General features: G+C 44.9%; 1 protein-coding gene and 1 non-coding gene across 2 annotated transcripts; one reads left to right on the top strand and one right to left on the bottom strand.

Moving 5' to 3' along the window:
- Positions 1 to 38,851: 38,851 nt before the first annotated feature.
- Positions 38,852 to 112,442, bottom strand: DZIP1L (DAZ interacting zinc finger protein 1 like). The gene is made up of 16 exons (XM_038747809.1): positions 111,942 to 112,442; positions 107,978 to 108,062; positions 105,757 to 105,881; positions 101,147 to 101,308; positions 93,667 to 93,795; positions 90,086 to 90,148; positions 88,113 to 88,253; positions 83,588 to 83,618; positions 79,987 to 80,040; positions 78,698 to 78,831; positions 76,262 to 76,454; positions 65,626 to 65,673; positions 56,215 to 56,434; positions 50,359 to 50,573; positions 45,628 to 45,767; positions 38,852 to 39,187 (listed from the first exon to the last, which is right to left on the bottom strand). Exons 1-16 carry the CDS (start codon positions 112,440 to 112,442, stop codon positions 38,996 to 38,998), a joined length of 2,433 nt encoding a protein of 810 aa, XP_038603737.1. The 3' UTR covers positions 38,852 to 38,995.
- A 3,285-nt stretch (positions 112,443 to 115,727) lies between these two features.
- Positions 115,728 to 115,865, top strand: LOC119934418. Its single transcript, XR_005452931.1, has one exon. It is a non-coding gene; the product is annotated as a small nucleolar RNA SNORA7 (small nucleolar RNA).
- Positions 115,866 to 128,954: the final 13,089 nt, after the last annotated feature.

Below are 128,954 nucleotides of genomic sequence, written 5' to 3'. Positions count from 1 at the left end.
ATAATAATAATAATAATGATGATGGTATTTGTTAAGCGCTTACTATGTGCCAAGCACTGTTCTAAGCACTGGGGTAGATACAATAATAATAATAATAATAATAATAATAATGATGGTATTTGTTAAACGCTTACTATGTGCCAAGCACTGTTCTAAGCACTGGGGTAGACGCAAGGTAATCAGGTTGTCCCTATGGGCACACAGTCTTAATCCCCATTTTACTGATGAGGTAACTGAGGCCCAGAGAACTGAAGTGACTTGCCCAAAGTCACTCAGCTGATAAGTGGTGGACTCAGGATTAGAACCCATAACCTCTGACTCCCAAACCCAGGCTCTTTCCACTAAGCCTGGCACATAGTAAACCCTTTACAAATACCATAATCATTATTATTAATCCCAGTGTTTGTTAAGCACTTACTACGTACCAGATACAGTATTGAGCGCTGGAAAGGCTACAGGCAAACTGGGTTGGACACGGTCCCTGTCCCACATGGGGCTCAAACTCCTAATCCCCATTTTGCAGATGAGGTAACTGAGCCACAGAGAAGTGAAGTGATTTGCTCAAGCTCACACTGCACGTAAGTGGCAGAGGTAGGATTAGCACCAAGGTCCTTCCGAATCCCAGGCCGATGATCTATCCCTGCTTCTCTGTCACTTGCCACTTCCCTGCTGTATGACCTTGGGCAAGTCACTTAACTCCTCTGTGCTTCAGTTCCTGTATCTGCAAAATGAGGATTCAATAGCTGTTATGCCGCCTACTTAGAATGTGAGGCCCGTGGGTGACCTGATTACCTGATTACCTGATTACCTTTAGACTGTGAGCCCACTGTTGGGTAGGGACAATCTCTATATGTTGCCAACTTGTACTTCCCAAGCGCTTAGTACAGTGCTCTGCACACATTAAGCGCTCAATAAATACGATTGATTGATTGATTGATTATGTCCACCCCAGCACTTTATGTAGTGCTTGGCACACAGTAAGCACTTACCAAACACCACACAGAAAAACAAACCTCTCCTTCAGTGACATCTTCTAATACAAAGGACAGGTGGAGGTGACCTATATTCACCCATTCATTCAGTTTTATTTAATAACAATAATAATGATGATGGCATTTGTTAAGCACTTACTGTTCATTCATTCATTCATTCAATCGTATTTATTGAGCGCTTACTGTGTGCAGAGCACTGTACTAAGCGCTTGGGAAGTACAAGTTGGCAACATATACAGTCCCTACCCAACAGCGGGCTCACAGTCTAGAAGGGGGAGACAGACAACAAAACAAAATGTATTAACAAAATAAAATAAATAGAATAAATATGTACAAATAAAATAAATAAATGAGTAATAAATACATACAAACATATATACAGGTGCTGTGGGGAGGGGAAGGAGGTAAGGCGGGGGGATGGGGAGGGGAACTTACTATGTGCAAAGCACCATTCTACGTGCTGGGGAGGACACAAGGTGATCAGATTGTCCCATGTGGGCTCACAGTCTTCATACCCATTTTACAAATAAGGTAACTGAGGCCCAGAGAGGTTAAGTGACTTGCCCAAAGTCACACAGCTGACAAGTGGCGGAGTCGGGATTAGAACCCATGACCTCCAACTCCCAAGCCCGGGCTCTTTTCCCTGAGCCACATTGAATGCTTACCTTGTGCAGAGCATTGGACTAAGCACTTAGGAGAGTACAATACAATAATAAACAGATATATTCCTTTCCCGTAAAAAACTTACAGTCTAGGGCTGGGGTGGGGAGGGAAACAGACATTAATATGAATAAATCAATTACAGATCTGTACATAAATGCTGCAGGGCTGGGAGAGGAGAATAATAATAATGATGGTATTTGTTAAGCGCTTACTATGTGCAAAGCACTGTTCAAAGCACTGGGATTGATACAAGGTAATAAGGTTATCCCACGTGGGGCTCACTGCCTTAATCCCCCTTTTACAGATGAGGCAACTGAGGCCCAGAGAAGTGACTGGCCCGAAGTCACACAGCTGATAAGTGGTAGAGGCGGGGAAGATCGAAGGGAGCAAGTCAGGGCAACACAGAGGGAGTGGGAGAAGAAGGAACAGGGAGCTTAGTCAGGGAAGGCCTCGTGGAGGAGATGTGCCCATTTCCAGTGAGTTATAGTCCTGGTAGAATGTGAGCCCGTTGTTGGGTAGGGACCGTCTCTATATGTTGCCAACTTGTACTTCCCAAGTGCTTAGTACAGTGCTCTGCACATAGTAAGCGCTCAATAAATACGAATGAATGAATGAATGAATGGTAGCAACAAACTACGGGCCCAGGGTAGCTGGCCTGAGATATCTGTGGACTGGAGACCAGCTGTTGGGAGCAGAAGAAGAGATTCACCAAGAGGACAGACACACCTCTCCGGACGTTCGCCCCTGCTATTAGAGAAGCAGCGTGGCTCAGTGGAAAGAGCCCCGGCTTGGGAGCCAGAGGTCGTGGGTTCGACTCCCAGCTCCGCCGCTTGTCAGCTGTGTGACTGTGAGCAAGTCACGTAACTTCTCTGTGCCTCAGTTCCCTCATACTAAAATGGGAATGAAGACTGTGAGCCCCCCATGGGACAACCTGGTCACCTTGTATCCTCCCCAGTGCTTAGAACGGTGCTTTGCACATAGTAAGCGCTTAACAAATGCCATCATTATTATTATTATTATTACTCAGCAGCCTGGCCTGCTGCTTCCGGCTAAGCCGCTGTCCCATCCCTTGCTGTCATTGCTGCGCAGGCCTGGGCTTCTAGAGCCCCTTTTGCAAGCCACTTCCCACTCCCCGCCCCAGACTGTGAGCCCACTGTTGGGTAGGGACTGTCTCTATATGTTGCCAACTTGTATTTCCCAAGTGCTTAGTACAGTGCTCTGCACACAGTAAGCGCTCAATAAATACAATTGATTGATCAGGATGAAAATCCTAGGAAGTAACGGTTGAGGCGGCAGCAGCGAAAGCAGCCTCAGGAATAGAGCAGCATGGCCCCGTACATTTACTATGAAAAAACTTCTTACCCATTACACTCGTCACATGCTTTTGATATATTAGACTCCCAACAGCAGTTAGAGCCCAGGACTGAGAGTCAGAAGGTCATGGCTTGTCTGCTGCGTGACCTTCACCTCTCTGTGCCTCACTTACCTCATCTGGAAAATGGGGATTGAGACTGCGAGATTGTGAGCTTCCTTGTGGGACAGGGAGCGGGTACCCCCCCAGTAGGCTTGTATCCTCCCCAGGGCTTAGTACAGTGCCTGACGAGTAGTAAGTGCTTAACAAATACCACAGTTATCATGATCCCGGGCTTTGGAGTCAGAGGTCATGGGTTCAAATCGCAGCCCCGCCAATTGTCAGCTGTGTGACTTTGGGCAAGTCACTTAACTTATCTGTGCCTTTGCTACCTCATCTGTAAAATGGGGATTAAGACTGTGAGCCCCCCGTGGGACAACCTGATCACCTTGTAACCTCCCCAGTGCTTAGAACAGTGCGTTGCACATAGTAAGCACTTAAGCAGACTGAGCCCTCTCCTTCCTCTCCCCCTCCTCCCCCTCTCCATCCCCCCTGCTTTACCTCTTTCCCTTCCCCACAGCACCTGTATATATGTATATACGTTTGTACGTATTTATTACTCTATTTATTTTTCTTGTACATATTTATTCTACTTATTTTATTTTGTTAATATGTTTTGTTTTGTTCTCTGTCTCCCCCTTCTAGACTGTGAGCCCACTGTTGGGTAGGGACCATCTCTCTATGTTGCCAACTTGTACTTCCCAAGCACTTAGTACAGTGCTCTGCACACAGTAAGTGCTCAATAAATCATCATCATCATCATCATCAATCGTATTTATTGAGCGCTTACTGTGTGCAGAGCACTGTACTAAGCACTTGGGAAGTACAAATTGGCAACATAGAGAGACAGTCCCTACCCAACAGTGGGCTCACAGTCTAGAAGGGGGAGACAGAGAACAAAACCAAACATACTAACAAAATAAAATAAATAGAATAGCTGTGTACAAGTAAAATAAATAAATAAATAGAGTAATAAATATGTACAAACATATATACAGGTGCTGTGGGGAAGGGAAGGAGGTAAGACAGGGGGATGGAGAGGGGGACGAGGGGGAGAGGAATGAGGGGGCTCAGTCTGGGAAGGCCTCCTGGAGGAGGTGAGCTCTCAGTAGGGCCTTGAAGGGAGGAAGAGAGCTAGCTTGGCAGATGGGCAGAGGGAGGGCATCCCAGGCCAGGGGGAGGATGTGGGCTGGGGGTCGATGGCAGGACAGGCGAGAACGAGGCATGGTGAGGAGATTAGTGGCAGAGGAGCAGAGGGTCCGGGCTGGGCTGTAGAAGGAGAGAAGGGAGGTGAGGTAGGAGGGGGCAAGGTGATGGACAGCCTTGAAGCCCAGGGTGAGGAGTTTCTGCCTGATGCGCAGATTGATTGGTAGCCACTGGAGATTTTTGAGGAGGGGAGTAACATGCCCAGGGCATTTCTGGACAAAGACAATCCGGGCAGCGGCGTGAAGTATGGATTGAAGTGGAGAGAGACACAAGGATGGGAGATCAGAGAAGAGGCTGATGCAGTAGTCCAGAGGGGATAGAATGAGAGCTTGAACGAGCAGGGTAGAGGCATCTTATTAAAACTCTCACCCCTTCCCTCGTCCCCTCCTTAGCTTCTATGTTCAATAGCTCACTTTCCACTGGTTCCTTCTCCTCTGCCTTCAAACATGCCCATTTCTCTCTCATCCTAAAAAAAACCCTCTCTTGACCCCACTGCCCCTTCTAGTTATCACCCTATCTCCCTCCTACCCTTCCTTTCCAAACTCCTAAAACGAGTCGTCTATACTCGCTGTCTCGAATTCTTCAACTCCAACTCTCTCCTCGACCCCCTCCAGTCTGGCTTCCATCCCCTACACTCCACCAAAACTGCCCTCTCAAAGGTCACCCATGACCTCCTTCTTGCCAAATCCAATGGCTCATACTCTATCCTAATCCTCCTCGACCTCTCATCTGCCTTCGACACTGTGGATCACCCCATTCTCCTCAACATGCTATCCAACCTTGGCTTCACAGACTCCGTCATCTCCTGGTTCTCCTCTTAGCTCTACAGTCGTTCATTCTCAGTCTCTTTTGTGGGCTCCTCCTTCCCCTCTCATCCTCTTACTGTAGGGGTTCCTCAAGGGTCAGTTCTTGGTGCCCTTCTGTTCTCTATCTACACTCACTCCCTTAGTGAACTCATTCGCTCCCACGGCTTCAATTATCATCTCTACGCTGATGACACCCAAATCTACATCTCCACCCCTGCTCTCTCTCCCTCCCCCCAGGCTCGTATCTCCTCCTGCCTTCAGGACATCTCCATCTGGATGTCTGCCCGCCATCTAAAACTCAATATGTCCAAGACTGAGCTCCTTATCTTCCCTCCTAAACCCTGTCCTCTCCCTGACTTTCCCGTCACTGTAGATGGCATTACCATCCTTCCCATCTCACAAGCCCACAACCTTGGTATCATCCTCGACTCCGCTCTCTTGTTCACCCCTCACATCCAATCCGTCACCAAAACCTGCCAGTCTCACCTCCACAACATCACCAAGATCCGACCTTTCCTCTCCATCCAAATCACTACCTTGCTGGTTCAATCTCTCATCCTATCTCGACTGGTTTACTGCATCAGCCTCCTCTCTGATCTCACATCCTCCTGTCTCTCCCCGCTTCAGTCTATACTCCATTCTGCAGCCCAGATTATCTTTGTACAGAAATGCTCTGGGCATGTCACTCCCCTCCTCAAAAATCTCCAGTGGTTGCCTGTCAACCTACAAATCAAGCAAAAACTCCTCACTTTCGGCTTCAAGGCTCTCCATCACCTTGCCCCCGCCTACCTCACCTCCCTTCTCTCCTTCTCCAGCCCAGCTTGCACCCTCAGCTCCTCTGCCGCTAACCTCCTCACTGTACCTCGTTCTCGCCTGTCCTGCCATTGACCCCTGGCCCACGTCCTTCCCCTGGCCTGGAATGCCCTCCCTCCACACATCCACCAAGCTAGCTCTCTTCCTCCTTTCAAGGCTCTACTAAGAGCTCACCTCCTCCAGGAGGCCTTCCCAAACTGAGCCCCCTTTTTCCTCTCCTCCTCCCCATCCCCCCCGCCCTACCTCTTTCCCCTCCCCACAGCACTTGTGTGTGTTTGTACAGATTTATTACTCTATTTTACTTGTACATCTTTCCTACTCTATTTTGTTAATGACATGCACATAACTATAATTCTATTTATTCTGATGGTTTTGGCACCTGTCTACATGTTTTGTTTTGTTGTCTTTCTCCCCCTTCTAGACTGTGAGCCCGTTGTTGGGTAGGGACTGTCTCTATATGTTGCCGACTTGTACTTCCCAAGCACTTAGTACAGTGCTTTGCACACAGTAAGCACTCAATAAATACAATTGAATGAATTATTATTATTATTAAACAGACATATTCCCTGCCCATGACAAGTTAGAGGGGAAGACAGACATTCATAGAAATCAATAAAATAAAATGAAATGAATGTCTGCCCAGCACTCAGTACTGTGCTCTGCCTCTTATAAATAAACACGATCACCAATCTGTCGCTGCTTCTTGGCACTCAGGAAACCTCTCCCTCCCCAACGACCTGCCTGGAATGGCAACTGTTGGCCACCCCTCGCTCCACAAGCCTGGAAGCCAGAATAATAATAATAATAATAATGTTGGTATTTGTTAAGCTCTTACTATGTGCAAAGCACTGTTCTAAGCGCTGGGGGGAACACAAGGAGATGAGGTTGTCCCATGTGGGGCTAACAGTCTTAATCCCCATTTTACAGATGAGGGAACTGAGGCACAGAGAAGTGAAGTGACTTGCCCAAGGTCACGCAGCAGACATGTGGGGGAGGTAATCCCCGCTCCATCGTATGTCTGCTGAGTGAACTTGGGCAAGTCACTTACTTCTCTGGGCCTCACTTACCTCATCCATATAACTTTGGCATTATCCCTCACTATTCTCTATCATTCAACCCACATATTCAATCCCTCACTAAATCCTATCTGTTTCACCTTCAAAACATCACTAACATCCACCCTTTCCTTTCTATCCAAACTACTTCCACATTAACAGAATCACTTACCCTCTCCCTCCTTGAATACTGTATCAGCCTCCTTGCTTACCTCCCAGCCTCTTGTCTCTACCCACTCCAGTCCATACTTACCTCTGCAGCCCAGATCATTTTTCTACAGAAATGTTCAGGATATGTTTCCCACTCCTCAAGAAACTCCAGTGGTTGCCCATCCACCTCAGAATCAAACAAAAACTCCTCACCATTGGCTTTAAAGTACTCAATCCCCTTGCCCACTCCTACCTCACCTCTCTTCTTTCCTTTCAAACCCCAGCCTGTGCACTTCATTCCTCTAGTGCTAATCTTCTCACTGTGCCTCGATGTCATCTTCACGTCCTCCCTCTAACCTGGAATACTCTCCCTCCTCAAATCCAACGTTCAATTACTCTCCCCTCCTTTCAAAGCCTTATTGAATGCACATCATTTCCCAGAGGCCTTCCCTGGCTAAGCCCCACTTTCCTCTTCTCCCACTTCCTTCTGCATCGTCCTGACTTGCTCCCTTTATTAATTCCCCCCTCTCAGTCACAGAGTACTTATATACGTAGCTCTAATTTATTTATGTATACTAATGTGTGCCTGCCCCCTTGTAGACTGTAAGCTCACTGTGGGAAGGGAATGCCTCTGTTATATTATTATACTGCACTCTCCCAAGCGCTTAGTACAGTGCTCTGCACACAGTAAGCACTCAATAAATACAATTGAATGAATGAATGAATACATCAATCATCGGTAAAAAATGGGGATTAAGAGTGTGAGCCTATTGTGTCCAACCTGATTAACTTGTATCTACCCCAGTGCTTGGAAGTGTGTACTTGGCACACAATAAGCACTTAAGAAAGAACATAATTATTAGGCTGGGCATGAACCAGAACGTGATGATTTCAAACACACCACCGTGAGGAAGTCCACTAGAGTTCTTTCAGACGTAGAAGATTTCTTTTAATAATAATAATAATGGCATTTATTAAGCACTTACTATGTGCAAAGCACGGTTCTAAGCACTGGGGAGGTTACAAGGGGATCAGGTTGTCCCACGGGGGGCTCACAGTCTTCATCCCCATTTCACAGATGAGGAAACTGAGGCACAGAGAAGTTAAGTGACTTGCCCAAAGTCACACAGCTGACAATTGGCGTAGCTGGGATTTGAACCCATGACCTCAGACTGGAAAGCCCGGGCTCTTTCCCCTGAGCCATGCTGCTTCTTCAAAAGTACCCTTTTGGTGGGACAATGTGGGGAGAGGCAGAGGGAGCCTGTTCCCAATCTTTAGGTTCCTCTCCCAATTTCACATGAACCAAGACACCTTTCAGAGCGGCAGGAGCTGAGGTGGAGGCAGGATGGGTGCTGAAAATAAAAAGTTGTAGCCAAAAAGGTAGAGCCACTCTGGGGAAGCAGCAGGGCCTTGTATAGGAAGCATGGGCCTGGGAATCAGAGGACCTATAAGCTCACTGTGGGCAGGGAATGTGTCTGTCATATTGTTCATTCATTCATTAATCACATTTATTGATGATGATGATGATGATGGCATTTGTTAAGCGCTTACTATGTGCTAAGCACTGTTCTAAGCACTGGGGGGGATCCAGAAGGCCTTCCCAGACTGTCTCCTCCATCCTCTCCCCCTCCTCCCCTTCTCCATCCCCCCCAGCCTTACCTCCTTCCCTTCCGCACAGCACCTGTATGTATGTATATACGTTTGTACATACTTATTACTCTATTTATTTTACTTGTACATATTCTATTTATTTTATTTTGTTAGTATGGTTTGTTCTCTGTCTCCCCTTTCTAGACTGTGAGCCCACTGTTGGGTAGGGACCGTCTCTATATGTTGCCAGCTTGTACTTCCCAAGCGCTTAGTACAGTGCTCTGCACACAGTAAGCGCTCAATAAATACGATTGAAGGAAGGATACAAGGTAACCAGGTTGTCCCCCATGGGGCTCACAGTCTTAATCCCCATTTTCTAGATGAGGGAACTGAGGCGCAGAGAAGTTAAGTGACTTGTCCAAAGTCACACAGCTGACAAGTGGTGGAGACGGGATTAGAACCCATGACCTCTGACACCCAAGCCCGGGATCTTTCCACTGAGCCACGCCACTTCGTGCAGAGCACTGTACCAAGTGCTTGGGGGAGTACAATACAACAGTAATCAGACAAATTCAAATTCCCTGCCCACAGTGATCTTAATCTAGAGGAGTGCTCTCCCAAGCACTTAGTACAGTGCTCTGTACATAATAAGCATTCAATACACATGATTGACTGACTGCCTGACTGGCTGACCGACCAGAGTTCTAACCCCAGAAACGTGACTTGCCTACTTTGTCACCTTGGGCAAGCCACTTAACTCGTCTGGGCCTCATTTTCCTCACCTGCAAAATGAGGATTCAATCCCTGTTCTCGCTCTTACTTGGGCAGGGACTGAGTCCGACCTCATTAACTTGCATCTTCCCCAGCATTTAGGATGGTACTTGATACATAGTAAGTGCTTAACAGACACCATAAAAAAGATATCTGGTGTCCCATCCAGACCAGAAAGGGGATTGACCAGTCTGTCAGACAGTCAGTCAAATTTATTGAGCACTTACTGTGTGCAGAGTACTGTACTAAGGGCTTGGGAGAGTACAGTATAACAATATACAGGCACATTTTGCTCACCACAACAAGATTAAAGTCTAGAGAAGTAGAACCAGCTGAACACCAGACCATCTGGTACAAAACTGGACAAATGGCAATTTACCCTGGCTCCCCAATTACATCGCCTATCGTCATGGACAAGAAAGGACTTCACTTTTAAGAGGAATTGAAGTCCATCACCTAAACACCCGCTTGCCTTATCCTGTCCTTTCCCAAACCTAGTAGGGGAGAGGTTCTTCTCAATCTATTTACCATGACTCACTCCCTTTACTCTTCACCCCTCTCTCCACTCCGCAGCACTTTGGTGTATATATAATGATGATATTTGCTAAGCACTTACTATGTGCCAAGCATTGTTCTAAGCACTGGAGTAGATACAAGGTGATCAGGTTATCCCACGTGGGGCTCACGGTCTTAACCCCCATTTTCCAGATGAGGGAACTGAAGCCCGGAGAAGTGAAGTGATTTGCCCAAAGTCACACAGCTGACAAGTGGTGGAGCCGGAATTAGAACCCATGACCTCTGACTCCCAAGCCTGGGCTCTTTCCACTGAGACACGCTGCTTCTCTATATGAAGCAGCGTATACATATATATATATATGTATATAACTACAACTCTATTTATTTTGATGCCTGTTTACTTGTACTGATGTCTGTCTCACCTGCTCTAGACTGTGAACCCATTGAGGGGATTTATTTATGTATTCGTTTGTTTGTTTGTTTGTTTGTTTAAATACCTATATTATTATAGGTATTTATTACTCTATTTATTTATTTATTACTCTATTTATTTATTTATTCATTTTACTTGTACATATCTATTCTATTCATTTTATTTTGTTAATATGTTTGGTTTTGTTCTCTGTCTCCCCCTTTTAGACTGTGAGCCCACTGTTGGGTAGGGACTGTCTCTATATGTTGCCAACTTGTACTTCCCAAGTGCTTAGTACAGTGCTCTGCACACAGTAAGCGCTCAATAAAAACAATTTATTGATTGATTGATTGATTGATTTCCTCTCTTTATTGCTGTTTGTACCTTCCAATTGCTTAGTACAGTGTTCTGCACACAGTAGGCACTCAATAAATACGATTGAATGAATGAATGAATGCGGCAAGCCCCTTGGGATAATAATAATTATGGTCCTTGTTAAGCGCTTACTATGATCCTACCAGGCACTGTTCTAAGCTCTGGGGCAGATCCCTTGGAAGACTAATAATAATAATAATAATGGTATTTGCTAAGTGCTTACTATGAAATATGCCAGGCACTGCTCTAAGTGCTGGGGTAGATACAAGATAATCAGGTTGGACCCAGCCCCTGCCTCACCAAGGGCTCACAGTCTCAATCCCTATTTTACAGATGAGGGAACTGAGGCACAGAGAAGTGAAGAGACTTGCCCATAGTCACACACAGCTGACAAGTGTTGTTTATTGTTGTATTGTACTTTTCCAAGCGCTTAGTACAGTGCTCTGCACATGGTAAGCGCTCATTAAATAGGATTAACGATTGAATGAATGAAGTGGTGGAGCCGGGGTTAGAAGCCATGAACTTCTGACTCTCGGGCCCTTGCTCTTTCTGCTGTATGAACCGCTACACATGTGGGTGCGGGGATCCACTCTTGTACTCAAAACGGACGTTCAGAGGACAAAGCCATATTGATTCTGGTTTTCCGGGCCATCTTGAATTCTCCAAAGAAGTTATGAAAAGTATAATATCAAACCTATTAACCTTGTCAGAGTTTGCTTACTGTACACAGCCCAAAGAAGTGGCGAGGTTGCTATGGGAACCCCAATGAACGAGAAGTTTCCTAAAATGCCATACTTGGGCAAGGACAAATCCAGGGTGGGCAGGAAGTCATTTTTAAGTCCCTTGAGAGTTTGCCCAAGTGCTTGTACTGAAGTGGTGATTTTTCTGGAGGGAGAGGCCTTCAGATAGGAAAGAAATCTGAAAAGTCAGAGTATTCCTAAAACAAACGTAATGTGGGTTTGTAGAGAAGTAGCATGGCATAGTGGAAAGAGCCCAGGCTTTGGAGTCAGAGGTCATGGGTTCAAATCCCAGCTCCACCAATTGCCAGCTGTGTGACTTTGGGCAAGTCACTTCACTTCTCTGTGCTTCAGTTACCTCATCTGTAAAATGAGGATTAAGACTGTGAGCCCCCTGTGGGATAACCTGATCACCTTGTATCCTCCTCAGCGCTTAGAACAGTGCTTTGCACATAGTAAGCGCTTAATAAATGCCATTATTATTATTATTATTATTATTATTCTCTGGGCCTCAGTTCCTTCATCCTGTAAAATGGGGATTAACACTGTGAGCCCCCCGTGGGACAACCTGATCACCTTGTAACCTCCCCAGTGCTTAGAACAGTGCTTTGCACATAGTAAATGCTTAGTAAAATGCCATCATTATTATTATTATTATTATTAGTCTCTGGGCCTCAGTTCCCTCATCCTGTAAAATGGGGATTAACACTGTGAGCCCCCCGTGGGACAACCTGATCACCTTGTAACCTCCCCAGTGCTTAGAACAGTGCTTTGCACATAGTAAGTGCTTAATAAATGCCATCATTATTGTTATTCAATCTTATTTATTATTATTGTCTGCTGTGTGACCCTGAGCAAGTCACTTCACTCAGTTACCTCATCTGTAAAAGGGGGATTGAGACTCTGAGCCCCGCAAAAAGCAAAAACTCCTCACTACTGGCTTCACAGCTCTTCATCCCCTCACCCCCTCCTACCTCAGCTCCCTTCTCTTTTTCTTCATCCCAGCCCGCACCTTCCGCTCCTCTGCCGCTAACCTCCTCACTGGGCCTCGTTCTTACCTATCCTGCCACCAACCCCTGACCCACGTCCTTCCCCTGGCCTGGAATGCCTTCCCTCCTCACATCCACCAGACTAGCTCTTTTCCCACCTACAAAGTCCTACTGAGAGCTCACCTCCTCCAGGAGGCCTTCCCAGACTGAGCCCCCCCTTTTCTTCTGCTCCTCCTCCCCAACGCCCCTACTCCCCTCCCTCTGCTCTACCCCATTCCCTGCCCCACAGCACTTGTGTATATTTGTACATATTTATTATTCTATTTATTTTATTAATGATGTGTATAGCTCTGTAATTCTATTTATCTATTTTGATGCTATTGATGCCTGTCTTCTTGTTTTGTTTTGTTGTCTGTCTTGCCCTGCTAGACTGTGAGCCCATTGTTGGGTAGGAATTGTCTCTAACTATTGCCAAATGTACTTTCCAAATGCTTGAGTAAGCGCTCAATAAATACGATGGAATGAATGAATGACAGGGACTTTATCCAACTTGATTTGCTTGTATTCAGCCCAGTGCTTAGCACAGTGCCCGCCACATTGTAAACACTTATCAAATACCATTATTATTATTATTATTATGTGGCTCTGCATGTGTGTGTCCATTTAATGTACAAGCAGTGAAATCTCCCTCCTTGACTGAAAGTCCTATGTGGTACAGGGGCTGCACCTGATCTGACTGTATTGTATCTATCTCATGAACAAATATCGCAACTATTATTATTCTTGTGATTTGATTCTCTTCTATTTACACCAGCAGTTAGCACAGAACTTGATACACTGTAAATGCCCAATAAATACCATAATTATCATTATCTTCCCTTTGAAAAATTCCTTTCAAAGAACACTATTTCCCCTATTATTTAACCACTGAGATGGGACTGTGCCTAATCTGATTTTCTTGTGTCTACCCCAGGGCTGAATATAAATAAATCAGTTGTATCTACTGGGGACTTACTGTATGCAGAGCACTGTACTAAGTGCTTGGGAGAGTACAATATAATAGAGTTGATAGACACGTTCCCTGCCCACAGAGAGCTCAATACAGTTCTTGGCAAGTAGTAAGCAGCATGGATTGAGCATGAGCCTGGGATCACTCATCTGCTGTGTGACTTTTGGCAAGTCTCTTAACTTCTCTGTTCCTCAGTTGCCTCATCTGTGAAATGGGGATTGAGACTGTGAACCCCATGTGGGACAGAAGACTGTGTCCAAACTGAGTAGCTTGTATTTACCCCAGCACTTACTATAGTGCTTGGCATAAAGTTAGTGCTTAACAAATACCATTAAAAAACCACTCCTCACTACATACCATTATGGGAAGCAGCATGGCCTAGTGGAAAGAACACAGGCCTGTGAGTCAGAAGACCTGGGTTCTAATTCCAGCTCTGCCACTTGCCTGTGGTGTGACCTCGGGCAAGTCACTTAACTTCTCTGTGCCTCAATTTCCTCAACTGTAAAATATGGATTCAATAACTGTTTCCCTCCTGCTCTGGCTGTGAACCCATGTGGGACCACAACTAGGTCCAACCTGACTAATTTGTATCTACCCCAGGGCTTAAAACAGTGCTCGACGCTTAGACAAATACCATAATCATTATGAATAAAATATTCACATTTTTTTCAATTCCTTACAAAAATCCCGAGCAAAAACACTGCAGTTTCAAACCCTTTTTTCAAAATTGCATTTGTTAAGTGCTTACATCTCCGGCCCTGATCTCTCCCTTCTCTGCAATTTCGCATTTCCTCCTGCCTTTGGGACGTCTCTACTTAGATGTCTCATCGACACCTCAAACTTAACAAGTCCAAAACTGAACTCCTCATCTTCCCACCCAAACCCAGTTTTCCCCATATTTTTCCCATAACTGTAAACAATACCACAACCTCGCTATCTCACAATAGATCATATTTATTGAGAGCTTACTGTGTGCAGAGCACTGAACTAAGCTTCTGGGAGAGTCGAACAGAGCTGGGAGATAATGTTCCCTACCCAAAATGAGTTTACGGTCCTGTAACCTTGGTGGTGTCCTCAACTCAGCTCTTATTTCACCTGCATATTTAATCTGTCACCAAATCCCCTCAGTTCTATCTCCACAAAACTGCTAAAATCCACCCCTTCCTCTCCATCCAAACAGCTACTACACTGATCCAAGCATTTATCCTATCCTATTTTGGCTACTGTATCTGTCTCCTCGCTGACCTCCCTGTCTCCCTATCTCTTCCAACTCCAGACCCTCTGGACACCATTTCACTCTGTTGAATGGATCATTTTGTCTAAAAAAAAAGTTCAGTTCACGTCTCCCCACTCCTCAAGAACCTCCAGTGGTTGCTCATCCACCTGTATATCATAATAATAATAATGATGGCATTTATTAAGTACTTATTATGTGCAAAGCACTGTCCTAAGTGCTGGGGAGGTTACCTTCCTCTTTTACCTTATGAAGGTCACATCTCCTCCCAGAGGCCTTCCCCAATTAAGCCCTCTTTTCCCAGTCTCCCTCTCGCTTCTGTGACTGCGAGTTCAATGTGGGCAGAAATGTATCTGTTTGTTGTTATATTGTACTCTCTCAAGTGCTTAGTACAGTACTTTGTGCACAGTAAGCGCTCAATAAATACCATTAAATGAATGAATCTGTGTGCAAAGATCTGCGCACTTGGATCTGTGAACTTTGCCCCTTCCTTCCTCTCCCCCTCGTCCCCCTCTCCACCCCCCTCATCTTACCTCCTTCCCTTCCCCACAGCACCTGTATATATGTATATATGTTTGTACATATTTATTACTCTATTTATTTATTTTACTTTTATATATCTATTCTATTTATTTTATTTTGTTAGTATGTTTGGTTTTGTTCTCTGTCTCCCCCTTTTAGACTGTGAGCCCACTGTTGGGTAGGGACTGTGTCTATATGTTGCCAACTTGAACTTCCCAAGCGCTTAGTACAGTGCTCTGCACACAGTAAGCTCTCAATAAATACAATTGATTGATTGATTGATTAATATTCACCTAACCCTCAACTGCACAGCAGAAATGTGCACATCTTTAAATTAAATATTAGAAATTATTTATTTATATTACTACCTCTCTCCCCCTTCAGACTGTAAATCGAGGGCAGGGAACATGTCTGCCAACTCTGTCGTATTGTACTCTTCCAAGTGCTTAGTACAGTTCTTGGCACATAGCAGTCGCCAGTAAATACCATTACTTGATCGATTGACTGATAAAGAATAATAATGATGGCATTTGTTAAGCACTTACTATGTGTGAAGCACTGTGCCAGGCACTGTAGTAAGAACTGGAATAGATACAAGATAATCAGGCTGGATATAGTTCATCTCCCACATGGGGCTCACAGTCTTAATCTCCAGTTTGCAGATGGAACCGAGAAGTCAAGCACCTTGCTCGAGGTCACACAGCAGAGAAGAAGTGGCGAAGCCGGGATTAGAAACACAGTTTGATTTATTGATCTATCAGTGGTATTTACAGAGAGCAGTAGTAGAACACTAGGAGACTACAATCAAGTATGAAAACAAAATTCCTACTCTCAAGGACTCTGCAGGCTACAGATTGCCTCAGACTCCTCTCCCTCTTTTTCGGCCCATTTTAGGGAAGCAGCATGGCCACTAATAATAATAATAATAATAATAATAATAATAATAATAGCATTCATTAAGTCCTTACTATGTGCAAAGCAGTGTTCTAAGCACTGGGGAGGTTACAAGGTAATCAGGTTCTGATCAGTAGTGATCCTCACTACGAAGCACATCTCCGGAAAACAACAGCAATCCACATTTCTGAGGAGACACCCCAGTCTGGAACCCCTCAAAAACTTCCCCTCAAGTCCCCTCAGAACTATCTGTATGCCTCATCCAAGCAAGCTCACCACATGGATTCATTTTTTGTAAAAACACAGAAAAAGATGGGTTTGGTTCAGTTCAGTGCATTAGTGCTTCTGTAGGTAGAGGTGATAGGTATTGCATTATACTCTATAGGTGTTGCATTAACATTCTGTGACTTTTATGTAAATATGGCTGTTATTTACAATACAAATGCATTAAAATAGCTACTCTATAACTGAATACACAGTTTGGGGTTATTTTGGGTTATGCTGGTAAAACAAAATTGGGGAGCTAACGGTGGTTCAGGAACCAGTAAAGGGGAAGCAGTGTGGCCTTGTGGATAAAGCGTGGGCAAGTCAAAACTGCTGTATTCCTCAACTACCTCATCTGTAACTTATTTATACTGGTTTCTGTCTCCCTCTCTAATAATAATAATAATAATGGCATTTATTAAGCACTTACTATGTGCAAAACACTGTTCTAAGAGCTGGAGAGGTTACAAGGTGATCAGGTTGTCCCACGGCACGCTCACAGTCTTAATCCCCATTTCACAAATGAGGGCACTGAGGCACAGAGAAGTTAAGTGACTTGCTGAAAGTCACACAGCTGACAATTGGTGGAGCTGAGATTTGAACCCATGACCTCTGACCCCAAACCTGTGCTCTTTCCATTGAGCCATACTGTGAGCTTGTTGCGGGCAGGGAATGTGTCTGCTTATTGTTATACCGTACTCTCCCAAGCACTTAGCTCAGTGCTCTGCACACAGTAAGTGCTCAGTAAATTGACTAACAATGAATAAATGTAGAATAAGGATTAGGAGGGTGAGCCCCATGTAGGAAAGGAACTGTGTCCAACCTGATGAAGTTGTATCTACCCCAGTGCTTAGTTCAGTGCCAGGCACGTGGTAAGTGCTAAACAAATGCCATTTAAAATAAAAGGGTTCTGACTGATTTTTTTGAAAGCCAAATGTATGGTAAATGAAGATTTCCTGCAATTTTACCCATGACTGGTCAGTTTGCCCTTCTTTTGGTAGGCTAATGTCCCTTTGGGATGCAAATCCCTACATTTTAAACTTGTCTTCAAGACATAATGCATTCAAATCCATTATTATAGATAGATAGATGGATAGATAGATAGATATAGATAGATAGATATAGATAGATAGATAAATAGATAGATAGATAGATATAGATAGATAGATGATAGATAGATAGATAGATAGATAGATAGATGATAGATAGATGATAGATAGAGATAGATAGATAGATAGAGAGATAGAGAGATAGAGAGATAGAGAGATAGAGAGATAGATAGATGTATATATTTTTCCTGGTACTTGAGTTTACTACATTGCTCTAATTTTACCACCTGCTAAAATGGCCTAGGGATGGGGTTGGTTTTTATGATGATGGTGGTATTTGTTAAGCGCTTACTATGTGCCAGGCACTGTTCTAAGCACTGGGGTAGATACAAGGCAATCAGGTTGTCCCACGTGGGGCTCAGAGTCTTAATCCCCATCTTACAGATGAGGGAACTGAGGCACAGAGAAGTTAAGTGATTTGCCCAAAGTCACACAGCTGATAAGTGTCAGAACCAGAATTAGAACCCAAGACCTCTGATTCCCAAGCCTGAGGTCTTTCCACCAAGCCACGCTGATCCTTTATGCTATTGCTATGGTTTTTATCCCAGCGCTTAGAACAGTGCTTTGCACGTAGTAAGCGCTTAATAAATGCCATTATTATTATTATTATTATGCTATGACTACCTACATGCCCCTGATCACTTCAATTTTAATACCATGTAAATTTGAGTACTTAATGCCCTTCATGTTCCCCCAGGACCAGAGTACTAAGTTACATCTTTCCAACACTGATGCAGTTGTATATTCTGTTGTTTCTAAAATCCTCTTAGAATGGCAGAGGGAAACTTTCTGATCTCCCATCCTCCCATCTATACTTCATTCTGCTGCCTGGATTATTTTTGTACAGAAATGCTCCGGGCATGTCACTCCCCTCCTCAAAAATCTCCAGTGGTTGCCTGTCAACCTACAAATGAAGCAAAAACTCCTCACTCTCGGCTTCAAGGCTGTCCATCACCTCGCCCGCTCCTACCTCACCTCCCTTCTCTCCTTCTCCAGCCCAGCCCACACCCTCCTCTCCTCTGCCACTACTTCCTCACTGAGCCTCGTTCTCACCTGCCCTGCCATCGACCCCAGCCCATAATTCTATTTATCTATTTTAATGCTATTGACGCCTGTCTACTTGATTTGTTCTGTTGTCTGTCTCCCCCTTCTAGACCGTGAGCCCATTGTTGGGTAGGGATTGTCTCTGTCTGTTGCTGAATTGTACTTTTCAAGTGCTTAGTAAAGTACTCTGCACACAGTAAGTACTTAATAAATACGATTGAATGAATGAATGAATACTAGAAAGAGTCAGAGGACCTAGGTTCTAATCCCAGCTCCTCCATTTGTTTGCTGTGTGATCTTGGGCAAGTTACCTCATTTCTCAGTGTCTCAGTTTCCTCCTCTGTAACATGGGGATAATAATAATAATAATTATGGCATTTATTAAGCGCTTACTATGTTCAAAGCACTGTTCTAAGCGCTGGGGATCAGGTGATCAGGTTGTCCCATGGGGGCTCACAGTCTTCATCCTCATTTTACAGATGAGGGAACTGAGGTCCAGAGAAGTGAAGTGACTTGCCCAAAGTCACACAGCTAAGTGGCAGAGCCAGGATTTGAACCCATGACCTCTGACTCCAAAGCCCGGGCTCTTTCTACTGAGATTGTGAATCCCAGGTGGGACTATGCCTGTGTCCAACCTGCTTATCTTATATCTACCTCAGTGCTTAGCACATAGTAAGTGCTTAATAAGTGCCATTTAAAAAGTCATAATAATCATTTATTAATCAATTCTAGCTCAAAGGACACGCAGGCTCCTGTCTCATCCTGCTCCCTTCTCTGCAAATTAAAGTGCAGGGTATTCTTTAAGGCTGATTGAATGGTTGACTGAATAAGGGAGAAAGAAAAGCAGCGTAACCTAGGGGAAAGAGTCTGGGCCTGAGAGTCAGACTGCCTTCATTCAGTCGTATTTATTGAGCACTTACTGTGTGCAGAGCACTGTACTAAGCACTTGGAAAGTACAATTTGGCAACAAATAGAAACAATCCCTACCCAATGGGCTCACAATCTAGAAGGTGGGAGACAGACAATAAAACAAAACAAAGCAAGTGGATGGGCATTAATAGCATCAATGTAAGCAAATGGAATTACATATAATACAGATTATTAATAAAATAAATATAATAATAAATATGTATATATACACACAAGTGCTGTGGGGTGGGGGGGGTAGAGAAGAGGGGGGGAGTAGCAACGATGAGGAGGGAAGGACCCTCCTTCCTCTCCCCCTCCTCCCCTTCCCCATCCCCCCGCCTTACCTCCTTCCCCTCCCCACAGCGCCTGTATATATGTTTGTACAGATTTATTACTCTATTTATTTTACTTGTACATATTTACTATTCTATTTATTTTATTTTGTTAATATGTTTTGTTTTGTTGTCTTTCTCCCCCTTCTAGACTGTGAGCCCACTGTTGGGTAGGGACCGTCACTATATGTTGCCAACTTGTACTTCCCAAGCGCTTAGTACAGTGCTCTGCACACAGTGAGTGCTCAATAAACACGATTGAATGAATGAATGAATGAATGAAAAGCAGAGGAAAAGGCTGCTCAGTCTGGGAAAGCCTCCTGGAGGAGGTGAGTTTTCAGTAGGGCTTTGAAGTGGGGAAATTTGCTAGTTTGGTGAACGAATGTGAGGAGGGAGGGCATTCCAAGCCAGGGGAAGGACGTGGGCTCGGGGTCGATGGCAGGACGGGAGAGAACAAGGCACGATGAAGGAGGTTAGTGGCAGAGGAGTGAAGAGTGAGGGCTGGGCTGGACAAGGAGAGAAGGGAGGTGAGGTAGGAGGGGACAAACTGATGGAGAGCTTTGAAACCAATAGTGAGGAGTTTTTGTTTCATGCAAAGGTTGATAGGCAACCACTGGAGATTTTTGAGCGAGGGGTGACGCCTTGAACGTTTCTGTAGAAAGATAATCCGGCAGCAGAGTGAAGTATAGACTGAAGCGGGGAGAGACAGGAGGTTGGGAGATCAGAAAGGAGGCTGATGCAGTAATCCAGTCAGGATACGATGAGTGATTGTACTAACTTGGTAGCGGTTTGGATGGAGAGGAAAGGGCAGATCTTGGCGATATTATGAAGGTGAGATAGGCAGGTTTTGTTGATGGATTGGAATCCCACCTCCACCGCTGATCTGCTGTGTGACCTTTTAAGAGTCTCTTAACTTCTCTGGGACACAGTTTCCTCTTCTGCAGAATGGAGATAAAATACCTGTTCTCCTTCCTCCTTAGACTTTAAGCCCCGTGTGGGACCTGGTTGTCATGTAACTACTCCAGTACTTAGTACAGTGTTTAGAGCAGAGTAAAACTTTAACAAATACCACAATTATTTTTGCTATTATTATTACAACGGGGGTTGGCAATGGGCACATAAGGGAAAAAAATACAACAACCAAAAAATAACAAAATCAAAGTGGACTCCAGTGTCGCTTCTGCTCCGAGGTTCACTGTGCTGTTGAATATTCAAATTTAAGAGAAAAATGTGAGTCCAGAATTACAATTGTTTAACAGAAAGCATCAGGGATGTTCACAGAAGCCTAGAAAACTCCCTGAGGGGCGGCAGGGAGAGGGTCGCAAGGAAAGAACAATGAAAAAAGAGACGTTCAGAAAGTTGTTTTCTTTGCCTCTCTATTCGAGTCTAGATGTGCCTGATGAACAGAGTAATGAGAGGACGTGCCATTGTCCAGAGGTCCTCAGAGAGTAGGCTTAGAAAGACTTGCTACTTGGGGCAGACCCTCTGAAACTACAGCTGCATCCGTTGGAAGCAAGAGTCCATTGTCTCCGCCTCGTTCGGAATCTTATTGGAATTTAAGTAGGAAGAAGAAAACTCATCTTCGGATTAGCCTTTGTTCCTCCGTCTTTCTCTAAGGAGGCTCCCTGAATTTGTTTGCTAATGAAGGGACAAAGAAATCTGAGTGCGAGGGAATTGCGGGGACTCTTGACTCTGCATGGAAACCTGACTGAAAGGAAGTTCGGTCCCCGTTCAGACTTTCCAGGGCCTTCCCGCTTCTCAGAGTTGCTTCGCCTTTTGTGGCCTGGTCATTTCAAAGGCAGGAGGATTCTGCTTTGCTTGCTTCTGGTTGTCACCAGGGCCTGGGAGGAAAAGATCCCGGAGTCCAGGCTTCATCTGAAGGTTAAAAGGCCAGCAACATCATCTTATAGGGTTAAATGTCCTCCCCTCATCTCTCCCGCTTCAAGGACCTCAGAGGTTACAGAAGAGAACAGAGCAGCAATCACCCGTTGAATTTCTGATAAGATGTGGCCTAGTCCCCTGGCTTCACCTTCCCAACCTTCATTATTTTTTGCTTTGGAGTCTGAACCCAAGAGACAGCAAGGGGAAAGAAAGGAAGAAGAATTTCTAAATGACCTCCAAACACACAGAAGTCGCCGGGCCACTTTTCCGCAGCTTCACACGGTGACTAGCACAGAATAGACTGGTGAAATAAGCAGCCTGACAGTGGCATTTAAAGGACCAGGAGCTGCTTAAGGGGGAAGAAAAACAGAGACAGAGGGAATTGGATCGAGCTACATTAGGACAAATTAAATGAACTGTCAGCGAAAAACAGTTGACTAGGTCAAGGGAAAAAAGTTTTCCAATCCTGGCTGTCCTCATTTTCAGGCCCCCATTGGAGGCAGAACTAAGGTCAAAAGGAACAGGAAGAAAGATTCTTTTAGTCCTTTGCTGTGGGCTACCCTCTAGACTATAAGGTCCTTGTGGGCAGGGATCATGTCTAACAACTCTATCGTATTGCACTCTCTCAGGCGCTTTGTACAGTCCTCTGCACATAGTAAGCACTCAATGAATACTGTTGATTGATTGGGAAGTATATTTCTGTGAGGGAAGAGGCCAAACATTTCCTAGAATCCTGTGGGAATGAAACCCAACTAGGAAGTCAGAGCTTTCCAATTGTGGTGGGAAGGAATGTCATTCCTTTTCCTCTTCCTCTTCCTCCTGTGGTTTGTTGAGACACCCCTTGTTCGCTTGGCTATAGGTCTGTTCTCCATGGTGGCTTCTAAAGTAAACATGTTTGACCCTCAGAAATACTGAGCGTAGATCATCATCATCATCATCATCATCATCATCAATCGTATTTATTGAGCGCTTACTATGTGCAGAGCACTGAACTAAGCAATAGATAACTTTTTCTGGGTATTTATGGGAGTCTGCTTGAGTATCTATTTTGGAAACCAACTTTTAACCAACCTTGCTCCATTATGCTGTCAGTCTCCATTTTGCATTAATCTATCTTGTTTTACTAAATCAGACTAAAGCCACGCCCTTCTCCTGTTGTCAATTTCAGCCACATCTTGTCCTCTGTTAAGAAAACTGGAGCCATACTTAATTGGATTGTGTTGTTGGTGTGGAGAATGAACACCAGATCCACCATGGACTACAACCAGCTACTCTCCCACCTCTCTTTGATTCGTTCATTCATTCAATCGTATTTATTGAGCGCTTACTGTGTGCAGAGCACTGGACTAAGCACTTGGGAAGTACAAGTCTGCAACATATAGAGACGGTTCCTACCCAACGACGGGCTCACAGTCTAGAAGTTGAGCCCGCTTTTAGGGCGACAGACTCTGTCTGTCCGCATCCATTCAGCTCTGTATTAAATATTGAAAACTCCTTTTGCGACTTGGTTTTTTTTGGACTCGAAACTATGGTAGTAGGTTTATGGAACGAAGCCTGTATAATTAGTGAAGTGAAAGATTAAGTTCAAGTTTGGCTCCCATCGCCCCCTCACCTTGAGTTCTGTTTTAAAATGTATGGCCGGCTTGGAACATTAATTAATTAACTGAATATTAACCGTATATTAACTGTGGTATTTGTTAAGCACTTACTATCTGCCAAGAGCCATACTAAGGGCCCGTGTAGATGCAAGATTATCAGGTCCCGCATGGTGCTTACGGTATAAGTAGGATGGAGAATAGATACTGAACTCCCATTTTACAGTTGTGGAAACTGAGGCACGGGAAAGGTAAGTGACTTGCCCAAGGTCACACAGTAGAGAAGCGGTAGAACTGACATTAGAACTCAGGTCCCCTGAGTCCCAGGTCTGTACTCTATCCATTAGGTATTCCAAGACCTTTAAAGGAACTGGAGGTTCTCTACTAAACACTGGGGTAGATACAAAATAACTGGGTTGGACAGAGTCTCTGTTCCACACAGGGCTCACAGTCTTAATCCCCATTTTACAGATGAGGGAACTGAGGCACAGAGAAGTGAAGCGTCTTATGCAAGGTCACAGAGCAGACAAGTGGCAGAGCAGGGATTAGAACCTCGGTCCTTCCATCTCCCAGGCCTGTGCTCTTTCCACTAGGCCACGGGAATATAATAGAAATAGTAGACATGTTCCTGGCCCTTAATGAGCTTGCTCAATATTTTAAGGATTGCAAAGAGAGTAGAAATGGGAAAGAGTTTAAGAGATTCATTCATTCGTTCATTCAATCGTACTTATTGAGTGCTTACTGTGTAGAATGGGAGTTTAAGAGATTCATTCATCCGTTCATTCAATCGTATTTATTGAGTGCTTACTGTGTGCAGACCACTGTACTAAGTGCTTGGAAAGTACAATTCGGCAACAAATAGAGACAATCCTGAAATCCCACCCTGCCTCAGGTCTGAGAATGGAGCTGAGAATCAGAGGACTAATCTGTAAAGTAGGGATGAAGACTGTGAGCCCCATGTGGAACACGGACTGTCTCCAAGCTGATCAGCTTGTATCTACCCCACCATAAAAAAAGTCAGTGGTTCATTCAATCCAGTCCAGTCTCCTGTTTCCACCAAGGCAGCCCATTGGAAGTAGAGAGTTGCCTCCCCAGATAGGTTGGGAAATTTTTCAAGACGTCAGTGCAGTGCTCTGCACACAGTAAGCGCTCAATAAATACCACTGATTGATTGACCAGGCCATGGAGAGGAGCTGCTAAGGGTTTAAACTCCCCCTCTAATCTGTAAACTCGTTGTGCTACCGACTTTGTGGTTTCATACTCACCCAAGTGCTCAATATAGTCCTCTGCTCACCCCAAGTGCTCAGTAAACACCATCGATTGGTCGGACGTTCATTTCACCTGTGAAATTTTACTTCCACTACAACCTATAGCTAACTGACACAGCTCCCTGGGGTAGGAAGCTGTAGGATTTCAAGACATTTCACCACCTAATAATAATAATAATTGTGGTATTTGTGCTTACTATGTACCAAGCACAGTACCAAGCACTGGGATAGATATAAAGTAACCATGTCGGACACAGTCGTTGTCCAGCTGAGACAGTGCTCTGCCCACAGTAAGCACTCAATAAATACGATTGAAAGAATGAATGAATGGTATCCAACTGTTAGACTGAGGCTCAAAATCTCAGTAGGCGAGAAAACAGGTATCAAATCTCCACTTTGTGGATGAGGAAACTGAGGCACAGAGATGTTAGGAGACTTCTTTATGGCCTCACAGCACGCAGATGGTCAGGATATGAGCCCATGTGCTTTAACGCCCAGGCCCGTGTCTTTCCACTAGGCCTCACTGCTTCTCTATCTCTTCCCCCATTCCCCCTTCACCATTAGCCATTCAATCAATCAGTGGTATATATTAATAATAATAATAATTCTGGTATTTGTTAAGTGCTTACTATGTTCCAGGAACTGTACTGAGAGTTGGGGTGGATGTGAGCAAATCAGGTTGGACACAGTCCCTGTCCCACGTGGGGCTCACAGTCATCATCCCTATTTTACAGATGAGGTAAATGAGGCACAGAGAAGTGAAGTGATTTTCTCAAGTGTCGGAGCAGGATTAGAAGCCATGACCTTCCGACTTCCGGGCCCGTGCTCTATCCACTATGCCATGCTACTCCCACCGTTTTGGCTGATGCCTGTTACATTTCATTTAGTATTCAGAGAAATGTGAAGCGGCGTGGCTCAGTGGAAAGAGCGCGGGCTTTGGGGTCAGAGGTCATGGGTTCGAATCCCAGCTCCGCCACAAGTCTGCTGTGTGACCTTGGGCAAGTCACTTCACTTCTCGGAGCCTCAGTTACCTCACCTGTAAAATGAGGGTGATGACTGTGAGCCCCACGTGGGACAACCTGATCACCTTGTATCCCCCCAGTGCTTAGAACAGTGCTTTGCACATAGTAAGCGCTTAACAAATACCATTATTATTATTATTATTATTTTGTTCCTGGGCCCTGAGGCTGCTTTAAGTGAAAGGCACAACTTTATATATGAAACAAATTTGCTTTCCTCTATCTGTAATTAAATTTAATGTTTGTTTCCCCTACTAGACTGTGTGCACCTTGAGAGCAAGTATCATGCCTACTATTTCCTCTGCACTCTAATATTAATTCTAATACTCGTGCTCTAATACGGTGCACAAAGTGTTCAAAAAAAAATAATAATAATGGCATTTATTAAGCGCTTACTATGTGCAAAGCACTGTTCTAAGCACTGGGGAGGTTACAAGGTGATCAGGTTGCCCCTCGAGGGGCTCACCATTTTAATCCCCATTTTACAGATGAGAGAACTGAGGCCCAGAGAAGTTAAGTGACTTGCCCAAAGTCTCACAGCTGACAATTGGCAGAGCTGGGATTTGAACCCCTGACCTCTGACTCCAAAGCCCGGGCTCTTTCCACTGAGCCACGCTGCTTCCCCTCAAAATACTACTGATTGATCGATGAATAGAAAATGAAAGCACACTAACCTGGGGGGCAGAGGACTTGATTTCTAATCCTGGCTCCACCACTGGCCTGCTGTGTGATCTTGGGCAAGTTGCTTAAGTTTTCGGTGCCTCATTCTTCTCATCTGTAAAATGGGGATTAAAAACCAGCTCTTTCTCCTACAGTCCCATGAGGGCCAAGAATTGTGTCTAACCTGATTATCTTGTCTTCAGTCAGTCAGTCAATTGTACTTACTGATAATGATTATAATAATTGTGGTGTTCGTTAAGCTCGTACTGTGTGCCAGGCACTGTATTAAGTGATGGGGTGAATACAAGCAAATCAGGGTGATGCAGTCCCTATCCTGCATGGGGCTCATAGTCTCAATCCCCATTTTACACATGAGGGAACTGAGGCACAGAGAAGTGAAGTGACTTGCCCAAAGTCATATAGCAGGCAAGGATTATAACCCATGCCCTTTTACTGCCAGGCCTGTGCTCTATCTTGTATCTTGTAAGAGAAGCAGCGTGGCTCAGTGGAAAGAGCCCAGGCTTGGGAGTCTGAGGTCATGGGTTCTAATCCCCACTCTGCCACTTGTCAGCTGTGTGACTTGCGGCAAAGTCACTTCACTTCTCTGTGCCTCAGTTCCGTCATCTGTAAAATGGGGATTAAGACTGTGAGCCCCATGCGGGACAACCTGATGAGCTTGTATCTACTCCCAACACTTAGAACAGTGCACCTCACATAGTAAGCACCCAACAAATACCATCATTATTATTATTATTATTGCACATCATGCTGCTTCTGCAGAGCATTGTACTTAAACCCTTGGGAGAATACAATATAGCAATAAACAGACACATTCCTTGCACACAGAGAGTTTGCAGTCTAGAGGGGAAGACCTGTATTTACCCCAGTGTTTATTACAATATTTAGCATATAGTAAGTACTTAACAAATATCACAATAATAATGATGATGATGATAATAACTATAATGATAATACTGTTATTAGAATGGCTTGGACTCCTCTTTGACCAGAACCATTCCCGATGACACCTGGACACAACCAAGCATAGGATTTTTCCAAAGCTAGCATGTTATTCAAAATGTAGTATATTAGATTAGATGCTGATTCACTCTAGACTGTAAGCTAGCTGTGGGAAGGGACTGTGTCTACCAACTGTGTTATATTATGCTCTTCCAAGCCTTAGTAGAGTGCTCAGCACACAGTAAGTGGAGAAGCAACATGGCAAAGTGAATAGAGCCTGGGTTCTAATACCGGCTCCAGCACTTGTCTGCTGTGTGATCTTGGGGGGGGGAAGAGGACTTAATCTGGGAAGGCTTCTTGGAGGAGGTGTGAGTTTAGCAGTTCTTTGAAGGTGGAGAGAGTGGTGGTCGGGCACACACTGAAGGGGAAGGAGTTCCAGGCTATGGGGGTGATGTGGAAAGGGGGTCGGTGGTGAGATGGATGAGTTCGAGGCTCAGTCAGTAAGTTGGTGCCAGGGGAAATGGAATGTGCAGGCTGGGCTGTAGTAGGAGTTTAGTGAGGTAAGGTAATAATAACAATAATCAAAATCATTATTGTACTTATTAAGCACTTACTATGTGCCAAGCACTGTTCTAAGCACTGGGGTAGATACAAGTCATTCAGGTTGGACACAGTCCCTGTCCCACATAGGGTTCACATGCTTAATCCCCATTTTACAGACGAGGTAACTGAGGCCCAGAGAAATGAAGTGACTTTCCCAAGGTCACACAGCATTCATGTGGTGGAGCTGGGATTAGAACCCATGACCTCTGACTCGCAGGCCCAGGCTCTGTCCACTAAGCCACGCTGAGGTAGGGTGGGGTGAGGTGATTGAGCTGATTAAAGCTGATGGTAAGGAGTTCCTGTCTGATGTTGGAGGTGGATGGACAGCCAAGCCGTCACCAAAACCTGCCAGTCTCACCTCCGCAACATTGCCAAAATCCGCCCTTTTCTCTCCATCCAAACCGCTACCCTGCTCGTTCAAGCTCTCATCCTATCCCGTCTGGATTACTGTATCAGCCTCCTCTCCGATCTCCCATCCTCCTGTCTCTCCCCACTTCAATCCATACTTCACGCCACTGACCGGATTGTCTTTGTCCAGAAACGCTCTGGGCATGTTACTCCCCTCCTCAAAAATCTCCAGTGGCTACCAATCAGCCTACGCATCAGGCAGAAACCCCTCACCCTTGGCTTCAAGGCTGTCCATCCCCTCGCCCCCTCCTACCTCCCCTCTCTTCTGTCCTTCTCCAGCCCAGCCCACACCCTCCGCTCCTCTGCCACTGCTCACCTCCTCACCGGGCCTCGTTCTCGCCCGTCCTGCCGTCGACCCCTGGCCCACGTCCTCCCCCTGGCCTGGAGTACCCTCCCCCCACCCATCCGCCAAGCTAGCTCTCTTCCTCCCTTCAAGGCCTTACTGAGAGCTCACCTCCTCCAGGAGGCCTTCCCAGACCGAGCCCCCTCCTTCCTCTCCCCCTCCCCCCCCCCCCCCCCCCCTCCATCCTCCCCGCCTTACCTCCTTCCCTTCCCCACAGCACCTGTATATATGTATATATGTTTGTACGGATTTATTACTCTATTTATTTATTTTACTTGTACATATTTATTCTACTTATTTTATTTTGTTAATATGTTTTGTTTTGTTCTCTGTCTCCCCCTTCTAGACTGTGATCCCACTGTTGGGTAGGGACCGTCTCTATATGTTGCCAACTTGGACTTCCCAAGCCCTTAGTACAGTGCTCTGCACACAGTAAGCGCTCAATAAATACGATTGATTGATTGATTGACTAGCTTGCATCTTCTCCAGTGCTTAGAACAGTGGTAGACACATAGCAAGCGCTCAACAAATATCATTATTATGGTAAGCACTAAAATACACTATTATCATTATTGTCCATTGGAGTCTCTTCTGGTCCTGGCATTCGATGGAATTCAGTGTCAGGTGGAATTTCAGATCAAGGGATTTGTTCTTTAGAAAAGTGAATTAAATATTGGTTTCTTGAGACACAGTACCATCTTGTGGCCAATTCCTGTGCCTCTTTCAGATGCCCGTAATAATACCAACAACTAGTCCAAGAGTGCAAATAACCCAAGGATTTCCACAGCATTTCATGGAACTCAAAGCACTATTCCAGTGCTTAGAACAGTGCTTTGCACATAGTAAGCGCTTAACAAATACCATCATTATTATTATTATCGATGATGATGATGACGGCATTTGTTAAGCGCTTACTATGTGCAAAGCACTGTTCCAAGCGCTGGGGAGGGTATCAGGTGATCAGGTTGTCCCACGTGAGGCTCACAGTCTTAATCCCCATTCTACAGATGAGGTAACTGAGGCACAGAGAAGCTAAGTGACTTGCCCAAGCTCACACAGCCGACAATTGGCAGAGCTGGGATTTGAACCCATGACCTCTGACTCCAAAGCCCGTGTTCTTTCCATTGAGCCACGCTGCTTCTGTGCCCCATTTACTATTCTGATATGTCTTTCCCCCTCCTCCCCCCTCCATCCCCCCATCTTACCTCCTTCCCTTCCCCACAGCACCTGTATATATGTATAATGTTTGTACATATTTATTTATTTATTTATTTTACTTGTACATATCTATTCTATTTATTTTATTTTGTTAATATGTTTGGTTTTGTTCTCTGTCTCCCCCTTCTAGACTGTGAGCCCACTGTTGCGTAGGGACCGTCTCTATACGTTGCCAACTTGTGCTTCCCAAGCAGTTAGTACAGTGCTCTGCACACAGTAAGCGCTCAATAAATACGATTGATTGATTGATTGATTTCAAGAAGGAATAGAACAGGTGAGATTAGCCCTGCTTTCTAACAGATTTTCCTGCAGCCAAGCCCAGGAGTGAGAAGCAGGGAGATTGATGATGATGGTATCTATGCTTTACTTATTTATTTATTTAAGAGAATAATAATGCTAATAATTGTGGTATTTTTAAGCGCTTACTATGTGCCAGGCAGTTCCAGATACAAGGTAATCACATTGGACACGGTCCCTGTCCCACATGGGCTCACCGCCTTAATCCTTAATCAATCGTATTTACTGAGTGCTCACTGTATGTGGAGCACTGTACTAAGCGCTTAAATCCTTAGACTTGGCACGACATAGTGGATAGATAGAGCACTTGCCTCAGAGTCAGAAGGTCATGCTTTCTAATCCCTGCTCTGCCGTGCATCTGCTGTGACCTTGGACAAGTCACTTCACTTCTCTGAGCCTCAGTTCCCTCATCTGGAAAATGAGGATTGAGACTGTGAGCCCCACATGGAACAGGGACTGTGTCCAACCCAATTTGCTTGTATCTGCTTAATACAGTGCCTGGCACATAGTAAATGCTTAACAAATACCATTATTATTATCATTTTCATAATAATAATAATCCCCATTTTACCGATGAGGTAACTGAAGAAAAGGCCCCCTTTTTCCTCTCCTCCTCCCCATCCCCCCCACCCTACCTCCTTCCCCTCCCCACAGCACCTGTATATGTTTGTACAGATTTATTACTCTATATATTTTACTTGTACATATTTACTATTCTATTAATTTTGTTAATGATGTGCATTTAGCTTTAATTCTATTTGTTCTGACGACTTGACATCTGTCCACATGTTTTGTTGTCTGTCTCCCCCTTCTAGACTGTGAGCCCACTGTTGGGTAGGGACCGTCTCTATATGTTGCCAACTTGTACTTCCCAAGCGCTTAGTACAGTGCTCTGCACACAGTGAGCGCTCAATAAATAAGATTGAATGAATGAAGAATAGAAGTGAAGTGACTTGCCCAAGGTCACACAACAGAGAAGTGGCAGAGCCGGGACTAGAACCCAGGCCCTTCCAACTCCCAGACCTGTGGTCTATCCACTAGCCCAAGTTGCTTCTTTTAGACTGTGAGCCCACTGTTGGGTAGGGACTGTCTCTATATGTTGCCAACTTGTACTTCCCAAGCGCTTAGTACAGTGCTCTGCACACAGTAAGTGCTCAATAAATACGATTGATTGATTGATTGATTGATTCGCTATTGTTAGACACTTACTATGTGTGAAGAGAGCTGGAGGGAGAGTTCCAGCCCTCTATGCTGCTCTGGTGTGGCTGCAGCCGTTCATTCATTCATTCAATCGTATTTATTGAGCGCTTACTGTGTGCAGAGCACTGTACTAAGCGCTTGGGAAGTACAAGTTGGCAACATATAGAGACGGTCCCTACCCAACAGTGGGCTCACAGTCTAGAAGGGGGAGACAGACAACAAAACAAAACATATTAACAAAATAAAATAAGTAGAATAAACATGTACAAGTAAAATAAATAGAGTAATAAATCCATACAAACATATATACATTTATACAGGTGCTGTGGGGAAGGGAAGGAGGTAAGGCGGGGGGATGGAGAGGGGGAGGAGGGGGAGAGGAATGAGGGGGCTCAGCCTGGGAAGGCCTCCTGGAGGAGGTGAGCTCTCAGTAGAGCCTGTGCTCTATCCATTAGGCCATGCTGCTTTGACATATGGAGTCTTGTGCCAAACACCGTATTGCTGGGGTAGACACGTATAGGACTCATAATTTAAGGAGGAAGGAGAACAGGAATTGAATCCCCACTTTACAGATGAGGAAACTGAAGCCCAGAGGTCATTCCCCTATCCCCCTCCCCCACCTCCAGACACACCTCCATCACCTATTTTTTTAAATAGTATTCGTAAAGCGCCTACTATACTCCAAGCACTCTACTAAGCGCTCTCCTCCCAGCCAAACCAAGTCACAGGGATGAGGTACTTCTTCCACTCCCTTCTGCATCACTCTGAGTTGCTGTCTTAATTCACTTGACTTTGGGCAAGTCACTTAACTTCTCTGTGCCTCAGTTACCTCATCTGTAAAATGAGGTTAAAGATTGTGAGCCCCACGTGGAACAACCTGATTATCTTGTATCTACCCCAGCGCTCAGAACAGTGCTTGGCACATAGAAAGCACTTAACAAATACCATAATTATTAATTATTATTATTACACCCCCCCTCCCAGCCCCATGGCACTTATGTACATATCTGTAATCAATCGTATTTATTGAGCGCTTACTATGTGCAGAGCACTGTACTAAGTGCTTAATAATAACAATAATAATAATGGCATTTGTTAAGTGCTTACTACATGCTAGGCACTGTACTACATGCTGGGGGATACAAGCAATTTGGGTTGGACACAGTCCCTGTCCGACATGGAGCTTGCAGTCTTCATCCCCATGTTACAGATGAGGGAACTGAGGCTCAGAGAAGTAAAGTGATTTATCCATGGCCACACAATAGACAAGTGGTTTGTCAGGATTAGAACTCAGGACCTTCTGACTCTCAGGCCACCACACCGTGCTGCTTCCCTAACCTGTAATTTATTTATATTAATGTCTGACTCTCTCTGTAGGCTGTGAACTCATTGTGGGCAGGGAATGTGTCCATTACATTGTTTTAGTGTACTTTCCCAAGCGCTTAGTTCAGTGCTCTGCACAGACTAAGCACTCGATAAATACGATTGGCTGACTTACTGGTAAAGTGTGTCAGGGAAGAGAGGCAGGAGCTTGGATGGGTGGGAATCGAGGGTAGATGAGGTGGTCTTGGTTTTAGGCCCAAAAATTAGAGCTGGATTCTTATCCTCTCACCTGAGCATGAATTCAATAAGTGTGTGATCACATGTCTGTCTCCCCCCTTCTAAACTGAGAGCCCATTGTCAGATAGGGATTGTCTCTGTTGCTGAATTTTATTTTCCAAGTGCTTAGTACAGTGCTGTGCACACAGTAAACACTCAATAAATATGATTAAATGAATGAATGAATGAATCCCCACAGCCAGGATCAGAGAGGGGTTCCCTGCTGTGGTGAGCGCAGGGAAGAGAGATAAAAATGGACTCCAGACCCTAGTTCTTGACAAAGTTAAGCAGTGTGGCCTAACGGATAGAGCAAGGGCCTAAGAGTCAGAAGGACCTGGGTTTCTTCATTCATTCATTCAGTTGTATTTATTGAGCACTTATTGTGTGCACAGCACTGGACTAAGGGCTTGGGAGAGTACAATATAACAATAAGCAGTCACATTCCCTGCCCACAATAAGCTCACAGTCTAGAGGGGGAGGCAGACATTAATGTAAATAAATAAATGACAGATATGTATCTTAATCCCCATTTTACAGATGAGGGAACTGAGGCACAGAGGTTAAGTGACTGGCCCACAGTCACACAGCTGACAATTGACAGAGCCGGGAAGAGGCAAGAAGAGGCGAGAGGGTGGAAGGCATGTACTCTTATAATAATAATAATAATAATAATTATAATAATAACTGTGGTATTTGTTAAGCATTTACTATGTGCCAATCGCTGTTCTAAGCACTGGGGTAGACACAAAGTGATTGGACTGGACACAGTCCCTGTCCCACGTGGGGCTCACAATCTTCATCCCCATTTGACAGGTGAAGGAACTGAGGCCCAGGGAAGTGAAGTGACTATAATAATTAATAATAATAATGACGGTATTTGTTAAGCGCTTACTATGTGCCAAGCACTGTTCTAAGCGCTGGGGTAGATACAAGGTAATCAGGTTGTCCCCCGTGGGGCTCACAGTCTTCATCCCCATTTTCCAGATGAGGTCACTGAGGCCCAGAGAAGTAACGTGACTTGCCCAAGGTCACCCAGCAGACATGTGGCGGAGTCAGAATTAGAACCCATGACCTCTGATTCCCAGGCCCGGGCTCTTTCCACTAGGCCTTGTTGCTTCTCTTTTAAGCACTTGATCATAATAATAATAATAATAGTGGTATTTGTTAATCACTTACTATGTGCCAGGCGCTGTACTAAGCGCTGGGGTGATAGAAGCAAATCGGGTTGGATGCAGTCCCTGTCCCCCGTGGGGCTCACCCTGCTCTCAGCCCCAAAGGATCTGAATAAAAATAATGGCATTTGTTAAGCGCTTACTATGTGCCAAGCATTGTTCTAAGCACTGGGGTGGATACGAGGTGATCAGGTTGTCTCACGTGGGGCTCCCAGTCTTCATCCCCATTTTCCAGATGAGGGAACTGAGGCCCAGAGAAGTAAAAGTACATAAGTGCTTTGAGGCTGGGTGTGAGGGGTGGGAAATAAACAAAGGGAGCAAGTCAGGATGACGCAGAAGGGATTGGGGGAAGAGGAAAGAAGGACTTGGTCAGGGAACGCATCACAAAGGGAGCAAGGCAGGATGACGCAGAAGGGATCGGGAGAAAAGGAAAGAAGGATTTAGGGAAGGCATCTTGGAGAAGGTGAGCCTTCAATAATACTTTGAAGGGGAGAAGAGTAATTGTCTGTCAAATATGAAGAGGCAGGACGTTCCAGGTCAGAGGTGGGATATGGGCGAGAGGTCAGCGGTGCTGTGTGACCTTGAGTAAGCCACTTAACTTCTCTGTGCCTCAGTTACCTCATCTGGAAAAAATGGGGATTGAGAGTGTGAGTCCAATGTGGGACAGGGACTGTATCCAAACTGATTAAATGAATCTACCCCAGAGCTTAGAACAGGGCTTGGCACATAGTATGTGATTATCAAGTACTATTTTTATTGTATTTTATATATTCATAAAAGAGATGGAGTTCAGTGAGTAGGTTGTCATTAGAGGAGCCAAGAGTGTGGGCTGGGTTGTAGTAGAAGAGCAGCGAGGTGAGATAGGAGGGGGCAAGGTGACTGAGTGCCTTAAAGCTGATAAGGAGTTTCTCTTTGATGTGGAGGTGGATGGATAACCACTGGGGATTCCTGAGGAGTGGGGAAACAGGGCCTGAACGGTCTTAGAGAAAAATTATCCCAGCAGCAGAGTGAAGTATGGACTGGAGTGGTGAAAGACAGGAGGATGGAAGGTCAGTAATACATCCCAGCTCTTCCACTTGTCAATCAATCAATCAATCAATCGTATTTATTGAGCGCTTACTGTGTGCAGAGCACTGTACTAAGCGCTTGGGAAGTCCAAGTTGGCAACATATAGAGACGGTCCCTACACAACAGTGGGTTCACAGTCTAGAAGGGGGAGACAGACAACAAAACATATTAATAAAATAAATAGAACAGAATAGAATAATAATGGCATTTGTTAAGCACTTACTATGTGCAAAGCACTGTTCTAAGCGCTGGGGGGATACAAGGTGATCAGGTTGTCCCAGATGGGGCTCACAGTCTTAATCCCCATTTGACAGATGAGGGAACTGAGGCTCAGAGAAGCCAAGTGACTTGCCCAAGGTCACACAGCAGACGTGGCGGAGCCGGAATTCGAACCCATGACCTCTGACTCCAAAGCCCACGGTCTTTCCACTGAGCCACGCTGCTTCCCAACAGATGTATGCCCCGCCCTCAACAAGCTTACAGTCTAGAAGGTTGGGAGACAGACGTTAAAACACAGAAATTACAGGTACAGATGTGGATCGCAGCTGCCAGGGAACCAATGTTAATCATGACGGTGTTTGGTAAGTGCCTCTTCTGCACTGAGCACTTGGGCGGATACGGGTTAATCAGTTAGGATGCTCACAGTTCAATAATAATGATAATAATAATAATAATAATAATAATAATAATAATGGCATTTGAGCATTTTCTATATGCGAAGCACTGCTCTAAGCACTGGGGGGATACAAGGTGATCAGGTTGTCCCACGAGAGGCTCACAGTCAATCCCCATTTTACAGATGAGGTAACTGAGGCACAGAGAAGTCAAGCGACCTGCCCAAAGTCGCACAGCTGACAATTGGTGGAGCGGGGATTTGAACCCATGACCACCGACTCCAAAGTAGGTCATTTCCCTCCTCTGGGCCTATTTCAGCATAGCTCAGTGGAAAAAGCCTGGGGTTTGGAGTCAGAGGTCATGGGTTCAAATCCCGGCTCCACCACTTGTCAGCTGGGTGACTTTGGGCAAGTCACTTCTCTGTGCCCCAGTTAATAATAATAATAGCATTTATCAAGCACTCACTATGTGCAAAGCACTGTTCCAAGCGCTGGGTAGGTCACAAGGCGATCAGTTTGTCCCACGGGGGGCTCACAATCTGCTGGGTGGTCTTGGGCAAGTCGCTTCCTTCTCTGTGCCTCAGTCACCTCATCTGTAAAATGGGGATTAAGACTGTGAGCCTCATTTGAGTCCTGGGCGGTGTTCAATCCGATCTTCCCCAGCTTTTAGTACGGTGCCTGGCACATAGTTAGCGCTTAACAAATATCATGGAAAAAATGAAGGAGCTAAAACCGGTGGGAACCGCTATTTCCCAGTCTTCTCTTTTCACTGCATTTCCTGCTTCCCTCCTGGACATCGGGCCCCCCTCCACCCAACCCACCAGATGGGAGAGAAAACCACAGTTCTCCTCTCCACTTGTGGTGGGGTTGGGGGGAAGAAGTGTCTCTCCACAGAGCTGGGGTGGGATGCAGACACGGCACGGATCCCTGGAAAGGAGCAGCAGGAATCCAACAGAGCAGAGAGAAACTGTGGAGGGCCTGCAAGACAGATCGGCCCCTGGGCCCAGGAGAAGTTCATCCAGTCATCATTAGACACGTTTCTGTTACAAATAATAATCATTATAATAATAATAATGGCATTTATTAAGCGCTTACTATGTACAAAGCACTGTTCTAAGCGCGTGGCTCAGTGGAAAGAGCACGGGCTTTGGAGGCAGAGGTCAGGGGTTCAAATCCCAGCTCTGCCACTTGTCTGCTGTGTGACTTTGGGCAAGTCACTTAACTTCTCTAGGCCTCAGTTCCTCACCTGAAAAATGGGGATTAAAACTGTGAGTTCCAAGTGGGACAACCTGATCACCTTGTAACCTCTCCAGCGCTTAGAACAGTGTTTTGCACATAGTAAGCGCTTAATAAATATTATTATTATTATTATTATTATTATTATTATTATTATTATTATTATTATTATTATTATTACAAGGTGATCAGGTGCTAGACTAGATCTTCTGGACTGTGAGCCCGCTGTTGGGTAGGGACCGTCTCTCTATGTTGCCAACTTGTACTTCCCAAGCGCTTAGTACAGTGCTCTGCACACAGTAAGCACTCAATAAATACGATTGAATGAATCAGGTCGCCCCACGGGGGGCTCACAGTCTTAATCCCCATTTTACAGATGAGGTAACTGAGGCACAGAGAAGTTAAGTGACTTCCCCGAAGTCACACAGCTGACAGTTGGCAGAGTCAGGATTTGAACCCGTGACCTCTGACTTCAAAGCCCGGGCTCTTTCCACCAAGCCACGCTGCTTCATTAAGAGCAATAGTCTTTGTAAGCATCAAGCACAGTGCCAAGTGCTGAGGCAAATTCAACATAATCAGGTCAAACACAGTCCCTGTACCTCCCGGAATTCAGAGTCTAATAGGTTGGGGAGAAAAACAGGTATTAAATCCTCATTTTACAGATGAAGAAATTCATGCACACAGAAGTTCGCTGACTTACCCACAGGCAAATAGTAGGCATGTAGCAGAGCCGGAATTAGAACCCAGGTCCTCTGACTCCCAAGCCAATGCTCTTTCCACTAGGCCATGTTGCTTCTCGGCATCCCTCACTCCTTTTTCCTGTTCCCCATTGTCTCTGTGACTATCAGTCTCATGCCTTAATAGATTGCTCATTTTCACCAATTTTGGGGTCCCCAGGAGCAGTGAGTTTGGGGAACTTTAGGGATAGAGGTTCTGGCCTTCTGGAAAACTCTGATTTTTGTGTTCGTGGCGCCAACTGTGAGTTTGTGACAGTATGGAGAGTGAAAAAATCAACTCCTCTTTAAAGAGGCCTATCCACAATCTAAATAAAACTAACATCTCGGACAGTGCTCTGAATATAGGGGGGTGTTCAATAAATATTTTGATCAATCAATTTTATGTGCTTATTATATGCAAGGTACTGTACTAATCCCTGGGGTAGATACAAATTAATCAAGTTGGACACAGCCCCTGTCCCACATGGGGCTCACAGTCTTAATCCCCATTTTACAAATGAGGTAATTGACTCATAGAAAAGAGGAGTAATTTGCCCAAGATCATACAGCGGGCAAGTGTCAAAGCAGGGACTAGAACCCATGTGGCTTAGTGGAAAGAGCACAGGTTTGGGAGTCAGAGGTTGTGGGTTCTAATCTCTGCTCTGCCACTTAGGTGCGTGACTTAGGGCAAGCGGCTTAACTTTTCTGCCATGCCTCAGTTACCTCCTCTGTAAAATGGGGATTAAGACTCTGAGCCCCAAGTGGGACAACGTGATAATAATAATAATAATGGCATTTGTTAAGCGCTTACTATGTGCAAAGCACTGTTCTAAACGCTATGGTGATCGGGTCATCCCACATGAGGCTCACAGTCTTAATCCCCATTTTACAGATGAGAGAACTGAGGCACAGAGAAGTTAAGTGACTTGCCCAAAGTCACACACCTGCCAATTGGCGGAGCCGGGATTTGAACCTACGACCTCTGACTCCAAAGCCCGGGCTCTTTCCACTGAGCCACGCTGCTTCACCTTGTGTCAACCGCAGCACTTAGAACAGTGCTTGGCACATAGTACGTGCTTAACAAATATCATCATTATGATTATTATTATTATTATTATTATGCCATGCTGCTTCCCAACAGGAAGCAGGCATAGAACAGGAAACCGAAGAAAATGCAGTTTTGTCCCCCTGACTTTGGCCATCAATACGTGGTGTCTATTGAAGGCTCGCTGTGTGCACAGCACTGTACTAAGCGCTTGGAAGAGTAGAATAAAACAGAGTTGGGAGACACGATCCCCGTCCACAAGGAGCTTCCAGTCAAGCGGCCAGCGGGATTCACCATCCCGCTACCCTGGCGCTGTCGGAAGTCCAGACGCTCGTGGCCTGTGAGCTCATGGAGTCCCCTCTGTGCCTCGCGCCCAGCTCAGAGCGTGGAAGCGATGGTCGTTCGGCCTTCGGGCCCAAGTCCAGGTCTTGGGTGATGTCCTCCAAGGATGAGATCTCCAAGTCACTGTCCTCCGCTGAGAGCTGGGTGAAGGATGAGAAAGGAGCCGATTTAGACAAGGAAGAGGAAGCAATACATGCACTTCTCAGCCGATACAAAGTTGACGAGGATTCTCTAATAATAATGATAATAATTAATATATAATATATTTATATATTATATATAATAATATATAATATATTATAATAATTATAATAATGTGATATAATAATATAATATTGTATTGTATAATAATATAATGATATAATAATAATTATAATATAATAATATATAATGTATTATATATTAATATATTATATGATATTAGTATAATATTAATATAATAATACTTATTATTATTATTGTGATAGCCTTTATTAAGCGCTTACTATGTGCAAAGCACTGTTCTAAGCACTGGGAAGGTTAGAAGGTGATCAGGTTGTCCCACGGGGGGCACACGGTCTTAATCCCCATTTTACAGATGAGGTAACTGAGGCACAAAGAAGTTAAGTGACTTGCCCAAAGTCACGCAGTGCTGAGGAGGTTACAAGGTGATCAGATAGTCCCACAGGGAGCTCACAGTCTTAATCCCAATTTTACGGATGAGGTAACTGAGGCACAGAGAAGTTAGATGACTTGCCCAAAGTCACGCAGCGCTGAGGAGGTTACAAGGTGATCAGATAGTCCCACGGGGGGCTCACAGTCTTAATCCCCATTTTACAGATGAGGTAACAGAGGCACAGAGAAGTTAGATGACTTGCCCAAAGTCACGCAGCACTGAGGAGGTTACATGGTGATCAGATAGTCCCACGGGGGGCTCACGGTTTTAATCCCCATTTTACAGATGAGGTAACTGAGGTACAGAGAAGTTAAGTGACTTGCCCAAAGTCACGCAGCGCTGAGGAGGTTACAAGGTGATCAGATAGTCCCACGGGGGGCTCACAGTCTTAATCCCCATTTTACAGATGAGGTAACTGAGGCACAGAGAAGTGAAGTGACTTGCCCAAATTGCTCACAATTGGTGGAGCTGGGATTTGAACCCATGATCTCTGACTCCAAAAACCGGGCTCTTTCCACTGAGCCATGCTGACCGTAAGCTCGTCTCTAGACTGTCAGCTCATCATCGGCAGGGAAAGCATCCGCTAATTTCTGTGGTATTATACACTACCAAGCGCTTATTATAGTGCTCTGAAGAAGTGGATAAAACACAGGCCTGGGAATAAGAAGGAAGGGGTTCTATTCCTGGCTCTGCCACTTTTTCCACTGTGTGACCTTGTGCGAGTCACTTCACTTCTCTGTTCCTCTATTGCCTCATCCGTCAAATGGGGATTAAGGCTCTGAGCCGCATGTGGGACAGGGATGGAGTCCAACCCAATTACCCTGTAATAATAATAATAATAATAATAATAATAATAATAATGACATTTTTTAGTGCTTACTATGCGCAAAGCACTGTTCTAAGCACTGGGGAGGTTACAAGGTGATCAGGTTGTCCCACGGGGGGCTCACAGTCTTCATCGCCATTTTACAGATGAGGTAACTGAGGCACAGAGAAGTGAAGCTTCTTTTAGACTGTGAGCCCACTGTTGGGTAGGGACTGTCTCTATGTGTTGCCAATTTGTACTTCCCAAGCGCTTAGTACAGTGCTCTGCACATAGTAAGCGCTCAATAAATACAATTGATGATGATGATGATGATGAAGCGACTTGCCCAAAACCACACAGCTGGCAAGTGGTGGAGCCGGGATTTGAACCCATGACCTCTGACTCCAAAGCCCAGGCTCTTTCCACTGAGCCACGCTGACCGTAAGCTCGTCTCTGACTGTCAGCTCGTCCTTGGCAGGGAAAGCGTCCGCTAATTTCTGTGGTATTACACACTCCCAAGCGCTTAGTATAGTGCTCTGAAGATGTGGATAAAGCACAGGCCTGGGAATAAGGAGGAAGGGGTTCTATTCCCGGCTCCGCCACTTTGTCCACTGTGTGACCTTGTGCGAGTCACTTCACTTCTCTGTTCCTCAGTTGCCTCCTCCTTCAAATGGGGATTAGGGCTCTGAGCCGCATGTGGGACAGGGACGGAGTCCAACCCAATTACCCTGTAATAATAATAATAGTAATGATGGCATTTATTAAGCACTTACTATGTGCAAAGCACTGTTATAAGTGCTGGGGAGGTTACAAGGTGATCAGGTTGTCCCATGGGGGGCTCACAGTCTTCATCCCCATTTTACAGATGAGGTAACTGAGGCACAGAGAAGTTAAGTGGCTTGCCCAAAGTCACACAGCTGGCAATTGGTATATCCCTTAACAAATACCACAGTTATTATTATTATCATAAATACCACTGATTGATTTCCAGGCCTCCTTGTGGGCTGGGAATCTGTCACTTGCTTTTTAAAAATTCATTTCTTTATTTTTTTTAATATTATTTAATACGTACTCACTATGTGCCAGGCACTGTACTAAGCGTTGGGGCGTAGACACAAGGTTGTCAGGTTGGACACAGTTCCTGTTCTGCTGGGGGCTCACAGTCTAATAATAATAATAATGATGGCACTTGTTAAGCGCTTACTATGTGCAAAGCACTGTTCTAAGCGCTGGGGAGGTTACAAGGTGATCAGGTTGTCCCACGGGCGGCTTACAGTCTTAATCCCCATTTTACAGATGAGGGAACTGAGGCCCAGAGAAGTTAAGTGACTTGCCCAAAATCACACAGCTGACAGCTGGCGGTGTCAGGATTTGAACCCATGACCTCTGACTCCAAAGCCCGGGCTCTTTCCATTGAGCCACGCTGCTTCTTTAAATACAATTAAGTCCAAGTAGGTGGGAGTAGGATTTAATACCCATTTTATAGTTGAGGAAACAGAGGAACAGAGAAGTTAAATGACTTGCCCAAGATCGCATAGCAAGAAATCGGCAGATGGGATTAGAACTCAGGTCCTCCTACTCTCAGGCCCGTGTTCTTTCCATTAGGCCACGCTGCTTAGAGAAGCAGTGTGGCTCAGTGGAAAGAGCCTGGGCTTTGGAATCAGAGGTCATGGGTTCAAATCCCGACTCCACCACATGTCTGCTGTGTGACCTTGGGCAAGTCACTTCACTTCTCTGAGCCTCAGTTATCTGCAAAATGGGGATTAAGACTGTGAGCCCCACATGGGACAACCTGATCACCTTGTATCCCCCCAGCGCTTAGAACAGTGCTCTGCACATAATAAGCGCTTAACAAATGCCATCATTATTATTATTATTATTCTCTTGTCATTGCCTGGCGGCGGAGACACTTATATTAACATTAATTCCCTCCCAACTAGACGGCGAGCGACACTTGCATTAGCATTAATTCCCTACTAACTAGACTGCAAGCCACATGCGGGACGGGTCCTGAGTTCAATCTGATAATCTTGTATCTATCCCAGTGTTTAGAACAGTACAAGGCACATAATCCCCATTTTACCCCCGAGCTCCAGGAGGTACAGGGACTGAAACATAGAAAAGTTAAGTGACTTGCCTAAGGACACTCAGCAGGATTAGAACTCAGGTCCTTCTGACTCCAAGGCCCGGGCTCTATCCGCTAGGCCACGCTACTTCTCACTTACTTTTCATTCATTCATTTAATCGTATTTATTGAGCGCTTTCTGTGTGCAGAGCACTGTACTTTCTTCGTACTGCCCAAGGATTTGATTACTAAGTACAATGCCTGGCACACAGTAAGCGCTTAATAAATACTACAATTATTATTATTAGTCCTTGACCATCCGGCTGCAGGTTCAAAATTTTTAGTGCTTCACGTTTATAAATTTTATAATTTCACTTGGAGACAAGAATAGCAGCGTGCCTCAGTGGAAAGAGCCCGGGCTTTGGAGTCAGAGGTCATGGGTTCAAATTCCGGCGCCGCCAATTGTCAGCTGTGTGACTTTGGGCAAGTCACTTAACTTCTCTGGGCCTCCGTTACCTCTTCTGTAAAATGGGGTTGAAGACTGTGAGCCCCCCCGTGGGACAACCTGATCACCTTGTAACCTCCCCACTGCTTAGAACAGTGCTTTGCACATAGTAAGCGCTTAATAAATGCCATTATCATTATTATTATTAGTATTAATAGAATGGGTCACTGGTGGCCCTCTCAAACACAGGACACACTGACACATGAAATGCCACATGTGTGTTACATATTCACATAGCGGCATGTACACAGCACTTTTGTGTATATCTGTAATTTTATTTATTTGTATTGATGTCTGTCTCCACTCCCCCGGGCAGTAAGCTCATGGTGGGCAGGGATTGTCTCTATTTGTTGCCAAATTGTACTTTCCAAGCACTCAGTGCAGTGTTCTGCACACAGTAAGTGCTTAATAAATACGATTGAATAAGTACAATTGAATGAATGAATGAATGTAATGATGTCATCCATGCCATTTTGTAAGTCAATCAATCAATCAATCAATCGTATTTATTGAGCGCTTACTGTGTGCAGAGCACTGTACTAAGCGCTTGTAAGTCTGTCTGAGGCCCTACTCCATGCTGAGAACTATACTAAAAACTTGGGAGAGTACAATGTACCATCATAGACATGATCCCTGCTGTCAAGGAGTTTACAATCTAGCTGGGAAGTCAGACACTTAGGAAGCAATAGAGTATAATGACAAGCGGAGAAGCAGTGTGGCCGTATGGATAGCGCAAGGGCTTGGGAGTCAGAAGGATCTGGGGTTTAATCCCTGCTCTGCCTCTTGTCTGCTGTATGACCTTGGAAAAGTCATTTCACTTCACTTCGGCAACACATAACTTGTTTTTTTAATGGTATGTGTCTCGTTTCCCTCCTCTGTAAAACGGAGATTAAGACTATGAGCCCTACTCAGTCCAACCTGAGTAGCTTGTGCCTACCCCATTACTTAATAAGTTTCCTGGCACTTAGTAAGTATTTTTAATGGCACATACCATTAAAAAAACAAGTTATGTAATAATAATAATAATAATAATAATGTTGGTATTTGTTAAGCGCTTACTATGTGCAAAGCACTGTTCTGAGCACTGATAAATGAGGTAACTGAGGCCCGGAGAAGTGAAATGACTTGCCCAAAGGCACACAGCTGACAATTGGCAGAGCAGGGATTTGAACCCATGACCTCTGACGCCAATAAAGGCAGAAGGGAGGTGTAGGTATCCAAGGGTTTAGAAGCCTCAAAAGGGCTGGAGTGGCAGATTAGGAAATATCGAGTGGGAATATGAGCGAATAATCTGGGAAGGCCTCCTGGAGGCGATGGGCTTTGTAGGTGGGGAGAGTCGTAACATGCCGAATAGGAAGGGGGAAGGTGTTTGGTCACCTGTGGGCTCTTTTCATTTAACGAATGTTGGTGACTGCTTTCTGAAATTGTTGGTCAGTCAGTTGCATTTATTGAGCACTTACTGTGTGCAGCACTGTACTAAACACTTGGGAGAGTACACTAGAACAGTGTAACAGACATATTCCCTGCCCACAAGGAGTCAAGAGGGGGTGACAGATATTAAATCAATGACAGATATGTTCATAAGTACTGGGGCTGGAATGGGTTTTGGTTTTTTTGATGGCATTTGTTAAGCGCTTACTATGTGCAAAGCACTGTTCTAAGCGCTGGGGGATGCAAGGTGATCAGGTTGTCCCACGTGGGGCTCACAGTCTTAATCCTCCTTTTACAGATGAGGGAACTGAGGCTCAGAGAAGTGAAGTGACTTGCCCAAGGTCACACAGCAGACATGTGGCGGAGCTGGGATTCGAACCCATGACCTCTGACTCCAAAGCCTGTGCTCTTTCCACTGAGCCACGCTGCTTCTCTAAGCAGCGGTTAGAATGAATGGGGTTGAATGAAGGGGTTGAATGAATGACAGATGTCTACCTATTTTGTTTTGTTGTTTGTCTCCCCCTTCTAGACTGTGAGCCCATTGTTGGGTAGGGACCGTCTCAATATGTTGCCGATTTGTACTTCCCAAGCGCTTAGTACAGTGCTCCGCACACAGTAAGTGCTCAGTAAATACGATTGATTGAATGAATGAAGGGAGCAAGTCAGGGTAGAAGGCAAAGGGAGAAGAGGAAAGGAGGGTTTAGTTAGGGAAGGCCTCTGGGAAGAGATGTACCTTCGATAGGCTTTGGAGGTGGGGATAGTAATTGTCGGTCAGAGATGAGGAGGGAGGGCATTCCAGGCCAGAGGCAGGAATTGGGCAAAAAATCAGTGGTGAAATAGATGAGATGGAAGCACAGTGAGAAGGTTAACATAGAGGAGTGAAGTGTGCAGGCTGGGTTGCAGCAGGAGAGTAGCGAGATGAGGTAGGAGGGGGCAAAGGGGATTGAATGCTTTAAAGCCGACGGTGAGGAGTTTCTGTTTGATGCGGAGGTGAATGGGCAACCACTGGAGGTTCTTGAGGAGCAGGGAAACACGGCCTCAACACTTTTGTAGAAAAATGATCCAGACAGAACAGTGAAGTATGGACCGTTTCTGGATGCTGTAGGGTGGATACGGTACCTGGGGCTTCTTGACAGAGGATGAGGTTTTCAGAAGTCCCACGGGGGATGTTGGAAACAGACGGACCCCTCCGGCAGGCTTCCTCCCAGGGGTGCTGAGCTGTCTCTCCAGATTTTGGGCCATGGACAGCACCACAGTCCCTGAATGAAAGACAAGTAGCTGAAGTCAGAATCGTAGGCCTTCTGAGGGAATAGGTCCCATCGAAACTGTGCCTGGGGTTGAGAGACACGGTCAAAAGATGGGGATGAATACCAGGGGGAGAGGACGGACTTTATCCAGGGAAACAGGCCTGAGGCTCTGAGCACAGAATGGGGTGTTTGACCCCCAGTAGCTCTCCGACTGTGGGGGGATGTTGGTCATGGTTGGGGGATGGCGATGATAGTAGCAGTGCAGATGATGATGATGATGATGGTATTTGTTAAGCGCTTCCTATGTGCCAAGCACTGTTCTAAGCACTATGCAGCATGGCCTAGTGGTCCTGTATATATGTTTGTACGTATTTATTACTCTATTTTATTTGTGCATATCTATTCTATTTATTTTATTTTGTTAATATGTTTTGTTTTGTTCTCTGTCTCCCCCTTCTAGACTGTGAGCCCGCTGTTGGGTAGGGACCGTCTCTATATGTTACCAACTTGTACTTCCCAAGTGCTTAGTACGGTATTCTGCACACAGTAAGTGCTCAATAAATACGATTGAATGAATAAATGAAGAGCTCAGGCCTGGGAGTCAGAGGTCATGAGTTCTAATCACAGCTCTGCCACATGTCTGCTGGGTGACCAGGGGCAAGACACGTAACTTCTCCATGCCTCAGTTACTTCATCTGTAAAATTGAGATTAAAACCGCCCAGCATGGGGCAGGAACTGTGTCCAACCTGCTTATCTGGTATCCACCCCAGCGTTTAGAGCAATGCTTGGCACATAGTAAGCACTTAACAAATTCCATAATTATGATTATTATTATTTTTAGAGGGTGAGCTAAACTGAGAAAAAAGGGAGAGTGGCCGGAATGGGGTGGGGGGGAATTCCTGAATGAAATGAACTCATTTTTTTAAACACTGTAGGACTAAGAATTGAGAAAAAGCCAGACACAAAGGAGAATAAAGAAAATGACCAAAATACTTCTGTAGCCTTTCTCTCTAAGCACACCAACACATGCACATAGACATGCTTACCGGCTCAGACTGTGGTACAGCAGATAGGATTACTCAAATGCCTATCTGTACGTATGTAATCCTATCTGCCGTACTAATGAAACAGCGAGTTCTCGCAGAAAGAAAATCGGCCTGGGAATCGGAATCCGGATTCTAATCTCAGCTCCACCGCTTGCCTGCTGTATGAATTTAGGCAAGTCATTTAACTTCCCTGTACCTCAGTTTCTTCTTCTGTAAAATAAGGATCTCTCCTATGCACTGATGCTTTATTGTGGCAGAGAATTTGGGTATGCTGAAGAAGCTTAGAGCTATACCATTTAGGGCTACCCAAAATGGAAAGGTCTAAGCCGAAGCATCAGACAAAGGTGATTCACCTGTGAAGGTGGATGGTCAGGTGATCAAAACATTGATCAGAGACAATGGCAGAGACTCAAGTTTTTACTGCCAGGAAGAAGGTAAACCACTTCCATATCTTTACCAAGAAACCCCTGTGGATGCCCATACCAGAACGGCTTTATGACAGCAGATGGGATATTCTGAAAAGGGTGTGTTCATGGAGTCGCTATGGGTCAGAAATGACACAACTGCATTTTAAGAAAAGGAAAATAAGGAAAACACTGTGTTTTCCCTCTCCAACTATGAGCCCAATAAGGGTGTGAGCTGTGTCTGACCTGATTATGTTGTAGCTATTCCAGTGCTGAAAGCACAGTGCTTGGTACATAGTAAGAACTTAAGAAATATCATTTATTCATTCAGTCGTGTTTATTGACAGCTTACTGTGTGCAGAGCACTGTACTAAGCATTTGGGAGAGTACGATATAACAAGAAACAGACACATTCCCTGTCCACAATAGAAAATATTACATATGTTGCACTTTTATGTATAATAATGATGGTACTTGTTAAGCACTTACTATGTGCCAAGCACTGCTCTAAGCCCTGGAGTCAGTGCTTAGAACAGTGCTTGGCACATAGTAAGTGCTTAAAATGCCATTATTATTATTATTATTATTATCCAAAGCAATCAGGTTGTCCCACGTGGGACTCACAGTCTTCATCCCCCTTTTACAGATGAGGTCACTGAGGCACAGAGAAGTTCAGTGACTTGCCCAGAGTCACACAGCTGACAAGTGGCGGAGCCAGAATTGGAATCCACAACCTCTGACTCCCAAGCCCGGGCTCTTTCCACTGAGCCACAATACTAAGGAACCTATATAGATTTCTCCTTCTAGTTAAAGTGGCCACTTATGGTATCTGTGATTCTGGATGCCCAGGCATGCATGAGATCACATACAATATACAAGATATACAGTGTAACATAATAAGACTATATGAACTGTTTTGCAGAAGTCCATAATAATAGCAGACTGTGAGCTCGTTGTGGGCAGGGAATATCACTGTGTATTGCTGTATTGTACTTTCCCAAGTGCTTAATACAGTGCTCTACACACAATAAGCACTCAATATATATGATTTTCATTCAATCATATTTACTGAACACTTACTGTGTGCAAAGCACTGTACTAAGCACTTGGGAAGTACAAGTCAGAAACATATAGAGACGGTACCTACCCAACAGTGGGCTCACAGTCTAGAAGGGGGAGACAGACAACAAAACAAAACATGTAAACAGGCGTCAAAACCGTTAGAATAAATAGAATTATAGCTATATGCACATCATTAATAAAATAGATTAGTAAATATGTACAAGTAAAATAAATAGAGTAATAAATATGTACAAATGTATACAAGTGCTGTGGAGAGGGGGAGGAGGAAGGGTGGGGGGGATAGAGAGGAGGGGAGGAAAAAGGGGGCTCAGTCTGGGAAGGCCTTCTGGAGGAGGTGAATTCTCAGTAGGGCTCTGACGGGAGGAAGAGAGCTAGTTTGGCGGATGTGTGGAGGGAGGGCATTCCAGGCCAGGGGAAGGATGTGGGCCAGGGGTCGACGGCGGGACAGGAGAGAATGAGGCACGGTGAGGAGATTAGCAGCAGAAGAGGGGAGGGTGTGGGCTGGGCTGGAGAAGGAGAGAAGGGAGGTAAGGTAGGAGGGGGTGAGGTGATGGACAGCCTTGAAGCCGTGAGTGAGGAGTTTTTGCATCATGCGAAGGTTGATAGGCAACCACTGGAGATTTTTGAGGAGGGGAGTGACGTGCCCAGAGCATTTCTGTACAAAGATAATCTGGGCAGCGGAGTGAAGTATAGACTGAAGCAGGGAGAGACAGGAGGATGGGAGATCAGAGAGAAGACTGATGCAGTAATCCAGTCAGGATAGGATGAGAGATTTGAACCAGCAAGGAAGCGATTTGGATGGAGAGGAAAGTGTGGATCTTGGCAATGTTGTGGAGGTGAGACCAGCAGGTTTTGGTGATGGATTGAATGTGTGGGGTGAACGAGAGAGCGGAGTTGAGGATGACACCAAGGTTGTGGGCTTGTGAGACGGGAAGGATGGTAGTGCCGTCAACAGTGATGGGCAAGTCAGGAAGAGGGCAGGGTTTGGGAGGAAAGATAAGGAGCTCAGTCTTGGACATATTGAGTTTTAGATGGTGGGCAGACATCCGGTTGGAGATGTCCTGAAGGCAGGAGGAGATACAAGCCTGGAGGGAGGGAGAGAGAGCAGGGGCAGAGATGTAGATTTGGGTGTCATCAGTGTAGTGATGATAGTTGAAGCCATGGGAGCGACTGAGGTCACCAAGGGCGTACATATAGATGGAGAAAAGAAAATGACCGAGGACTGGCCCATGAGGGACCCCCTACAGTAAGGGGATGGGAGGGAGAGGAAGAGCCCGCAAAGGAGACTGAGAATGAATGGCCAGAGAGATAAAGAGAACCAGGAGAGGACGGAGTTTGCGAAGCCAAGGTTAGATAGTGTGTTGGGGAGAAGGGGGTGGTCCACAGTGTCGAAGGCAGCTGAGTGGTCAAGGAGGATTAATTGCAATTTAATTAATTGAATGAAAAATAATGATAATAATAATAACTGTGGTATTTGTTAAGCACTTATCATGTGCCTGGCACTGTAAAAAGCCCTGAAGTGGATACAAGCAAATATGGTGCTTGTTCCATATGAGGCTCACTTAGCACAATGCCTTGCATATAGTAAGTGCTCAGCAAATTCCACAATTATTATTAATCCCCATTTTATAGATGAGACAACTGAGAAGTGAAGCGACTTGCCCAAGATCACACAGCAGACAGGTGACAGAGTCAGGATTAGAACCCAGATCCTTCTGACTCCAGGCCCAGCATCTTCCAAAAGAATCAGTGAGGCCTAGTGGAAAGAGTCGAGGAGTCGAGGATGTGAGTTCTTATCCCGGCTCCACCACACGTCAGCTGTGTGACCTTATGAAAGTCAGTTAACTTCTCTGTCTCAGTAACTTCATCTGGAAAATGGGAAGTAAGACTGTGAGCCCCATGTGGGACAGGGACTGGGTCCAATCTGATTATCTTGCATCTCCCCGGCGCTTAGAACAATGCTTGTCACATGGTAAATGTATAACAAATGCCATAATTATGATTTCCACTACTTCTCTGGCCCCTTAAAGACAAGTCCCTTGGCCACCCACTGGAAGCAAAGAAGGTACCTGAGGGTGACATTTTGTCAACTCCAGCCCCTGTATGATGGATGGCTTTCCCATCGGAGGCGTCTGTGTCAGACAAGGACCACTCGCTCTCGACTCTGGTCTCCAGGCGAGACGGGGGCTGGGCTTGCCGCAGTCTCTGGGGGCGAGTCATTCCGGGGCTCCCACGGCGAGCGTCGCTTCCGTCTGAGTCGCCCTCCGAGCTAAAAGGCGAGGTGCTGGGAGAGAGGGAGAAAAGAGGAAGCAATGCAACGTGGAAATGCCAGATGGCCACCTGAAATCAGAGAGAGACTTGAGGAGGTCGCAGGGAACTCTAATAATAATGACAATAATTGTGGTATTTGTTAAGTGCTTACTGTGTGCCAAGCCCTGTACTGAGCACTGGGGTAATAAGAAGAAGAAGAAGAATGGCTTTTGTTAAGCGCTTACTATGTGCAAAGCACTGTTGCCAACTTGTACTTCCCAAGTGCTTAGTACAGGGCTCTGCACACAGTAAGGCTCAATAAATCATCATCATCATCGTCATCATCAATCGTATTTATTGAGCGCTTACTGTGTGCAGAGCACAGTACTAAGCGCTTGGGGAGTACAAGTTGGCAACATATAGAGACAGTCCCTACCCAACAGTGGGCTCACAGTCTGAAAGGGGGAGACAGAGAACAAACCCAAACATACTGACAAAATAAAATAAATAGAATAGATATGGACAAGTGAAATAAATAAATAAATAAATAGAGTAATAAATATGTACAAACATATATACATATATACAGGTGCTGTGGGGAAGGGAAGGAGGTAAGATGGGGGATGGAGAGGGGGATGAGGGGGAGAGGAAGGAAGGGGTTCAGTCTGGGAAGGCCTCCTGGAGGAAATATGATTGAATGAATGAATGGGGAGGATACAAGGTGATCAGGTTGTCCCATATGGGGCTCACAGTCTTCATCCCCATTTTACAGATGAGGTAACTGAGGCACAGAGAAGTTAAATGACTTGCCCAAAGTCACACAGCTGACAAGTGGCAGAGCTGGGATTTGAACCCATGACCTCTGACTCCCAAATCCATGCTCTTTCCACCGAGCCACGCTGTAGATGCAAGATCATCAGCTCCTCCTTGAAGCTCATAGTTTAAGTAGGAGGGAAACCAGGTACCGTTGCTGGGTAGGGAATGTCTGTATATGTTGCTGAATTGTACTTTCCAAGCTCTTAGTACAGTGCTCTGCACACAGTAAGCACTGAATAAATATGATTGAATGAAAGAATGAATGAATACCCATTTTGCAGATCAATCAATCAATCGTATTTATTGAGCGCTTACTGTGTGCAGAGCACTGTACTAAGCGCTTGGGAAGTACAAGTTGGCAACATATAGAGACAGTCCCTACCCAACAGTGGGCTTACAGTCTAGAAGGGGGAGACTGTGAGCCCCATGTGGGACAGAGACTGTGTCCAACTGGATTAATTTGTATCTACCACAGCACACAGTACAGTGTCTGGAACATAGTAAGTGTTTAACAAACAAAATTCATTTTTAAAAAATGAGTAGAACTTCTAGCTCATACACTTGGATGGAATAGAATGAGCAGCGTAGTGGAAATTACAAAAAAATTCATCATGACCTACAGCTAGCTTTGGCCTGGCCTTGAGCTTGATTTTATTCCTGGCATTGGTCTGGATCTCATTCCAAACGTGTCTTATTTCCAGGCCTAAGCCTCTTGCTGATGTCTCTTCTTAGTATCCTCTCTGAGACGTAAAAATCCTATTATTTGATCTTGCATTCACTACCTTTATTCATTCGTTCATTCGATTGTATTCATTGGGTAATTACTGTGTGCAAAGCACTGTACTAAGCATGGGAGAGAACAATATAACAATAAACAACACATTCCCTGCCCACAACAAGTTTACAGTCTAGAGGGGGAGACAGACATTAATAATTATTAATAATTGTGGTCTTTGTTAAGCTCTTATGTTGTGCCAGGCACACACTAAGAGCTGGGGTGGATACAAGAAAATCAGGTTGGGCACAGTCCTTGTCCCACAAGGGGTTCACAGTTTCAATCCCCATTTTACACACAGCAAAGTGGCAGAGCCAGGATTAGAACTCATGACCTTCTGAGTCCCAGGCCCCTGCTCTAGCCACTACACCATGCTGTTATATTCATGTTCCATCCTTTGGTTATTAATCAATCAATCAATCGTATTTATTGAGCGCTTACTGTGTGCAGAGCACTGTACTACCTGCTGTATCTCTGTATTTTTCACCTACTTCCATTATTTGTAAATAATCTGCAATTCCTGTTTTCCCCAATTAGATCATAAGCTCTTTAAGAATAAGGACAATGTGTTTTTTCAACACTGTACTATTCCAAGTGCTTAGTGCAGTGCTCTGCACGTAGTAATAATGATAATGTTGGTATTTGTTAAGTGCTTACTATGTGCCGAGCACTATTCTAAGCCCTGGAGTAGATACAAGGTGATCAGGTTGTCCCACGTGGGGCTCACAGTCTTCATCCCCATTTTACAGATGAAGGAACTGAGGCCCAGAGAAGTGGAGTGACTTGCCCAAAGTCACCCAGCTGACAAGTGGCAGAGCTGGGATTAGAACCCGCGACCTCTGACTCCCAAGTCCAGGCTCTTTCCACTGAGCCTCACTGCTTCTACTATTAATAATAATAATGATGATGTTATTTATAAAGTGCTTACTATGTGCAAAGCACTGTTCTAAGCACTGGGGGGGACACAAGGTATTCAGGCTGTCCCACATGGGGCTCACAGTCTTCCTCCCCATTTTCCAGATGAGGTAACTGAGGGACAGAGAAGTGAAGTGACTTGCCCAAAGTCACACAGCTGATAAGTGGCGGACCGGGGATTAGAACCCAGGTCCTCTGACTCCCAAACCCATGCTTGTTCCACTAAGCCATGAGTAAGCATTTCAGAAATATCACACTAATTATTATTGAATTCCAAGAAGAAAGGACTGTGTCCATTCATCCATTCATTCAATCATATTTATTGAGTGCTTACTGTGTGCAGAGCACTGTACTAAGCTCTTAGAAAGTACAATTCCACCCCTCATAAGCGTTCGAATCCTCTAGACTAAAAACTCATTAAGGGCAGGGAATGTGTCTATTAGTTTTGTGCACTGTACTCTCCCAAGGGCTTGCTCTGTACATAGTAAGTGCTCGGTAAATACCATTCTTTGATTGCTTGTAAGTGCTCAGTAAATACTACTGATTGCCTGATTGGTTAATCAATCAATAGATGATATTAACCAATCGATCAGTGGTATTTATTGAGTGCTTACTGTGTGCAGAGTACTGTGCTAAGTGCTTGGGAGAGTACAACATGGGACTGTCTCTATATGTTGCCAATTTGTACTTCCCAAGCGCTTGGTACAGTGCTCTGCACATAGTAAGCGCTCAATAAATACGATTGATGATGATGATGATGATAGGTACATTCCCTGCCCACAACAAGCTTAAATTCCCAAGGATGTGAGGATAACGTTCTAACATTGATCATTCAATCGATGGTATTTATTGAGCGATTACTGGGTGCAGAGCACTGTACTATGCACTAAATCAGTGGTATTTATTGAGTGCTTACTGTGTTCAGATCACTGTACTAAGTGCTTGGGAGAGCACAATACAACAGAATTGGCAGGCACGTTCCCTGCCCACAACGAGCTTACAGTCCAGAGGTGAGAGGAGATAATAATAGTAATAATAATAATAATAATAATGGCATTTATTAAGTGCTTACTATGTACAAAGCACTGTTCTAAGTGCTAGGGGAGGTTACAAGGAGATCAGCTTGTCCCTCAGGGGGCTCACAGCGTGTCTCAGTGGAAAAGAGCACGGGCTTTGGAGTCAGAGGTCGTGGGTTCAAATCCCAGCTCTGCCAATTAGCTGTGTGACTTTGGGCAAGTCACTTAACTTCTCTGGGCCTCAGTTACCTCATCTGTAAAATGGGGATTAAGACTGTGAGCCCCCCGTGGGACAACCTGATCACTTTGTAACCTCTCCAGCGCTTAGAACAGTGCTTTGCACATACTAAGCGCTTAATAAATGCCATCATTATTATTATTAATCCCCATTTTACAGATGAGGGAACTGAGGCACAGAGAAGTTAAGTGACTTGCCCAAAATCACACAGCTGACAATTGGCAGAGCTGGGATTCGAACCTAAGACCCCTGACTCCAAATAGTAGTTATGGCAACTTGTTAAGTGCTATGTGCCAAGCACTGCTCTAAGAGCTGGGGTAGATAATAATAACAATGATGGCATTTATTAAGCACTTACTATGTGCAAACACACTCTAAGTAATAATAATAATAATAATAATAATAATAACAATTTTGGTATTTGTTAAGCGCTTCCTATGTGCAAAGCACTGTTCTAAGCGCTGGGGAGGATACAAGGTGATCAGGTTGTCCCATGTGGGGCTCACAATCTTAATCCCCATTTTACAGATGAGGTCACTGAAGCACAGAGAAGTGAAGTGACTTGCCCAAGGTCACACAGCTGACAAGCGGCAGAGCCGGGATGTACTGGGGAGGTTACAAGGTGATCAGGTTGTCCCATGTGAGGCTCACAGTCTTCATCCCCGTTTTACAGATGAGGTAACTGAGGCCCAGAGAAGTGAAGTGACTTGCCCAAAGTCACACAGCTGACAATTGGTGGAGCCAGGATTTGAACCCATGACCTCTGACTCCAGAGCCCATGCTCTTTCCACTGAGCCACGCTGCCTCTCTAGATACAAGTTAATCAGGTTAGACTCAGTCCCTGTCCCATACTGGTCTCAGTCTCAATCCCCATTTTCCAGATGAGGTAACTGAGGCCCAGAGAAGTGAAGTGACTTGCCCTTGGTCACACAGCAGACAAGTGGCAGAGCCAGGATTAAAACCCAGGTCCTTCTGACTCCCGGGCCCAGGCTCTAACCACTAGCCCACACTGCTTCTCTACATCTAGCAGAAGCAGATGTGGAGAAGCAGCATGGCTCACTGGAAAGAGCCCGGGCTTTGGAGTCAGAGGTCATGGGTTCGAATCCCGGCTCCACCACATGTCTGCTGAGTGACCTTGGGCAAGTCACTTAACTTCTCTGAGCCTCAGTTCCCTCATCTATAAAATGGGGACTAAGACTGTGAGCCCCACGTGGAACAACCTGATCACCTTGTATCCCCCCCAGTGCTTAGAACAGTGCTTGGCACATAGTAAGCTCCTCCTCCCCATCCCCCCTCCCTACCTCCTTCTCCTTCCCACACCACCTGTATATACGTCTGGACAGATTTATTACTCTATTGTATTGTACATATTTACTATTCTATTTATTTTGTTAATGATGTTCATTTAGCTTTAATCTGTTTATTCTGACGACTTGACACCTGTCCACATGTTTCGTTTTGTTGTCTGTCTCCCACTTCTAGACTGTGAGCCTGTTGTTGGGTAGGGACCGTCTCTATATGTCACCAACTTGTACCTCCCAAGCGCTTAGTACAGTGCTCTGCACAAAGTAAGCGCTCAATAAATATGATTGATTGATTGATTGTAAGCGCTTTACAAATGCCAACATTATTATTATTATTATTATTATTATTATCTAGCGTGGCTTAATGGAAAGAGCCCAAGCTTGGGAGTCAGAGGTCGTGGGTTCTAATCCCGGCTCTGCCACTTGTCAGCTGTGGGACTGTGAGCAAGTCACTTAACTTCTCTAGGCCTCAGTTACCTCAGCTGTAAAAGGGGGATTGAGACTGTGAACCCCACGTGGGACGAGTGCTATCCCAGCGCTTAGAACAGTGCTCGGCACATAGTAAGTAGTTAACAAATACCATCATTATTATTATTAAGGTTGAGAGTTACCTCAACTGAAGGGCGGGAGAGCCGGGCAGAGTGGTGGTACTGTGGGTTCTTCTGCGAGGAGCCGGCTTCGGAGCGGGCCTCGGGCTCTCCGGCAGCCTCGCCGGGCCGCTGACTTTCCTCCGAGGAGTCGGTCTGGGGGGCTCCGACTGAGCCTCCATCCGCGCCGTCCGCGGCTTCGGGGTGGTCTGTCTGGAGGCCGATGGGCTCTTCCAGCTGCTAACTAGACACACAAATCAGAAAAGACGGTAAAAGTCTGTGACGCCGGAACAAACGCTCGAGGATGCGGGTTGCATGGCAGAGAACATTTTTTATGCTATCTGTTAAGTAATAATAATAATAATGTTGGTATTTGTTAAGCGCTTACTGTGTGCAAAGCACTGTTCTAAGCGCGGGGGTAGATACAAGGTAATCAGTTTGTCCCATGAGGGGCTCACAGTCTTCATCTCCATTTTACAGATGAGGGAACTGAGGCCCAGAGAAGTTAAGTGACTCGCCCAAGGTCACACAGCTGACATGTGGTGGAGCCGGGATTCGAACCCATGACCTCTGACTCCAAAGCCCGGGCTCTTTCCCACTGAGCCACGCTGCTTCTCTATGTTCCAGGCACTGTATTAATACTAATCATAATAATGGCATTTATCAATCAGTCAATCAATCAATCGTGTTTATTGAGCGCTTACTGTGTGCAGAGCACTGTACTAAGCGCTTGGGAAGTCCAAGTTGGCAACATATAGAGACAGTCCCTACCCAACAGTGGGCTCACAGTCTAGAAGACTGTGAAGCATTTATTAAGTGCTTACTATGTGCAAAGCACTGTTCTAAGCGCTGGGGAGGTTACAAGGTGATCAGGTTGTCCTATGGCGGGTTCAAGCAGCATGGCTCAGTGGAAAGAGCCCGGGCTTTGGAGTCAGAGGTCATGGGTTCAAATCCCAGCTCCGCCAATTGTCAGCTGTGTGACTTTGGGCAAGTCACTTGACTTCTCTGGGCCTCAGTTTCCTCATCTGTAAAATGGGGATTAATGTGAGCCCTCTGTGGGACAACCTGATCACCTTGTAACCTCCCCAGCACTTAGAACAATACTTGGCACATAGTAAGCGCTTAATAAATGCCATCATTATTATTATTAATCCCCATTTTACAGATGAGATAACTGAGGCCCAGAGAAGTGAAGTGACTCGCCCAAAGTCACACAGCTGACAATTGGCGGAGCCGGGATTTGAACCCACGACCTCTGACTCCCAAGCCCGGGCTCTTTCCACTGAGCCGCGCTGCTTCTCTATAGGTACATAAATTCTGTGGGGCTGAGGGAGGGGTGAATAACAGAGTGCAAACCCAAGCGCAAGAGCAACACAGAAGGAAGTGGGAGAAGAGGAAATCGGGGAAGACCTCTTGGAGATGTGCCTTCAATAATAATAATAATAATAATAATGGTAGTTGTCAAGCACTCACTATGTGCCGAGCATTGTTCTAAGCGCTGGGGTAGAAGCAAGGTAATCAGGATTCATTCATTCATTCATTCAATCGTATTTATTGAGCGCTTACTGTGTGCAGAGCACTGTACTAAGTGCTTGGGATGTACAAGTTGGCAACCTATAGAGACGGTCCCTACCCAACAGCTGGCTCACAGTCTAGAAAGGGGAGACAGACAACAAAACATATTAACAAAATAAAATAAATATGTGCAAGTAAAATAAATTAATAAATAGAGTAATAAAGCCATACAAACATCAATACATATGTACAGATGCTGTGGGGAGGGGAAGGAGGTAAGGCGGGGGGGGGCTGGGGAGGGGGAGGAGGGGGAGAGAAAGGAGGGGGCTCAGTCTGGGAAGGCCTCCTGGAGGAGGTGAGCTCTCAGTAGGGCTGTCAGATGTCCCACGTGGGGCTCACAGTCTTGATCCCCATTTTACAGATGAGGAAACTGAGGCTCAGAGAAGTGAAGGTCACACAGCAGACAAGTGGCGGAGCGGGGATTAGAACCCACGTCCTCTGAATCCCAAGCCCGGGCTCTTGTCACTAGGCTTTGAAGGAGGGGAGAGAGTCCGTCGAATATGAAGGGGGAGGGAATTTGGGCCAGGGGCAGGAAGTGGGCCAGAGATCATTCATTCATTCATTCATTCATTCATTCATTCATTCATTCATTCAATCGTATTTATTGAGCACTAACTGTGTGCAGAGCACTGGACTAAGCGCTTGGGAAGTACAAGTTGGCAACAAATAGAGACGGTCCCTACCCAACAGTGGGCTCACAGTCTAGAAGGGGGAGACAGACAACAGAACAAAACATATTAACAAAACAAAATAATTAGAATAAATATGTACAAATAAAATAAATAAATAAATAGAGTAATAAATACGTACAAACAGCTATACATATATACAGGCGCTGTGGGGAGGGGAAGGAGGTAAGACGGGGGGATGGGGAGGGGGAGGAGGGGGAGAGGAAGGAGGGGGCTCAGTCTGGGAAGGCCTCCTGGAGGAGGTGAGCTCTCAGTAGGGATCGGCGGTGAGATAGGCGAGATCAAGGTACATCATTGAGTAGGTTGGATGTAGAGGATTGCAGAAGGAAAGTAGTGAGGTGAAATAGGAGGGAGGAAGGTGATTGCAGCAGCGTGGCTCAGTGGAAAGAGCCCGGGCTTTGGAGTCAGAGGTCATGGGTTCAAATCCCAGCTCCGCCAACTGTCAGCTGTGTGACTTTGGGCAAGTCACTTAACTCCTATGGGCCCCAGTGACCTCATCTGTCAAATGGGGATGAAGACTGTGAGCCCCCCCGTGGGACAACCTGATCACCTTGTAACCTCCCCAGCGCTTAGAACAGTGCTTTGCACATAGTAAGCACTTAATAAATGCCATTATTATTATTATTATTATTAAAGCCGATGGTAATGAGTTTCTGTTTGATGAGGTCGTGGGTGGGCAACCAGTGGGAGTTCTTGAGGAGTGAAGAAACAGGAGTGAATGTTTCTATAGGAAAATGATGTGGGTAGCAGAGGAAAGTATGGGCTGGAGTGGGGAGAGTCATCATCATCATCATCAATCGTATTTATTGAGCGCTTACTGTGTGCAGAGCACTGTACTAAGCGCTTGGCAAGTACAAGTTGGCAACGTATAGAGACAGTCCCTACCCAACAGTGGGCTCACAGTCTAAAAGGTGGCTCAGAGTCAGGAGGCAGGGAAGCAGCATGGCGAGTGGCAAGAGAACTGGCCTTGGAGTCAGAAGGTCATGGGTTCTAATCCCACCTCCGCCAATTGTCTGCTGTGTGACCTTGGGCAAGTCACTTCACATCTCTGGGCTTCAGTTGTGAATGAATGGCTGAATCTGTAAAACGGGGGTTGAGACTGTGAGCCCCAGGTGGGACAGGGACTGTATCCAACCCGATCTGCTTGTATCCGCCCCAGCGCTTTGTACAGTGCTCAGTGCTAAGAACAGTGCTCGGCACATAGTAAGTGCTTAACAAATACCATAATAATAATGATAATAATAATAAAGTGCAGTGCCTTATCAAATACCATCATCATCAGGGAAGTCAGCAAGGAGGCTGATGCAGTAATCAAGGGGGGTAGGACAAGTCCTAGGATTAACACGGTAGCAGTTTGGTTGGAGAAGAAAGGGAGGAATTTAGTGATGGTATGAACGTGGAATGGACAGGATTTGGTGATAGATTGAATGAGTGGTTTGAATGAGGGAGATTGAGTTGAGGATATCGCCAAGGTTACAGGTGATATTACAGGCTTATGAGGCAGAGAAGCAGCATGGCTCAGTGGAAAGAGCCCGGGCTTTGGAGTCAGAGGTCATGGGTTCAAATCCCAGCTCCACCACTTGTCAGCTGTGTGACTTTGGAAAAGTCACTTAATAATAATAATAATAATAATAGTATTTGTTAAGCACTTACTATGTGCAAAGCACTGTTCTAAGCGCTGGGGAGGATACAAGGAGAACAGGTTGCCCCACATGGGGCTCACAGTCTTAATCCCCCTTTTCCAGATGAGGTAACTGAGGCCCAGAGAAGTTAAGTGACTTGCCCAAAGTCACACAGCTGACAAGTGGTGGAGCCAGGATTAGAACCCATGACCTCTGGCTCCCAAGCCCGTGCTCTTTCCACTGAGCCACGCTGCTTCTCTACTTCTCTGGTCTTCAGTTCTCTCATCTGTAAAATGGGGATGAAGACTGTGAGCCCCACGTGGGACAACCTGATCACCTTGTAGCCTCCCCAGTGATTAGAACAGTGCTTTGTACATAGTAAGGGCTTAATAAATGCCATTATTATTATTACAGCTGTGGGAAAGTCAAAGCGGAGGACAGGCATTAGGTGGGCATATGAGGAGTTCTATTTTGCACAGGTTAAATATGAAGCGTTGACAGGCCATCCAAATAGAGATGTCCTGAAAGCAGGAGGCAATTTGAGAGTGCGAGAAGGAGTGAGATCAGGGCTAGAGATGTAGCTTTGGTGGGAGAGATGAGAGCGAAGCACAGTCAGAAGGTTGGAGAGAAGCAACGAGGAGGAGGGAGACTTTAGGAAACACATCTACCAACTCTATTCTCTCAGAGAAACAGCGTGACTCAGTGGGTAGAGCCCGGGCTTGGGAGTCAGAGGTCGTGGGTTCTAATCCCGGCTCCACCGCTTGTCAGCTGTGTGACTTTGGGCAAGCCACTTTGCTTCTCTGGGCCTCAGTTACCTCATCTGGAAAATGGGGATTAAGATTGTGAGCCCCACATGGGACAACCTGATCACCTTGTATCCTCCCCAGCACTTAGAACAGTGCTCTGCACATAGTAAGCACTTAACAAATACCAACATTATTATTATTATTATTATCTCTCCTAAGAACTTAATACAGTGCTCTGCACATAGTAAGCCTTCAGTAAACAATACCATTGATTTAATGTCTTAAGGATGATTGGGGATGGAATTTCTGCTTAGTGTGGAAATGGTTAGGCAAGGATGGAAGGCTTTTGAGGAGTGAGGACATGTGTAACAAAATACTTTTTTTTTTTACTATTTGTTAAGCACTTTATGCCAGGTACTGTACTAAGCTCTGGGGTAGATACTTGATAATTGGGTTGAATGCAGTCCCTGTCCCATATAGTGCTCACAGTCTTCAATCCCCATTTTACAGATGAGGTCACTGAGACACAGAGAAGTGACTTGCCCAAGGTCACTCTGCAGTCATTCATTCAATCGTATTTATTGAGCACTTACTGTGTGCAGAGCACTGGACTAAGCGCTTGGGAAGTACAAGACATATAGAGACGGTCCCTACCCAACAGTGGGCTCACAGTCTAGAAGGGGGAGACAGACAACAAAACAAAACATATGGACAGGTGTCAAGTCACCAGAATAAATAAAAATAAAGCTAGACACACATCATTAACAAGATTAATAGAATAGTAAATATGTACAAGTAAAATAAATAGAGTAATAAATCTGTACGAACAGAAATACAGGTGCTGTGGGGAGGGGAAGGAGGTAGGGCGGGGGGGGTGGGGAGGAGGAGAGGAAAAAGGGACAAGACAAGTGGCAGAGTCAGGATAAGAACTCAGGTCCTTCAACTCCCAGGCCCATACACCAGGCCCTGCTGCTTCTCTATTTTAGAAAAAATCATCCAGGCAGGCAGAGTGAACTGGAGAAGGGAGAGCCTGGAGGCAGGGAAGTTAGCAAGGAAGTTGATGCAGTCATCAGGAGGAATGGGATAAGTACTTGGATTAACATAGCTTGGATGGAGAGGAAAGGTGGAATCTGGAGATGCTTCTAAGATAGAACAGACAGGATTTAGTGAATAATCAGGTAGAAGGAGAGGGAAGAATCAAGCTGTGGGACCGTGAGACAGAAAATTGGCTGTTTTCAAAATGATCTGGGAATTTTTACCAATGACCACTCCTTCATTCATTCATTCAACTGTATTTATTGAGCGCTTACTGTGTGCAGACCACTGAACTAAGCGCTTGGGAAGTACAAGTTGGCAACATATAGAAATGGTCCCTACCCAACAGCAGGCTCACAGTCTAGAAGGGGGAGACAGAGAACAAAACAAAACATATTAAGTAAAATAAATAGAATAAATATGTACAAATAAAATAGAGTTATAAATCCTGAGTTTGGGAGGGCAGGAAATGTGTATTCCAACTTGTCTGTATCGTACTCTCCCAATCACCTAGTACGGCGCTCGCTGCTCAGTAAGATCTGAATAAATGTCATTGGTCGATTGATTGAAGTGTGCTATTTTGCTATTTTTACCCAATGGATTGAGTGTCAAACTCATTCATTCATTTAATCGTATTTATTGAGCGCTTACTGTGTGCAGAGTACTGTACTAAGCGCTTGGGAAATACAAGTTGGCAACATATGGAGACGGTCCCTACCCAACAGTGGGCTCACAAACTCCACAGAGATGCCAGCATTGCTGCAGATAATCCACTGTTGCTACAGAATGGCTGTCAAGGAGGGCAACCATCTCGTGTCATCTCATTGAGAAGCAGCGTGGCTCAGTGGAAAGAGTACGGGCTTGGGAGCCAAAGGTCATGGGTTCTAATCCCAACTCCCCCACATGTCTGCTGTGTGACCTTGGGCAAGTCACTTCACTTCTCTATGCCTTAGTTACCTCATCTGCAAAATGGGGATTAAGACTGTGAGCCCCACGTGGGGCAATGTGATCACCTTGTATCCTCCCCAGCGCTTAGAACAGTGCTTCGCACATAGTAAGTGCTTAACAAATGCCATCGTTATTTATTATTATCATTATGGGGCCATCAAACATCCTGCTGCTGTTGTCAGAGAGGATTCTAGGATGGGATGGAACCCTAGTCTGATTTAGGATTGGGTTTACGTCCTTAGCTGACCAGAAAATACCACCCCCAGGGCCTGTGGAGTTTTCCAGAAGCTCCCAGTCTCAGCAGATAAGTCTCCGGGCCACCCCTAAGGTCAAGGCAACATCATCAAAAAAATGTATTTCCAGCAATTATTCTTTTTACCAAATAACCCTGGTGTGGAGCTACTGTATCAAGCTAAATAGGTTCAAGTTGGCATGTGCCTTATCTTTATCTTGTTTTAGTAGAACCAAAAGTCCTTTTCCCTTTGCATTCCAGTAAGTATTACTTTTTCGGGGTCACAAGAAAAATAAAAGCTTGTAAACCATGGCTCTGCCTAAGGTTGCCTGTTTTGGGGGGATCCGCACAACTTTAGTAAAGTGTGGCTCCCACTAGAGAACTCAACACTATTCAGAGTGCAATTCCTGCGTGCTTGAATTTCCTCCTCTTTAATCAAATGATGAAAATACCTACAGGAGGTTCAATCACTGACTTTAAAACCTTCTAAAATCCCACCTCTTTTCAGAAGAGATATCTGGTTAACTTAATAATAAAAATAATAATTGTGATATTTGTTAAGAACTTACTATGCGCTAAGCCCTGTACTAATCGTTGTGGTCGGTACAAGCTAATCAGGTTGGACACAGTCCCTGTCCCATGTGGGGCTCACAGTCTCAATCCCCATTTTGCAGATGAGGGAACTGAGGCCTATGGCCACACAGCAGACATATGGTAGAGCTGGGATTAGAAGCAGCGTGGCTCAGTGGAAAGAGCCCGGGCTTTGGAGTCAGAGGTCATGGGTTCAAATCCTGACTCCGCCAATTGTCAGCTGTGTGACTTTGGGCAATTCATTTCTCTTTGCCTCAGTTCCCTCATCTGTAAAATGGGGATTAAGACTGCGAGCCCCATAAGGGACAACCTGATCACCTTGTAACCTCCCCAGCACTTAGAACGGTGCTTTGTACATAGTAAGTGCTCAATAAATGCCATTATTATCATTATTATTATTATTATTATTAGAACCCACGATCTTTGACTCTCAGGCCTGGGGTCTATCCACTATAGCATGCTGCTTCTCGCCTCTTCAGGTTCTGCCTTCCCAATAATCACCTTAACTCTCACACCTATTTATTCATACACAAACACAAAGGCATAATAATAATAATAATAATGGCATTTATTAAGTGCTTACTATGTGCAAAGCACTGTTCTAAGCACTGAATACACATAAGCAAATAAATTGTATTTACTCTCAAAATTGCCTCCACTGAATCCTTTCACCCTGATATTTTTAGGAGGAAATAAGAGATAATTTTTGTAGGCAGTAATAGTTAGTGGCTTGCGCTGTAAGGCCAGAACGTGTTACTACAGATACAGACTCATATCAGGAAGCTGTTTCACTGAGAAAAGAAAATTTAAGGATAGAAAGGAAGAAGGGAGGGTGTAATTCAATGAGTGCCTTTTAGATTCAGCCCTTAGGAGAGTGCAATAGATCTAAAAGAGAGTCTCAAGTGTCCTCTGATCTTCCTCTTCCTAACCCCACTTTCCTCCTCTTTTTCCTCTCTTCTATTCTCTCCTGCTCCTTCATTGCTTAGACTTAATTCCCCATGTAACCTTCCTTACTATTGCGTTGTAAAAATTATACCAAATTATGGAGTATTATGTGAGTAAATATAGTATGTGTGAAAATAGAGCACAGCTATCCTTTGACCTTATGTATATCAATCAATCATTTATTCATTCATTCAGTCATATTTATTGAGCGCTTACTATGTGAAGAGAACTGTACTAAGTGCTTGGGAGAGTACAATACAACAATCAACAGACACATTCCCTGCCCACAACGATCTTATAGTCTAATCATTTATTCAATTCATTCCTTCAGTGGTATCTATTGAGCGCTTATTGTGTGCACAGCACTGTAGTAAATGCTTGGAAAGTACAATTCGGCAACAGAGACAATCCCTACCCAACAATGGGCTCACAGTCTAGAAGGGGGGAGACAGACAACAAAACAAAACAAAACAGACAATCAATCAATCAATCGTACTTATTAGTACTGTGTGTAGAGCACTGTACTAAGAGCTTGGGAAAGTACAATAGAACAATAAACAGTGACAATCCCTGCCCACAACGAGCTCACAGTCTATAACACAATTGGTAGACATGTCCCCTGCCCACAACAAATTTACCCATCTACATACTCTACTTATTCATTAATGTATCGATATTTCCATACACTTGATATTATCCATTGTGTCTTTGTGCTTCCTCCTTCACTATTTGTAAATAATGTGTATCTGCTGGTCTCTCCTATTAGATTGGAAGTTCCTTGAGGGAAAGGTATGTATGTATGTATTATTATTATTTTATTATTTTATTTTATCATTATTATCATTTTCCAAGTGCTTAGCTCAATGCTCTGTAGCCTGTAAATGCTTGATAAATGTGATTGATTGATATAGATAAGGTCAAAGGATAGCAAAGCTGTATTTTCATATATACCATATTGACTCACATAACAAACCCCAATTAACACTACTAACTGATCGATTAACATGAATGCACCTCTCATAGTACAGACACAAAAAGAAGTTTGCACTTACCCAGAGTTGCTGTCTCTCTGTGGCTGACAGCTGGAGAAAGGAAATGATCTGGAAATTTGGGAAGATAAAAACATTATTACTAATAATAATAATAATGGCATTTAGTAAGCGCTTACTATGTGCAAAGCACTGTTCTAAGTGCTGGGGAGGTTACAAGGTGATCACATTGTCCCATGGGGGGCTCACAGTCTTCATCCCCATTTTACAGATGAGGTAACTGAGGCCCGGAGAAGTTAAGTGACTTGCCCAAAGTCACACAGCTGACAAGTGGAAGATCTGGGATTTGAATCCATGACCTCTGACTCCAAAGCCCGGGCTCTTTCCACTGAGCCATGCCGCTTCTGTGAAAAGAAAGAGGTGAGGGAAACCTTCGTGTAAATATGGATGGGGAGACTTGAAATGGTCGTATACCAAAGTGGGGGATTCCAAATACATATTCAACTAACCAAGCTAGGTAAACTGAGGCAATATTACATAGGAAGACATCAAGACAGAATACAGGAATATCTACTAATGAAGAAAGTGAAAAAATGTATGCTCACTAAACAACCAACGGCAGGAGAACAAAAACCTAGGTGAGATAGAACAAATAAAAGTGCTTTGAAAGGACTTCCAGGCACCTTCCACCAAAATCAAGACTGTTGGGAAGCTTAATCCTTCAATTCCTCCCCACTGGGTATTGTAGCCAAATGTGGACATGAAAATGGATAGTTCTGAGCCTGCCTATAGGAAAATAAATGAGATGCATTATTCCACACTCCATTGGGGCACCAGACAAATAAAAGCATACGAACTTCAGTCCTCATAATGAACCATTTCACATCCTTCTCATGACCCATAATGTACCTAGAAACTAAAATTCATCTAGAGTCTTTTGGAAACTACTGATCCTTTCTACTTATATGCCTTCCCAGGTATGTTTTCTTTGATAATAATAATAATGATGGCATTTGTTAAGTGTTTACTACGTCTTCCCTTCCCTCCTTCCCTTCCCCACAGCACCTGCATATATGTATATATGTTTGTACATATTTATTACTCTATTTATTTATTTATTTATTTTACTGGTACATATCTATTCTATTTATTTTATTTTGTTAGTATGTTTGGTTTTGTTCTCTGTCTCCCCCTTTTAGACTGTGAGCCCAATGTTGGGTAGGGACTGCCTCTATATGTTGCCAACTTGTACTTCCCAAGTGCTTAGTACAGTGCTCTGCACACAGTAAGCGCTCAATAAATACGATTGATGATGATGATGATGATGTCTGAAGCACTATTCTAAGCACTGGGGGGGATACAAGGTGATCAGGTTGTCCCACGTGGGGCTCACAGTCTTAATCCCCATTTTACAGATGAGGTAGCTGAGGCTCAGGGAAATGAAGTGACTTGCCCGAGGTCACACAGCAGACATGTGGCTGAGCCAGGATGAGAAACCATGACCTCTGACTCCCAAGCCCGGGCTCTTTCCACTGTGCCTCGCTGCTTCTCTAATTTGGACCTCCCTCTTCAAGCTCCAGTGAGTCCCTCATAATAATAAAATGCATAATAATAGTGGTAGTGGTATAGTGGTAATGAATAATAATAAGCGCTTAGTACAGTGCTCTGCACATAGTAAGCGCTCAATAAATACGATTGATGATGGTATTTATAAAAGTGCTTACTGTGTGTCTAACACTATACTTAGCACTGGGGTAGAGACAAGATAATCAGGTTCCACATGGGGCTCATAGTCTAAGTAAGAGGGAGAATAGGAATTGAATTTCCATTTGGGGGATGAGGGATCTGAGGCTGAGGGAAGTTAAGTGACCTGCCCAAGTTCATTCTGCAGACGTGTTGGAATTGGGATTAGAACCCAGGTCCTCTGACTCCCACTCCCAGTCTCTTTCCCCTAGGTCACGCCGCCTCTTAGCCTCTGTTGTTTTGCGACATGATGGATGATGATTCTACATTCACCCCGTCCCCAAGTCCCCACTCAATCTTTGTCTCTCCAGACTGAAGAGCTTTGATCTAAGCAGAATAGGACTGCCAGTCTTTCCCCAACAGCAACAAGGAGGAAATAAGAAAATGAAAAGACATCTCCAACCAAAAAAGTATTTGGAAGCTGGAGGATATAGAAGGAGAGAGAAGAGAAATGCTAAAATGAGCCCATGGGTTGAGAAAAGAGAATTTATTTATCTTGGAGAAGAGACAGCTGAAAGGTTGCCTTATTATCAATCTTCATTTCATTCTCCATCACCACGGAATACAGGAGAGGAAAACAGCTTGTCCTAAAAGAGCGCAGGCCTGGACATCAGAGGACCTGATTTCTAATCTTGTCTCTTCCACTTATCTGCTGTGTGACCTAGGGCAAGTCACTTAACTTTTCTTTGCCTCAGTTACCTCATCTTTAAAATGGGGATGAAGACTGTGAATTTTACATGGGACATCTGATTAGTTTGTATCTATCCCAGCACTTAATACAGTGCCTGGTGCATAATAAGCACTTAACAAATACCATTAAAAAAAGAGAGAATAGGTTTATAGTGAAGCAGGAAAATTCAAGCTTAATTGAATCCTTCTTCAAAGTAAGAGTATTAGGTACTAAGACTGTATCTAGGGAAAATTTTCGAATCTTCCTCCTTCAAGATGTTAAGAGCAGGCTAGATGCCCGTTTTTGGGTAGGGACTGTCTCTATATGTTGCCGATTTGCACTTCTCAAGTGCTTAGTACAGTGCTCTGTACACAGTAAGTGCTCAATAAATAGGATTGAATGAATGAATGAATGAATGAATGAATCAGTTGAGACTGAGCTGAGTCATATCTGACTGGAGGAAGGGTGGAAACAAGGAGATTCTGGAATCTTCCAGCCTTATACGTTCATGATTCCTTTTCCCATGAGTCATCATTCAGTATGGAATTCCCAGATCCACAGAGTAATCATGAGAGGATACTACACCTCTACATTTTATTATTAATAGTAATAGTAATAATAATGATGGTATTTGTTAAGCGCTTGCTAGGTGCCAAGCACTGTTCTAAGCACTGGGGCAGAAACAAGGTAATTAGGTTGTCCCATGGGGCTCACAGTCTTAATTTCCATTTTACAGATGAGGTAACTGAGGCACAGAGAAGTGAAGTGACTTGCCCAAAGGCACACAGCTGATAAGTGGAGGAGCCGGGATTAGAACCCATGACCTTCTGACTCCCAGGACTGTGCTCTTTCCACTAAGCCACGCTGCCTCTGCCATAAAGATCAATCAATTGTATTTATTGAGTGCTGACTGTGTGCAGAGCATTCATTCATTCATTCATTCAATCACATTTATTGAGCGCTCACTGTAATTAATTAAGTATTCCTAAAACCATGGCTGTACTGAATTTCTTAGTCCCTCCTCAAACTTCCCCACCATTTCCTAAATCCAGCTCCCATTCCCACAAAAAATTTAGACACAAACCTACCCCAGGCAAGCACTTGCTCGATCCTAAATAAGGAATCCAATAATAATAGTAATACTAATAACAATAATTGAGGTATTTGTTAAGTGCTTACTTTGGGCCAGGCATTGTACCAAGAGCTGGGGTGGATATAATCAAATCGGGTTGGACACAGTCCCTATCCCACATAGGGCTCACAGTCTTAATCCCCATTTTGTAGATGAGGTAACTGAAGCCCAGAGAAGTAACGCGACTTGTCCAAGGTCACACGGCATCCCAGGCCTGCATTCTAACCACTAGGCAACACTGCTTTTCAGGGCAGTCATACTTTGGGAGAGGTTCCGTTCTGAACCAAGAGAGTGAGAGAGGGCACCTCAGATCAAACAATCAATGGTATTTCGTGGGAGCTTATTGTGTGTAGAGCATTGCACCAAGTGCTTGGGAGAATATCATCATTATCATCATCATCAATCGTATTTATTGAGCGCTTACTATGTGCAGAGCACTGTACTAAGCGCTTGGGAAGTACAAATTGGCAACATATAGAGACAGTACCTACCCAACAGTGGGCTCACAGTCTAAAAGGGGGGAGACAGAGAACAAAACCAAACATACTAACAAAATAAAGTAAATAGAATAGATATGTACAAGTAAAATAAATAAATAAATAAATAGAGTAATCAATATGTACAACCATATATACATATATACAGGTGCTGTGGGGAAGGGAAGGAGGTAAGATGGGGGGATGGAGAGGGGGACGAGGGGGAGAGGAAGGAAGGGGCTCAGTCTGGGAAGGCCTCCTGGAGGAGGTGAGCTCTCAGCAGGGCCTTGAAGGGAGGAAGAGAGCTAGCTTGGCGGATGGGGAGAGGGAGGGCATTCCAGGCCCAGAATATAATACAACTGCATTGGTAGACAAGATCCCTGCCTTCAAGGAGCTTATATTTTAGGGCAGTAGCATGACAGTGAGGAATTTAAGAAGGGGAAAGAGGAGAGAGAAAGTGAGAGGAGAAGGAGATTAGGCAGCCCTCTTCCGCCTCTGCTTCAGGGTCAAAACTCCCTGCGGCCCTCCACACCACAGTTGAAAAGGCCATCGCTGGGTCTGTGCTTGACCCCTGGCCGGACAGGCTGTGCTTGACCCCTAATCGGACACTTTTTTTTTTAATGGCATTTATTAAGCGCTTACTATGTGCAAAGCACTATTCTAAGCACTGGGGAGGTTACAAGGTGATCAGGTTGTCCCACGGGGGGCCATTTTCCACATGTGGCAACTGAGGCCTAGAGAAGTTAAGTGACTCGCCCAAAGGCACACAGCTGACAATTGGCAGAGCCAGGATTTGAACCCATGACCTCTGACTCCAAAGCCCGGGCTCTTTCCACTGAGCCACACTGCTTCCAGCCCCTGTAGAAGCAGTCACCCTGAAGGTAAAGTGGCTGGCGGAGCCCTGACTTCCTCCTTTAATTCATCCCTCCCTCCCAGCCTCACAGTACTTATGTCCATAATTCTTAATTATTTCATTCACTCATTTATATTTATTCATTCAATCTTATTTATTGAGCGCTTACTGTGTGCAGAGCACTGTACTAAGCACTACAGAGAAGCAGTGTGGCTCAGTGGAAAGAGCGCGGGCTTTGGAGTCAGAGGTCAGGGGTTTGAATCCCGGCTCTGTCAATTGTCAGTTGTGTGACCTTGGGCAAGTCACTTAACTTCTTTGGGCCTCAGTTACCTCATCTGTAAAATGGGGATTAAGACTGTGAGCCCCCCTGTGGGACAACCTGATCACCTTGTAACCTCCCCGGTGATTAGAACAGTGCTTTGCACATAGTAAGTGCTTAATAAATGCTATTATTATTATTACTGAGCACTTACTGTATACACAGAACTATACTAAGCACTTATTTATTTCTATTAATGTCTATCTCCCCCTCTAGGCTGTACGCTCACTGTGGGCAGGGAATATGTCTGTTATATTTTTATATTGTACTTTCCCAAGCACTTAGTCCAGTGCTCTACACTTAGCAAGCGCTCAATAAATACGATTGACTGACTGACCACTAATTCCTCCCAGGTGGCAATGTTATTCATTCAATCATATTTATTGAGCGCTTATTGTGTGCAGAGCACTGTACTGAGTGCTTGGGAAGTACAAGTTGGCAACATCTAGAGATGGTCCCTACCCAACAATTGGCTCACAGTCTACAAGTGGGAGGCAGACAACAAAGCAAAACATGTAGACAGGTGTCAAAATCATCAGAACAAATAGAATTAAAGCTCTATGCACATCATTAACAAAATAAATAGAATAGTAAATATGTACAGGAAAAATAAATAGAGTAATAAATCTGTACAAATACATAAACAAGTGCTGTGGGGAGGGGAAGGAGATAGGGTGGGGAGGTGGGGAGGAGGAGAGGGAAAAGTGGGCTCAGTCAGGGAAGGCCTCCTGGAGGAGGTGAGCTCTCAGTAGGGCTTTGTAGGGAGGAAGAGAGCTAACTTGGCGGATGTGAGCCCGTTGTTGGGTAGGGACCGTCTCTATTGCCAACTTGTACTTCCCAAGCACTTAGTACAGTGCTCTGCACACAGTAAGCGCTCAATAAATACAATTGAATGAATGAATGTGTGGAGGGAGGGCATTCCAGGCCAGGGAAGGACATGTTATGTAACTGCAGCGGTGACCCTAGGAGTAAGCTCACTGTGGGCAGGGAATGTGTCTGTTTATTGATATATTGTACTCTCCCAAGTGCCTAGTACAGTGCTCGGCACACAAGAAGTGCTCAATAAATGCAATTGAGTGAATGAATGAAATGGCTCTTACTGACTTGCCATGGATACAGCCGCTGCTGCCTCTGCCCGGCCACTCTGGTAGCCCCACGTCCTAGCAGGAGCCCATTCACCCAAGCCACGGCCCCCCCAGCCATCCTCCTTCTAATCCGGATAGAGGGAGTGACGGGGGCTCAGAGGCTGCCCAGGCAATCCCAGCTGGATTGAGAAACCCTGGGTTCAGCTGCCACTGCAGTCACTGAGTAATAACAATAATAATAATAACAATGGTATTTGTTAAGCGCTTACTATGTGCAAAGCACTGTTCTAAGCGCTGGGGGGGATCAAGACAATCAGGTTGACAATTGTCAAGACAATTGACAAGACAATCAGGTTGTCCCATGGGGGGCTCACAGTCTTAATCCCCATTTTACAAATGAGGGAATTGAGGCCCAGAGAAGTGAAGTAACTTGCCCAAAGTCACACAGCTGACAAGTGGCGGAGCCGAAATTCGAACCCATGATCTCTGACTCCCAAGCCCGGGCCCTTTCCACTGAGCCACGCTGGTTCTCTAGAAATGGCGGCAACTTGGTCCTTCATCCCTTCTCCTCCTCTTCCCCCTGCCTCTCTCCGGCCTCTCTCCTGTTCCCCCTCAGGGGACCAGATTTTTCCTCACCAAGTCCTAGACAACACTTGGCAAGCAGTAAAGGTGCTGCTAGTGAGAAGCAACTTGGCCCAATTCATTTGTTCATTCAGTCGTATTTATTGAGCGCTTACTGTGTGCAGAGCACTGTACTAAGCGCTTGGGAAGTACAAGTTGGCAACATATAGAGACGGTCCCTACCCAACAGTGGGCTCACGGTCTAGAAGGGGAAGACAGAGAACAAAACAAAACATATTAACAAAATAAAATAAATAGAATAAATATGTACAAATAAAATAAATAAATAAGTAGAGTAATAAATACATACAAACATATATACATATATACAGGTGCTGTGGGGAGGGGAAGGAGGTAAGGAGGGGAGGGGGATAGCCTAATGGATAGTGCAAGAGCCTGGGAGTCAGAAGGACCTGGGTTCTAGTTCCAGCTCTGCCGTTTGTCTGCTGTGTGGCCTTGGACAAGTCACTTCACTTCTCTGGGTCTCAGTTACCTCATCTGGAAAATGGGGATTGAGACTGTGAGCCCCACGTAGAACAGGGACTGTGTCCAAAAGCGATTTGCCTGTATATAATAATGGCATTTATTAAGCGCTTACTATCTATATCTGTATCTACCCCAGTGCTTAATACCAAGCCTGGCACATAATCAGCACTTAACAAATACCACAATTATTATAGTGCTATTCTGGGAAAGTTTTTGTGTGACACTTTCAAGTATGGCTCACATTGGAGAAGCAGTGTGGCTTAGTGGAAAGAGCCCGGGCTTGGGAGTCAGGGGTCATGGGTTCTAATCCCGGCTCTGCCACTTGTCAGCTATGTGACCTTGGGCAAGTCACTTAACTTCTCTGGGCCTCAGTTGCCTCATCTGTAAAATGGGAATGAGGACTGAGCCCCACATGAGACAACCTGATAACCTTGTATTTACCCCAGTGCTTAGAACAGTGCATGGCACATAGTAAGTGCTTCAAAAATACCATCATCATTAATTCCCTCTTGTCTACAGTCTTTTTTTCATTCAATTCATTGTCATATCTATTGAGTGCTTACTGTGTGCAAATCACTGTACTAAGCGCTTGGGAGAGTACAGTACAACAATAAACAGATACAGTTCCTGCCTGCAATGAGCTTACAGTCTAGAGACGGGGGGAGACAGACATTGATATAAAGAAATAAATGACAGATATATAAATAAATGCTGTGGGGCTGGGAGTGGGGAAGAACAAAGTGAACAAGTCAGGATGACGCAGAAGGGAATAGGAGAAGAGGAATGAGGGGGCTTAGTCAGGGAAGGCCTTTTGGAAGAGATTTGCCTTCAATAAGTCTTTGAAAGTGGGGAAAGTAATTGCTGGATTCCAGACCAGAGGCAGGATGTGGGTGAGAGGTTGGCAGTGATATAGGTGAGGAGAAGCAGTGTGGCTCAGTGGAAAGAGCCTGGGCTTTGGAGTCAGGGGTCATGGGTTCAAATCCCGGCTCCACTGACTGTCAGCTGTTTGACTTTGGGCAAGTCACTTCACTTCTCTGGGCCTCAGTTGACTCATCTGTAAAATGGGGATTAAAACTGTGAACCCACCGTGGAACAACCTGATCACTTTGTAACCTCCCCAGCGCTTAGAACAGTGCTTTGCACATAGTAAGTGCTTAACAAATACCATCATTATTATTATTATTCTCACTATTTTTATTATTATTATTATTATTATTATTATTATCAAGGCACAGTGATAAGGTTAGCATTAGAAAAGCAGAAGTGTGAACTGGATTGAGGTAGGACAGTGATTTGTAGTAGCAAGGTGAGATAATAATAATAATTATGGTATTTGTTAAGCACCTACTATGTGCCAGGCACTGTTCTAAGCCCTGGGATAGATAATAATAATAATAATAATAATGGCATTTGTTATGCGCTTACTATGTGCAAAGCACTGTTCTAAGCGCTGGGGAGGGTACAAGATGATCAGGTTGTCCCACTTGGGGCTCACAGGCTTAATCCCCATTTTACAGATGAGGTAACTGAGGCACAGAGAAGTTAAGTGACTTGCCCAACCCATTGGGTTGGATACAGTTCCTGTCCCATGTGGGGCTCACAGTCTTAATACCCACTTTACAGATGAGGGAACTGAGGCACAGAGAAGTTAAGTGACGTGCCAGGATTAGAACCCATGATCTTCCCAGGCCTGTGTTCTATCCACTAAGCCACGCTGCAGATAGGAGGGGGGAAGGTGATGAGGTGCGTTAAAGCCAATGGTGTGACGAGTTTTTGTTTGATGTGGCAGTGGTTGAGCGACCGCTGGAGTTTTCTGAGGAGTTGGGTGGCATGTCCTGAACGTTTTTTGTAGAAAAATGATCTGGGCAGCAGAGTGAAGTATGGACTGGAGTGGGGAGAGGTAGGAGGCTGGGAGGTCTCCTGGGCTCCTAGTCTAGAATAGCCCAGAAGAAACAAACTAGGATCATTATTATTATCATCTTTATTATATCTAAGTTCTTATTATGTGTCAAGCTCTATTCTAAGCTCTGGAGTAGGTACAAGTTAATCAGATCAGATGCAGGCACTGTCCCACGTGGAGCTCGCATTGTAAGGGAGAGGGAAAACAGGTATTGAATCCCCATTACACACATGAAGAATTGAGGCATAGAGAAGACATGTGACTTGTCCAAAGTCATACAGCAGACAAGTGGCAGAGCTGGGACTTGGGGTTCAGAAGACCCAGGTTCTAATAATAATAATGATGGCATTTGTTAAGCTCTTACTATGTGTGAGAAGTGCTGTTTTAAGTGCGGGGGGGATACAAGGTGATCGGGTTGTCCCACGTGGGGCTCATAGTCTTCATCCCCATTTGACAGATGAGGGAACTGAGGCACAGAGAATAATAATAGTAATAATAATAACGGTATTTGTTAAGCGCTTACATATTTATTCTATTTATTTTATTTTGTTAATATGTTTTGTTTTGTTGTCTGTCTGCCTAGACTGTGAGCCCACAGTTGGGTAGGGACCATCTCTAGATGTTGCCAACTTGTACTTCCCAAGCGCGTAGTACAGTGCTCTGCACACAGTAAGCACTCAATAAACACGATTGAATGAATCATCATCATCATCATCAATCGTATGAATGAATGAATATGCGCAAAGCACTGTTCTGAGAGCTGGGGAGGTTACAAGGTGATCAGGTTGTCCCACGGGGGGCTCACAGTTTTTAATCCCCATTTTACAGATGAGGTCACTGAGGCACAGAGAAGTGAAGTGACTTGCCCAAAGTCACCCAGCTGACAAGTGACGGAGTCAGGATTAGAACCCACGATGTGTGGCTCCCAAGCCCGGGTTCTTTCCACTGAGCCACGCTGCTTCTCCATCAGCTCTGCCACTGGCAGAGAGATCCCAGGTCCCAGCTCTTTCCACTAGACCCCACTGCTCCTCTTTCAATCAATCAATCAATCAATCGTATTTATTGAGCGCTTACTATGTGCAGAGCACTGTACTAAGCGCTTGGGAAGTACAAATTGGCATCACATAGAGACAGTCCCTACCCAACAGTGGGCTCACAGTCTAAAAGGGGGAGACAGAGAACAGAACCAAACATACCAACAAAATAAAATAAGTAGGATAGAAATGTACAAGTAAAATAAATAAATAAATAGAGTAATAAATATGTACAACCATATATACATATATACAGGTGCTGTGGGGAAGGGAAGGAGGTAAGACGGGGGGATGGAGAGGGGGATGAGGGGGAGAGGAAAGAAGGGGCTCCATCCCCTTCCCAGTCTTACCTCACCTCACCTTAGAGGTAACCAACTTACCTGAAACTATGCTGGGTGGCTGTGACACAATATCCTCATTCTTCTGCCTCTGCCTGGCCTTTCCGCTCACCTCTCTGCCAAGCCTTTCCCTCAGGCTCAGAAGTTCAGGAAATTTCTTGGCCTTATGCTCCTGTTGGGTCTTTATCAGGAACCCCAGATTCCGGAGCGCCTGAGCCGAGATTCCTTTTGTGCCCTGAAACGGACAGAATGATGGGTAGGTGAGTCCGACGTCTCTAGTTCTGAAACTAGATCTCTTTTCCTTCCTCAAGTCGGGAGAAGCCAAATTTACCACTGAGATGGCAGCAGGGCCGTTATTATTTCACTTCTGCTGAAGTAAAAATCGCAGCAAGGCCAAGTTTTACTTCAGCCGAAGTGAAATAACAATGATTGTTGTGGTATTTGTTAATTGCTTGCTATGTAATAATAATAATAATAATAATAATAATGGCATTTATTAAGCGCTTACTATATGCAAAGCACTGTTCTAAGTGCTGGGGAGCTTACAAGGTGATCAGGTTGTCCCATGGAGGGCTCACAGTCTTCATCCCCATTTTACAGATGAGGGAACTGAGGCCCAGAGAAGTGAAGTGACTTGCCCAAAGTCACACAGCTGACAATTGGTGGAGCCGGGATTTGAACCCATATACTCTGACTCCAAAGCCCGTGCTCTTTCCAGTGAGCCACGCTGCTTCTCCACTTATGTAATACTTATGTACTAAGTATTGCCCTAAGAACTGTGGGGAGGTGCAAGTTTATCGGGTCGGATATGGTCCCTGTCCCACACGGGGTTCACAGTCTAAGGGGGAGGGCAAACAGGCATTGAATCCTCATTTTTCAGAGGAGAAAACTGAGACACAGAGAGGTTAAGTGACTTGCCCAGGATCTCAAAACAGGCTAGTGGTGGAGCCAAGATTAGAACACAGGTCCTCGGACTCCCAGGCTCCTGCTCGTTCACTAAACCATGCTGCTTCTCAAATTGTCATCAAGGGAGCCGGCCCCCTTCCTGCCCCTCATCCACCTCCCCTCCAACCCCCAAAAAGAGAAGAGGAGACAACTGTGGACTGAGGGAAAAAATTAAAGGAGGGGGACTAGAGTTAGTGAGATGATATGAGGAAATTCTCCGTTAACTGAAAGAAAACTATGAAGGTGGTCCTGATAGAAAGACAGGGCTTTTCCGTCCTCCCCATTTTTTTTTAATAGCCCCTCCGTTCTGCATGCTGAAACACGGTTGGGGATTGGGAGGAGGGAAGAGAATAGGATTCAAGCATGCATGTCTGTTGGGAAGAGGGAGGAAAGGAAGGGAAAAGAGAGAGAGAATGAGAGAGAGAGAAGGAGAAAGTGGGAGAGGGAGAGGCAGACCTATCCAACAGGGCCCTTTCCCCAGGACTCAGGATGGTGAAGCAGAGACATTTCAGTGCCATACTCCGTCACCTTTCCATTGTAAGGCAGCAGATTCAAGGTGCTGTATCACAGTTCCACTCATAGTAATAATAATAATAAATATTATTATCATTTGGTATTTGCTAAGCGCTGTGTTAAACACTTGGGGAGATACAAGATAATCAGGTCATCCACTGTCTCTGTCCCACACGGGGCTCACAGTCTAAGGTAGAACAGGTATTGAGCCCCCATTTTACAGATAAGGCCCAGAGAAATTAAGTGACTTTCCCGAGGTCAAACAGCAGCCAAGCAGTGGAGCTGGGATTAGAACTCAGGTCCTCTGAATCTGAGGCCCGTTAAAACATCCTTTCCCCAAGCCCAAGTTCTCCTGGACCAATGGGGCCGACCCACAGTTTGGGATAGTGAGTGACACATGGTGGGAGTAGATACCAAGTTTAAGACATCTGGTCACTTCAGTGATCCTGCCAGCGAACCAATAACATGTACCGGTGAATAATAATCATATTGAAGGTATCTGTTAAGTGTTTACTATGTGCCAAGCACTGTCTGGGATAACTACAAAATAATCAGGTTGGATACAGTCTCTGTCCCATAGCGGGGCTCACCATCTGAATAGGAGGGAGAACAGGTCCTGAATCCCCATTTTATTGATGAGGAAACTGAGGCCCAGAGAAGTTAAGTGACTTGCCCAAGGTGACGCAGCAGGCAGGTTGTGGAGCCAGGATTAGAACCCAAGGCCTCTGACTCCCAAGTCCACGCTTTTCCTCCTGGGCCATGCTGCTTCTCTAGTTTAACATGTAGTGGCTTGTGGGATTGTCATCATCTTCAGGCCAGGACTCACGCCTTCTAACTCTTATGCTCTACCACGTGCTTAGTACTGGCACGCAGCCGGGGATTCATTGTTTGACATCTTAATCTCGGGTCTCCACATTACGCGGAGATTGAAAATACGGAAAGGAATGGAGAAGGGAATGGGGAAGGGCTGGGAGGGTTTACTGAAAGAGAATGGGGGACTTGACTTTTTTGGAAACTCACTCTCTTCACTCCCATGCTCTCCAGCTTCTCTTCCAGAGTCTCCTCCAGAATTGGCCGGAACTGCTTTAGTAAGTTGGGGTTGCTCCGAAGTGCTTCCAACACCTGCTGCTTTCGATCCAGGGAGTCCTCCAGTTCTGCAGCAAAATCAGATCTCTGAAGCCAGCCTGTCTTTCTCAACTTTCTCGGCAGCATCGCTGAACAAACTCTCCAGCTTGCTTGCATGAAGCTGTGCGCATCTAAATGAAATCTAACCTCGGTTTTCTGGGAGGTGGGTGGGGGTTGTCTCCCCACTCTGAATTAGTCTAACCTAGCACAACAAGGGCTAGGGAGAAAGGAATAGAAATTGGGAATTCTTGGAAAAGAGTGGAAGGGTAAGAGGGGGGATTGAAGAGATTTAAATGAATCTATGAAATAAACACTTCATTTTGAGACAATGATTTGAGCACTAGAATTTACTGGGCTGGATCTGCTTTAGACATGCTTAAAACCACGTTGGTCTATTTTGGTCTTTCAGCCAACTTTCCCCACTATTTTCCAGCCCTAACTCTTCACCTCCCATAAAACCATTTTTTGATTATACTTTGCTCTTGAGTCTCTCGTCTCAGAACCATCGTTAATTCTCTTCATCTGTCCTGGAACTTCCATATCCCTCACCCGCAAATCCAGACTGCGGCGGTTCCCGCTTTCAAAGACCTCTTAAAATTCCACCTCCTCCAAGAAACCTTCCCCTTTTAATTCTCATCATCCCAACTCTGATCAACTCAAAGCCTCCCTTAGAACCTACATATTTCAGGCCCTTTGGGGCAGGGCCCATTTCTTGGACTTCTGTCGTACTTCTCCATCATTTAATAATAATAATAATGTTGGTATTTGTTAAGCGCTTAATATGTGCCAAGCACTGTTCTAAGCGCTGGGAGAGGTACAAGGTGATCAGGTTGTCCCTCGTAAGGCTCACAGTCTTCATCCCCATTTTACGGATGAGGAAACTGAGGCCCAGAGAAGTGAAGTGACTTGCCCAAAGTCATACAGCTGACAAGTGGCAGAGTCGGGATTCGATTCTTTCCACTAAGCCACGCTACTTCTCCTAGCTCATGCAATTCAGGTCCAACATTTCATGTAATAAAAAAAAAGCAACCTCCCCCACACAGAAAACAGATCCAAATCCCAGCTACTGCTTTGATCAACTACAATTTTTATAATAATAATAATAATAATAATAATGGCATTTATTATGCCCTCTAATATGCCCAAATTGGAGAGCAGAGATTGATAAGAGATTATTTGCATACCTTCTTCAGTAGACTCTTCTTTCTCATTCGCAGCCTTGGACACGTGTTGGATCACTGAGTTGAAAAAAGAATAACGGTATCAAAAAAAGCAGCGTGGCTCAGTGGAAAGAGCCCGGGCTTGGGAGTCAGAGGTCACGGGTTCAAATCCCGGCTCCGCCGCTTGTCAGCTGTGTGACTTTGGGCAAGTCACTTCAGTTCTTTGGGCCTCAGTGACCTCATCTGTCAAATAGGGATGAAGACTGTGAGCCCCCCGTGGGACAACCTGATCACCTTGTAACTTCCCCAGCTCTTAGAACAGTGCTTTGCACTCAGTAAGCGCTTAACAAATACCATTATTAAAATTATTATTATTATTCCAGGCCAGAGGCAGGAAGTGGGCCAGGGGTCGGTGGCAAGATAGATGAGAACAAGGCACAGTGAGAGGGTCAGCATTAGGAGGAGCGAAGTGGGAGGGCTGGGTTGTAGTAGGAGAGTAGTGAAGTGAGGTAGGAGGGGGCAAGGTGATTGAGTGACTTTAAAGTGACTTGCCCAAGGTCACACAGCAGACATGTGGCAGAGCTGGGATTAGAACTCAGGTCCTCCTGACTCCAAATACCAGACATAAAGGCAACTGATCCCCCAGTCGTACCTCACGCGAGATTCAAACCATCCAGAAACCCAATCGTCCCGTAGAAAACTGGATAAATAGTTGCTTTAGTCCAAGGATGAAATCATGTTTTCCCTGGATTTAGCCATTAAACTCTTCTGCTCTTGGGACATGTGGCCAGAATATGTTTTTTTTCTTAATGGCATTTATTAAGCATTTATGTTCCAGACTGTACTAAGCGCTGGGGTAGATACAAGATAATCACATTGGACACAATGCATGTCCCACATAGGACTCACACTCTTAATCCCAAGTTTACAGATGAGGGAACTGAAGGCCCAGAGAAGTCCTTTTTTTAAAAAAAATGGCATTTATTAAGTGCTTACTATGTGCCAGACACTGAACTAAGACCTGGGGTAGATGATAACAATAATAATAATAATAATGGCATTTGTTAAGCACTGACTAGGTGCAAAGCACTGTTCTAAGTGCTGGGGGGGATACAAGGTGATCAGGTTGCCCCACATGGGGCTCACAATCTTAATCCCCATTTTACAGTTGAGGTAACTGAGGTGCAGGGAAGTTAAGTGATTTGCCCAAAGTCACACAGGTGATAAGTGGCAGAGCGGAATTAGAACCCATGACTTCTGACTCCCAAGCCCGGGCTCTTTCCACTGAGCCACGCTGCTTCTCTAGATAGAAGCTAATCAGGTTGGACACCGTCCATGTCCCACTTGGGGCTCACAGTCTCAATCCCATTTTTTAGTTGCAGTAACTGAAGCCCAGAGAAGTTAAGTGAGTTGCCCAAGGTCGCACAGCAGACAAGTGGCAGAGCTGGGATTAGAACCCAGGTCCTCTGACGCCCAGGCCCGGGCTCTAACCACAAGCCTATGAAGGTCAAACAGCAGACAAATGGCAGAGCCACAAAGAAGATTTCCTTTAATAATAATAATAATGATGATGGTATTTTTTAAGTGCTTATTATGTGCAAAACACTGTTCTAAGCGCTGGGGGGGATACAAGGTGATCAGGTTGTCCCATGTGGGGCTCACAGTCTTCATCCCCATTTTACAGATGAGGGAACTCAGGCACAGAGAAGTTAAGTGACTTGCCCAAGGTCACACAACAGACATGTGGCGGAGCCGGGATTAGAACCCATGACCTCTGACTCCCAAGGCCAGGCTCTTTCCACTGAGCCACGCTGCTTCCCAAGATGTAGGCTCCTCAAAGCAGGGCACTTGACCTCTTTTTATTCTGGACTTCCCAAGCGCCCAGTACATTGCGCCACATCACATGGGCCCTCATTATTCATTCATTCAATCGTATTTATTGAGCACTTACTGTGTGCAGAGCACTGTACTAAGCGCTTGGGAAGTACAAGTTGGCAACAGAGAGAGACGGTCCCTACCCAACAGCGGGCTCACAGTCTAGAAGGGGGAGACAGACAACAAAACAAAACATGTTAACAAAATAAAATAAATAGAATAGTAAATATGTGCAAGTAAAATAGATTAATAAATATGTACAAATTAGATGCAATTACTACTACTATTACTACTTTACTATTTGGCAAAACTTCATAATTCAATGCCAACTCGTACTTCCCAAGCGCTTAGTACAGTGCTCTGCACACAGTAAGCGCTCAATAAATACGATTGAATGAATGAACTGAGAAAAGCTTCCTCTATTGAAAGAGCTAGTAAAAGAGCAGTGTGGTCTAGTAGATAGAGCCTGGAAGTCAGAGGACCTGAGTTCTAGTCCCCCTCTTTCCATTTGCATCTATTTGCTTCCAGAGAAGCAGTGGCTCAGTGGAAAGAGCATAGGCTTTGGAGTCAGGGGTCATGGGTTCAAATCCCGGCTCCGCCAACTGTCAGCTGTGTGACTTCGGGCTTAACTTCTCTGTGGCTCAGTTACCTCATCTGTAAAATGGAGATTAAAACTGTGAGCCCCCCATGGGACAACCTGATCACCTTGTAACCTGAACAGTGCTTTGCACATAGTACGCGCTTAACAAATACCATTATTATTATTTGCCTCCTGTGTGACCTTGGGCAAGTTGCTTAACTTCTCTTGCCTCAGTTACCTCATCTGTAAAATGGGGATTCAAGTCACGAGCCCCCCATGGGACAGGGACTGTGTCCAAACTAATTTGCTCGTACCCACCCCAGCGCTTAGTACAGTGCCTGGCACATAACAAATACCCCAGTTATTAGACAGTGAGCCGTAAATAGGGCAGGGATTGTGCCCAACCTGATTATCTTAAATCTCTTCCAACAGTTAGAATAGTGCGTGACATACAATAATAATAATAATAATGATGTTTGTTAAGCACTTACTATGCTCAAACACTGTACTAAGCACTGGGGTTAGGTATAAGCAAATTGTGATCACATCGTTATTAATAATAATGGCATTTATTAAGCGCTTACTATGTGGAAAGCACTGTTCTAAGCGCTGGGGAGGTTACAAGGTGATTAGGTTGTCCCACGGGGGCTCACAGTCTTCATCTCCATTTTACAGATGAGGTAACTGAGGCACAGAGCAGTTAAGTGACTTCTCTTAAAAGCTGACAAGTGGCGGAGCCGGGATTTGAACCCATGACCTCTGACTCCAAAGCCCGGGCTCTTTCCACTGAGCCTTGCTGCTTCACTTATTATATTACTATTATCACTATTGTTACTGTTATTATTGTTATTAGTAGCGATTTATGACTCAAATTAAATTTATGACTCTTCCACTCTGAAGCAGCGTGGCTCAGTGGAAAGAGCCCGGGCTTGGGAGTCGGAGTTCGTGGGTTCGAATTCTGCCTCCGCCAGCTGCGTGACTTTGGACAAATCACTTAACTTTCCCCCTTCTAGACTGTGAGCCCACCGTTGGGTAGGGACCGTCTCTATATGTTGCCAACTTGGACTTCCCAAGCGCTTAGTCCAGTGCTCTGCACACAGTAAGCGCTCAATAAATACGATTGAATGAATGAATGAATGACTCCAATCCATTGAATCTGTAAAACCTCACCTTTAGTTTTCCTGAGAGACATCTTCTTAATCTGCAGAGTACAAAAACAGCATGAGATAAGAAGAATTAGCCGGCACAACTCTAGCAATGTCGAATTCCCAGCAGAAAGAAATCAAGCCGATTATTATAAGAGGGAGACACTATGACCCAAACCGGAGCTTGGAGCCTAACATTCCACATTAATCTGGGAGCAGCGGAACAAAAAGAACATTTTGCTCTTGGACGAGAAAAAAAGACTGAAAATGTCTTTCTCCAGGGGAAAGATTACGCATGAGAAAGAATGGATCTGCAAAAGAGAAGGCTGAACATGGAAATCATTGAGTCTGGACACCCTAGTGGGTTGATAGTTGGATTTGGGGTTTATTAGAGATCATCATCATCATCATCAATCGTATTTATTGAGCGCTTACTGTGTGCAGAGCACTGTACTAAGCGCTTGGGAAGTACAAATTGGCAACATATAGAGACAGTCCCTACCCAACAGTGGGCTCACAGTCTCGAAGGGGGAGACAGACAACAAAACCAAACATACTAACAAAATAAAATAAATAGAATAGATATGTACAAGATAAATAAATCATCATCAACATCATCATCATCAATCGTATTTATTGAGAGCTTACTGAGAGATGCCGGGAAAGTCCCAAGACTGCTTTCTGGAGAGTTCCCCCTCGTCACCTCGATAACACGGGGTGAGGAGGCCTGTCCCTATGGATGACTGAAAGGTTTAGACTGTGTCGGTGATTTCAAAACCTTAAATAGAAATCCTTCCCAAAATACTGACTGCCATGAATACATGTTTTATGCCTATTTCTTTGGTGTTATTCTACTCTTTCTAAAAACCCCATTTGGTGTCCTGTTTTGGTCTCTATTCTGAAAGTGGAAAGCTATGTTTTGAAATTTCAGGGACCGTCTGTATATGTTGCCAACTTGTACTTCCCAAGCGCTTAGTACAGTGCTCTGCACACTAAGCGCTCAATAAATACGATAAATACGATTGAATGAATAAAGCCAGCGTAAAAATTTTTACTTTTAGAGAAGCAGCGTCGCTCGGTGCCTAGAGCACGGGCTTTGGAGTCAGAGGTCATGGGTTCAAATCCTGATTCCTCCACTTGTCAGCTGTGTGACTTTGGGCAAGTCACTTAACTTCTCTGGGCCTCAGTTACCTCATCTGTAAAATGGAGATTAAGACTGTGAGCCCCCCGTGGGGCAACCTGATCACCTTGTAACCTCCTCAGCGCTTAGAACGGTGCTTTGCACATAGTAAGCGCTTAATAAACGCCATCATTTATTATTATTATTATTATTATTATTATTATTATTACTTTTAGCCAAAATAAGTATAAACAGCCTAGCATTGAAAAGAGAGTGAAGAATCTAAACTGGGAATTTAAGTGATGCAAAGACTTTATATTTATTTATTTTGCAATTATTTTGATGACTTGACACCTGTCCACATGTTTTGTTTTGTTGTTTGTCTCCCCATTCTAGGTTGCAAGCCCGTTGTTGGGTAGGGACTGTCTCTATATGTCGCCAACTTGTACTTCCCAAGCGCTTAGTACAGTGCTCTGCACACAGTAAGTGCTCAATAAATACGATAAATATGATTGAATGAATAAAACCAGCATAAAATTTTTTACTTTTAGCCAAAATAAGTATAAACAGCCTGGCGTTGGAAAGAGAGTGAAGAATTTAAACTGAGAATTTAAGTGATGCAAGGACTTTATTTATTTTGCAATGATTTTGATGACTTGACACCTGTCCACATGTTTTGTTTTGTTGTTTGTCTCCCCCTTCTAGACTGTGAGCCCACTGTTGGGTAGGGACTGTCTCTGTATGTCACCAACTTGTACTTCCCAAGCGCTTAGTACAGTGCTCTGCACACAGTAAGTGCTCAATAAATCTGATTGAATGGATGAATGAATGAATGGGGGAATTATAAAATATCAGTGGATTTCCTCCAACTAGACATTTCCATTAATCAAGCAACAGCGATAATAACAATAATAATAGTATTTGTTAAGCATTTATTACGTGTTAAGCACTATTCTAAACTGGGGTAGTTACAAGCTAATCAGGTTGGACACAGTCCCTGTCCCACATGGGGCTCCTAGTCTCAATTCCCATTTTACAGGTGAGAGAACTGAAGCCCAGAGAAGTGACGCGACCTGCCTAAGGCCACACAGCAGACAAGTGGCAGAGCTTGGACTAGAATGCCAATCCTTCTGACTCTCTAGCCCGTGCTCTGTCTACTATGCCACTCTGCTTCTCAATGGGCTACTGAGCATTTACCATGTGCAGAGCACTGCACTAAGCACTTAAGAGATTAGTCATTCATTCATCCATCCATTCAATCGTATTTATTGAGCGCTTACTGTGTGCAGAGCACTGTACTAAGCGCTTGGGAAGTACAAGTTGGCAACATATAGAGACGGTCCCAACCCAACAGCGGGCTCACAGGCTAGTCAATCTGGTAAAGTCTAGTCAATCAATTAGTGGCATTTTTTGAGTGCAGTGCACTCAAAAGTACAGAGCACCATACCAAGTGCTTGGGAGAGGACAATACAGCAGAATCGGTAGACCCATTCCCTGCCCACAAGGAGCTTACATTCATAGAAAAAAACCTATCGAGTCCCAAGGATTTCTCCCAAGAAAACTCTACGGATCCACTAGCAGAGCAATTGCTGATGGAAGCAGCGTGGCTCAGTGGAAAGAGCCCGAGCTTTGGGGTTAGAGGTCATGGGTTCAAATCCCAACTCTGCCAACTGTCAGCTGCATGACTTTGGGCGAGTCACTTAACTTCTCTGTTCCTCAGTTACCTCATCTGTAAAATGGGGATTAAAACGGTGAGCCCCCCGAGGGACAACCTGATCACCTTGTAGTAATAATAATAATAATAATGGTATTTGTTAAGCAACTGCTATGTGCAAAGCACCGTTCTAAGCACTGGGGAGGATACAAGGTGATCAGAGAAGCAGCGTGGCTCAGTGGAAAAGAGCCCAGGCTTTGGAGTCAGAGGTCATGGGTTCAAATCCTGGCTCCGCCACTTGTCAGCTGTGTGACTTTGGGCAAGTCACTTCACTTCTCTGGGCCTCAGTTCCCTCATCTGTAAAATGGGGATGAAGACTGTGAGCCCCACGTGGGACAACCTGATTACCTTGTATCTACCCCAGCGCTTAGAACAGTGCTTTGCACATAGTAAGCGCTTAACAAATACCAACATCATTATTATTATTATTATTATCAGGTTGTCCCACGTGGGGCTTACAGTCTTAATCCCCATTTTACAGTTGAGGTAACTGAGGCCCAGAGAAGTGAAATGACTTGTCCAAAGTCACACAGCTGACAAGTGGTGCAGCCGGGATTTGAACCCATGACCTCTGACTCCAAAGCCTGTGCTCTTTCCACTGAGCCACGCTGCTTCTAGCGCTTAGAACAGTGTTTTGCATATAGTAAGCATTTAACAAATGCCATTATTATTATTATTATTATTATTATAGGTGGGATGTTCTGGGAGAGATGTGTCCACGGCATCGCTATGGGTCGGAGACGACTCAACAGCATAAGAGAAGATAGACAAAATCCCCCCTCAGGGGGCTTACAATCTCATGGGGCAGAGATGTAAGTAGAGATGTAAGTGGCAGCTATCCTGGGAAGACCAAGGCAAGAACAAGTCGGTTGGCTTGAGCGGATAGAAATAAGTGAGGCAGGGCATAGCGGGAAAAGAAACGGCATGGCCTAGTGGATTAAGCAAGGGCCTGGGAGTTGGAATCAATCAATCAATCAATCGTATTTATTGAGCACTTACTGTGTGCAGAGCACTGTACTAAGCGCTTGGGAAGTACAAGTTGGCAACATATAGAGACAGTCCCTACCCAACAGTGGGCTCACAGTCTAAAAGGGGGAGACAGAGAACAAAACCAAACATACTAACAAAATAAAATAAATAGAATAGATATGAACAGGTAAAATAAATAAATAAATAAATAGAGTAATAAATAAGTACAAACATATATACATATATACAGGTGCTGTGGGGAAGGGAAGGAGGTAAGATGGAGGGGATGGAGAGGGGGACGAGGGGGAGAGGAAGGAAGGGGCTCAGTCTGGGAAGGCCTCCTGGAGGAGAGGGAAGGCTTGGCTACCTTGGGCAAGTCATTTCACTTTTCTGTGTCTCAGTAACCTCATCTGTAAAAGGACGATTAAGACTGTGAGCACCGTGTGGGACAAGGACTGTGTCCAACCTGGTTATCTTGTATCTCCCCCAGCGCTTAGTATAGTGCCTGGCACTAACTAATGCCATTAAAAAAAAAAAGAGCTAGGGATAGAGATGAATGAGTAATCACCGAACTGGGGAGACACAGAACCGAAGATGATCCCCGTGGGAGGGGAATGTGTCGGTTTACAGTTCTATTGTACTCTCCCAACCACTGAATACAGTGTTCGTCACACAATAAATAATAATAATAATAAGCACTCAATAAATGCAGCTGACTGACTGAATGTCTCATGCGGACACACTTACCACTTCTTCCTGGGACTTGATGACCTTAGCCTGCTCTCGGAGCTGGTTATTCAGTGTGAGCATTTGACTGTGAAAGTGGTCCGTGGCTTTCTTCTGGTCTCGAGACAGAGTAGCCCGGAGCCTTTCATTCTCACCTTTCAGCTGTTCGGAAGCAAGAGGTCTGTCAGATCCATAGTGACGTTCAGCCTCCCCCCTGAAGGTAGCAAGGTCCAGTGAAAAAAAGCACAGCCCTGAGAGGTCTAAGGTCTGAGATCGAGTTCCAGCTTTGCCGTTGGCCTGCTGGGTGATCTTGGAACAGTCAGTTAACCCCTCTGTGCTTCAGGGTCCTCATCTGTTAAGGGGGGATAATAATGCCTAACTTTCAGAGACTTTGAGGATAAAGTGAAATAATGACTATAATTATTTATATAATAATATAAATAATATAAAAGCACTTTGGAAAAATGAGTGCCAGGCAAATTCAGGGTATGATCAGTTTTCCCATAAAGCACGTTTTCTCTATGCACTTCGGGTAGAATGTGAGGGCTGAATTTGGCAAACATTCTGCCCATAATTCGCCTCTTTCTGGATAGGATGTGATGCGAGAGAAACAGTTTTGTGAATGCTGTCAGTCAAATTTCCTGTATGATAAATACAGTTGTTCTTCACATGGGGTTCATCAAAACCGCAACCTCCTCCACCACTCCCCCCACAAGATTCTGGGGGGCTCCAATCTATTTTTGTGATTTTTTTCATTTCCCTATCCCTCAGCTGGACAAGGAATATGTCTGACCTGATGTTTTTTAAAATAGTATTTTAACGTGCCTAGTCTGTGTAAGGCACTGTTCTAAGCACTGGGGTAGCTACAAGGTAATCAGATTGGACACAGTCCCTGTCCCACATAGGGCTCACGGTCTTAATCCCCATTTTACGAATGATGTAACTGAGGCAACGAGAAGTGAAGTGATTTGTCCAAGTGACAGTCAGAATTGGAATCCAAGTCCTCTGACACCCAGGCCCGTGATCCTTTCACTAGGCCAAGCTGCCTCTACCTCAACACTTAGTTCAGGGCTTGGCACATAGTAAGCCCTTAATAAATACCAAAAATATTATTACCGAAAGAAACACATACTTTAACTTGTTTCAACTGGGAGCTTCCCGTTCTGTGGACATTTAACAATCCTCTTAATCCCCACTGACATTTTAATGGGAATCAAAATGTTCTTTACAAATATTGCAACCCCACAGGACCAGCATTTTTCTTCTTACTGGCATCTGTAGTTTAATTTTTATAGCCTATCATTATTCTCTGACAGGTTATAAAAATTAAGTGCATTATCCTATGGCTCTTAAATTAATACCACTATTTAATGATAAATTTCAGAGCATATATATTTCATTCACTTATTCATTCATTAAATCGTATTCATTGAGTGCTTACTGTGTGCAGAGCACTGTACTAAACGCTTGGGAAAGTACAATACAACAATAAACAGTGGCATTCCCTGCGCACAATGAGCTCACAGTCTAGAGTTGGGGAGACAGACATTAGTACAAGTAAATAAAATTATAGCTATGTACATAAGTGCTTTGGGACAAAGGGGGGAAAAGAGCAGAGGGATAAATAAAATTACAGATATGTACATACATGCTTCAGGGCTGGGAGAGGGAAGAGCAAAGGAAGCAAGTCAGGGCGACAAAGAATGGAGTGGGAGATGAGGAAAAGTGGGGCATTTCAATTTATTCTATGTCTAGTCACTTTTAGCAGTTCCTAGGGTTTGGGTTTTGGACTCTTCCACCTAGGACTATTATTCATCCAGCTCCCATGTTCTTTCCCTTGGTACCAAATGTTCTTCCCATCCCAAGGAACAAATAACCAAAATTATGACCCACTCCTCTAAATTCTGTAGGCAAGCTGGAACAGAGTGGGCATCCTCTGCCAGCCAGAGAGCCAAGACCTGTACTGCTTCACTTAATCTCAGGGCAGTAATTACCTCCTCCTTCTCTGCTAAATGCTCCCCTTGAAGTTCCTTCATCTTTCTCTTCCACTCCATTTTCTGAAATATTGAAAGCATATGTCATTAGGCTATGGTTCATGGCTACTGAGCTACAGTAGTACACAGCTGAAAGGCATTCCCCAGATTTGGGACTCTTTCTCCCAACACTTTTCATGCTTTCAACCCAGAATATTTGGATTAACAGTAGTAGTTGCAGTGTAATCTCACTGTGGGCAGGGAATAGTTACCAACTCTATTATATTGTACCCTCCCAAGTGCTTAGTACAGTGCTGATTGAGAGTACACCCACTTGGAGTAATGCATGATTCTATCAATCAATCACTGGTATTTATTGAGCACTTACTGTGTACTGAGCACTGTACCAAGGACTTGGGAGAGTACAATAGAAAAGAGTTGGTAGACTCTCTTCCCACAGTGAGCTTACAGTCTAAAGGGGAAGACAGATATTAGCGTAAATAGATAGATTTTGGATATGTACATAAGTGCTATGGAGGTGAGAGAGGGGTGAATAAAAAGGGAGCAAATCCATATGCAAGGGTGACTTGGGAATGGGAGAAGAGGAAAATAGGGCTTAGTCGGGGAAGGCCTCTTGGAGGAGATGTACCTTCAATAAGGTTTTGAAGGTGGGGAGAATAATTGTCTGTCAGATATGGAGAGGAAATTCCAGGCCAGAGGCAGAATGTGGACAAGAGGTCAATGGTGAGAGAGGCAAGATAGAGGTACGGCAAATAGATCGGTAATAGAGGAGCAAAGTGTGTCTACTGGGTTCATTCATTCATTCAATCGTATTTATTGAGCGCTTACTGTGTGCAGAGCACTGTACTTAGCGCTTGGGAAGTACAAGTTGGAACATATAGAGATGGTCCCTACCCAACAGTGGGCTCACAGTTTAGAATGGTTGTAATAGGACATCAGGGAGGTAAGGTAGGAGGGGGCGAACAGATTGAGAACTTTAAAGCCAATTCTAGGCTCTTGGGAAAGACACAATAAAGAAATGACACATACCCTGACAATAAGGAGTTTACACTCTAATGGGTGAGACAAACATATAAAATATTTACCACTGAAGTGATCAAAACAAGTACTGAATAACCATTCGTATATACCTGTTCTCCCACTTACTTAGTCTGTGAGCCCCATGTGGGCCAGGGACTGTATCTGACCTGATTATTTTGTATCTACATTGGCACTTAAAACAATGCTTGATACACAGTAAGTGCTTAACAAGTACTACAGTTATTAAAATTATTATCCCTCCAACTAGATTACAATTTCTTGACATAAGCGATTCCTCTTCTAACCCTGTCATCCCAGAGTTCAGAAACCTTCATCCAGGAATCAGAAGCAACATGGTCTAGTGGATGTCTTCTAGACTGTGAACCCGTTGTTGGGTAGGGACTGTCCCTATATGTCACCAACTTGTACTTCCCAAGCGCTTAGTACAGTGCTCTGCACACCGTAAGCGCTCAATAAATACAATTGAATGAATGAATGGATAGAGCCTGGGCCTGAGAGTCAGAAGGACCTGGGCTCTAGTCCCGGATCTTCCACTTGTCTGCTGTATGACCTTGGGCAAGTCACTTAACTTCTCTGTTGCCTCATTTACCTTATCTGTAAAATGGGGATGAACACTCTGAGCCCCATGTGGAACAGGGACTGTGTCCAACCTGATTAGAGTGTATCTGCCCCAGCACTCATCCTATCATTCATTCATTCAATTGTATTTATTGAGCACTTACTGTGTGCACAGCACTGTACAAAGTGCTTGGGAAGTACAAGTTGGCAACATATAGAGACAGTCCCAACCCAACAACGGGCTCACAGTCTATTCTGACTGGATTACTGCATCAGCGTCCTCTCTCATCTCCCACTCTCCTGTCTCTCCTCACTTCAATCTATACTTCACACTGCCGCCCGGATCATCTCTGTGCAGAAATGCTCTGGGCATGTTACTCTCCTCCTCAAAAATATCCAGTGGCTACCAATCAACCTACGCATCAGGCAAAAACTCCTCACTCTCGGCTTCAAGGCTGTCCATCCCCTCGCCCCCTCCTACCTCACCTCCCTTCTGTCCTTCTCCAGCCCAGCCCGCACCCTCCATTCCTCTGCCACCGCTAACCTCCTCACTGGGCCTCATTCTCACCTGTCCCGCCGTCGACCCCCGGCCCACATCCTCCCCCTGGCCCGGAATGCCCTCTCTCTGCCCATCCACCAAGCTAGCTCTCTTCCTCCCTTGAAGGCCCTACTGAGAGCTCACCACCTCCAGGAGGCCTTCCCACACTGAGCCCCCTCCTTCCTCTCCCCCTCCTCCCCCTTCCCATCCCCCTCACCTTACCTCCTTCCCCTCCCCATAGCACCTGTAGATATGCTTGTACATATTTATTACTCTATTTTACTTGTACATATTTACTATTCTATGTATTTTATTTTGTTAATATGTTTTGTTTTGTAAATAAAGTTAATAAAGTTAACTTCCTAAGTTAAGGACTAGTGCTATCAATTAACCAGTGTAATTTATTGAGTGCTTCCTATGTGCAGGGCACTGTGCTAAGTGTTGGAATAGTAATAAAAATAAGAATAATAATGATGGCATTTATTAAATGCTTACTATGCACAAAGCACTGTTCTAAGCACTGGGGAGGTTTACAAGAAGATCAGGTTGTCCCACAGTTGGCTCGCAGTCTTAATCCTCATTTTACAGGTGAGGAACTGAGGCCCAGAGAAGTTGTGTGACTTGCCCAAAGTCACGCAGCTGACAAGAGGCGGAGGTGGAATTAGAACCCACGACCTCTGACTCCCAAGCCTGGGCTCTTCCCACTGAGCCATGCTGCTTCTCTAATTGTACAAGTAGAGAATTGTACAATTGTACAATTACAATAGTATAATACAGTTGTTGGTAGACAATTGGTAGACATGATCCCTGCCCATAAGGAGCTTACAGAAGAAGCAGCTTGGCTCAGTGGAAAGAGCACGGACTTTGGAGACAGAGGTCATGGGTTCGAATCCCGGCTCCACCACTTGTCAGCTATGTGACTTTGGGCAAGTCACTTAAATTCTCGGTGCCTCAGTTACCTCATCTGCAAAATGGGGATTAAGACTGTAAGCCCCCTGTGGGACAACCTGATCACCTTCTAACCTCCCCAGTGCTTAGAACAGAGCTTTGCACATAGTAACTGCTTAATTAATGCCATCATCATTATTATTATTATTACAGATTCAAGGCCAAACAATCAAATGGTGGATTTTTTTTCCGAATAATTTGTTACTTCACAGTTCAAATTATCCCCCCCTTCTAGACTGTGAGCCCACTGTTGGGTAGGGACCGTCCCTATATGTTGCCAACTTGGACTTCCGCTTAGTACAGTGCTCTGCACACAGTAAGCGCTCAATAAATACGATTGAATGAATGAATGAATGAGAAGCTCAGTGAATCTCACTCTAATTTGGGGAGCTTGGAGAAAATGACCAGAAAACTTGACCCATTTTATTCTGCAAGAGATGGATTGTCCTGGGGGCCCAGCTGGGCTTGGGAAAGCCTCACAGAAAAGCCCTCTCACCTGCTGTTCAGCCTTCTCCCGCAGGGCCCGGAGCTCTTTCTCCTGTCGACGTCGGTCTTCGTTTCCATCATCCTGCAGGGTCCCGAGGTTGGACTCCTTCGGTTTCTGACTTTGGAGTGCCTGGAGTTTCTGAAGAGGAGCGGTAAAGATGGGATCTCAGACTCGCACGGAGTCGCCACGGATCGGAAACGACTCGACGGCATTTGAAGACGAAGGCGAAATGGCCGGATTATTAGTTTTTTTCCAGTTCTTGGTAAGAAAAGAGGATTGAGGGGCCCTTAGCAGAATCTCATGGGTAGGCTTAAAAAGAAAAATGTTACCCACCATCATCATCATCATCAATCGTATTTATTGAGCGTTTACTGTGTGCAGAGCACTGTACTAAGCGCTTGGGAAGAACAAGTTGGCAACATGTAGAGACAGTCCCTACCCAACAGTGGCCTTACAGTCTAAAAGGGGGAGAAAGAGAACAAAACCAAACATACTAACAAAATAAAATAAATAGAATAGATGTGTACAAGTAAAATAAATAAATAAAAAAATCTGCAAATGCTTTCGGTAAATTTGTCTACTTGTGTCAGAGCAGTGAGGCTCCTGGGAGTGGAAACCATTAAAGAGCCTGAAGGACGGGATGGGTGTTTCGGAGTGAACTTCCAACTTTATTGAAATTTTTATCGATATCAATTATCAGTCAATTGATCAGTGGTATTTATTGAGCTCTTGCTGTGTGCAAAGTGCTGTACTAAGCACCTGGGAGAGTACAGTAAAGTAGCTAGACATGCTCCCTGCCCTCAAGGGGTTTGCAATCTAGATTGCCAATTCCTCACAAAATCCTTGAGGGTAGGGATAATATCTACCAACTCTATTGTACTGATACTCTTCCAAGTGCTTAGTACAGCACTCTGCACACAGTGAATGCTCAATAAATATCATTGCTTGACTGATTGGCTCTGACAATCTAGTTTACAATCTTACTTGATCATACTCTCATTTCCTTGAAGCCTAGCTTAATTTCTTTTCAGCTCTGCACTCATCATCATCATCATCATCATCATCAATCGTATTTATTGAGCGCTTACTGTGTGCAGAGCACTGTACTAAGCGCTTGGGAAGAACAAGTTGGCAACATATAGAGACAGTCCCTACCGAACAGTGGGCTCACAGTCTGTACTCATCTGAACAATAGTCCTAACTAATTTAGTAGACCATTACAATGTGTCATTTTAAGGACATAATATCATTTGAGATATAAATAAGCCAATTCCCAAGTAGGCCAAATGACAATAATAATATGTTTTGTGCTTACTGTGTGCATTGTACTAAGCGCTGGGGTAGTTAGAAGATAATCAGGTCCCACACAGGGCTCACAGTCTAAATAGGAGGGAGGACAGACATTCAATCCTCATTTTACAGATGAGGGAACTGAGGCACAGAGAAGTGAAGTGACTTGCCCAAGGTCACCACAGCAGGCAAGTGGCAGAGCCAGGATTAAAACCCAGTTTCTCTCCCAGGCCTGTGCTTTTCCACTGGGCCTCTTGCTCCTCACTAGGATACATTAGGAATATCTTTGGCACATGGAGTCAGAGGTCATGGGTTCGAATCCCAGCTCCGCCACTTGTCTGCTGTGTGACCTTGGGCAAGTCACTTAGCTTCTCTGAGCCTCAGTTACCTCATCTGTAAAATGGGAATTAAGACTGTGAACCCCCCGTGGGACAACCTGATCACCTTGTAAACTCCCCAGCGCTTAGAACAGTGCTTTACACATAATAAGCACTTAACAAATGCCATTATTATTATTATTATTATTATTATTATTATTATTATTATTATTATTATTATTATTATGCACTGGAGTTCTCTTTGAACAGTTTGGTAAATATTTCAGTCATTGACATCTGGTTTAGTTTGAAAATCAAGAAGATTCTGGTTGTTGGAAGGGATCAGGGAAGGTAACTACATGAAATAATAATCTAATAATAGTGTTATTTGTTAAGCGCTTACTATGTGCCAAGCACTGTTCTAAGCGCTGGTATAGGTGATCAGGTTGTCCCACTTGGGGCTCACAGTCTTGATCCCCATTTGACAGATGACATTTATTCTATTTATTTTACTTTGTTAGACTGTGAGCCCACTGTTGGGTAGGGACCGTCTCTATATGTTGCCAACTTGGATTTCCCAAATGCTTAGTGCTCTGCACACAGTAAGTGCTCAATAAATAAGCTTCCCAAGTGTGTGCTCTGCACACAGTAAGCGCTCAATAAATACGATTGATTGAATGAATGAATGAATGAAGTGACTCGCCCAAAGTCACACAGCTGACAAGTGGAGGAGTCGGGATTAGAACCCATGACCTCTGACTCCCAAGCCTGGGTTCTTGGCACTGAGCCACACTGCTTCTCCCAAATCTGACTGCAGGTGTGAACTTGAAATTTCCATAAGTGCTGTCCTCTAGACTGTAAGCTCCTTGCAATCAATCAATCAAACAATCATATTCATTGAGCGCTTACTGTGTGCAGAGCACTGTACTAAGCACTTGGGAAGTACAAGTTGGCAACATACAGAGACGGTCCCTACCCAACAGTGGGCTCACAGTCTAGAAGGGGGAGACAGAGAACAAAACCAGACATATTAACAAAATAAAATAAATAGAATAGATATGTACAAGTAAAATAAATAAATAAATAGAGTAAAAAATCCGTACAAACATATATACATATATACAGGTGCTGTGGGGAAGGGAAGGAGGTAAGGCGGGGGGGGGATGGAGAGGGGGAGGAGGGGGAGAGGAAGGAGGGGGCTCAGTGTGGGAAGGCCTCCTGGAGGAGGTGAGCTCTCAGTAGGACCTTGAGTAGGGCCTTGCAATCTACCAACACTTACATTGTATTCTCCCAAACGCTTAATCTCCTCTCAGGATCGCACCTAGAGAGTTTCCAGCACTTTACCAGTCTCGGCTATCAATCAATCGTATTTATTGAGCGCTTACTGTGTGCAGAGCACTGTACTAAGCGCTTGGGAAGTACAAGTTGGCAACATATAGAGACAGTCCCTACCCAACAGTGGGCTCACAGTCTAGTCTACGAGAGGGAAAGTGAAGCCGAGTCCTACCCATTCCATTCCAAGAGAAGCAGCGTGGCTTAGCGGCAAGGGCCCGGGCTTGAGAGTCAGAGGATGTGGGTTCTAATCCCGCCTCTGCCACTTGTCTGCTGTGTGACCTTGGGCAAGCCACTTACCTTCTCTGGGCCTCAGTTACCTCATCTGGAAAATGGGGATTAAGATTGTGAGCCCCACATGGGACCACCTGATGACCTTGCATCTACCCTAGAGCTTTGAATGGTGCTTAGCACATAGTAGGCGCTTAACGGATGCCATCATTATCATTATTATTATTATTATTCCTAGCTTGGGCAGTGGCTAGCAAGTGGAAGGCAATATGCCACAAGTCATATGATGGGCAGCAGCAGCACGGGAGAGAGTCAAAGGAGGAGACTCAAGTTGACTGTGCGGAAGGAGGCAATGGTAAACCATTTCCAGATTTTTACCAAGAAAACTCTATGGATCCACTACCAGAACAATTACAGATCGAGGTGGGGCGTTCTGGGAGAGATTTGTCCATGGAGTCCCTATGACTCAACAGAATAATAATAATAATAATAATAATAATAATAATAATAATAATAATAATGGCATTTATTAAGCACTTACTATGTGCAAAGCACTGTTCTAATCGCTGGGGAGGTTACAAGGTGATCAGGTTGTCCCACGGGGGGGCTTACAGTCAATCCCCATTTTACAGATGAGGGAACTGAGGCCCAGAGAAGTTAAGTGACTTGCCCGAAGTCAAGACAAGCACTTATTACAGTGTTCTGCACCCAATAAGAGCTCAATACACTTACATACACTCGATGGATTGATTGATCTGGATGAATCTGTAGATGAATTGATGATGATGATGATGATGATGGAGCTTCCTGTTAAGAATGATGGACAAAACTTGATCCTGACACTTCAGGATCGAGAACCTGCCCAGAGGGATTGATTGAGAAGCAGCGTGGCTCAGTGGAAAGAGCCCGGGCTTGGGAGTCAGAGGTCATGGGTTCTAATCCCGACTTCGCCGCTTGTCTGCTGTGAGACCTTGGGCAAGTCACTAAGCTTCTCTGGGCCTCAGTTCCCTCATCTGTAAAATGGGGATGAAGTCTGTGATGGTTGGTCACTCCCATTCCCTCTTCCTTGCCAAACACGTCCCTGCTGAGCACAGAGAACAGCGGGCAAGTAGATGGTCAAGTGAGTGAAATGCAACCAAGTTTTTCATGTAGAGGACCCATTTTGAGCCCAAGTGACCACAGCACAGGTGTAATAATAACAAAATAATAATAATAATAATAATAATAATAACATTTGTTAATCACTTACTATGTGCAAAGCCCTGTTCTAAGCTCTGGGGGGATACAAGGTGATCAGGTTGTCCCATGGGGGGCTCACAGTCTTAATCCCCATTTTGCAGATGAGGCCACCGAGGCTCAGAAAAGTAAAGTGACTTACTCAAAGTCACACAGCAGACATGTGGCAGAGCCAGGATTAGAACCCATGACCTCTGACTCCCAAGCCTGGGCTCTATCCACTGAGCCACGTTGCTTCTCTATGTATCTGGGTGTAGATGAATGCAGTACACCAAGTTACCCAAGAACCTGGGAGTTGTGTTCTTTAACTCTATGAGAACTCTCTATAACTCTATAAGGCACACGATGAGAAGCACTGCGGTTTAAGGGAAAGAGCACAGGCTTTGGAGTCAGAGGCCATGGGTTCTAATCCCGGCTCTGCCACTTGTCAGCTGTGTGACCTTGGGCAAGTCACTTAACTTCTCTGTGCCTCAGTTACCTCATCTGTAAAATGGGGATGAAGACTGCGAGACCCAGGTGGGACAACTTGATTACCTTGTATCTACCCCAGCGCTTAGAACAGTGCCAGGCCAATAGTAAGCGCTTAAGAAATACCAACATTATTATCATTATTATTAATTCATTCATTCAATCGTATTTATTGAGCACTTACTGTGTGCAGAGCACTGTACTAAGCACTTGGGAAGTACAAGTCGTCAACATATAGAGACAGTCCCTTCCCAACAACAGACTCACAGTCTAGACATTATTATTATTATTACTTAAGACCCATGCATTACGGAAAATTCACACCATAGTAATAATAATAATAATGGCATTTGTTAAGCACTTACTATGTGCAGAGCACTGTTCTAAGTGCTGGGGGGGATACAAGGTGATCAAGTTGTCCCATGTGGGGCTCACAGTCTTAATCTCCATTTTACAGATGCGGTAACTGAGGCTCAGAGAAGTTAAGTGACTTGCTCAAGGTCACACAGCAGACGTGGTGGAGTCGGGATTCGAACCCATGACCTCTGATTCCAAAGCCCGTGCTCTTTCCACTGAGCCACGCTGCTCCCACCTTGCTCCACGTCACACAGATGTGCACAATCATTTCTTTTTTCTACACTGGGTTGTTTTTGATCCAGAGAGGTGCACGTTGTTGGAAGAAAGTACCTTAATTCTACCACCACATTCGAGCCGCATTGCGCACTAAAATCACGCACGATGGCCGAACTGATTATTCTGGAAAAATGGCACAATTTTTCAGCTGTCTCATCCAATGACAAGAGGCTGTCTTCCCCTTTTAGACTGTGAGCCCACTGTTGGGTAGGGACTGTCTCTATATGTTGCCAATTTGTACTTCCCAAGCGCTTAGTACAGTGCTCTGCACATAGTAAGCGCTCAATAAATACGATTGATGATGATGATGAAGAGGCATCCTGAATCCCACCGAGTAGCTGGGGCATTAGAGAGGTCTGTCCCAGGGTAGGACAAATCAGGATTCTTGTCTTAACCTGCCCACTTTGGGGAGGTAAAGAAAGTGGTAGTCACTTCATCTCTAGACCCAATGACTCTAGGAGTTTGACTAAGGGAAAGAGACAAAGATTTGAGGAAAGAACTATTGTACCCACAAGTAGCTCCCCTCCTCAAACTCATTCCCACCACTACGAACTCCATCTTGTCTTTCTCACCGCTATTCCCACCTCCTGCCTTTGTCCCGGAACGCCCTCCTTCCTCAAATCCAAGAGACAACGACTCTCCCCCACTTCAAAGCCTTATTGAGGGCACATCCCCTTCTAATAATAATGATGATGGCATCTGTTAAGTGCTTACTATGTGCAAAGCACTGTTCTAAGCACTGGGGGGGGTACAAGGTGATCAGGTTGCCCCGCGTGGGGCTCACGGGCTTCATCCCCATTTTACAGATGAGGTCACTGAGGCGCAGAGAAGTGAAGTGGCTTGCCCAAAGTTGCACAGCTGACAAGTGGCGGAGCCAGGATTAGAACCCACGACCTCTGACTCCCAAGCCCGGGCTCTTTCCACTGAGCCATGCTGCTTCTAGACATTAGCCCGTTGTTGGGTAGGGGCCATCTCTATATGTTGATGATTTGTACTTCCCAAGCGCTTAGTACAGTGCTCTGCACACAGTAAGCGCTCAATAAATACGATTGAATGAATGACTCTCCTCCAGGAAGCCTTCCCTGACTAAACCCCCCTTTCCTCTTCTCCCATTCCCTTCTGCGTCACCCTGACTTCCTTCCTTTAGAGAAGCAGCGTGGCTCAGTGGAAAGAGCCCGGGCTTTGGAGTCAGAAGTCATGGGTTTGAATCCCGCCTCCACCACATGTCTGCTGTGTGATCTTGGGCAAGTCACTTAACTTCTCTGGGCCTCCGTTACCTCATCTGTAAAATGGGGATTAAGACTGTGAGCCCCACGTGGGACAACCTGATCACCCTGTATCCTCCCCAGCACTTAGAACAGTGCTTTGCCCATAGTAAGCGCTTAACAAATGCCAATTATTATTATTATTATATTCCCCCTCCCAGCCCCACAGCACTTATGTACATAGCTGTAATTTATTTATTTCTATTAATGTCTGTCTCCCTGCCTCTAGACTGAAAGCTAATTGTGGTCAAGGAATGTGTTTATTGTTGTATTGTACCCTCCCAAGCACTCAGTACAGTGCTCTGCACATGGTAAGCACTCAGCGTGGCTTAGTGGAAAGAGCCCGGGCTTGGGAATCAGAGGACGTGGGTTCTAATCCCAGCTCTGCCACTTGTCAGCTATGTGACCTTGGGAAAGTCACTTAACTTCTCTGTGCCTCAGTTCCCTCATCTGTAAAATGGAGATTAAGACTGTGAGCCTCATGTGGGACAACCTGATCACCTTGATCTACCCCAGCACTTAAAAGAGTGCTTGGCACATAGTAAGCACTTAATCCCATCATCATTATTATTATTATCATAAATATGATTGAATGAATGAATGAACCTCACATCTCCCTAGGAACAGCCCCAGAATTGGCTCTTCTGAGGTTGAGAAGTTCATTTTCACACAAGTTAAAGACATTTCGACAAAGAACCTGGCAGGAAGGTTACTAACCCCTTCTAGGGAAGAGTTCTTACTGGTGATGTCTCTAAATTCACTGAGAAACAATTGTCTTAGGCTGTCTATCTCCTGGTGCAACTTGGTCCTCTCCTCTTCTTTCCATTTGTCAAATTCTCTCTTGGCCTCCTCTTCCCTCTGATGGGCCTGCTCGGATTCCTGTGAAGGAGGCAGAAATACCGAATGAAGCCCGAGAATTGGTTTTCATGAGGCCACCTGGAATCGAAGACTCAAATAGGCGCCGAAAGCGGGGAAGTGGATTAGCTGGCAGGTGGACTCAGGGTCAGCATTCAGCGGGCTCACAACCTGTCCACACCTTCCAGCACCACAACAACGATGCATCCGGTGACAGAGAAAAATCAGTAGCTTGTAAAGTGTAGAATCAGGCTTAAGAAAATGTAGAATAAATTCCTTTATTTATGCCCGACCTGGTTGATTTTAAAGCCAGACTAATTTTTTTCCAAGCTGTGAAACCGTGGAACTAGGTTCTTTCGCATAACCAACTAAGAACTGAAATCCTTACCTCTCATTCTCTAGACTGTAACCTTGTTGTGGACAGGGAACGTGTCTGCTATATAATAATAATAAGAAGGCATTTGTTAAGCGCTTACTAAGCACAAAGCACTGTTCTAAGCACTGAGGGGGAAACAAGGTAATCAGGTTGTCCCACGTGGGGCTCACATTCTTCACCCCCATTTTACAGGTGAGGGAACTGAGGCACAGAGAAGCTAAGTGACTTGCCCAAAGTCACACAGCTGACAAGTGGCAGAGCTGGGATTAGAACCCGTGGCCTCTGACTTCCAAGCTCAGGCTCTTTCCACTGAGCCATGCTGTTTCTCAATATTGTTCTATTGCACTCTCCCAAGGGCTTAGTACAGTGTTTTGCACTCAGTAAATGCTCAATAAATATGATTGATTGATTGGTATTTACTGAGTGCTTAATCTGTGCAGAGCACTGTCCTAAGTACTTGGGTGAATATAATATTGTAAGTACAACTGATCCCTGCCCTCAGAGAGCTTATGATCTAGCCTCCTGACAAGATGTTTGGTGAAACAAAGAGGTAGAGGGACTGCAATGTAAAGCAGTCTCTCTCCGATTCCAGTATAAATATAACTAAATCATCCAGGAATTCTCTTCATTGACATATTTCATTTTTATGGGGACTTTTTCATGTTCCTAGGTATCTAATAAAAGCCTTGAGAAAAAAGGTCATACATCCCTAGAAAATTAGATTACTTCATTTCCAATAAATCCCACTCCACTATCAATGGAAAATAACAGTAAGTAGGATGAAACCAACTGCATAGTTCTACAAGGGCAGTTCACCTAGATAACCAAGGTCTAAAAGTACAGTCTGATCCAAATTATCCTTCCAGCCCAAAAAAAAAAAAAAAATCTAAGTAATTCAGCCAAAGTATATTTTGGATGATCAGAATTATATGGATAATTTGGGGCTGAAGATGAAGACTCTGACAAAATCATCTTTAAATGTTTTTGGTTTTTAGTCATCCTCTAGTGACCTTGAGGATAATAATAATAATAGTAAAAAAAAAAAGAACTGTTTCATTGTCCTCTACCAAGTGCTTAGTACAGTTCTCTGCCCACAGTTAATGCTCAATAAATACCATTGTCTACTATCACTGTGTCTACCAGCTCTGTTATAGTGTACTCTCCCAAAGTGCTTAGTACAGTGCCCTGCACACAGTAAGCTCTCAATAAATCTGATTGATTGATTGACTAATAAATACTCTTGATGATATAATAATAATGATGATGATGCTATTTGTTAAGTGCTTACTATGTGCCAAGCACTGTTCTAAGCATTGGGGGTGATGAAAGGTAATTAGGTTTTCCCCTGTGGGGCTCACAGCCTTAATCCCCATTTTACAGGTGAGGGAACTGAGGCCCGAAGAAGGTCAGTGACTTGCCCAAGGTCACACAGCTGATAAGTGGTGGAGCCAGGATTAGAACCCATGACCTCTGACTCCCAAGCCTGGGCTCTTTCCACTGAGCCATGCTGATATATATTTATTTATTTTATTTGTACATATTTATTCTATTTATTTTATTTTGTTAATATGTTTTGTTTTGTTTTCTGTCTCCCCCTTCTAGACTGTGAGCCTGCTGTTGGGTAGGGACCGTCTCTAGATGTTGACAACTTGTACTTCCCAAGTGCTTAGTACAGTGCTCTGCACACAGTAAGCGCTCAATAAATACGATTGAATGAATGAATGAATGAATATATATAGCAGATCTCTATAACAGTATCAGTTTCAGTGGCAAATTCTTCAATCTACTTTCTAGAAAGTTTGGTCTTAATAATAATGACATTTATTAAGTGCTTACTATCAATCAGTCAATCAATCAATCGTATTTATTGAGCGCTTACTATGTGCAGAGCACTGTACTAAGCGCTTGGGAAGTACAAATTGGCAACATATAGAGACAGTCCCTACCCAACAGTGGGCTCACAGTCTAAAATGTGCAAAGCACTGTTCTAAGCACTGGGGAGGTTACAAGGAGATCAAGTTGTCCCATGGGGGGCTCACAGTCTTAATCCCCATTTTACAGATGAGGGAACTGAGGCACAGAGAAGTTAAGTGACTTGCCCAAAGTCACACAGCTGACAATTGGTGGAGCCGGGATTTGAACCCATGACCTCTGACTCCAAAGCCTGGTCTCTTTTCACTGAGCCACATTGCTTCCACTGAGCCACGCTGCTTATGAGATCATCTCCTCATAAACCTAATTTCTTCTAGGCTGTGAGCCCCCCATGTGACAGGAACTGTTTCCGCTCTGCCTGTATTGCAGCTATACCAGTGCTTAGTACAGTGCTTGGCACATAGTAAGCGCTTAACAGATATCACAGTAATTATCATTACTGAGGAAGCAATATGGCCTAGTGGATAAAGCCCGGGCCTGGAAGCCAGAAGATCTGTCTTCTAATCCCAGCTCTGCAACTTGCCTGCTGTGAGACCTCGAGAAAATCATTTAATATCTCTGGGCCTCAGTTTCCTCAACTGTAAAATGGGGATTCGATCCCTGTTCTCCCCTCTCCTTTGATTATGAGTCCCATGTGGGACATGGGACAGGTATTGCATCCTATGAAATTGCCTGTATCTACCCCAATGCTTAGAACAATGCTTGACACACAGGAAGCACTAAAATACCAAAAAACCCACCCAATTTCTGCCTATTTCTAGAGTTTGGAAATGGATAGGATCTACAGGATAGAGTCTACCAAATTTGCCAACGAGTGATTTGTTAGAACAGTCTCTGACACTCGGCCTTTTTTTTAATGGTATTTGTTAAGTGCTTACTATGTGCCAGACACTGTGCTAAGAACTGGACTAAATAGAAACTAATCCCACATGGGGCTCCCAGTCTTAATCCACATTTTACATATGAGGTAACTGAGGCTCAGAGAAGTGAAGTAACCTGCCCATAGTCACACAGCAGAAGAGCAGCAGTGCCGGGATTAGGACCCAGGTCTTTCTCAGAGGTCATGGGTTCAAATCCCAGCTCCGCCAATTGTCAATCAATCAATCGTATTTATTGAGCGCTTACTGTGTGCAGAGCACTGTACTAAGCGCTTGGGAGGTACAAGTTGGCAACATATAGAGACAGTCCCTACCCAACAGTGGGCTCACAGTCTAAAATTGTCAGCTGTGTGACTTTGGGCAAGTCACTTCACGTCTCTGGGCCTCAGTTCCCTCATCTGTAAAATGGGGATTAAAACTGTGAGCCCCCTGTGGGAAAACCTGATCACCTTGTAATCTCCCCAGCGCTTAGAACAGTGCTTTGCACATAGTAAACGCTTAATAAATGTCATCATTATTATTATTATTATTATTTCTGACACCTAGACCCGTGCTCTATCCACTAGGCTGTGAGCCCCACGTGGGACAACCTGATTACCTTGTATCTACCCCAGAGCTTAGAACAGTATTTAACACATAGTAAGCGCTTAACAAATACCGTAATTATTATTATTATTATTACTAGGCCACACTGCTTCGCTTTGACTAGAAGCAGAAGCATAGGAATTTCCTCTGTTATGTTGAAGCCATTTTCCACCCCACTTAAGTAGATATTATCAATAAATCACCTTCTTGACTGACCTCAGAGTCGACTACATTCACTGTTTACCTGAACATGAAATAATAATAATAACAATAATGATGGTATTTGTTAAATGCTTACTCTGTACCAAGAACTATTCTAAGCATTGGGGTAGATACAAGGTGATCAGGTTATCCCATGAGGGGCTCCCATTCTTAATCCCCACTTTACCGATGAGGGCACTGAGGCCCAGAGACGTTAAGCGGCTTGCCCAAAGTCACACTGCAGACATCTTCTGACTCCCAAACCCGGGCTCTTTCCACTAAGCCATGCTGTTTCTCATCATTAAAGGATGCCCTAAGTGCTTAGTACAGTGCTTTGCACACAGTAAGCACTCAATAAATACCATTAAATGAATGAATGAATGAATGAATGAATGAATGAATGAACCTTCCATGGGATTAAGAAGACTCCTACTACTTCGAATTACTCAAAATTTTTCATTTATTTACTTTCCCACCTTTCCCTTCATCCTCATTCCTACCTGAGCTCGTCGCCGCTTCTCATCTTCCCTCTCCGCTTCCAGCTGAGATTCGGTCCGTTTCAGCTTTACTCTCAGTTCCTCTAGCCCATCCTCCATCTGTTCGACTTGCTTCTTCTTCTGTCTCTCTGCCAACACCAACCACAGAGAGCTGAGTTGGTTTGAAAATGAGCATTTGAGCCCACAAGAAAATTCCACCTATACCTGTATATATGCCCAGGACTAAGTGATGCGGGTTTTTCTTAATAATAATAATAATAATAATAATAATAATAATAATAATAATAATAATAGCATTAATTAAGTGCTTACTATGTGCAAAGCACTGGGGAGATTACAAGGTGATCAGGTTGTTCCACGGGGGGCTCACAGTCTTAATCCCCATTTTACAGTGCTTTGCACATAGTAAGCGCTTAATAAATGCCATCATTATTATTATTACACATGAGAGAACTGAGGCACGGAGAAGTGAAGTGACTTGCCCAAAGTCACCCAGCTGACAATTGGCGGAGCCGGGATTTGAACCCATGACCTCTGACTCCAAAGCCTGGGCTCTTTCCACTGAGCCATGCTGCTTCTTCAGCATTAGGAAGCAGAATGGCCCAGAGGAAATCAACCAATCAAACAAGCAATGGTATTTATTAGGCACTTACTGTGGGCAGAGCACTGTATTAAGTACAGGGAGAGTACAATACAAGAGATTTGGGAGACACGCTCCCTGCCCACAGCAAGCTTACAGTCTAGAGGAAAGATCACAAGGCTGGGAATCCCTCTGGCTTGCTGTGTGAGGCTTTGGACAAGACACTTCATCTTCCTATGCCTCCGTTTCCTCATCTGGGAAATGGAGATAATGAAACCCGCTTCCCTCTACGGGAATGTTATGAGGAAAAAAAAAATGAGATCAGGCACTGTGAAAACCCTGTTGGCAAACTGAAGGTGCTCAATTATAAGGCACAATTATATCCTTTAAAATGGACTTAAAACACCTGGCAAGCTGCTCCAGAAACACTATAGACACACAACAGCACATTATTGTGAACGCTCCTAAATTAAATCGGTAACTATGAAAAGATTTTGGTAGCATCAATTGGATCACAAGAGGAAGTTTGAAAAGCAGTGTGGCCTAGTGGAAAGAGCAGAGGTCTGAAAATCACAGGACCTGGGTTCTAATCCTGACTCTGCCACTCGTCTGCCATGTGACCTTGGGCAAATCACTTCAATCTCTGTGCCTCAATTCCCTCTTCTGTAAAATGGGGATTAAAGCTGTGAGCTCCATGTGGGACATTTAACTTGCTCTTGAGCAAGTTTACCTCACCCGCTGTGCTAAGCGCTTGGGAGAGCACAATGCAACAGACACATTCCCTGCCCACAGTGAGCTCTCAGTCATAGAGAGGGTGGGAGTGTGTATATATATATATGTATATAATATATTATATAATAATATAATATATAATATTATATATACAATTCTATTTATTTTGATGCTATTGATGCCTGTTTACTTGTTTTGTTTTGTTGTCTGTCTCCCCCTTCTAGACTGTGAGCACATTGTTGGGTAGGGATTGTCTCTATCAGTTGCCGAATTGTACTTTCCAAGTGCTTAGTACAGTGCTCTGCACACAGTAAGCGCTCAATAAATACGATTGAATGAATGAATGAATGACGTGGCCTGTGTCTAACCTGATTAGCTTGTATCGACTTAAAGAGTTCACCTCCTATCAGGAGGAAGACCAAGCTGACCAGGACCGTGTCTCTCTCATGTTTCAGCACTGGCCGAGACCGATCGGAACGAAACTTTCCTCTCATTTAGTATTCCATTGTCATTTTGTTCTCCATCTTCTCTCGTCTTCCTCCAGGCCATCAAGGAAAGGAGCCGGAGTTGGTGTTTGCACCGGTCCTCTGTGTTTGCTTGAAGAATCCCAAGTAGAGGCTGAACTTCCCATCTCTGACTGACCATTTTGATGCTAGCGATGCCTGTCTACTTGTTTTGTTTTGTTGTCTGTCTCCCCCTTCTAGACTGTGAGCCCGTTGTTGGGTGGGGATTGTCTCTATCTGTTGCTGACTTGTACTTCCCAGGTGCTTAGTACAGTGCTCTGCACACAGTAAGTGCTCGATAAATATGATTGAATGAATGAATGAATCTACCCCAGTGCTTAGTACAGCGCCAAGCAGATAGCAAGCTTTTAACGAAAACCATGAAAAAAGGGTCTGTTCCAAGACTCACCAGCCTCTGTGACCTCGACATGACGACGCTGGATATGAGCCTGGAGGTAGGAGTAGTTCAGGAAGGTCTTGTCGCACAAGTGGCACTAGATGTGAAAAAACAGCAGGAGTTGAAATCAGAGGGATCGTGTCAGAGCTACTCCTCCTCACCCTGTCCCTCTGGCCTGGAACTCTCTCCCCTTCCATATACATCAGACCACCACTCAACCCACCCTTAAAATCTTATTAAGGTCTCATTCATTCATTCGATCGTATTTATTGAGCACTTACTGTGTGTAGAGCACTGTACTAAGCGCTTGGAAAGTACAATTCAGCAAAAAGAGAGACAATCCCTGCCTGCAATGGGCTCACAGTCGAGAAGTGGGGGGACAGACATCAAAACAAGTAAACAGGCATCAATAGTATCAATATAAATAAATAGATTTATAGATATATATATACATCAAAACAAGTAAACAGGCTTTAATGTAAATAAACAGAATTATAGATATGTACACATATACACAAGTGCTGTGAGGCAGGGAGGGGGGTAGAGAAAAGGGAGTGAGTTGGGGTGATGCAGAGGGGAGGGGGAGCTGAGGAAAAGAGGGGCTCAGTGTGGGAAGGAGGAGGAGATGAGCCTTCAGTAGGACTTTGACGATGGGAAGAGAGCTAATTTGGCGGATGTGAGGAAGGAGGGCATTCCCAGCCAGAGGTAGGACGTGGGCCAGGGGTTGACGGTGGGACAGGTGAGAATGAGGTACAGTGAGGAGGTTAGCGGCAGAGGAGTGGAGGGTGCGGGCTGGGCTGGAGAAGGAGAGAAGGGAGGGGAGGTAGGAGGGGGCGAGGTGATGGACAGCCTTGAAGCTCAGGGTGAGGAGTTTTTGTTTGATACAGAGGTTGATAGGCAACCACTGGACATTTTTGAGGAGGGGAGTAACATGCCCAGAGCATTTCTGTAGAAAGATAATCTGGGCAGCAGAGTGAAGTATAGACTGAAGCCGGGAGAGACAGGAGGTTGGGAGATCAGAGAGGAGGCTGATAGAGTAATCCAGTCCTGATAGGATGAGAGATTGTACTAACGTGATAGCAGTTTGGATGGAGAGGAAAGGGTGGACCTTGGCGATATTGTGAGGGTGAGAACAGCAGATTTTGGTGACGGATTGGGTGTGTGGGGTGAACGAGAGAGCGGAGTCGAGGATGACACCAAGGCTGCAGGCTTGTAAGACGGGAAGGATGGTAGTGTCATCTACAGTGACGGGAAAGTCAGGGAGAGGACACAAGAGGCGCTTCCCGATTAAGCTCTATTTTCTCCGACTCCCTTTCCCTTTTGCATCATCTGTGCACTTTGGATCTGTACCCTTTGGGCATTCTTCATTCACCCCGCCCTCAACCCCACAGCACTTATGCCCGTAGCCATAATTTCTGAATTTACATTAGTCTCTGTCTCCCCCTCTATAATAACAGTAATAATAATGATGGCATTTATTAAGCGCTTACTATGTGCAAAGCACTGTTCTAAGCGCTGGGGAGGTTACAGGGTGATCAGGTTGTCCCACGGGGGGCTCACGGTCTTAATCCCCATTTTACAGATGAGGTCACTGAGGCACAGAGAAGTTAAATGACTTGCCCAAAGTCACACAGCTGACAATTGGCAGAGCCGGGATTAGAACCCATGACCTCTGACTCCAAAGCCCGTGCTCTTTCCACTGAGCCATGCTGCTTCTCTAGGCTGTAAGCTCGCTATGGGCAGGTAACTTGTCTACCAACTCTGTTGTACTGCACCCTCCCAAGTGCTTAGTACAGTGCTCTGCACATAGTAAGTGCTCAATAAATGCCATTGATTGATTGATTGATGATATCTTCGGAAGTAGTATGGCCTAGTGGATAGAGCACTGGGAGTCAGAAGGATCTGAGTGCTAATCTCAGCTCCGCCATTTGTCGGCTGTGTGAAATTGGGCAAGACACTCAATTTCTCTGTGCCTCAGTTACCTCCTCTATAATAATAATGATGACATTTGTTAAGCACTTACTATGTGCAAAGCACTGTTCTAAGTGCTGGGGGATACAAGGTGATCAGGTTGTCCCACGTGGGGCTCACAATCTTAATCCTCGTTTTACAGATGAGGTAACTGAGGCTCAGAGAAGTTAAGTGACTTGCCCAAGGTCACACAGCAGACCTGTGGCAGAGCCGGGATTCGAACCCATGACCTCTGACTCCCAAGCCTGGGTTCTTTCCACTGAGCCACAAAATGAGGATTAAGAGTGTAAGCCCCATGTGGGACAGAGACTGTGCCTAACCTGATTAGCTGGTATCTACCCCAGCGCTTACAGTAGTGCTTGGTACATAATAAGTGTTTAACAAATACCATCATTCTGTGTCAGCCTATCTCTTTTATTAGATTGCAATCTCTTTGAGGATAGGGGTTACATCTTTTGCTTTTCATTCATTCATTCAATCGTATTTATTGAGCACTTACTGGGTGCAGAGCACTGTACTAAGCGCTTGAGAAGTACAAGTTGGCAACATATAGAGACGGTCCAACTTTTGTTGGACTTTTCCTAAATGCCTAGTACAGTGCTCTGCACATAGAGGTCCTTAATAAATTTTGCTGAATCAATTTTTTAAAATGTTATTTGTTAAGCACTTACTACATGTCAAGCACTGTACTAACCTCTGGGGTAAATACAAGCTAATCAACTTATACACAGTCCATGTCCCACATGGGACTCGGTCTTAATTCCCATTCCCCTTTTAGACTGTGAACCCACTGTTGGGTAGGGACTGTCTTTATATGTTGCCAACTTGTACTTCCCAAGCGCTTAGTACAGTGCTCTGCACACAGTAAGTGCTCAATAAATACGATTGATTGATTGATTGATTCTAAAGATGAGAAAGTATAGTCCAAGAGAAACTGCACAGCATAGTGGTTAGTGGATAGAGCATAGGCGGGGCAGAGCATAGAGTCAGAAGGTTGTGAGATTTAATCCCAGCTCTGCCACCCATCTGCTGTGTGCCCTTGGGCAAGTCACTTCCCTTCTCTGGGCCTCAGTTACCTCATCTGTAAAATGGGGATCGAGACTGTGAGCCCCAAGTGGGACAGGAACTGTGTCCAACCTGATTTGCTTGTATCCACCCCAGTGCTTGGTACAGTGCCTGCCACAAAGTGCTTAACAAATACCACAATTATTATTATTATTATTACTTTACAGATGAGGGAACTGAGGCATTGTTAATAAATTGAGTCATGCAATCAGGGTTCAATCTATCAATGGTAGTTATTGAGCATTTACTATGTACAGAGCACTGGACTAAGTCTTCTAGACTGTGAGCCCACTGTTGGGTAGGGACTGTCTCTAAATGTTGCCAACTTGTACTTCCCAAGCACTTAGTACAGTGCTCTGCACCCAGTAAGCGCTCAATAAATATGACTGATTGATTGATTGATTGATTGGGAAAGTACAATACAACAAAGTTGGTAGACATGTTCCAACAGGCAGGCCCTTAAGGATCTTATGGTCTCGAGTGGGGAGATAAACATTAATATAAATTAACTACAGATATGGAACCTCAGTGTGGGGCTGAGGGTGGGGTGAATCATATTTATTGAGCACTTACTATATGCTTTCTAGACTGTGAGCCTATTGTTGGGTAGGGACCATCTCTATATGTTGCTGACTTGGACTTCCCAAGTGCTTAGCACATTGCTCTGCACATAGTAAGCACACCTGTATATATATATTTATTACTCTATTTATTATTTTAATAATAAATTTTAAGAGGTCGATGGAGGGACAGGTGAGAACGAGGCACGGTGAGGAGATTAGCGGCAGAGGAGCGGAGGGTGCGGGCTGGGCTGGAGAAGGAGAGAAGGGAGGTGAGGTAGGAGGGGGCGAGGTGATGGACAGCCTTGAAGCCCAGGGTGAGGAGTTTCTGCCTGATGCGCAGATTGATTGGTAGCCACTGGAGATTTTTGAGGAACTACCTTGTGATAGTTGTTGACCCCGGCCTGCAAGAGGAGCTGCTGGGTGGCGATCATCTTCTTGCGCCGGCGGCTCTGGTCCCTGAGGCCCTTGAGCTCCTGGGCTTGGCGGCCCAGCTCGCGTTGGGCGCCTTCGCGCTGGTCCAGGGCGCTCCGCAGTTGCTCCTCCAGGAGGGCCACGCTGCCGCTCAGCCAGTCCTGGGAATGCAGCAGGTACTCGATGGTCAGCTGGGCCAGCTTGAGCACCTTGAGGAGCACGGGATCCACGGGCTGCTGACAGTGGGCGCAGCGCTCCGCGTCCAGGTTGCAGAAGGTGACCCCGGTGATGGTCTCCTGCAGGGTCATCACGTCCAGCTCCCGGGCCACCCGCTCCACGTCGATGGCGCTCAACCGGCGCCAGTCCACGCTCTGGCGACGGGGCTGGAATTGGAAGGGCCCGGGGAGGAGGCCGCCGGGTGGTCCCCGGGGGCCCGGGGGCGACCGGGGGGCCGGATGCCCCGGCATAGGGGAGGCCTGACCCTTGAACCCAAGCGACCACTGCGGGTAGTAGCCGTACTGGAAGAAAGGCTGAAAAAGAAGAAAAGAAAGCATTTGTTCAATCGTATTTACTGAGCGCTTACTGTGTGCAGAGCGCTGGACTAAGCGCGCCCTTGGGAAGTACAAGTCGGCAACATCTAGAGACCGTCCCTACCCAACAATGGGCTCACAGTCTGGAAGGGGGAGACAGACAACAAAACAAAACATGGAGACATGACAAAACTTGTAGACAGGTGACGAAACATGTAGACAGGTGAATGACTGACTGAATGACTAAATGACTTCATCGCTTAATAATAATAGCTTTTAGTAAGCGCTTACTATGTGCAAAGCACTGTTCTAAGCGCTGGGGAGGTTACAAGGTGATCAGGTTGTCCCAAGGGGGGCTCACAGTCTTAATCCCCATTTTACAGATGAGGGAACTGAGGCACAGAGAAGTTAAGTGACTCACCCAAAGTCACACAGCTGACAATTGGCGGAGCTGGGATTTGAACCCATGACCTCTGACTCCAAAGCCCAGGCTCTTAATTTAGAGAAGCAGCACAGCCTAGCGGGTAGAGCCCGGGCCTGGGAGTAGGAAGGTCACGGGTTCTCATCCCAAATCCATCGCTTGTCTGCTCTGTGACCTTGGGTGAGAAGTGAAGTGGGCCTCGGTTACCTCAGCTGGAAAATGGGGACAGAGACTGTGAGCCCCACGTCAGACAGGGACCGTGTCCAACCTGATTAACTTGCAACTACCCCAGTGCTCAGAACAGTGCTTGGCACATAGTAAGTGCTTAATTAATACCATTTAAACAAAAAATTACACTGAAAGTGGGGTACAGCTAAGCTCATTGTGGGCAGGGAACATGTCTGTTAACGCTACTGTGTTGTGCTCTCCTGATCAATCAATCCATCAGTGATATTTATTGAGTGCTTACTATGAGTACTATGCTTCACTACTCTATTAATTTTGCTAATGATGTGCATAGAGAAGCAGCGTGCCTCAGTGGAAAGAGCACGGGCTTTGGAGTGGGTTTCCCTTGCTAACATCCACATTATCACCTGTATATATGTTTGTACAGATATTTATTACTCTATTTTACTTGTACATATTTACTATTCTATTTATTTTATTAATGATGTGCATCTAGCTTTACTTCTATTTATTCTGATGACTTGACACCTGTCCCCATGTTTTGTTTTATTGTCTGTCTTTCCCTTCTAGACTGTGAGCCTGTTGTTGGGTAGGGACCGTCTCTATATGTTGCCAGCTTGTACTACCCAAGCGCTTAGTACAGTGCTCTGCACACAGTAAGCGCTCAATAAATACGATTGAATGAATGAATGAATGAGTCAGAGGTCAAGGGTTCGAATCCCAGCTCTGCCAATTGTCAGCTGTGTGACTTTGGGTAAGTCACTTAACTTCTCTGTGCCTCAGTTCCCTCATCTGTGAAAGGGGGATTAAGACCGTGAGCCCTACGTAGGACAACCTGATCACCTTGTAACCTCCCCAGCACTTAGAACAGTGCTTTGCACATAGTAAGCGCTTAATAAATGCCATTATTATTATTATTATAAAGCTATAATTCTATTTATTCTGACGGTTTTGACACCTGTCTACATGTTTTGTTTTGTTGTCTGTCTCCCCCTTCTAGACTGCGAGCCCGTTGTTGGGTAGGGACCGTCTCTAGATGTTGCCGACTTGTACTTTCCAAGCGCTTAGTACAGTGCTCTGCACAAAGTAAGCGCTCAATAAATACGATTGAATGAATGAATGAATGAATGAGAAGAGCACCTTACCAAGCGCTTGGAAGAATACAACAGATTTAGCAGATGCACCCGGACTTGCTCCCTTTATTCTATCCTTCCTCCCATCCCCACGGCACTAATGTACATAGCTGTAATTTATGTATTTATGTATTTACGTAATGTATGTATTTATGTATTTATGTAATGTATGCATTTTGTGTAATTTATGTATTTTATGTAATTTATGTAATTATGTATTTAATTTAATTACATTTATTATTCATGTATTTATGTAATTGTAATTTATGCATTTAAATCAATGGCTGTCTCCCCCTCTAGACCATAAGCTCACTACGGGCAGGGAGTATGTCTGCTATATTGTAATCCTGTACTCTCCCAAGCACTTAGTACAGTGCTCTGCACATAGTAAATGCTCAATAAATGCCACTGATTGATTGATTGATTGATTGACCTGCCAATCACCACGAAAGGCTTTGTATTATGGGTGTGGTGGGGGGACAGAGGGGAAACTGAGCTGGAGAACTGAGAGCTGGAAGCAGAGTGATGGGTTAATGGACTGATTAACTTCTATACTCTGAGCCCACTGTTGGGTAGGGACCGTCTCTATATGTTGCCAACTTGTACTTCCCAAGCGCTTAGTACAGTGCTCTGCATGCGGTAAGCGCTCAATAAATATGATTGAATGAATGAATGAATGAATGAATGATTAACCGGCAGATTGATTGACTAACTGGTTGATTGTTTGATTGAGGAGCAGATGGTCTAGTTTGAAAGCGCAGTGGCTGGGAGTCAGGGGACCTGGGTTCTAATCCCGATCTGCCACTTTTCTGCTGGGTGACCTTGAGCAAGTCACTTCACTTCTCTGTGCCTCAGTTCCTTCATCTGCAAAATGAGAAGCAACAAGGCCTAGTGGTAACAGCACGGGCTTGGGAGTCAGAGGTCGTGGGTTCTAATCCCGGCTCCACCACTTGTCAGCTGTGTGACTTTGGGCAATTCACGTGACTTCTCTGTGCCTCAGTTCCCTCATCTGTAAAGTGGGGATGAAGACTGTGAGCCCCATGTGGGACAACCTGCTTACCAGTGTTTGGCACTTAGTAAGTGTTTAACAAATGCTATCATTATTACTAAAATGGGGATTCAGTATCTACTTTCCTTCCTACTTAGACTGTGAGTCTCATATGGGATCTATTTTGTATTTCGTAGATTGCTTGGCACACGTAGTAAGCACTTGACAAACACCATAATTTTATCATTACACTCCTCTGGAGAACAAACTATGCAAAATAGCATAGGGCCAGGGCCTGAGGTCTGAAAAAAAATGAGATATTAAAAGAAACGAGGCTGAAGATGAATTTCAATTCATTGAAAACTAGATTATTGGCCTTCTCTTTCTTCAGACTTCTGCTGATATCAAATGTATCATTGCTCTAACCCTGATTACGTTGGCTGGGGAACTTGTTACAGACCAGTAGATGTTTTGATTCTAGTGGTCATAGTTGTCCCCTCTTAGGGTCACACCTGGAGAGTTTCCAGTACTCTACCAGTCTCGGCTGTGGGAGGGAGAGTCAAGCAGAGACCTACTCATTCAATTCCTAGCTTGGACAGAGGCTAGCCAGTGGAAGGCCATCTGCTATAAGTCAAAACTCACCCATGCTGGGCCGCAGCAGCATAGGAGAGAGTCGAGGGTGGAGACTCGAGTTTACTGCACGGAAGGAGGCAATGGTAAACCACTTCTGCATTTTTTACCAAGACTCCATTCCTTTGCACCTTATAAAAATTATCGATGCTTCCCTCCTTCCCTCCTTAACTACCATCTTCAACCACGCACTCTCCAATGGCTTCTTCCCCACTGCCTTCAAACATTCCCATATCTCCCCCATCCTAAAAAAACCCTCCCTTGACCCCACAGGCCCCTCCAGTAATCGCCCCACCTCCCTCCTACCTTTCCTCTTCAAACTCCTTGAGCGAGTCATCTACACTCACTGCCTCGAATTCCTCAACTCCAACTCTGTCCTGGACCCCCTCCAATCTGGCTTCCCTCCCCTCCACTCTACTGAAACCGCCCTCCCAAAGGTCACCAATGACCTCCTTCTTGCCAAATCCAACGGCTCCTACTCCATCCTAATCCTCGTCGACCTCTCAGCCGCCTTCAACACTGTGGACCATCCCCTTCTCCTCAACACGTTATCCAACCTTGGCTTCACTGACTCTGTCCTCTCCTGGTTCTCTTATTATCTCTCTGGCCATTCATTCTCAATCTCTTTTGCAGGCTCCTCCTCCCACTCCCATCCCCTAACCGTAAGAGCTTCTCAAGGGTCAGTTCTTGGTCCCCTCTATTCTCCATCTATACTCACTCCCTTGGTGAACTCATTCACTCCCACGTCTTCAACTATCATTAGGCTGATGACACCCAAATCTACATCTCCACCCCTGCTCTCTCTCCCTCCCTCCAGGCTCGTATCTCCTCCTACCTTCAGGACATCTCCATCTGGATGTCTGCCCACCATCTAAAACTCAATATGACCAAGGCTGAGCTCCTTATCTTCCCTCCCAAACCCTGTCCTCTCCCAGACTTTCCCGTCACTGTAGACGGCACTACCATCCTTCCCGTCTCACAAACCCATAACCTTGGTGTCATCATAGGCTCCACTCTCTCATTCAACCCACTTATCCAATGTGTCACCAGATCCTGGCGGTTCCACATTCACAACGTCTCCAAGATCCGCCCTTTCCTCTCCATCAAAACTGCTACCATATAGAAGCTGCTTGGCTTAATGGAAAGAGCCCGGGCTTGGGAATCAGAGGTCATGAGTTCCAATCCCAGCTCCACCACTTGTCAGCTGTGTGACTTTGGGCAAGTCACTTAACTTCTCTGTGCCTCAGTTCCCTCATCTGTAAAATGGGAATTAAAACTGTGAGCCCCAAGTGGGACAACCTGATAATCTTGTATCTCCCCCAGCTCTTAGAACAGTGCTTGGCATATAGTGAGTGCTTAACAAATGCCATTATTATTATTATTGTTACAGTCACTCAGCCTATTCCACCTAGGTTACTGAATCAGCCTCCTTTCTGACCTCCCAACTTCCTGCCTCTCCCCACTTCAGTCCATACTTCACTCTGCTCCCTGGATTATCTTTCTACAGAAACAATGAGGACATTTCACCCCCCCTCCTCAAAAATCTCCAGGAGTTGCCTATTCACCCCCATATCAAGTGAAAACTCCTCACCACTGGCTTTAAAGCTCTCCATCCCCTCGCCCCCTCCTACCTCACCTCCCTTCTCTCCTTCTCCAGCCCAGCCCGCACACTCTGCTCCTCTGCCGCTAATCTTCTCACCGGGCCTCAATCTCACCTGCCCCGCTGCCGGCCAACTTATATGTTGCCAACTTGTACTTCCCAAGTGCTTAGTCCAGTGCTCTGCACACAGTAAGCGCTCAATAAATACGATTGATTGATTGATTGACCCCTGGCCCACGTCCTACCTCTGGCCTGGAATGCAGTCCCTCCTCAAATCCACCAGACAATCACTCTCCCCCACCTTATAAGCCCCACTGAAGGCGCGCCTCCTCCAAGAAGATTTCCCAGACTAAGGTCCACTTTTCCTCATCTCCCATTCCCTTCTGCGTCCCCCTGCTCACTCCCTCTGCTCTTTCCCCCCTCTCCCCACCCCACAGCATCTTTGCATATATCTATAATTTTGTTTATTTATATTGATGCCTGTTATGTCTGTCTCCCCCCCTCTAGACTGGGAGCTCGTTGTGGGCAGGGATTGTCTCTCTTTATTGCTGTATTGTACTTTCCAAGCTCTTACTACAGTGCTCTGCACACAGTAAATGCTCAGTAAATACAACTGAATGAATATTCCAAAAAATCAATGCCAATAAAGCGGTACATACCATGGTTTGAACAAGGCTTCACTGTTATAGCATTCAATTCCCGAAGGGAGCTCGGCAACATAAATTAACCTCCTGATAACAACAAGAGGTTGCTAGGTGTGTCGTGTATGGAGGAAACGGGACGCTTGGGTCCTAACTACAGCAGAGTCCACCAGAGCTAAACTAAGGGTTTCAGGTGGTTAAATATCCATGCTTTAATATTTGATGTTCTCCAGTGGGACAGCGCATTTGTTGTTTCTAAAAACAGGACCAGGAAACTAGCAAACGGCAGCCTGGAAGATTTTAGAGAAACCTCGGGATTGCATAATTTCCTCAGTCTACGGCTTGAAGGAAATCAGACCCTGGGTAAGGAAGAATTGGCATGAACATTGAAAATGCAGCCTGGCTTAGTGGTTAGAGCAGGGGCCTCGGAGTCTGAAGGACCTGAGTTCTAATTCCGTTCGGCCACTTGTCCGCTGTGTGACCTCGGGCAAGTCACTTCACTTCTCTGGGCCTCAGTGACCTCATCTGTAAAATGGGGATTAAGACTGGGAGCCCCGTGTGGGGCAGGGAGTATGTCCAGCCCAATTTGCTCTTTTCCATCCCAGCTCTTAGTACAGTGCCTGATGCATGGTAAGTGCTTAACAAATAACACTTATTATTATGTGTTAAATAACAAATAACAGTTATTATTATTATTCTCCTTCCTACTTAGACTGTGAGCCCCGTGTGGGACCTGATTAACTTGAATTTACCCCAGCGCTTGGTATATAGTAAGCGATTAACAAATATGACAATTATATTGGGCCCTTTGCAATATTAAGTGTATTAAGTCCCTTCTAGACTGTGAGCCCGTTGTTGGGTAGGGACCGTCTCTATATGTCACCAACTTTTACTTCCCAGGTGCTTAGTACAGTGCTCTGCACACAGTAAGCACTCAATAAGTACGATTGAATGAATGAATGTTTGTACCAGTAATTTTCATGGTATTTGTTAAGCGCTTACTATGTGCATTCATTCATTCATTCATTCAATCTCATTTATTGAGCGCTTACTGTGTGCAGAGCACTGTACTAAGCGCTTGGGAAGTACAATTCGGCAACAGATAGAGACGGTCCCTACCCAACAGCAGGCTCACAGTCTAGAAGGGGGAGACAGACAACAAAACAAAACATTATTAATAATAATGAATGCCAGTAATCCCACAAAGGACAAGCTGGTTACCTTGTATCCACCGCAGCGCTTAGAACAGTGCCTGGCACATAGTAAACGCTTAACAAATTCCATCATCATTATTATTATTATGTGCAAGGCACTGTATTAAGCTCTGGGATAGATACAAGCTAATCAAGTTGGCCAGTCTTAATCCTCATTTTACAGATGAGGTAACTGAGGCCAGAGAAGTGAAGTGACTTACCCAGGGTCACACGGCGGAAAAGTGGCGGAGCTGGGATTAGAACCCGGGACCCCCCCAGACTCATTCTCTATCCTCTAGATAACCTCATCACCTTGTAACCTCTCCAGTGCTTAGAACAGTGCTCTGCACATAGTAAGCGCTTAATAAATGCTATCATTATTATTACTATTATTATTCTCTGGGTCTCAGTTCCCTCATCTGGGAAATGGGGGTGAAGACTGTGAGCCCCCCGTGGGACAGCCTCATCACCTTGTAACCTCCCCAGTGCTTAGAACAGTGCTCTGCACATAGTAAGCGCTTAATAAATGCTGTCATTATTATTACTATTATTATTCTCTGGGTCTCAGTTCCCTCATCTGGGAAATGGGGATGAAGACTGTGAGCCCCCATGGGACAACCTCATCACCTTGTAACCTCCCCAGTGCTTAGAACAGTGCTCTGCACATAGTAAGCGCTTAATAAATGCTATCATTATTATTACTATTATTATTCTCTGGGTCTCAGTTCCCTCATCTGGGAAGTGGGGATGAAGACTGTGAGCCCCCCGTGGGACAGCCTCATCACCTTGTAACCTCCCCAGTGCTTAGAACAGTGCTCTGCACATAGTAAGCGCTTAATAAATGCTATCATTATTATTACTATTATTATTCTCTGGGTCTCAGTTACCTCATCTGGGAAATGGGGGTGAAGACTGTGAGCCCCCCGTGGGACAACCTCATCACCTTGTAACCTCCCCAGTGCTTAGAACAGTGCTCTGCACATAGTAAGCGCTTAATAAATGCTATCATTATTACTACTATTATTATTCTCTGGGTCTCAGTTCCCTCATCTGGGAAATGGGGGTGAAGACTGTGAGCCCCCCGTGGGACAGCCTCATCACCTTGTAACCTCCCCAGTGCTTAGAACAGTGCTCTGCACATAGTAAGCGCTTAATAAATGCTATCATTATTATTACTATTATTATTCTCTGGGTATCAGTTCCCTCATCTGGGAAATGGGGGTGAAGACTGTGAGCCCCCCGTGGGACAGCCTCATCACCTTGTAACCTCCCCAGTGCTTAGAACAGTGCTCTGCACATAGTAAGCGCTTAATAAATGCTATCATTATTATTACTATTATTATTCTCTGGGTCTCAGTTCCCTCATCTGGGAAATGGGGGTGAAGACTGCGAGCCCCCATGAGACAACCTCATCACCTTGTAACCTCCCCAGTGCTTAGAACAGTGCTCTGCACATAGTAAGCGCTTAATAAATGCTATCATTATTATTACTATTATTATTCTCTGGGTCTCAGTTCCCTCTTCTGGGAAATGGGGGTGAAGACTGCGAGCCCCCCGTGGGACAACCTCATCACCTTGTAACCTCCCCAGTGCTTAGAACAGTGCTCTGCACATAGTAAGCGCTTAATAAATGCTATCATTATTATTACTATTATTATTCTCTGCGTCTCAGTTCCCTCATCTGGGAAGTGGGGATGAAGACTGCGAGCCCCCCGTGGGACAGCCTCATCACCTTGTAACCTCCCCAGTGCTTAGAACAGTGCTCTGCACATAGTAAGCGCTTAATAAATGCTATCATTATTATTACTATTATTATTCTCTGGGTCTCAGTTCCCTCATCTGGGAAATGGGGGTGAAGACTGTGAGCCCCCCGTGGGACAGCCTCATCACCTTGTAACCTCCCCAGTGCTTAGAACAGTGCTCTGCACATAGTAAGCGCTTAATAAATGCTATCATTATTATTACTATTATTATTCTCTGCGTCTCAGTTCCCTCATCTGGGAAGTGGGGATGAAGACTGCGAGCCCCCCGTGGGACAGCCTCATCACCTTGTAACCTCCCCAGTGCTTAGAACAGTGCTCTGCACATAGTAAGCGCTTAATAAATGCTATCATTATTATTACTATTATTATTCTCTGGATCTCAGTTCCCTCTTCTGGGAAATGGGGGTGAAGACTGTGAGCCCCCCGTGGGACAGCCTCATCACCTTGTAACCTCCCCAGTGCTTAGAACAGTGCTCTGCACATAGTAAGCGCTTAATAAATGTCATCATTACTATTACTATTACTCTAGACCATAGCTGTATGGCAATAGCAGGGCAGTAGCACCACAAACCTCATGTCACACTGGTAAACATGAGGCAAAACTTAATTTTACTTGGGCAACTGACACCGTTTAATCACAATTTTGGCTTCTAGAAGTTGGCAGTCCTTTGGCCGTCTGCGAGTGGGGTGGCTGAATCAGAGACCAACCATATTTTAAATTATAGTCGAAGCTAACTCCCAATCAGTACTTGGGGCTTACTGTGGCAGACCACTGTACTAAGCGCTTGGGAGTGTACAGAGAAGCAGCGTGGCTCAGTGGAAAGAGCCCGGGCTTTGGAGTCAGAGGTCATGGGTTCCAATCCCGGCTCCGCCACTTGTCAGCTGTGTGACTTTGGGCAAGTCACTTAATAATAATAATAATAATTGGAATTTATTAAGCGCTTACTATGTGCAAAGCACTGTTCTAAGCGCTGGGGAGGATACAGGGTGATCAGGTTGTCCCACGGGGGGCTCACAGTCTTAATCCCCATTTTACAGATGAGGGAACTGAGGCCCAGAGAAGTTAAGTGACTTGCCCAAGATCACACAGCAGACATGTGGCGGAGTAGGAATTCGAACCCAGGACCTCTGACTCCAAAGCCCGTGCTCTTTCCACTGAGCCACGCTGCTTCTAACTTCTACTTCTAACTTCTCCGGGCCTCAGTTCCCTCATCCGTCAAATGGGGATAACAATAATAATAATAATAATAATGGCATTTATTAAGCGCTTACTATGTGCAGAGCACTGTTCTAAGTGCTGGGGGGATACAAGGTGATCAAGTTGTCCCACGTGGGGCTCACAGTCTTAATCCCCATTTTACAGATGAGGTAACTGAGGCTCAGAGAAGTTAAGTGACCTGCCCAAGGTCACACAGCAGACATGCGGCAGAGTCGGGATTCGAACCCATGACCTCTGACTCCAAAGCCCGTGCTCTTTCCACTGAGCCACGCTGCTTCTAACTTCTACTTCTAACTTCTCTGGGCCTCAGTTCCCTCATCTGTCAAATGGGGATGAAGACTGTGAGCCCCCCGTGGGACAACCTGATCACCTTGTAACCTCCTCAGCGCTTAGAACAGTGCTCTGCACATAGTAAGCGCTTAACAAATACCATCATGATCATTATTATTATTACAGTATAATAGAGTTGGTAAACCTGTTCCCTATCCGCCAGGAGTTTAAATTCTAAAGGGGGAGACAGACACTGAAATAAATTATGGCTATTAATTAGGCTTAAAGGATACAGGTTCAAGCGCAAAAACGACGAAGAAGGAAGAGCAAGTAGGTTAAATAATCATTATGATATTTGTTAAGCACTTAATTTGAAACTGTGAGCCCACTGTTGGGTAGGGACCGTCTCTATGTGTTGCCAACTTGTACTTCCCAAGCGCTTAGTACAGTGCTCTGCACACAGAAAGTGCTCAATAAATACGATTGAATGAATGATAAGTGCTTAATATGTGCCAAGCACCGTACTAAGCGCTAGATGAGGGCTTAGTTCAGGAAGGCCTCTTGGCGTTGTGATTTTAATAAGGCAGCGTGGCAAAGTAGTTAGAGCACGGGCCTGGGAATCAGAAGGTCATGGGTTCTAATTCCCGCTCTGCCACTCGTCTACTGTGCGACCTTGGGCAAGTCACTTCACTTCTCAGGGCCTCAGTTACCTCATTTGTAAAATGGGGATTGAGACCGTGAGCCCCACGTGGGAAAGGACATGTGTCAACCCAATTTGCTTTAATAATAATAATGGTAATAATGATGGCATTTGTGAAGTGCTTACTATGTGCCAAGCACTGTTCTAAGCGCTGGGGGGATACAAGGTAATCAGGTTGTCCCACATGGGGCTCACAGTCTTAATCCCCATTTTCCAGATGAGGTAACTGAGGCCCAGAGAAGTAAAGTGACTTGCCCAAAGTCACATAGCTGACAAGTGGCAGAGCTGGGATTAGAACCCATGACCTCTGACTCCCAAGCCTGGGCTCTTTTCACTGAGCCACGCTTAATATAGTGTCTGGCATATAGTAAGCACCTAAAAAATACCACAGTTCATTCAATCGTATGTCTTGAGTGCTTACTATGTGCACAGCACTGTACTAAGCGCTTGGGAAGTACAAGTTGGTGACATATAGAGACGGTCCCTACCCAACAGTGGGCTCACAGTCTAGAAGGGGGTGACAGAGAACAAAACAAAACATATTAACAAAATAAAATAAATAGAATAAATATGTACAAATACAATAAATAGAGTAATAAATAGGTACAAACATATATACATATATACAGGTGCTGTGGGGAGGGGAAGGAGGTAAGAGGGGGAGAGGAAGGAGGGGGCTCAGTCTGGGAAGGCTTCCTGGAGGAGGTGAGCTCTCAGTAGGGCCTTGAAGGGAGGAAGAGAGCAAAAATATGGAACGCTTCACGAATTTGCGTGTCATGCTTGCACAGTTATAATTATGATGATGATGATGATCACCATCATCATCATCATCAATCGTATTTATTGAGCGCTTACTGTGTGCTGAGCACTGTACTAAGCGCTTGGGAAGTCCAAGTTGGCAACATATAGAGACGGTCCCTACCCAACAGTGGGCTCACAGTCTAGAAGGGGGAGAGATTTAAAGGTGGGTAGAGTAGTAGTCGTTCCAGGCTGGGAGTGGCAAGGAGGTAAACAACACAGAGGTACAGATTGATGTTGGCGGAGCAAAGTGTGCAGACTAGCCTGGAATGCCCTCCTTCCTCAAAGTCGCCACACAATTACTCTCCCCACCTTCAAAGCCTTACTAAAGATGCACCTCCTCCAAGAGGCCTTCCCAGACTAAGCCCCACTTTTCCTCATCTCCCACTCCCTTCTGCATCACACTGACTTGCTCCCTTTGCTCTTCCCCCCGTCTCCCTGCCCAACTTGTATTGGTGTCTGTCTCCTCCCCTACCCCATAATAATAATAATAATAATAATAATAATAATAATAATGGCATTTGTTAAGCGCTTACTACGTGCAAGGCACTGTTCTAAGCGCTGGGGAGGTTACAATAATAATAATAATAATAATAATAATAATAATAATAATAATAATAGCATTTGTTAAGCGCTTACTACGTGCAAGGCACTGTTCTAAGCGCTGGGGAGGTTACAATAATAATAATAATAATAATGGCATTTGTTAAGCACTTACTACGTGCAAGGCACTGTTCTAAGCACTGGGGAGGTTACAGTAATAATAATAATAATAATGGCATTTATTAAGCGCTTACTATGTGCAAAGCACTGTTCTAAGCGCTGGGGAGGTTACAATAATAATAATAATAATAATAATGGCATTTATTAAGCGCTTACTATGTGCAAAGCACTGTTCTAAGCGCTGGGGAGGTTACAATAATAATAATAATAATAATAATGGCATTTATTAAGCGCTTACTATGTGCAAAGCACTGTTCTAAGCGCTGGGGAGGATACAAGGTGATCAGGTTGTCCCACGGGGGGCTCACAGTCTTCATCCCCATTTTACAGATGAGGTAACTGAGGCACAGAGAAGTTAAGTGACTTGCCGAAAGTCACACAGCTGACAGTTGGCAGAGCTAGGATTTGAACCCCTGACCACTGACTCCAAAGCCCATGCTCTTTCCTCTGAGCCATGCTGCTTCTCAACAAGGTGAGCAGGTTGTCCCACGGGGGGTTCACAGCCTTAATCCCCATTTTACAGATGAGGTAACTGAGGCCCAGAGAAGTGAAGTGACTGGCCCAAGGTCACACAGCTGACAATTGGCGGAGCCGGGGTTTGAACCCATGACCTCTGACTCCAAAGCCCGGGCTCTTTCCATTGAGCCACTCTGCTAGACCGTGAGCCTGTTGTGGGCAGGGATTTATCTCTCTTTATTGTTGCATCATACTTTCCCAAGCGCTCAGTACAGTGCTCCGCACACAGTAATTGCTCAATAAATATGACTGACTGAATGAATGCAGAATGAATGAGAGAAGCAGCATGGCTGAATGGAAAGAGCCCGGGCTTTGGAGTCAGAGGTCATGGGTTCAAATCCCAGCTCTGCCAATTGTCGGCTGTGTGACTTTGGGCAAGTCACTTCACTTCTCTGTGCCTCAGTTACCTCATCTGTAAAATGATGATTGAGACTGTGAGCCCCCCGTGGGACAACCTGATCACCTTGTGACCTCCGCAATGCTTAGAACAGTGCTTTGCACATAGTAAGCGCTTAATAAATGGTATTAAAAAAAATGAATGACTGGGTTGTATCACCTTCGAGAGGCCTTCCCTGATTAAGTCTTTTCTCCCGGACTGGCTTTCCCTTCTGCGTCATCTACGCCCTTAGACCTGTGACTTTTGGACATTTAATATTTACCCCGCACCCAAACCTCATGTACATATTTTAGAACAGTGCTCCAGCGCTTAGAACAGTGCTTTGCACATAGTAAGTGCTTAACAAATACCAAAATTATTATTATTATATCTTAAAAGCAGCGTGGCTGAGTGGAAAGAGCCCGGACTTTGGAGTCAGAGGTCAGGGGTTCAAATCCCGGCCCCGCCAATTGTCAGCTGTGTGACTTTGGGCAAGTCACTTCACTTCTCTGGGCCTCAGTTCCCTCATCTGTAAAATGGGGGTTAAGACTGTGAGCCCCACGTGGGACAACCTGATCACCTTGCATCCCCCCGGTGCTCAGAACAGTGCTTTGCACATAGTAAGCGCTTAACAAATACCATCATTATTATTATTTAAATTTTATATCGTAAATTACCTATTGATATTTATGTCTGTCTCTCCCTCTAGACTGTAAACTCATTATAGGCAGGGAAACCAGTCACTATTTCTGTTGTATTGTACTCTCTCAAGCGCTTAGTACAGTGCGCTGCACATAATAAGCACTCAATAAATATGATTGATTGATTGATTGATAGTAGGAAGAAATATTGCTGATATGGAAACTCCAACAGTGCCATGGACAAGCAACAGGACTGCTTCTCTAAGTCGCCCTGCCTATTTCCAAAACACTGTCTTGAATATTGATAATTAATAATTATGGTATTTGTTAAGTGCTTACAATGTACCAAGCACTGTTCTAAGCACTGGGGTAGACACAAGGTGATCAGGTTGTCCCACGTGGGGCTCACAGTCTTCATCCCCATTTTACAGATGAGGGAACTGAGGCTCAGAGAAGTGAAGTGACTTGCCCAAAGTCACACAGCAGACAAGTGGTGGAGCCGGGATTAGAACCCACAACCTCTGACTCCCAAGCCCGGGCTCTTTCCACTATGCCATGCTGCTCCTGGCTTAAGCCACCGATCAGTCAATAATCAGTTAATCAATGGTATTTATTGGGCACTTGCTATGTGCAAAGCACTTCTAGAGAGCCAGTAAGTTGAGGGCTGGGAAATGAGAGTTAAAAGGATTAAATGAGAAATGAGAGTTAAAGGAAAGGAACAAAGAGGAAAGAAGTCAGGATTAGCAGAGGGAAGACCAGAAGGTCAAAGCAGGGCTTTATTGAGTGCTTACTGTATACTGGTTGCTTGGGAGTGTTCAGTACAACAGAATTAATTGCCCTACTGAGAGCTCACCTCCTCCAGGAGGCCTTCCCAGACTGAGCCCCCTCCTTCCTCTCCCCCTCCTCCCCCTCTCCATCTCCCCCGCCTTACCTCCTTCCCCTCCCCACAGCACCTGTATATATGTATAGATGTTTGTACGGATTTATTACTCTTTATTTATTTATTTTATTTGTACATATTCTATTTATTTTATTTTGTTAATATGTTTTGTTTTGTTGTCTGTATCCCCCTTCTAGACTGTGAGCCCGCTGTTGGGAAGGGATCGTCTCTATATGTTGCCAACCTGTACTGCCCAAGCGCTTAGTCCAGTGCTCTGCACACAGTAAGCGCTCAATAAATACGATTGAATGAATGAATGGATGAATGAATTAGTAGACACTTTCCCTACCCAAAATGAGCATACAGTCTAGAGTGGGAGAAAGACGTGAATATACATAAGTAAATTATAGGTATGTATATGTGTCATTGGAATAGTAATAATAATAATAATGATGATAATGATGGCATTTGTTAAGCGTTTACTATGTGCCAAGAACTGTTCAAAGCGCTGGGGAGGTTACAGGGTGATCAGGTTGTCCCATGGAGGGCTCACAGTTTTAATCTCCATTTTATAGATGAGGTAACTGAGGCACAGAGAAGTTAAGTGACTTGCCCAAAGTCACACAGCTGACAATTAGCAGAGCTGGGATTTGAACCCACGATCTCTGACTCCAAAGCCCGGGCTCTTTCCACTGAGCCATGCTGCTTCTCTTAGTACACTGCTTGGCATATAGTAAGTGATTAATAAATGCCACAATTATTATTATTTTTATATATCTAAAATATGTAAAACACGCTAAGGGATGTTGTGAGTATTCAAGTGCCTAGGTGGTACCGAAATTCTGAAGTGGCAATGAGAAGAGGGATAAAATCTAGGGAGCAGAGAATAAGTACCTAATAAATACCATAATTATTTGATTTTTATTATGATTATTGTTCTCGTTGTTATTATTATTGATTGGCTAAGACTACCAGGAGGAGATGTATCAGAGGGCTTTGAAGAAAAGGAGAACTGAGGTCTTTAGGATTGGAATCGGGAGGGAAGTACAGTCCTCTCCAGACTGTAAACTCGTTATTAAGCACTTAGTACGGTGCTCTGCACACAGTAAGTGCTCAATAAATACGATTGAATGAATGAATAAATGAATGAATGGGCAGGGAACGTCAGCTGATTCTGTTGCATTTAGTACAGTGCTCTACACATACTAAGGGTTCAATAAATACCATTGATTGACTGATTGATTGATCGATTGAATTCCAGGCTGCAGGATGGGCAGAGGAGAGTGGTGAGCATCTGGGGAGTTGAGAAGCAGCGGGCTTAGTGGCAAGAGCCAGGGCTTGGCAGTCAGAGGATGTGGGTTCTAATCCCGACTCCGCCACTTGTCAGCCGTGTGACCTTGGGCAAGCCACTTAACTTCTCCGTGCCTCAGTTGCCTCATCTGGAAAATGGGAATTAAGACTGTGAGCCCCACGTGGGGACAACCTGATTACCTTGTATCTACCTCAGCGCTTAGAACAGTGCTTGGCACATAGTAAGCGCTTAACAAATACCATAATTATTTATTATTTATTAAGAGAAGGAGGCACAGTGAGTAGGATAGCTTGAGAGGAATGAAGATTATGTGCTGGGGTGTGTTGGGGGAAGACAGTGAGTACGTGCCTAACAAATGCTATATTAAAAACAGAGAAAGAACTTTTGGATTGCACTCAGAGGAGTTTAAAGGATGCATCAACTCACTGTCTTCCCCCAACACAGTGAGTACATGCCTAA

The sequence above is a fragment of the Tachyglossus aculeatus genome, chromosome 1 (genome assembly GCF_015852505.1).
Source record: "Tachyglossus aculeatus isolate mTacAcu1 chromosome 1, mTacAcu1.pri, whole genome shotgun sequence".
In the NCBI taxonomy this organism is placed as follows: Eukaryota; Metazoa; Chordata; class Mammalia; order Monotremata; family Tachyglossidae; genus Tachyglossus; species Tachyglossus aculeatus.
This window is presented reverse-complemented; position numbering and strand designations above follow the sequence as displayed.

Excerpts from the sequence above, each read along its gene's own strand:
- DZIP1L (XM_038747809.1), bottom strand. The coding sequence starts at position 112,442 with ATGCCGGGGCATCCGGCCCCCCGGTCGCCCCCGGGCCCCCGGGGACCA. Across the intron at positions 80,041-83,587 it reads GTCTCTCAGGAAAACTAAAG|TGATCCAACACGTGTCCAAG; the intron begins GTGAGGTTTTAC and ends TTTTCAACTCAG. Across the intron at positions 50,574-56,214 it reads TCTCCCGCCCTTCAGTTGAG|CACCTCGCCTTTTAGCTCGG; the intron begins GTAACTCTCAAC and ends CCTCTCTCCCAG.